The following is a 144,179-nucleotide window of genomic DNA, read 5'->3' as shown; positions in this document are numbered from 1 at the left end:
AATATGCTGGTGGAAGATAGTTAAAGTCTTCTCCATTGATGAGGTCAAGAAGTAACTATTAGAGGAGGACAGAGAGACTTACCTTCTCCTTTGAGGGTACTTCAGGGTTAGAAGACCTTCCTTAAATGAGAAGGAAGTTGAAAGAACTAAATTCTCTATGAAACTATGGACTATTGGGCTCCATATTTCCATAAGGTTGGTGTTAGGAAAAGTAAGATCCAGTTAGGAAGGAAGGAAGGAAGGAAGGAAGGAAGGAAGGAAGGAAGGAAGGAAGGGAGGGAGGGAGGGAGGGAGGGAGGGAGGGAGGGGAGGAGAGGGAAGGGAAGGGAAGGGAAGGAAAAAGGAAAGGAAAGAGGAAAGGATTAGTCTATTGGGGGTTGAAAGGGAACAGAGAGGAAGAAGGATCCCATATTTTATAAAACATTTCCTTCCATTCCACACTCTTTTCCAATTTAGGCTATCACAGCATTTCTTGTAATTTGCTCCCCGGAGACTCATCCAGGCTGTCCTTGATAGCAACCTCAGTGTGAAAGCATCTGCTCACTCATTGTTCTATCTTCTCTCATCATCTGACTGAACTTTTTGACTGAAATTATTTTGCATTGTGCTCCTCCCGATGATCGTTGATTTTCAAGGCCATGGTTTTCATTTGTTTGTTTATTTCTTGGGTGGGTTGGCTGACTGGTTAGTTATATAACTCAGAGACTGCCTAATTGCACAGGACTCTGGGCAGCATGCAATTCTGAAACGAGAAAGAAGGAAAGCATAGAGTAACTGTACTCCAAAGCCAAAAGAGAATAAACAGACTTCTATTAACTTTCTGAACATCTTCATGATATGATAGACCTCCAACGAGATGCTGTCCAGATGTAGGCACCATAGCAAAGAAGGCCCGCTTCCTAGATCCCAGGAGTTGATACTGTTTAATCAAGGCAATATGAAATTTAGGTCTCGGTGGAAGGAAGACAAGTAGAAATTGGAAGACACTAAAATGTTCAGTCCTTCATGCTCTCTGAGCAAACAAGCAACCAAGCTCAGAGAGCACCAAGGACACCTCATTTCAACCTTGAGCTGCAAATATTCTCCTTTATCGTACTAAAATGTTTGCTCATCCCTGGAAACTTACCCTCCATCTTCCACTTCAGAGTTTAGACATCACATTGCTCAAAGGTCCTATTTAGCAACATGAATCAGAGCATTAAAAATATTTGACAACTTCTAGCTTTGTTAGCCAGACGATCTGTTTGTGTGCATGCATGCCTGTGTGTGGTTGTGTTGAGTATACGTAGGCTCATTTCCGTTATTCCCTTTTCAGTGTTTGTGACTGACAACTCTGCCTTGCCCCCTCAGCAGATCTTTTGTTAGAAATGAGAAAAAACAAAACCCACGTCTTTGTCAGGGACTATCAAAGGCAATGTTTGATGAGAATAGAAAACCGTGTTGGGAATGACTCTGAACAGAAAGATTACATGGCACAACTTTAATGACATTGTTCTGAGCTGTTGCATTTGTCTGATCCTAGGGTAGGAGTCAATATTCAAACAAAAGTTATACCTTTTAGTAGCTATTAACTGTCACACAGTCACCACTAAATAGCTACAATGCAGAGGGTGGGGGGAAGGAGCAACAACTCAGCTCCTGAATGTTCTCAGATATATGTTTGGTCTATCTCTGAAACATAATTTTAAGCTGAAAGTAGGAACAGAGATAAGTTTTGTTCCCATCTGCTCCATCCTTTTGGAGTCAGAGATATTTTCCAAGCCAAATATCCAAGGTAGGAATGATGTACTTTCCTATGCAGGGGAAATATTTGTGTAAAAAAGTGACAGTTGTGAACGCATGCTAAATAGAAAAAGGATGATCCAAGTAGCTACTAATGCTTCCAAACACACGCCAAGCGAGTGTTTCTTGGCGGAAGGCTGATAGTGAGCATAGATAAAAACTGAATCTTTATAGAAATTCAATCATGTTTATTTTCAGGGAGACACGTCTCTTACCCAAGTTCTTTAAATATCTCTATTTCTCCCCTCCTTCTGAGGTGAAGAAGGCCAAGGATATTACAGGCCTGCCTCAGAGTATGACTCACTTTGTGCTTTCACTGTGCTACACAAATGGTGAATCATGTTCTATCAGCAGAACAAACAAGTATTTTGGAAATAATACATCGGTATCGTGTGGCAGGTGGGAATTGACAAAGTCTTTTATTTGGGACGATGCTTTCTCGGAGAAATGTTGAATAAATAGCCTTCCCGTAGATTTTTGTGCCATTTTAAGAGAACATTCCTTGCAAAGAGGCATCAGCTGCTTTTGTGGGTTGGAAAAGGAGTCAGAGAGAAGTGTTTTTTTTTGTTTGTTTGTTATTGTTTTAAAGGAAACTGTGATACTCTGCTCCTTACATACCAGTCTGTGCCATTTTAAAATTTGACTCTGAATAGCAAGAGGTGCTGCTTTATACGGGTATAATTTTTATGCGGTGGGGGGGGTGAGTTTTAAATGGCTTACAAGGGCTGCCTTCACACAAATAACCTGATTCCAAATTAAACTATATCTTGGTTTTTCATAGTACACTGAATTACACAAAAAAATATAGGTGGTCCTTGACTTACCACTATTCATTTAGTGATCATTATGACAGCACTGGAAAAAACAAGTGATTTAAAACCAATTCTACTTAAGACTCTCGCAGCATCTCCCCGTGATCAAAATTTGGCCGCTGATGTGTTTATGATGGCTGCAGTATCCCAGGTCACATGATCACCATTTGCAGCTGGATTCCAACAAGCAAAGTCAATGGGAGAATCTGGATTGGCTTAATGACCATGCAATTCACTTAGCAACTGCAGAGATTCACATAAAAGATTGCTAAATGGGGAGCAAATTACTTAACCCCCACCTTGATTAACAAAGAAAATCCTGATCCCAATTGCTGTCATAAGTTAAGGACTACCTTTAAATAGGTAGGTGTCATGCAACATATGAAAACAGAAAATATCTAGTATGGGTTAAGAGTAACCCGTATAATAATAATAATAATAATAATAATAATAATAATAATAATAATAATAATAATAATAATCACTACCTTGACATGGTTGTGGGGCTTGTGTACTCTGAGGAAGATGAGAGCTATGCCAGAGGTTCAACCATACTGGACAGGTCTCATCAGAGGAGTCAGACAAAGAGTGTCTCTCCCATAAAAAATATGGTGAGACGTAAATTTCAGAATGCCATACCGGCTCGGACGTCGCCCGGGTTAACAAGGTCCGCACTAGATATTGGAGTTCCTGGATATCTGGTGAAAAATGGGTTACAGGACTCAGGACTGTTGGCTGAGCAACCAGGGCCAGCAGCTGCAGAACTACTGGAAGAAAAGGTGTTTACCCGTCGCAGATACACAGTGATGGAAAACAAAGAAATAATGATCTGTTACTACAAATCAAGTCCAACAAGACGAGGATATCTAAAACGAATGCACCAATTCTGGAAAGAACAACACCCAGAATCAGAAATAACAGAACAGAGACTAGCAGATCAACGCCGATTTATAACACGAAATAAAGTATTCACAGAAACAGAATTGGACGAACTGCAAAGGTTTACCCAGGGCAAAGAAATCAAAGCCTTACAAGAAGTAATTCAGAATGTAGAGGCAAACCAGGGGGAGTTGGCAGTGAAAGAATCCAGTAGAGATATACAACTGTTCTCATTTGGAAACCAGGCACCTCTTCCTCAGGAAGAACAAAACCCTCTAACTAAAGAAATAAAAGAATTGAAACAAAGAATAACTGAGCATCTAGAACAGCACAAAAACAACAGAATAAGGCTGCCTGCATTGAAGCTTGTTCCAAAGAAACAGCTAGCACAAGCATTAAAAGATGCAAATACTGCAATAGCAAGTATAAGCACCAATTCACTGCAAGAAACAAACCAACTAATGTACAGCACAGCTGCAGTTATAACAGAATACCTGGGATGCAAAATCAACAAAAAAGAAAAACAAACAAACAGTGCACCACAAAAATGGAAGGTTAGACTAGAAAATAAGATCAGCAAGTTAAGATCACATGCAAGCAAGCTAGAACAGATGAAAGAAAAGAAGCTGAAGAACAAGAAGACCAAAGAATACCTAATCAAGAAATACCACTTAGAAACAAGGAAGATCAAGGAAGCACTGGAAATAATAAAGCAACAAATAACAGCTATAGCCAGGAAAATCAGTAGATATGAAGCTCGAATTGCAAACTATAGGCAGAACCTCCAATTTCAATCCAATCAGAAACGTTTCTACCAATCCATCAATGGAGAAACTGCAAGGAATCAGTCAGTACCTGACAAGGAAGAAACAGTGCAGTTCTGGAAGCAGATATGGGATAACCCAAAGAAATACAACAAGGATGCGGCTTGGTTAAAAGAGGTGGATGCAAATAAAACAGAAGTTGAAATGAAAGAACTAGTAATAACAACAAAAATGGTAGAAAAAAGAGCAAAGAAAATCAAAAATTGGTCAGCACCAGGTGAAGATGAACTGCATGGGTTTTGGTTGAAACATCTAATTGTTATACACCCACTCATTGCCAAGCAATTCAACAATATACTACAAGGAGGAGAAATTGAAAAGTGGCTAACAACTGGGAAAACCTACCTAATAATGAAAAATCCAGCAAGAGGGGCAACACCAGGTAACTACAGGCCAATTACCTGCTTACCAACAACTTTCAAATTACTAACTGGTGTGGTAGCTGATGCAGTACAACAGCATCTAGTTGAAAACAATCTCTTTCCACCTGAGCAGAAAGGAAACCGCCCCAATAGCAGAGGAACAAAAGATCAACTCCTAATAGACAAAATGATCTTGGAAAACTGCAAGAGAAGGAAGACCAACCTGAATGTGGCATGGATTGACTACAAAAAGGCATTTGACTCTCTGCCACATGATTGGATAATCAAGTGCCTAGAAATAACAGGAGTAAGTAGAAACATCAGAAAATTTGTGCAAAGATCGATGGCACAATGGAAGACACAGTTGCAGATCAATGGTGAGAAGCTGGGAGAGGTTAATATCAAGAGAGGAATATTTCAAGGAGATTCATTATCACCATTACTATTTGTTATTGCACTGTTTCCTCTGTCAACAATACTGAATAACTCAGGACATGGCTATCAAACATCAAAAACATCTGCCAGACTATCCCACCTCCTTTACATGGATGATCTGAAGCTGTATGGAAAAACATCATCTGAAATAGAATCGCTGCTCAACACTGTCCGTATATATAGCCAAGATATTGTAATGGAGTTTGGCTTGGACAAATGTGCCACACTTACTATCAAACAAGGAAAAATAGTGAAAACTGAAGGAATCAAGATGCCCCACGAAAATAACATTAAGAGTCTGGATGAGGAAGAGTACTACAAATACTTGGGTATCCTTCAAGCTGACAACATCAAGCACACTGAAGTCAAGAAAAAGATTAGAGGTGAATACATCAAGAGAGTGAAGAAGATCTTAAAATCCAAACTCAATGGAGGAAATACCATAAAGGCAATCAACACCTGGGCAATCCCAGTCATTAGGTACACAGCTGGAATAGTGGACTGGACTCAAGCAGAACTAAAAGCAATGGATAGGCAGACCAGAAAAATAATGACAATGAATCATGCCCTTCATCCACGCAGTGACATTGATAGACTTTATCTACCAAGGCAAATAGGTGGGCGTGGAATGCTACAAGTACATCAGATGGTTGAAGAAGAAAAAATGGCTTTGGAAGAATATCTGAAGAACAATGATGAAGATGCACTGAAATTAGTATATCAGGAAGGCTTACTAACTACTGGAGAGACCAAACTGGCCTACAAGAAAGACCAAATGAAGAACAGAATAGAGGCATGGGAAGACAAAGCACTACATGGCCAATACATTAAAAAAATAGCTGGGAAAGCAGATAATAATAAAACCTGGCAATGGCTAAGAGCAGGAAAATTGAAGAAAGAGACCGAGGGACTAATTCTGGCTGCACAAGACCAAGCCTTAAGGACAAATGCATACAAAGTCAAAATTGAGAAGACAGCAACAGACAGTAAGTGCCGCCTATGCAAAGAAGCTGAAGAAACAGTGGACCACTTGGTAAGCTGTTGCAAGAAGATTGCACAGACTGATTACAAGCAGCGGCATGACAAAGTAGCAACAATGGTGCATTGGAAGATCTGCAAAAAATATCATTTGCCTGTAAGCAAAAACTGGTGGGATCATAAAATAGAGAAAGTCATAGAAAATGATAAAATTAAACTGCTCTGGGACTTCAGAATTCAAACAGACAAGCACCTGCAACATAACACCCCAGACTTAACAATTGTCGATAAGAAAGACAAAAAAGTCTGGATAGTGGACGTGGCAGTGCCTGGAGACAGCAGAATAGACGAGAAAGAACTGGAGAAGATAACAAAATACAAAGACCTACAAATAGAAATAGAAAGACTGTGGCAAAAGCAAGCAAGGGTAGTACCAATAGTCATAGGCTCCTTGGGTGCAATCCCAAAACAACTGGAGCACCACTTGAACACCATTGGCATTGACAAATTCGCTATTAGTCAATTGCAAAAGGCAGCCTTACTAGGAACTGCTTCCATCCTGCGACGATATCTGTAATACCATCAAACATCCACATCTGCCTATCCCAGGTCCTGGGTAAGGATTTGATAGGTAGACAAAATGCCAAATCCAGTCTGAACATCTGGCTAACTGTGCGATGATCCATAATAATAATAATAATAGTAAAGTTGGAAGGGAGGTCATCTAGTCCAACCCCCTGCTCAGGCAGGAAACCCTATACCATTTCGGACAAATGGTTGTCCAGTTTCTTCTTAAAAACTTCCAGTGTTGGAGCATTCACCCCTTCTGGAGGCAGGTTGTTCCACTGGTTAATTGTTCTCACTGTCAGGAAGTTTCTCCTTAGTTCTAGGTTGCTTCTCTCCTTGATTAGTTTCCATCCATTGCTTCTTGTCCTGCCTTCAGGTGCTTTGGAGAATAGCTTGACTCCCTCTTCTTTGTGGCAGCCCCTGAGCTACTGGAACACTGCTATCATGTCACCCCTAATCCTTCTCTTCATTAAACTAGACATACCCAATGCCAGCAACCGTTCCTTATATGTTTTAACCTCCAGTTCCCTAATCATCTTTGTTGCTCTTCTCTGTACTCTTTCTAGAGTCTCAACATCTTTTTTTATATTGTGGCAATCAGAACTGGATGCAGTATTCCCAGTGTGGCCTTACCAAGGCATTGTAAAGTGGTATTAACACTTCACGGGATCTTGATTCTATCCCTCTGTTAATGCAGCTTAGCACTGTGTTGGCTTTTTTGGCAGCTGCAGCCCACGGCTGGCTCATATTTAAGTGATTGTCCACTAGGACTCCGAGATCCCTCTCACAGTTACTACTATTGAGCAAGGTGCCACTTAATCTCTACCTATGCATTTGGTTTTTCTTGCCTAAATGTAGAACCTTACTTTTTTCAGCATTGAATTTGTCCTGTACAAACAGAGTTACTTTGTTGATTTGTGGAAGCTTGTTGTCTCAATTGTAGAGGTGTATAAAATCTTAAGCAGCTTGGCATGGCGTCTGTCAAAATATCATTTTCCATTTTATTGTAAGCTTCAAGATCTTCCAAAAATACCTTTCCCTGAGTCCAGTTCAGACATTAAGCATCTAGGCAGAACAGAAAAACCGCTAAAAAGAGATAGCGACAGATACCCTATTTTTTATTCTTACAATGAAGGCATGATGTAACCCCAGCATCCTTGTTTTCAAGGCAGCCTTTCAAAATTCCTTCTGAATGATATTTTTCCTAGACTTCCCAAATGTTCATGAACTGCTACAAACTCTTGCGGCTAAAATAAAATCAATATATTCCACTCATTTTTGCCATCGGCGGCATCCCATTGCAGCAATGGATCGTGACATTATGGATGTTGCAAATTTCTTTTACATCTCTTCTCCTCATAGGTAATAGCCCCTGGTCCCCATCTTCTCCTGCAGTACAAATACCTGAAAAAAATATTTAGGATTTTCACAGAATGTGGGACTTAGAGAAATGTTACTAAAATAAAAGTAAGCAAGCAAACAAAGGAATGGAAATTGCGTAGACATTAGACAGATATCTGTGAAAATCCAAGATGGTGGCCAAAGCCACACAATCAAAACCCTAGAGCATTTTGAGGTGTATTGTGAGTGTGACACCTATAAAAAGTGTGCAGGATTTGACTGTGAGGTCTCAGCCACCATCTTGAACATCAGGATCGTGCAGAAATGATTTGGAAGAAATGTTTTGGACCTCACATGGATTTAATGCCCTCTTCTGCTATTAAAGGCGCTATCTTTTCTTTAGATTTTCCGTGAGTCTGAGGAAAAATGTCATTGCTGTGATTACCATTTGTGGAAACCATTTTGAGAAAAACAGATATTCCAAATGTTTCAAGAGGCAACTAGACTTTCTTATTTTTCTTTGAAGATGTTTCGCTTCTCATCCAAGAAGCTTCTTCAGCTCTGACTGAGGGACATCCCATTTTCTCCCTTGGTTGCTATGCAGTTATTCCTCAGGAGTTGAATTCACCCTTAAGTTTTAATAACTACCCCCATCAATCAATTCTTCATATTTAATCCCAGATAGATTTGTGGAATTAAACTGAGTTTTTCTTGGCATCACAAAAAAAGTGAATTTAAAACAAGGAAGTGGAGATGGTTTAACAAGATGGATTTTCAACTGTACCTTTTAATATGCATTTTCTAATACATTCATTTTTATGCCGTCTTGTTTATATTTGCAAGCAATTTTCTTAATATAATGCATGGTGGGTTTACTATTGAATGTTTTCTGATAAGTTCCTCTAATACCACTGTGGTGCACATTTTTTAACTAGAAGTTTGCATCACAGAAGTATGGAATTTGGAGGATAAGCAAGTGTTTATTCTTATCTTGCTAAAAAAAACAATATTAGGTAATTACACTTTTTTTTCATACGGTAAATATTCTTCAAATGAAAGGAAACAATTTTCCTTTAGAAAATAGTGTCATTTCTCAATGTCAGATAATGTTGGTTCTCTACTTTGTGTTTCAGAGTAAAGCTCTCCAATATTTGGGGTAGTTTTTAATCATGGCTTATAGAAAACAGTTTATATTTCACTTCCATGAGATGGAATCCAAAACCTCACGGGAATATCTATATATATATGGATTTCATGCTAACAGAATGTCCCAAAAGTACTTTTTCAAAAGGCAACTGGACTTTCTTTGTTTTTTTTCCCCTTGAAGACATTTTGCTTCTCCAGCATGATGGATGAAGAATCCACCAATGGGTTATCTCAGTCCTCCTGCCCAATCAGACTAAGTTGTCAAAGTTGTCATGCCCGTCCTGGCCTGGGACCTCCCAGTTTCAACTTAGTATGTTTGCCCATAAGGTCGTGATAACTTTGACTCCCAAATTCCTTCTTCTGGCAAGTTTGACGTAGATGAAATATTTCCCTTTTTCTACCATTAGTGGATTCTCCTTGACAGGAAGGTTGGAGGTTACATAGCCTCTGATTATCCCCTCTACAAGGGACCCTGTCCTCTGTCTTTTGATTTTATTTTATTTTTTGTCAAAAGTTCAGATGGCTATTTGGGAGGTTTTTCTCCCTTAGTAGCTCAGCTGGTTAGCTAAGACTTTCTCCTTAGATGAGGAACTCAGCCTGTCATTGGGGGGGGGGGGTGTTTACCACTCGCAAGAGCTCAGCTTGCAATCTCAAAATCAGCTTGCCATCTGACATTTTCCCCTCAGTCAGGGCCTCAGCTCAATTCGTGGTCACCATTTTGGAGCCGCTCAACCATCAGCTACTTGCTGAAGCTTGACCTCATTCAAGCTGACAGGCCAGAATTAGCCCGTTTTACAGCGAGCTCTGCTGTGGACAGAAAGCCTACCTTATAGTCACATCGCTTTCTGCTGGCTGTCTCTCGGCCACGGAGTCTCCGCTGCTGCTGGAAGGCGCCGTTACCGCCGACACACCTCTCAGCTGTTCAGTGTGAGCCAGGAAGCATTTTTTTGCCAGTTTCCCACCTAAGGGAGGAAGAACTGGTCACACAGGGGACGAAAATCCTTCAAGCGCATTTCTGCACGATCGGAGGCTAAGCGATCCAATCACCTCAGATTCTCACTCCTCCACCAATTTCTCTATTCCGGCAGCATGGCTGCCATTTTGTGGCACAGTAAAACATTCCACCAGCACTACCTCTGTTCTTTGTAGGACAACAGGGAGACTATTCCCTTGAGAATTAGGCGGTGTGGAGGAGGCTGAGACTAGTGCGTCTCTCGACTCATCAAAGGACAGTTCATCACAGCCGTTCTCCCTTGCCTCACTATTGCGGGCACCATTTTGGGTGGTTTTGCTGGACAGCAACCTCAACCTTCATAGGCCCACAGACCACTACAAGTTTATTAGGCCATAACAGGCACCTGAATTTTGACCACATAGACCCTAAATTACAGGTAGATACTAGGCTAGGCATCCACAGATAACCAATCACATAGCACCATTGTTTTAACCTAGCAGTCTCTTTTCAACTCTCTCTTATCACCTACGAGCAATTCATTGTCTCAGGCCTTTGCCACTTAGACCTCCTTCACCTTAGCCAATCTGCCGCTCTGCATCTAGTGCAGCGGTTCTCAACCTATGGGTCGCGACCCCATTTGGGGTCGATCAACCATTTTTTGGTGGTTGCCAAAGAAGGCGATCCACCATTTTCTCCCCTCAGGGGGCGGCGCCGCGCATGCGCGCCACGCATGGGGGCGGTGCCGCGCATGCACACTGCGCATGGGGGCGGTGCCGCACCTGCGTGCCACGCATGGGGCGCCGCTGCGCATGCGTGCCATGCATGGGGCGCCGCTGCGCATGCGTGTCGCGCATGGGGCGCCGCCACACATGCGCGTGGCACCACGCATGCGCAGGACGTTTGTGTGATGGGGGTCGCCGTCACACAAACATTGAGAACCACTGATCTAGTGGTTGCTCTCTAGAACCTGACCATCGCCACTATGTGAGACACGTGAAATCTAGTCACTCAATGGAACATGATGGCTTCCTCTGGACATCAACAGTCTTCATCCATCCAGAAACATTCATCGGTTCCAACTGTTTCAGTTTGTATTTGTATTTGGGATTGGGCGGCATATAAATAAAATTAAATACAAATACAAATCCCATTGACAAGCACCCTAACACTTTTGGCATGAATATGGTTCAGCCAGTGAACTGGACTACGCTGATCCATGTGCAAGTCAGCCCCATCGCGGTGGACAACTGGCGTTCTTTTGCAGTTCGAGATTGCTTTGAGTGATTAACTGGGATCTTTCTTATTAACATGGCAGACAACACTGAGTCACAGGCTTCTGTGTTGATCAGGCAACTTAAGCGCAAGTCCCCTTGCCAAGAAGCCACAGCTAAGGTAAAGGCCAAATCTAAGTCTAAACCCGGCAATAAGCCCAATAAGTCAGCTGAAAAGCAGGCCAGCCGAGCACATCGTGCCTTGGAGAAGCAGTTCTCTCGGGCACAAAGGCTGGTAGTAGGGGAAGCGGACAAACCACCACTTCCCCCACTTGCAGCTCCCACCATTGACTCACAACTTCTTGCCCCAACACAGGCATGGTCCCCAGAGCAGGAGCCTGAGCAGGTCTGCAGACCTTTGGTCAGGAAGGCCCACCCCTTTTGGGGAGGAACTTGTTCCACAGGGCCCACCTATGGAACCTACAGCAACATTTACCCCAATGGCAGCAGGGCTTTGCCCTTCACCAGACCCTTCATTTGCTGATCAGCTGCAAGCCATGATATCACACGCAGTTCGTCAAGTGATGGCTTCCTCTGGACATCAACAGTCTTCATCCATCCAGAAACATTCATCGGTTCCAACTGTTTCAGTTGCCTTTTGATAAAGCGCTTTTGGTACAACGATGACCTGGATGGTTGAGAATCTCCATAGACATGCTGACGGAATCAAGGTGTGTTGGATTTTAACAATTGTCGTGTCATTTAAATGTGGTTACATGGGCTGGATTTTGCATCAGTGTTCCAGGAATGAGTAAATAAATTGGTAACACATAAATTATTTGCTGGGAGATAAGCGTTATATTTACTTCAGAAGTTCATTGATAGGACTGGCACCAGGTCTTATGCTAACAAAGCAGGTATTAAGCAGCAGGCTTCATGAAATATAGGTTACTTGAATTTTTTTTCCCATTAGGAAATATTTGGCACAGCTTCCATGCTTTCCATCGTGCTTTTTGGATCTCATTCTACACCATACGGCATATTAAACACAATAAAGATGTTCACTTGGCAGAAATGACTTTCCAAAGAACCATATAGATGTCAATAAATGAATAGTTTGCTTATACAGAACTGAAACATTTGGATCTGGCTACAGCTGGGGGATAACTGTGTGTGTATGAACTGAATTTTCAGCAAGGAGAATCGGTATTCCAGTAAAGACCCCCCATTATCCATACTGTATTTAATGTTTGATTAGGATTTGTGGCTCATTATGTACTCCATAATAGTGAATTGATCTCCTTGACTACCTTTGAAGAACCTGACCATTAAAGGTCCTATCACTGCCAGCACCCAAAATTTCAGAAAGTAGATATGTGTCCAGTTTCAATTAAATTTATTCTATTGTGTTTTAGTAATGTGAGAGGCCAAAAGTCTCATCAACCTTGAATCTTCATTTTTGATTACATTCTCTCTCTTCTTCCTTAGATTTCATTGGTATTGCCTTAAAAGCAGCAACATATCTCTAACAGTATGATATTTACTGATAGAAGACATAGTTTGTAGCTCAGAGTTGAATTTGTGGGGTCCTTGCTGTTCTCTGAGCTTGATTGTTTTCTTGCAGACATTTCATTACCAAACTGGGCAACATCATCAGTGCTAGAAGGGAATGGGTGGTTAAGAAATACAAAGTATAAATAAATAAAAATGAAATTTGGAAACCCCACTCTCTTCTAGTACTGATGATGTTACCTAGTTTGGTAATAAAACATCTGCAGGAAAACAACCAAGTTCAGAGAGCACCAAGGACCTCACAGCCTGAGATTTTTGTGTCAACATCACATGTCAAGTGCCATCTTGCTTGTTTAACACTCTGAGAACCATACTCCCCTGCCACCTGAATCCATACAATATTCTCAAGGACCCTGAAAGATGCAAATGTCATCTTGGACTGTCTCAGAATGAGGACAGTTGAAGTTCAAAACCCCTTGAGCGCAAGTAAATGAGAAATAGACTGGAGTTTCTTAATGGATTTTGGGATGGAGTTTGCCATCAAAAGTAGGATGTTGCTCTGAATTCATTCAAAAGATAGATCAACCCAGTCTAAAATTGCTGAATAGCATTGATTCGTCAGGTTTTATACCGGAATCTTTCCATCTTGCCTGAAGCTGACAAGGTCTCAGCAAATTCTCTACTAGAGAATCCTTCATTTCCATGTGGGTGTCATGCACATAAGTTGTGTTTTCATGAATTCTGCATCTATGAGCCCTGAAAACTCAACCGCCCATTAGAGATGATTCTCAAGGCTGTAGATGTGATCAGCTTTCCATAAAGAAAAGCCCATGCTGAATATAATTACAGTAGTCTGCACAATAACAATTATCACACTGCTGAAGTGTGGAAATTCATATATTTAGGGAGGCGCTTTGATTGTGAAACCAATCATCCTACAGTAATTTCCATCAAACCAACAGAATTGGTTCTTAAAATGAAGCAAAATTATTACCCCAAACTGCTTTTATTAGCCTTAAGGATTTTAGATGGCCAGGCCAGGCCCAAACCAATTATTCCATAATTATTTACTGAAAACATTTTGTTCAAGCCTGCTGTTTCTCGCATTATAAACCTGGAGTAACTACTCACAAAGTAGTTGCTATAATTCAAGTATGTTTAATCTAGTTTCTGTTAATGTTTTGGTGAATAAATTTCAATCTGTATGCATGCTTGGAAGATGCTTTTCATTTTGTCTTTTCATAGCTCTTAAGCACTTAAGGTGGGATGAATTCATATATTGTATAAAGCCATAAAGCTTTTTCTTTTGTTCTGGAGTGGATATAATGTGTGAACCTTTCTTTCTGAATCAACAATTGACATTGAAACAAGTTTTGTGGCATTGCTGCTAAATGATAAAAGGTTATATAGTTTAAAAACAAGATTGTAATGGATATGCAGAACCAGGTTGGATAGACAGAGAATAATATTGAAGATTATATTATATATTAGTGTGATACCAACCATTGTGGTTTGCATACCATGATCTGCAACTTTAGCATGCTATCTAGTAGTTGGAGAGCTGCTGGCATATTGAGAAGATAAATTCAAGATTCGGAAAAAAATTGATACAATGGAAACCGTGGACTTTTCCAACAAAATGTTGTTCAATCTTCCTTCCTTCTTTCCTTCCTTCCTTCCTTCCTTCCTTCCTTCCTTCCTTCCTTCCTTCCTTCCTTCCTTCCTTCCTTCCTTCCTTCCTTGTTCATTGTTAGAGAACTGTTTACAATCTCTCTTAACTGTTGACTACTTCCATCATCACAATACAGTGCTAACACTTTTGATAAATTTTTGCAAGATCTATTATTATTAAAATTGAAAAGTATTGGGTCAGTAATGTTCCAAATAAGGCTTCTAATGTAAGCCAACTAGCTAGCTATCAATGACATGATATTTCATGGACACTTTTGACCTTGTTTTTCTCTCTCTTTCTCTCTCCCTCCCCCTTAGTGGTATTTGATGACTGTCAAGAAAATCACAAATTGAACTTTGAAGTTTCAAGCCCAGACTTCAAGGTGGAACCCAATGGAGCTTTAGTTGCTCTGAGAAATTTATCAGATGCTGAGAGAGCTTTAGTCATCTGTGCACAGTCAGCCTGGGCAAAAGATACAGCAGAGGTATTGATTGTCGGCAGAAAAGAAAAACCTGGTTCTTTAAAGGTAAGACGGAAACAAACATAAATCAAACATTTCTGATGCTGTGCATAAATTAGTTGCGCACACAGTGATACGATAATAGAATTTTTCATTTTAGAAGTTGAGCCAAACTATGGTGTTAACAAAACGATCGAACTATTTGCAGGAGATAAGTTTCTGAATCACAGAGGAAATTGTTCATATATTATGCAGGCAAGGCTATAAACTTATACACCCTTGTGGATACCAAATTAATTGGTTTTACTTCCAATTAAATGTATGGAGTTTTGGAGTGCATAATAAATGGCGCAAATTAATTGGACTTCATTTTACCTTTTAACCTTAAAGCCTTATCTGATTTAAATAAAGGTCTCTAAAGTAAGTAGTGGGGGATCTAAATCTATAGAGGCTTAATTTAAAAAAAAAACCTTCAGAAGAAATGAGATTTGAATATTCACTGAAACATATGCTTTGATGGAGAAGGATATCCCTCTTTTCATTCCACTTAAATTATATCACTCAATGTACATTGGATGCACTTGTAACAATTAATGTCTGGGAAAATCAGCAGGAAGATTCTAGAAAGGCCTACAGCTTCAAATTGGGCTTATAAAAAGTCAAGGAAAGTGAGGTTGACTGTTCCATAACACCAAATGATGTAGCAGGATTTGCAAAAACATTTTTCCCAATAATTTAACTTTATTAACTGGTGTGATCTACATACACATATTCTCTGTAGGAGAAGAGCAGGTAGAGCTGAAGGGTAGAGTTAAATATGTCATTAGCTTAGATTTCTTACATTGCCACAAGTTCAAGTCAAACTCTTCTTGAATATTGTTGAACCTTATGTGATTCCAATTTAGTACTGAGCTTTAGGTTAGATTAATTAATGTCAGGTGCAAAGGATCAAGACCACATGTTAAGAGTTAATGTTCAAAAGATTTAACACTCAAGCCATTACACAAGAATCTGTTAGGTGTATCTAGAACCTGGGAAACTGTGAGTTCTAGTTCCACCATAGGTCACAAAGCCATCTAGGTGACATTGGGCCAGTCCCTCTATCTCCGTCTTAGGAAGGAAGCAATGGCAGATCACTTCTTAAAATCTTGCCATGAAAACTGCAGGGCCATCACCAAGAGTCATTAAGCCACCAAATTTGGTTTATATTTGAAACTTCCAAATATTTCTCATGATTATTCAATCACAACAATAATTTGAAGCAATTATTTGGGTTGAAGTCAGATCTATCACTTCACCCCCAATAATCATATTAATTATACTGAATGTTAAACTCAACTGAAATAATTTAGTTGTTCTCCTGGGCCCATCTAAGTATGGGGTTTAGTTGTTGTTATTTGGGGAGTACAGTTCCTTATATTCCATTCATAAGATGAAATGTAATTAGTTTTATTGGAAATGGCTAAGAAATCAAATGCATCTTAAAAAAAAAACAACAATGGCTTGCATCCTGATCCAGGGAATGAATCAAGTTTCAAATAAGACAGCTAAGCACTGTCTGCCTTCTTAACATGTGATCCCCCTGACACACAAGCTCTACATAAAGCTGATAAGCTCAGGCTGGGAAAATAGAAGGGAATGAAAGAGATAAGGTTTTCAGAAGCAAGGAGAGTTTCTCAAGCAAGACGTTTTGAGAAAAGAAGTTCAAAATAAGCCGATGAGTTGGCAGGAAGAGAGAGCTCTTATTGGAGTTCTGAAGGTGGAGGAGATGTTTGGTTGGCAAACTTAGTTGGATTTAGGCAGTTTTGGCTGCTGAAGCGCTACACGTTCCAGGTTGTAGAAGGGCGTGAAAAGACCATCAAGAGATCCAGAATGAACAGAAAAATCAGCATACAGTACCTGCTTGAGGTATCATTTCTACCATGCATGGATGGATATCCCAAAAGAAAAGAGAATCAGAAAAACAAACAGCATTACATCTACTCAGGAAATTGCCAATTAAGAATATTTATTGCCTTTGATAAACTTTAAGGGAAAGTGGAACTTAGGATTAGCTATATACAGATTTAAGTTGATAATGGGAGGGAGGGAAGGAAGGAAAGGGAGGGGAGGGAAAGGGGAGGGGAAGGAAAGGGAGGGGAAGAGAAGGAGAGAGAGGGAAAGGAAAGGAAAGGAAGGAATTCAGTCTTATAAATGTAAGAGGCAAAAGATTCAAGGCCTTTTTGTCAAATTAATTAAAATATTCCCTGCCAATGATGTAACCAAATAGCAAAGGAATAACGGAGATAGCCTTCATTTCTCTATTGTGGCATTTAGCAAAGAAGAAAATATGTCAGTGACTTAGAAGACAATTAAACCAGGTACCTTCACAGACCTATAATTTAGGATGACAAGGAAGCCATAATGAGGAGATTAGAAAGGATGAGTGATCCATTCTCTAATTCTTCCACTTAGATCCCTGGCAGGAGGCAGTTTCATTGTTTTTCCAGCAGGAATGAGATTTTCACCAGAAATCTCCCATGTAAAGGCCACATTAGCTATAAAAGGAAGACCAAACAAGCTTTAAAACATTTCCCCTGTGCCTCTAAATGTTTTTTGATGTGACTTTGAGCTGGGTGGAAATCCTATGCAGGATGTGTGGGCACAGAGCTTGTTTTATCTCTCACATTGTGTGGACTTCATTTGAACCATGGCATTGAGACCAACACAATCTTCTGCCAAATTTGAAAGTTTTTAAAAGGCCCAATTTAACTTTCACATTAAAAATCTTTCTTTTCTTTTTGGTCTTCCATGAATAGATGTAAGACTGTTATATCCCTAGTCTTTTCTGTGGTGTCCCAATACCACAAAGATTATGAGAAGGATAAATTCTAGTTCTTTTGTCTCTGACAATGATCATTCTGCTCTGTTTTCTTCTTCTTCTTCTTCTTCTTCTTCTTCTTCTTCTTCTTCTTCTTCTTCTTCTTCTTCTTCTTCTTCTTCTTCTTCTTCTTCTTCTTCTTCTTCAGATTGTCACTGTTCTGGATGATATATATGATGGCATCATTTTCTCTTAGCTGTTCTTTTCCTTTACTCATTATAAGCTCCATCAAAGCGTTTTCTGAGAAGTATACCTCTTTTTCTTTGCCATGCAAAGATCAGAGAAGAACTAGCAATTTTAAAGCAGGGGGGGGGGACTCACTGAACTATGTAAGTGAGGAGCATGAATAATTCTCTTTGAGACAATAAAGAATTAGATGCCCTGAATTTTCTCTTGAGTTTGCCAAATTTGAATGTCCAGCAAGGGTTACGTCTTCCATGCAAGTGTGGGAAATTAAGATTCACCTGGAATGTAGGCTTTTGAGTGACATGGTTTTCAAGGAAACACAAAGTCCAGTTGCCTTTTGAGAATGCACCTTTGGGACATGCTTTACTCAATTAGCTCAGTTTTTGGAGTTTGTATGATGCACCAATCTAAAAGTGCAATCCGAATTGCTTAGCTAAAGTGTAGCTATGGTTTGTAGCTTGGTCTGTCATACAGTCACTGAGTCAGAAAAAGTAAGCACTCTTCAAAAACAACTTTGTCAGTTGAAATATTTTGGGGGAATCTAGCCAGAATGATATTTTCCCTTCATTTCATTTCAAAGCAATAGGTCTCCCTCTCTCCCTCTCTCCCTCCCTCCCTCTCTCCCTCCCTCCGTCTCTCTCTCTCTCTCTCTCTCTCTCTCTCTCTCTCTCTCTCTCAATAACGTTTTAATGTATTGGGTTAATCCAGTCCAATTTATTATTGGTAATTATTATTTGCTCAGCACACGGTACATTAAACTATGTTTGGAGAGCCATTTATTAATTGGAAAAACATTTCAAGATGATCATGACATGTAATAAGTATCTTGATTAAGACTTTTTTGAAAGCCTGCAATGGCAGAAGAAGGCTATTAATCTTGACCCCTCCGTAAGAGGCAGTTACTTAAAACTGTGGAAAACCTGTCCATCATTCACAGATTACAGGAACCTGTAAGAGACAAATCAATCAAGAAATGGCATGCTTATCAACAGAAGATCCTTAGGTGAGAACCAGAATGAGTCAAGGCAAGCAATCTGTGAATGATGCTATCAACACTATTGAACTTGAACAGTCTTGGGTTGTTTTTTTTAAATTATTGTTTTATTTTGAGGAAGCTCAGAGATACAACAACTGTTCTGCATGGATATTCTTGGCTTTGTTGCCAACTCCAGATCCAAATGGGACTAGCACAGGGGTAGGCAACTTTGGCTCTTTTATGACTTGTGGACTTCAATTCCCAGAATTCCTGAGCCAGCATGGCTCAGCTTGGAAACCTCTCCCTTTTCCCTCAGCATGGCTAGCTCAGGAATTCTGGGAGTTGAAGTCCACGAGTCAAAAAAGAGCCAAGGTTGCCTACCCCTGGACTAGCAGAATGGAACTGTGCAAAGTAGCTTCCAATAGTATATAGACTGAACTGAATAGCTGTGATGGCTGGGGAATTCTGTGAGTCGAAGTCCACAGATCTTAACAGAGGTTGAGAAACACTGAGATAGACCAATGCTCCGATGTGGCTTGACATATTGGAAGAAGAAGAAGAAGAAGAAGAAGAAGAAGGAGGAGGAGGAGGAGGAGGAGGAGGAGGAGGAGGAGGAGGAGGAGGAAGAAGAAGAAGAAGAAGAAGAAGAAGAAGAAGAAGAAGAAGAAGAAGAAGAAGAAGAAGAAGAAGAAGAAGAAGAAGAAGAAGAAGAAGACTGCAATTGTACATCTTTCAATATGGCTTTCACTCTTGATGTCTATAGCCCTATTTCCTTCCCTAAAAATAAAGGAAGAAGTATGTAGATAATAATCTCAAAGGTGTTTTTTCAAAAGGCAGCTGGAAGTTTTTTTGTTTTTTCCTTGAAGACATTTCAATTCTTATCCAAGAAGCTTCCTCAGTTCTTCTTGGACCAGAAGTGTCCATAATATTCCTTTCAGTAGATAAAATAGCTACAGAAGAAGGTTATGAAAACGCACCAAAATCTAATTAGCCTTAATCATTGGTTGGCCTCTCTCTCTCTCACCCTTTCTTTGAATATTAACTGGAAGTGGTATCAAGAGTTTAGATGAAAAATAGTGTTGTTAAAGGCACACAAGCTACAAGTGCAAAATACCATTGGTATTTTAGGTAGAAATGGTTTCTGGGGCTATAAAATATCTCCTCTCTTTGGGAGGAGATTTGCAAGCTGCCAAAACATTCTACGCTAGGAAGTGTGACATTCAGTGACATCAGTAGCTGGAATATCTTGTTATTTTTATTTATTTTACTTTGGGCCCAGTGAAATTGCTGTCAGCTTCTGAGTGAGAAAACAGAGAAAACTTCTAAAGTTTGGCTGTCAATATTAAATCACCAAGAAATATTACTCCAGCTAACTCTTCCAGCCCGCCCATCAATAATAGCTGCTGAGCTTTGTCCTTTGGAGAGCTGAAATTTACAAGGAGCTCAAACGTGCTTTTGTGGCCAAATAATGATGGTTATGTTTTGTGGAGGTGCTGGTTTCCAAAAGAGGTTGTCCTAAATCCCAGTGTGACAAAAATCAATTTTCGGATGCAAATTAGGGCGTCATCGGTGACATTTTTCATGCCCGATAAACTCCTTGTCTAGGGCTTTTGAACATAAACAAGCAACTGGTGGTCAGGCACTGCAGGAAGATTTTAGCCAAGTTCTGTCTGATGCTACACTAAGCAGTGATATATTTAAGGAAAAATTCGGGATGGAGACGGGAAGGTTTAAATAGGTTTTTCACTTTCATCCTCTAATTTTGGTTTATTTCCAGCTCCTCTTCCTCCCCCCCCCCCAAAGTTCCTAGGATTCTCAGTAATGCTGTCTATCTGATGCAATCCTTCTTTCTGTTTTGTTCAGCAACTGTTTGCAAAGATTTCACAGAGATTGTGGCTTATATCACCTTTCACTAGCAGTGCCTATCCTTCTCTCTCTTTTCCTTTCACTAGTAGTGCCTATCCTTCTCTCTCTTTTCCTTTTCCATTTTAACAGTAGATACTTCAATAGATAGTTCTTCCTTCATAGCCCTTCCTTTCCCTTCTTCCTTCCCCATCCCCTTCCCTCTGTCCCCTTCTCTCCTCTCCTTTCTCCTTCCCCCTTCCCTCTTCTCTTTTCTCCCTTGTCTCCTTCCTCCCTCCCTCCCTCCCTCATAATTTTTCTCATTGTCTTCCATATTTTTTCTCTCTTAATCCTTTTCTCTGTGTCAGCTTCTCTTTTCTCCTCTCCTCTTCCTCTTTGCCCTTCACTGAAAACTGTCTCAAGCCAAACATAACTCTTCTAGCAACTTGAGTTGACGCATTCTGGATGGTTTAGTTGGCCTTGAACAACGAGGCAGCAGCGTTTGAATTCCCTGGAGTGGAACTGGGCTGCCTGCTAAGTAACTTTTGATGAAAACGCCTAATCTGGACAACAGAATCAGCTGAGAACATGAAAGTACATTTCTTGGGAATTTAATATTATATAAAGCCTGAGCTGGCACATTAAGAGCAGGATGCTTTTGAAATTCAAGGAAGAAGAAGGGCAGATGATAGTTTTGACCTTATATGTGATACAGAATTCTTTTCACTGCTGTTTAGAGGATGAACCAGACATATTGGATGTTGCAAAATAGCATTGCTTTACAGTATATTTGTGATCTTCCTCTAAGCAAGAGGTGTATTCCCCCCCTCACATATATGCAGATCCAGTTTAAACCTTTATATAATGAAGAGGCCGTAATAAACACAAATGGATAGTTGTTGATTAGCGATCACAGCTGTGTTTGTCTGAATGGCAAATATAACAGCTTGAATAGGAGACTACAGGGAATAGCGGGGGGGGGGGCAGAATGGTTAGCAATATAACTTTCTTGCCCTAGTGCCAAAAAGAAATAAAGTTAGTTTTACCTTGAAGCTTTTTTTTTTTTTTGCACAAAGGTGGTAAGGAGAGAAAAATTCTGAAAACATGTATGTTCTGAAAACATAACATGAAAGGTTACGTTGCATTCACACAGCAACCGGTTTGAATTCTAAACTGAGATGTGCTAGACCAGGAATGCACAGGTTTGAAACCTGCACCTATAAATCAGTCTATCAGTTATTATTGGAAAGATTTCCAAGAACAAATGCTTGTGTAAATGTTTGAAATCTATATGGTATTGTCTTGAAGTAAGCATGAATTTGAAAAATAAGTCTTGCACATTAACCTTATCTTATTTGTTCTTGTTTTTTAATTAGATATGTTACTCAGTAGACTATAGGAATGCTGTAGATGTAATATATCTTGATGTCAAGGAAGCATTTGTAGGCGACACATAATTTGTGAGATGGATTTATAAATGAATGAGTAGAGAGAAAGATCTGGAAGAATGAGATAAAATTCCCAACAAATCTTGATAGATTAATGGCTTGAACATCAGTATGAAATTTGACAATTTGAAATAATGCCTTTGTGTAGGAAATGGATGTAAGACAGGGAGTATTTTGTTTTGTAATGAGTGCTTGTGAAAAAAAAATAGACTAACAAGTGATTGCAAACTGAATGTGAGTCAGCAGTGGAATGTGTTTGCAAAAAAGGTATTTTCAGCTTTAAATTGCATTAACTATACTATAGTTTATAAATCCAATTTACTCTTCGTTAAGCAGCCTCCATCTAAAACACTGTGTCCAGATCTGAGTATCACCCTTTAAGAAGGATTTAGACAAATTGGAACTGGTTCAGAAAAAGGGAACAAGAATGACCTGGAATTGAAAACTTAGTCATATGAAGAGAGCTTAGGGTTAGGGTTATGTCACCATGAACTCAGGAAGCAAAATGGACATCGCCAACAAATTTGAAGTGCTTGGGTATAGTTAGAAAGGCATTGACTTTTCTAGCCTGCCTATCTATCTTTCATGGTAAAATACATGAGAAAATCCCATTCGGGGAAAATTCTACTTATGGTTAGGGTTAGGTCACCATGAACTCGGAGAGCAAAATGGACATTGCCAACAAATTTGGAGTGCTTGGGTATGGTTAGGAGGACACTGACTTTTCTAGCCTGCCCTATCTATGTTTCCTGGTAAAATACATGGGAAAATCCCATTGGAGAAAAATTCCACTTAGAGCAGGGGTGTTAAACTGCCGGCCCGCAGGCCGGACGCATCATCCCAAAACCGCACCCACCCCATTGCCAGCAATGGAGAAAAAGCTCCGATATGTCACGCGACGTCACGTGACATAGCAAGTTTGACATGCCTGACTTAGAGGTTCAGAGAGTATTTAGTTTTGAGAAGAGAGGACTAGATGGTGATAAAGCATCCGTATTTAAAAACTGAAACAGTGCATGCTACATTATTAAAACGAGAAACAGGATTGCTTGGCACTGTGCATTTTATGAAAGGCTGTCTACAAATGCCATAAAAAAAGTGTGTGGCTTCCATCTTTGTATATCAGGCTTGATGCATCCTAGACCTCTTTCTAAGAAGGTGTCATTGAGGGGAGGAAAGTTGCTCTATTTCTCCATTAAAACACACAATTTCTCACACCTATCCAGACTTTCTATCTAATCTTTGCCCATTGGCTTGCTTAATCCTCTTCTGCCTTCTCTGATCATCCAGATGGTTTGCAGTGTGAATGTTCCTCCTAGGATGTGAACCCTCTTTCGTGGCTTTGCAAGAGATGTTTTCTTTTTATGGTTCAGAACCATAAATTGCTTTCAGTAGTGATACAATATACGGGCTGGCCCCGCTTGTTATTTCGCCTCTGTCACAGCTATAGTGAAACATTGTAATAGCATGCAAGCAAGCTAGCAATCTCAGGCATATCTTGGCATGACTCTGCTGTATGCTGGGTTGTTCTCTCTCAGATGATCGGAATGTTTCTCCTTCTCTTGAAAATTCTTAGCAGGGAATGGCTGATGGAATTCAGGGCAGGGCAGGTTTCCATCCTGCTGGCTAGTGACCTAGATATCAAGAATAATAAATATTTCCCAAGACTGCTCTGTAATCCAGCAGTTTAACTTTAGGTTAATATTCAAGGGGCTCCAACAAAGACAAGGGGGTCAAACTATTTACCAAATCATCTGAAGGCAGCACAACAAGGGATGGAAATTAATCAAGGAGAGAAGCAACCTAGAACTAAGGAGGATTTTCCTGATAGTGAGAACAATTAACCAGTGGAACAGCTTGCTCTCAGAAGTTGTAAGTGCTCCATCCCTGGAGACTTTCAAAAAGAGACTGGACAGCCAGTTGTCTGGAATGGTATAGGGCAGGGGTAGTCCACCTTGGCTCTTTTATGACTCGTGGACTTCAATTCCCAGAATTCCTGAGCCAGCTTAGCTGGCTCAGGAATTCTGGGAATTGAAGTCCACGAGTCATAAAAGAGCCAAGGTGGACTACCCCGGTATAGGGTCTTCTGCTCAAGCAGGCGACTGGACTAGAAGAGGGGTAGGCAACCTTGGCTCTTTTATGACTCGTGGACTTCAACTCCCAGAATTCCTGAGCCAGCCAAGTTGAAGTCCACGAGTCATAAAAGAGCCAAGGTTGCCTACCCGTGGATTAGAAGACCTTTATGGTAACTTTCAATTCTATTATTCTAGGTTCTAGGTTTATGTGCCAGTTTTTCATTTATACTTACAGCAATGAGAAGAGAAAGAAAGAAAAAACAAATGATTGGCTGAAAAAGGTTCAAGGATAAATGATATGAGTTGATTTCCTAGGAAATTTGTAATCATGGTCAAAATGGTTTTTTTGTCAGCTTTAGAATATCCTGGGGCGAAGCTGAGGAATTACTGCTGGAGTTATAAGACATGACCCTGATTCTCCAATATTTCCAATATTACATTGTCAGAACTCCTTCACACATAGATAGGGGTGTGACTATCGCTCAGAATCTGGTCAGGCCAGCATGCAATCAAGTATTGCAACAAGGTGTTGAGTTTCTGAGGATTAAAACAAACAAGCCCTCCAATTGTTGAACAATCGTATTTTGTTCACACTGTTCCTGAATAGTTGAAGTTGAAGCTCAAATGCTTTGGCCACCTAATGAGAAGAGGACTGATTGGGAAAGACCCTGATGATGGGACAAAACTCAGCAGCACTTTTTCGTGCGGCTGCTGATAAAAACAGAATCGCCAACATGATCGCCAACGTCTGATAATGGATATGGCACAAGAAGAAGAAGATGGGAATGATTGAAGGCAAAAGGAGAAGGGGACGGCAGAGATGGTTAGATAGTGTCATCCATACAAGGACACAAATTCCAAGAGACAATGGAGGGCAGGGAGCTGGCATGCTCTGTTCCATAGGGTTGCGAAGAGTCAAAACACAACCTAGCGATTGAACAACAACAACCCTTCCTGAATAGTTATCTGCTCACATGCAACTCTCTCTGTAGTTATAATCTAAACCTCTGAGTTTTAATTTTAATCTGTTTTGAGAACCAATCTGGGATGAAAAAAAAAATGCGTACATAAAGGAGAAATTGTGCCAGGGTGTTGTGAAGAAAGTAACTCTGTTCTCATATCTGATTTTTATGAAGAAATAACTACATAGAGAGGGCTTTAAAAAAAAGAAAAAGAAAAAAGAAAAGTGCAACTACGATAGAAGAGAAAAATTCACAGTCAGAAAAATGAATTCACACTCAGGCATCTGAATGCTGTTTGGAATATTAAATACAAATTGGAATTTAATGATCAGGACTAGCAGCTCTGTATTCAATGGAAGCAAGAATAGCTCTCTCTCTCTCTCTCTCTCTCTCTCTCTCTCTCTCTCTGTCTAAATCTTAGAGTGAGCTTGGATGGGATCATTCAGACTCATTCAAAGAATTGTATAAGTAGCAGAGGGTGCATCTCATTTTAACACCGGCCTTCCTGGCAGATGGGAACATGGAAAACAAGCTTCTGTGCCTTATTTTTATTCTGTGACAGACCGACTCCTACTCTTCCTGGTGATCAAAAAGCACTGGCTTCCAAAAGCCAATAGAATAAAAGGGAGTAGCACAGCTAAGGAAAAGGGGGAAAAAAATGGCAGATTGTGTTGTTTGGCAACCCCCGTGAAATGGTCGTTCGACCCCAAATGGGGTCCCAACGCACAGGTTGAGAACCACTGTTGTAAGCTGTGAGTTTCTTGGGAGCAATTCATCCAAAGATTGGCGATGGCTCCCTTAAGCGAGTTTCTGCTGTCCCTGGTTACTAGAGACAAGGAGAATCCAGATGTTATCTTTTAATGTGGATAGTTAATTATCTACACTTAATTTTAAGAAGCCTCTATGTAACTCACTCTTTAAGTAGAGCCAGTTTGGTCTAGAAGCTAGGGCACCAGGCTAGAAAGCAGTAGATCTAGAGTTTGAATCCCACTTTAACTATGAAAGCCAGCTGGGTGACCTTGCACCAATCCCCAAGAGACTGTGAGTTCTAGTCCTGACTTAGCCATGAAAGCCAGCTGGGTGACCTTAGGCCAGTCATACTCTCTCAGCTCAATGCACCTCACAGGGTTGTTGTTGATGTGGGGAAAATAGGAGGAAGAAGATGTAGTAATAGTAGTAAAGTTGGAAGGGACCTTGGAGGTCATCTAGTCCAACCCCCTGCTTGGGCAGGAAACCCTAAACCATTTCGGACAAATGGCTGTCCAGTCTCTTCTTAAAAACTTCCAGTGTTGGAGCATTTACTGCTTCTGGAGGCAAGCTGTTCCACTGATTAATTGTTCTCACTGTCAGGAAGTTTCTCCTTAGTTCTAGGTTGCTTCTCTCCTTGATTAGTTTCCACCCGTTGCTTCTTGTCCTGCCTTCAGGTGCTTTGGAAAATAGCTTAATTCCCTCTTCTTTATGGCAGCCCCTGAGATATTGGAATACTGCTATCATGTCCCCCCTTGTCCTTCTCTTCGTTAAACTAGACATACCCAATTCTCGCAACCGTTCCTTGGATATATTGTTGGATATATTCACTACCTTGAGTTATTGGTAAAAATAATAAAGGCAGGGAATGAATGAATGGGTGAATGAATGAACGAAGAAGCCATGATTTATTCCCTCTTCATCTCAAGTGAGCATGGACAACCTGTTTAGATTGAAGACTCAGAACAGATACTCCATTTGTCAATTTTGGGGCAACTCAACCGTAATTGTTTAGTTTTAGCTGACTGGGTGAAGATTATCTTCTACATCACAATATGCGTTAGTTTTACCTCTTGGTTTAAGTTCTACCAATTGCCCTCTCTGGAAAGTGACCACGTTCATTGTTTGCTCATTTGCTTTTCTGCTATGTAAATTTGGGGCATCTCAATACCTCGTTGAGAAAACAAACAAGGACAGCATACCTCGTCTGCGTAATCAGTTGCTCACATGTTATGAAATGCTGCCAGTAAATGAGGCCAGGAGGAACTGAAAAGTGCAAAGGGGAAGAAAAGGGTAAAAAGCACCATCTTGTCTTTTTTTAAGCTTAAAAAGAAGCTTTTTCATACATTTCTACTTGGAATCACCATGAAATGAGCCAAACATTTTCTTATTGTGCCCCAATAAATTGCGTTTCATTGGCCTATTACATGGAACGTGTGATACAAGGTCGCACTTTAAGGGTTTGACTTTATTTGCACCAAATTGTTAAGCTCTTCACACCAAGCAGTTAATGTCTGTTAAGTGATTGGGAGGAAGAGTCAACGCAAAAACCAAGCTGTGAAATAGATTAAAGCTCTTGCAGTTTTTTTGGTTCTTTGGGAGGAGAGAAAGTTGGAGTGAACTGGATTTTTTTTTAAAGAGTGGTAGGGTCTCCACCCCCTCCTAAGTAAGCGTGTCATCATTATCCATTAGTTAATTCATTTGTCAGCAATGACACAGGTTGACAAGAAGCAGTACATCCGTTCCTTAGATCTTTCTAAGCAAAATGGAGATGTAGGTGATGGACTCAATCTTCTACTTCTCTCTGAATTATTCAGTAATCACATTCAGATTTCTGGCGTTCACTGTGACCAGTGCCATACACTAAATAAATAAATCTCTCTGAATTGCACCTTCATCTTGATAAATCTTCAAGGCAATTGCTGTAGGTTGCTGCCCTGGAAAACCAGAGGAGTGACTTCTAATTCTTCAAATAGCTGTGGTCTCATAAACCTACATGAAGTGTCTTTCTATTTAAGGGAATTGGCTTATTTTTTTTTTTTTATCTCAAAGAATGCAGAATCATCTTTGTCATTTGAATGAAGTGGATCCCGCACTCATGACTATGATAGTGGTTTTTTTTTCCCCTTCTGTTATTGGCAGAGAAAACATTTTAGGTAGTATATGTAAAAAAAATACCTATTAGAACAAGGCAGACTGTTGTTGTCCAGAACTTTTGAAATTCAATCTCCCATCTATTTATGGACAGTTGCAAAGATCTGGACATCCTGTAATTCACTGTCAAAATGTGATGTATGGACAGAGCTGTGATCAAACAATATTCCCAGGTATGCTTTTTTTCCTGGTGCAGAAATACAAATTTTAGTATTTTTAATGCCTCCTACAAGGAAGAGATGCATGAATGACCTATGAATTTGTCTTCCCCATAAACAGAAGTTCAAATCATTCAGTCTAGACGGGTTCTTTCCATGGATTCAGCATCTAATTGGGGATTAAGAAGGTAGTTATGGATTCTGTGAAACATAATGAGGGCCACAGATAGGCAGGGAAGGTGTGTCCAAAGCAGAGAATGAGTATGAGTTACAGTTTAGGTTTCAGGGAGAATTGTTTGCCCAAGGTTCTGATTTGAAGACACTTCCTAATGGTGATAGGTAAATAGACAAGATTAGATTAGAAGAGTGGAGTCAAACTTCACATGGAAATTCAAGACATTGATCTGATTTTGAGATTCTACTAATTTAGGAAGAAATTATTAAAGCATCAGATCTGTTTTGGGTGCTGGCCACTGAACATGACACTCTGAGCCAGATTTAATTTGATGTATGATTGCATTGTTTTGTTCACAAAATGTCGTGTTGCTTCAACCACGATTCTGCAGGGTGTAACTGAATAACAACCAATAATCATCTGACTAGCAGACCAGCTATCCATGCATAGAAGTGTATAACACATAATAATATAATGCAACCCCTATAATAAAAACTTGATGAATAACACTCCCATAATAATTCAGACATACATGCAAGGTCTTCCTCCTCACCCCTCCCCTGTGTCACCATCCAACCCTTTTCTTAGGAAAAAGCTAAATCTGTTGAACTGAGTAAATGAAGGCAAAATAAAATGAACCTCAGCGTTTAACAGATAGATGTTCAATGTGTCAGAACTAATTTTTCACCAGGGTTGGTGCACTGCTGTGATTTTTAGGGAGACGACCGTTCGCCTTGCTTACTCATCAATCATGCGAGCTGATCCCACTTTTTTAGATCTCACTGGACTCCTTTGTTGAGAGAGGGGATTATTTCTGATTACATACCATTCCTCCAACCCCAGAAGGCATTTGCAAAAGGCTCCTGCTGTGAGCCCGAACTTCTCTTCTCATTATATTTGTTTAAAGTAGCTTCCCTGTGTAAGGAGGCCAGCAGAGCTTCCATAGACTCATACGGATCAGTTTTTATTTCAGAGCTGACCTCCAGCGTGAGAGCGGTGTGCTCGCTTGCTGGAGCTAATAAAATATCTAAAAGTAATTTTGACACACCATACTATTGCTTTAGGGAAATGAGAAGTTGTCTTTGTGCTTCATTCTCATAATGGAATGGAATCCATATTGGATGTGCATCCCAACCTGTATCTATAACTGCATGTCATGGAATATTAGATGCATATGTACATGTTCATGTTTATTATTATTATTATTATTATTATTATTATTATTATTATTATTATTATTATTATCGATCATCGCACAGTCAGCCAGATGTTCAGACTGGATTTGGCATTTTGTCTACCTATCGAGTCCTTACCCTGGACCTGGGATAGGCAGATGTGGATGTTTGATAGTATTACAGATATCGTCGCAGGATAGAAGCAGTTCCTAATAAGGCCGCCTTTTGCAATTGACTAATAGCAAATTTGTCAATGCCAATGGTGTGCAAGTGGTGCTCCAGTTGTTTTGGGATTTCACCCAAGGAGCCTTATTATTATTATTATTATTATTATTATTATTATTATTATTATTACTATTATTATTTTATTGAAAGTTTATAAAATTTTACAATAAAATACTCCCCCCCTCCCAACCCCCCACCCCCTCCCTCCTACTTCCCAGAGCTGAATACAGGGTTAAAAACAACAAAAAACATACAACTTAAATGAACATCCAACAATTATACATACATCCAAAAAGCAAAATTTTAAACACTTTAACTCCAGTACCTAAAAACAGAAATTACCATCCTTAAACATAAGTTACTCAAAAACTTACCCTTAAATATACATTATTCAAAAGTTAAATAATACTTTCTAATATCATATCTATTCTGTATAAAATTCACCCATCTTTTCCACACCAATAAATATCTCTCTTGCGATTGGTCTTTCAGATAAGCTGAATTTTTTGCCATTTCAGATAAATAAGAAACTTTAAAAAACCATTCTTCTAAGGTAGGCAAAAAATCCTTCTTCCAGTATTGCCCAATCAGCAACCTTGCTGCTGTAATTAAATTCAACATTAAAATAATCTCTTTACCATCACAATCATCAATAATACCTAACAGAAACAATTGTGGTGTAAATTTTATCCTTCTGTAAAAATCTTCTGAATATTCCACCAAATCTTGATCCAAAAAGCCTTTATATTTCTGCATGACCACCAAATATGATAATACGTTGCATCCAAACAACCACATCTCCAACATTTGGGCTGCACATTTGGATACATACGAGACATCCTTTGTGGATCAAGGTACCATCTATAAAACCATGTTTATTATTTTTGAAGCCACCCTTTAGTAGGCTGTCAGCCACAATGAAATCTTGGCAGGAAGGGTGAAGTATGACATTGGGCAGAGAAAGAATTGACAATTGAGCATTTGAATTAGTTGTGGCCAACATCCCACATCTGGGAATAACAGAATAATAGAGTTGGAAGGGACCTTGGAGGTCTTCTAGTCCAACCTATATCCTATTTCATTCCGGACAAATGGCTGTCCAGTCTTTCCTTAAAAAATGTCCAGTGATGGAGCACCCATCAACTGAAGTGATGAATCATCTCGAATGTTATTTAAAACATTAAATTTGTGGAGAGGAACCGTATGAGTTGTAGCTAAGTAATTCCTACCTAGAACTCAGGAGAAACTTCCTAACAGTGAGAACAGTTAACCAGTGGAACAGCTTGCCTTCAGATGTTGCGGGTGCTCCATCACTGGAGGCTTTTAAAAAGACACTGGACAGCCACTTGTCTGAAATGGTATAGAGCAGGGATGTCAAACTGCTGGCCCACAGGCCAGATGCATCATGCCGAAACTGCGCCCACCCCAGCTCTGGGGAAAAAGTTGTGATACGTTGTGACACGTCCTGTGACATTGAGAGTTTGACACCCCTGGTATAGGGTCTCCTGCTTGAGCAGGAGGTTGGATTAGAAGATCTCCAAGGTCCCTTCCAATTCTGCTATTCTGCTCTGTTCTGTTGTGTTCTGTTCTATTCCATTTTTTTTAATTAATGTTAAATCAAATCAAATTGTAATTCTCATCCTGGTCCATAAATGGCCAGATCTTGGTCTGAAAAAACATTGTTCAACCTTTTTGAGAACTTTACTTTCTTTCCTAGTCTGCCAACCTTTTTAAAAAGGGGGGAGGAAATATTTTCTGAATTACTTTCTGCAGATGTATGAAAGCCTGATAAGAAGAGAGTTTACTTGAAATCCATTTGCAATGCAAAGTGTCATGGCTGTGGTAGATTTTACAAGAAAATAACCCATGCCTCTTATTTTGGTGAGTGGCACATGAGTGAAAGGAAGGGTGAAACTGATTAGCAGATGATATTTCTTTGCCCGGAGTTTCAGACAATGAGCTTCTTGGGAACTAATGAATTCAGGCTGAAGTTATATTCTGTGAAGACATACCAGACAATGGTGTTATGACTAATAGCACAGAGTGACAAGATATAAATCATCTTCTGTATTGCAAATATGTACTTCTCAAGAAATGTACAGCTTGTCTCCCTGTTGTGAATATTTTTTTAACTAGACAAGAGAACGCATCCATAACACATTTGCTAAACGGAGGAAAGATCTGGTGGTTTGATTGTTCCAAACAATGGATAGACCTGGAGTGCTGGCTAAAACATATGAAGAGTGGTTGCAGGACTTGGGTATGTCTAGTTTAATGAAGAGAAGGACCAGGGGCAACATGATAGCCGTCTTCCAATATCTCAGGGGTTGCCACAAAGAAGAGGGAGTTAAGCTATTCTCCAAAGTGCCTGAAGGCAGGACAAGAAGCAATGGATGGAAACTACCGTAATTAAGGAGAGAAGCAACCTAGAACTAAGGAGAAATTTCCTGACAGTGAGAACAATTAATTAGTGGAACAACTTGTCTTCAGAAGTTGTCTGTGCTCCATCACTGGAGGCTTTTAAGAAGAGACTGGACAGTTTCATGTCTGAAATGGTATAGGGTCTCCTGCTTGAGATGGGGATTGGACTAAAGACCTCCAAGGTCCCTTCCAAATCTATTATTCTGTATTTATTTTCATGACAAGACTTCACCAGCATATTTCAATAGCTCGGCTGAGGTTTCTCTCATAGAACGCTCAAGTGTCTTGCCAATAATGCATTAATTCATGGGAAGGGCAACAGATGATAGATAGATAGATAGATAGATAGATAGATAGATAGATAGATAGATAGATAGGTAGGTAGGTAGGTAGGTAGGTAGGTAGGTAGGTAGGTAGGTAGGTAGATAGATAGATAGATAGATAGATAGATAGATAGATAGATAGATAGATAGATAGATAGATAGATAGATAGATAGATAGATAGATCACAGTGAGGCTTCAAGGGAAACACAAGTCATCCTTATGCCATGTAGCAGCTGCAATGCTGTCCTTCAATTTGATCCTTGGAAATAGCTTCCTCACTGTGCTTCCCTGGTTGGTTGGTTGGTTGGTTTATTATAATAAAAATGACAAAGGAACACAATGAGAATAATACATCAATATAATAATCAAAAAGATGATTTAGGCTTTTAAGCCCAGAATAACATTGACAAATCATCTAAAATAAACATAGGCACATGATCCATATGAAGGTTTTTTTCTCTTGTTGCAAAAAAAGAGAAGCCCTCTGAAGACCCTGGTTGAGAGGTCAGACCAGTTAAATTTCTTTTGGTTAGGCGGTTGCACGCCTGATCACCCAGGATACATTTAATGGTCGGTGTAGCATTGCACAATCACTCTGTTTAATGAGCAGCGTGCTATCATCCCAGCCGTAGGCAGAATTTACAGCTGGCTCAAATGAAAATATGCCCAGTAATGTCAATAATGATTGAAAAAACAGCTTGCCCTGTTGATGGCTAAAAACAACACCCAATCCAAATGTGTTTTTTGCTTCTTTTTGCCAATTGTCCTAGAGAATAATGTATGCTTAGACAGCAAGGAGTGGTAGTGAAAAAGGAGAAAGAAGGAGAAGGGAAGGGGGAGAGGAAGAGGAGGAGGAGGGAGGAGGAGTGGTAATGGAAAAGGAGAAAGAAGGAGGAGGAGAAGCAGTGGTAAAAGAGGAGGTGGGAAGGGGGAGAGGAGGAGGAGGAGGAGGAGGAAGGATGAGTGTTAGTGGGAAAGGAGAAAGAAGGAAGAGGAGAAGCAGTGGTAAAAGAGGAGGAGGAGGAGAGAGGACTGTGGTAAAAGAGGAGAGAATTATAAGAAGTTAACAAGGACAATCTCAGATAAAGAAAAATATGTATATTTAAAAGAAGGTCACATTTATTTTGCTTCTGCAATGCTATGTGATACTCACATGGTCTGATCCAAATGGGCAAATGTTCTCGCTTTTAGAATTAATTACTTTCAGGAATTGCATTGCTAAATGATGAGTCGACAAGTTTGGGGACCCCTGGCTTGGACCCCCAGCCTTTAGGAAACTAGAGTAGGAAGCTGGACCTCTTCAGCGTAATTAACTATATTGTCACTGTAAAATAGCTACCCTGGTATATTATACTTTCTTTTCTTTTTTCCTCCTCCTTTTCACCTTTGAAGCAATTTTTACATGTACTTTTTGATTGGATTTGCATTGTAATTATCTTTGGATTTTTCTTTTGGTTATTTTTTCCTTTGGATAAAAAGCAATAGTAAATAAACCATATTCGGTTTATTTTGTTCCGATGAAAACCACAAACTCTGCTGGGAGTTACCAGCAGAAGCCTTGCTGAGAAAGTGAGGTGCTTGTTCCCAAGCAGGTGTCTTTCCACAAACAACCCTTAAAAACAGTAGCAACTGATCTCCGATTTATCTAAGCAGCTGTTCTCTTGCACGGAAGTAAAGCTCCCTGCGCTTGGCGTACTGGCTGAGTTTTCAAAGCCCGTTAATAAATGCGAGATGGTTTGAATAAAACAAACAATGATTTGGCAACTATTTGGAAAGCACTAACCATCAATATGCAGTCCGTGATGTCAGCATTGTCCTGCTTGTCCATGTTGTACAGGGGGTCCTCGACTTACAACCACAATCCAGCCCAACCATTCTGTTGCTATAAGTGAGACATTTGTTGAGTCAATTTTGCCCCAGTTTACGACCTTTCTTGCCACTGCTGTTAAGTGAATCACGGAAGTTGCTCAGTTAGTAACCTGGTTGTTAAGTGAATCTGGCTTTCCCCATTGCTTGTCAGGAGGTCACAAAAGGGGATCCCATGACCCGGGACACACTGCAACCGTCATAAATATGAGTCAGTTGCCAGGGGTCTGAATTTTGATCACCTGACCACGGGGATGCTACAAACGATCGTAAGTGTGAAAAACAGTCATACGTCCTTTTTTTCAGTGCTGTTGTAACTTTGAACGATCAGTAAATGAACTGTTGTAAGTGTCAGAATCCAATTATATTTCATCTTTAATTATCAAACATAGAAACTCCCAATTCTGCCTTCTCTGGATTCTGCCATAAGAGGGAGAAAAGGGGGAGAGCAAAGGGGCTTTATGGCCCTCACTTCCTTCAGCACACTTCAAAGGACTGAATGTGTGTTTATTGTGGCCTCTAAGCTTTAACATATCAAAGAAGAGTAATTGCCTTTCATGTAGTTATCTGAAGTCTCCATCCAGACGGAAGAAGAAAGGGGATGGAATTGTGATACTTGAAACTATCACTGGAAGGGGGGTTGATTGGGTGGGACTACTGGGGAACCCCTTAAAACCTTGAATGGGAGAGCTTGAACCCCAAGTCCTGTCTAGCATGCCTGCAACCATTTTCTCTTAATAAAGGATTCCTGTTGGAAGAATTATTCCAAGAGTTCTGTCTTCTTAAGATGCAAAGTGGGGTGGGTCCTCACATTAGACAGGACTTGCAAAATTAATCCACCTGGAAGGAAGACCCTTGCCGGGGGATTTTGCAAAAATTTACCATGTCAGACAATGGAGCAAAAGAGGGGGAAAACTCCCTGGAAAGAGAGCCGCTGACCCAGTTGGAACCTTGCCAGATGTTGGGATCCGAGAGGCCAGATTCCTCAGGAGAAGAAGTGGTGGAGACACAGGACCACAAGCCTCGCTGGTCGATGGGCGTTGGAAAGAAAAGTGAGTGGGGAAAGGAATCAAGAAAGGTGACCCTGAGACGGGGGACCAAGCAACCAGAATGGAAGCAGGAGATGGAGAAATCCCTGCACGCAAGTGAAGAGGGAGAAAGCTGGGCACCGTACTCAGACTGGATCCTAGAGAAAGCTATTGACCTGATGAAGAGAACTCTCAGCTCCCTAGGAGAGGAGAATACTGAACCCTACGGCTGCCCCAGTTCCTGGAGCCGCAAAGGGAGAGACACCGAGGGGAACGTGGAACCTGCAACCCCAGGGACATCTACTGATCCAGGAGCTCCCACCCCCTACCGGACCACAGATGGCAATCTGGACGGAAGGCACTACCACCCACAACAGAGGCACCGATCCATTCCAAGACGTCCACCGTTGGAAGTGAAATTCAAAGGGGAGCCAACACGCTTGGGATTTTTCCTAACCCAAGTCCTCAGCTACATGGAGGAATATGGGCAGGACATTCCCAGCGACAAAGCCCGCATCCGGATCGTGCAATCTGCCCTGGATGGACAAGCTGCGGATTGGGTAGTGAACTTGCATGACTCCAATGCCCCAGAACTCAGTAACTTCAACCGTTTTATGTCCTCTTTGAGAAGACAATTTGAAGACCCCCTGGCTGATCGCAAAGCCCGTGAAAGAATAACAATGATGAGGCAAGGCAAACGCCCAGTGGCCGAGTATACACAAGACTTCCGGGCCATTGCCAGCAAACTGAATTGGCAGAAGACAATCCTCCTTCTGGCCATTTCAAAGACGGGATTTAAACTATGATTCTATATGATGCTTGCCCTACCCCGTAGGGACCCACATCGACTGATGGGAAGTGTTTTACGTCTTGGCAGAGGAAGCAGAGATCGACATATTGAAGAGGCACCGCCGAGGAAAACCATGGAGCCGCCCCCCGCCTGAGCTGACACACCAACCGGTGAAATCATCGGATACAGCCAAGAAGCAAATGAGATGTTTCAAGTGCGGAAGAGAAGGGCATCGAGCTGTAGAATGCCGCTCAAAGGCCCCCCAGCACAAACCAGACAGATCCCCAATCAACAAACCCGGAAAGTATTCAGCTAAGCCAAAAGAAACGGCCATGAGAATGATGGAAATTGCAGAAACCCCCACCTCTGCTCACCAAAGGGAAAGGACTCCAGCCTACACCGCAGGGCCGGTGGATGCCTCAGATGACAGCTCGGAGGGCGAACCCCTGGTAAGTGGATGCATCACACCCATCTTCAAAACAGTGACTATATTAATCCCCCCCATGCCCGAAGCTGTGAAGGTGAAAGCCTTAATAGACTCTGGCTGTACCCGCTGCCTCATTAGCCCAAAACTAGTGGGGAATCTGGGCATCCCATCCAGGAGACTGGAACAACCAATCTCATTTGGCCAGCTAGATGGATCCATAGCAGGGGGGGTGCCAGCTACCCTAGCCACTTTGCCAATACATCTCTCCCTGGGCAACCATGAAGAGGACTTAACGTTTGTGGTGACCCCAGGTATGGAAGGCCCAATGATTCTAGGGATGGAATGGTTGAAAAAATGGAACCCCTGGGTAAATTGGAGGACGACAGAAATCAAATTCCCGAAGGGGGACCCTATGGACTTAAAACCCCAAGGGAGGCTACCAGAATCAAGAATAGAAAAAGCATCCATAGGAGAGGAAAAAGGATTAACAGAAATACCAGAGGAATATAGAGACCTTGCTGAAGTCTTCAGTGAGGAAAGGGCGAATGAGCTCCCCCCCCCCACCGACCCCCAGACCTGTACCATTGACTTCAGACTGCGGGCAAAAACTCCCGAAGCCCAGATTATACTCATGAGCCCAAAGGGAAAGAGGAAATGGAAAGATTTATAAAAAAAAACCTAGAGAGAGGTTTCATTGAGCCAGCCAAGCCTAAAGTGGCTGCCCGGTCCTTTTTAGAGAGAAGAAGGATGGCTCTTTACGTTTATGCGTGGATTATAGGGCCTTGAATACAATCAGTGAAAGCAACCTATACCCTCTGCCCCTCATGAAAGACATGCTGTCACACCTATCGAAAGGGAAATTTTTTTCTAAACTAGACCTAAGGGAAGCTTACTATCGCGTGAGAATCAAGGAAGGGGACGAATGGAAGACTGCATTTAACTGCCCCATTGGGGTGCTATCAATTCAAAGTCTTGCCATTTGGATTACAAGGGGCCGCCCGCATCGTGAGCAATTAATCAATGACCGTGCTAAGGGCCCTCGTAGCACCTGTTTATTAAAAGGGGGGGTCCTTGTTTACTTGGACGACATTCTTACTCTTTACTGCAAACAAAAGAAGAACACATCAAAACTTGTCAGAGCCGGTTTTAAAGAAGCTGCGAGCCGCCTCAACCTATATGTACCAAACTCTCCAAAATGCGGAAAAAATTCCACCAGGAAAGGATAGACTTACCTAGGCTATCTGATCTCCCCACAGGGCATTGAAAGGACCCCAGAAGGTCAAAGCAGAGTTACTAAATTGGGGCACCACCCCGCACAAGGGAAAGCAACTACAAAGTTTCCTGGGCTTTGCAAACTTTTACCGCCAATCATCCCCTCACTTGCCCAGATAGCCTTGCCCCTCACTAACTTACTAAAAATGAAGGGAACATCCTCAGTAAAACCTAGCCAGCCACTAACATGGACAATGGAGTGCCAAGCAGCGTTTGAGAGACTAAAGAGACTTTTTTCTGCCGAACCAGTACTAAGGCACCCCAGACATGGATAAGCCCTTCGTAATACAGGCAGATGCAAGTGATGTGGCAGTGGGGGCTGTTCTACTACAAGAAAATGATGATGCAGTATTGACCAACCCGTGAATATACATCTAGAAACTCACGGAAACAGAACAGCGTCTGGCCCTAGTGAGAGGAGGCTTATGGATCGTTGAGGGCATTCACTCACGTGGCGACAGTTACCTGGAAGCAACAAAATCCCCTTCCAGGTATGGACTGAGCACAAAAAAGTTAGAAAAGCCCTGAAAACTTCCAGGAAACTCAAATCCCAAAACAAAGCCGCTGGTCCCAGCATTTTCACCAATTCCAATTTAAGCTCAAACATTTACCAGGAATAAAGAACTTCCTGGCAGATGCACTATCTCGCATGCCCCAATATAACAGCGCACGAACCACAGACTCTAGACCAATAATGGCAGAATCACAACTGGCAGCGCCAGTAACCACAAGAACCCAAGCCAAAATAAAACCAAAACTGGACAGCCAAACTGGGATTGAATTCAGAAAAAGTTTGGAAACAGATGATTGGTTCCAGAAAAACAAACATGTGTGCACAATGAGAGACGGATTGCCTTGGGTAGGGGAAAAGTTATATATACCAACAACTCAAAGACTAACTTTCATGCAACTTTGCCATGACACAAAATCAGCAGGGCATTTGGGATTTGTAAAAACTTTACACTTAATTAAACGGCAATTTTGGTGGCCATCAATAAAAAAGGACATAGAAAGTTATGTTGCCAGCTGCCCAACCTGTGCATCAGCAAAGAGGTTGCAAGGGAACTCGCCAGGGCTGTTACAACCAGTGGCAAGTCCCTCAGCCCCCTGGAGGGAAATAGCCATGGATTTTATAGTGGAATTGCCTGAAAGCAATGGGAATACTGTTATCTGGACAGTCACGGACCTATTTTCCAAACAGGTGCACTTTATCCCTTGCCAAAAAATTCCCACTGCAAAGGCCTTAGCAAAACTTTTTATCCAGCACATTTACAGATTGCACGGGGCACCCCAACGCATCATCTCTGATAGGGGAGTGCAATTTACGTCTACATTTTGGAAGGAATTTTTATCCCTCTTAGGGACCACTCAGGGACTGACATCTAGCCATCACCCTCAGACAGATGGACAAGCGGAACGCTGCCAGTCGGTACTTGAGCAATATTTGAGATGTTTTTTAAATTTCCAACAGAGTGATTGGACGGACTTACTTCCTTTTGCAGAAGTTGCCTACAATAATGCAGTCCACTCCAGCACAGGCTACACTCCTTTTCAAATAGCCAACGGCCAAAGTTTCAACCCTATGCCAGAGTTAACCCCAAAAGAACCAACGATCCCTTCACTGAAAGAATGGATGGAAAACCTACAAAACACCTGGCCAATAGTCAGAAAATCACTAGCTGAAGCTAGGCGGGCATACAAAGCACAAGCCGATAAAAAAAGGGTTGAGCCTACACCATTCATTATAGGAGAAATGGTGTACTTATCTACAAAATACCTAAAGTCCCTACAGCCCTGTAAAAACTTGGACCAAAATATATAGGGCCTTTTCCAATTAAAAGAATCATAAACCCAGTAACAGTAGAATTAGAATTACCCAAAAATCTCAGGCAAATACACCCAATTTTTCATTGCAGCTTGCTGAAAAGAGAGCATCAGTCACCTCTACGGCCAAAAATCCCCCCCACCACCACCTCCAATCATGGTGGAGGGGGAACAACACTTCGAAATAAAAGAGATCCTTGACTCTAGGAGATATCATGGAACAACTCAGTACCTAGTTGCCTGGAAACACCTCCCTGCCTCACAAAATGAGTGGGTCCATAAACGTCACGTCAGAGCCCCGAAGCTATTGAAGAAGTTTCACACGGAGTATCCTAACAAGCCTAACTAAATTTTTTACTTGTGTTTTCTTTCAGGTGGATCTCTCTTATTGTTAAGAGGGGCCGGATGTCAGAATCCAATCATATTTCATCTTTAATTATCAAATATAGAAACTCCCAATTCTGCCTTCTTTGGATTCTGCCATAAGAGGGAGAGAAGGGGGAGAACAAAAGGGCTTTATGGCCCTCACTTCCTTCAGTAGACTTCAAAGAGCTGAATGCTGAATGTGTGTTTATTGTAACCTATTGTAACCTCAAAGCGTTAGCACCAGAGAACATTAGCATTAACAAAGAAGAGTATTTGCCTTTCATGTAGTTATCTGAAGTCTCCATCCAGACGGAAGAAAGAAGAAACGGGGTGGAATTGTGATACTTGAAACTATCACTGGAAGGGGGGTTGATTGGGTGGGACTACTGGGGAACCCTTAAAACCTTGAATGGAGAGCTTGGACCCCAAGTCCTGTCTAGCATGCCTGCAACCATTTTCTCTTAATAAAGGATTCCTGTTGGAAGAATTATTCCAAGAGTTCTGTCTTCTTAAGATGCAAAGTGGGGTGGGTCCTTACAGCTACTCATAGTCATCCATTGTACTTGGAATACAATGATCAAGTATGATAAAAAGAAGTTAAAAAAATAATTGCGGGGTTGTCTTCGACTTACAACCATAATTGAGCCCAAAATTCTATTGCGAAGCAAGACAGTTGTTAAGTGAATTTTGCCCCATTTTGTGACTTTTTTGCCACAATTGTTAAGTGAATCACTGCAATTGTTAAATTAGGAACATGATTGTTAGTAAATCAGCCTTCCTCATTGATTTTGCTAATCAGAAGGTCAAAAAAGGTGATAAGTGATTGAAGGACACTTCAACCATCATAAATATATGCCAGTTCCCAAGCATCCAAATTTTGATCATTTGATCACAGAGATGCTACAACAGTCGTAGGTATGAAAAATGGTCATAAGTCACTTTTTCAGTGCCATTGTAACTTCAAATGGTCACTAAGTGAATGGTTGTAAGTTGAGGATTGCCTGTGAGTTATTTTAGTTAGTGATGTTACCTAGGTTCTCTGTTAATTTGAGTAAAGTACAAAACTACCTCCAATATATAATGTTGGCCAAAACCAAGCACTTTTAAAAAAAATCTCAGATTATTATGTGGCATCTGTGTCTTCTTTACCTGAACAAACTGCCAGGAATACCTTGCTCAGGGTTATGATCCTGGCAGAATAATCATCTTCATTTACACTAAGCATTCTTTGTTTAACTTTCTCTACCCAAATGTTGGAATACTTTATTTTCTGTGAACTACCTTCCACAACCAGAGAGAAATATTGATTTTTATGTCATAAAGTTTGGAAATCATGATGAAAGATAAGGCATTTATGTATGCTGCAAAGATGAAGTACTAGTCTATATAACAGTTTTGTATTGTTTTTCTTCCTTTCAGGTTGACTTTGAACAACTTCAGGATAACTTATGTCAAATGGAAAAAAGATGCAAAGCATCATGGGATCATTTGAAGGCCATTGCTAAGCATGAAATGAAATCAACATTAAAGCAAAAAATGTCAGAGTTCCTTAAAGACTGTGCAGAAAGAATAATAATTTTAAAGATTGTCCACAGAAGAATAATCAACAGGTAGAGTATTAAGGCACAATATGATTAATATATGAAAATTATATGAAAGAAGTATGTATTTTCAAAATAACTGAGGTTATTGTCAAGATATAATTGATTTAAACTAATTACTTAAGATGGTTTTAAACTAATTTCTTTAAGATGTTTGTCATGGTTCTGAAAGATGAAACTCTTCAAAGAACTTTGAGGCATTGTTTACCTTAAAGAATCTTTAATTGCGCAACATAGCTTTGGCACGTACATAGGCGCAACCAAAATCTGAATTCTCCACCCCTAAACACATAGTATCAAAGCATAATTCCCTCCTCCAATTAACAGTCATTAATTAGTTTGACGTGTGAACTTTCCCTCCAGTTCCATAACCCACCATTTCTTATCTCTTCTTATTTCAAACAACCTTGAAGAATACTCTACTGCAGGGATGGCGAACCTTTTAGAGACCGAGTGCCCAAACTGCAACCAAAACCCACTTACGCGTCGTCAGGTGCCGGGTGGGTGTGACCCACTGACTGGGTGTAGCCAATTGGGTAGGTGTGGCCCATTGGCTGGGCGTGGCTGCAGTAGTAACGGCAGACTGGGTGGGACTATAAAGTTCAATCAATCAATTCCAACTTTGCAAGATCTTTTTTTTCCCGCGAGAAATTGAAATTGATTGATTGATTGATTGATTGAACCTTTTTTTTTTGCACACAGTGGTGCAGGCCTAAAGTGAAAAGATTTTATAAAACCCACCTGAAGGCCTAGGACTGGGGCAACGGCGCGCGTGCCCACAGAGAGGGCTCTGAGTGCTGCCTCTGGCACCTGTGCCATAGATTTGCCACCACTGCTCTACTGAGATATTGTTATGTCTAACTCAGTGGTTCTCAACCTTTTTAATGCCGCGACCCCCCAACCGGTCGTAAGTCGAGGACTACTCAACTGGTGCAGCACCGTTTACAGAATGGGACTTTTGGTGGGCTCAGCAGGGCAGAGACAGCCTGGACAATTCCTATTGGCTTTTGAAAGCCAATAGAATTAGACTCTATTCAAGAGAGTTTATTCTATTGGCTTTCAAAAGCCAATAGAAAAAAAGGGAGTAGCACAGCTAAGGAAAAGGGGGAAAAATGGTGGACTGCGCTGTTTGGCGACCCCCGTGAAATGGTCGTTCGACCCCAAATGGGGTCCCGACTCACAGGTTGAGAACCACTGGTCTAACTAATCCCCATGCATATTCTTCCCCCTCCCCTCCAGCACCATCTAATTCTAACTCTAAAAGTAATACACAGGTTAAAGAGAAAATGGCTGCATCTTCATATATTGTCAAAGCAAGAACATCTGATGTTAGCAGCGTTGACAATAGTGCCATAAAGTCTATCTGACTGACCCTCCCGGAGAAAATCTCCAAAATTCATCAGGATAGTATTCATTAAATCAGAAAAAAAAAACCCATTCCTGTTTATATATGTACCAATGAATTATTTATTAAAATGTTTTCACCTTTCATTTAGAAACCTCATTTAGCATACACAGTACATCTTCTTACAACATCTGTGAGAGCTAGGGTGGACTCAGAGAGAATGACTGGTCCAAAATTACTTTGCGAGTTTCCATAGCTAAAGATGGATTTGAACCTGGGATACCAGATGCCATTCCAACAATTTAATCATTATGAGACACTTAGGAAGAAGTGGTTTTTATTTCCATGAAGCCCAAATGTAAAACATGTGAAGGAAGGAAAACCAAAGTGCTCCTTTCTTATTTACTTTTTTTTTTTTTTTTTTTGCAAGGAGGTGGTGGAAAGCTCGAAGAAAGGTACACAACCGAAGAGACTAATGTTTGCAATCCATGGGAATGTGCTGCTCCAGATAAGTCTGGAGTGCTATTCCTGCCTCATTGTGGCATTGTATCACTCATATCCTTATGATGAGCAGGAAAGTTGGTGACATAGTTTCTGCCTTTCCCACTCAAGCTGCTGGCACTACCACAGCTTTCACAAGCAGAAGGAATAGAAGGCAGTGGCAGCCATCATTTTTTCTTTCTCCTCCCGGCCCTGGTCACACTTCTTTCAATCCAGAATCCCAGGTGCCAACTCTTAGTTCCTCTCAAGCCTACCCTGACCCAGGGACTTCTAGTCTGGTTGGAGAAAGGTAGATCATTAAGGAGGGGTACTCTTACTGCCATGACATTTGTGACAAGCTGAGTACCCCCTCCCACAAAAATCCTCTATATTTACATGGAGGTTGAGATTGGTGTGATTAGTCAGAGCAATCAAATGTAAGTGGAGCCATTTTGACCACATTTCTCCTCTGTCTGGATAATATGTGTAAATTATAATAAATAGTGTGACAACTCCCTTCTCCTTAAATTTGCTTTGGATCTCCCAGGAGGTTATAACCATACATTGAGAATGTTTGGTCAAGAGGATAAAAACTTTTCCATAAAACCGTTGCTTGATTTATTCCAGCACCAAATATTTTAAATTCTTTTTTTAATTCCAGCAACAAATACTTTAGATTCATTTTATTTTTTTATTAAGCTATCTTTATGATAAAAATCTACAATATGCTACAGTTAATCCTTAAGGTGCAATAGGCTGTTTAACAAAACAGTAGGCTTTTAGGTCATTCAGCCTTACAACCCATAACAGGGTTGCTGAAGTACCCCCCATTTTATCCCTCTTGAAGGTGCAGTATTTAGGCCTCTTCTCCACATGCCCATCATACCCTACACTTATCTTCTGAAGCTATCCAGACTTCATGTTATGGAAGGAGAGTAGGCCATGTGCTCCTGGGCTATGTTGCAGCGATCCACAAGTGGCAGCCATTTTATCCCTAGCCATGAACAGGTGAGGACAAAATGGCTGGCACCAGATAAACTATTTCATTTTGCTGTCTTAGAGAATTTCTGTAGCACTGTGCTGTAGAAGTCAGCAAAAGAAAACAGTTTGTCTTTGGGGCATGCAGCAAGGATCCAAATGCAGCTGCCTTTTTGTCCCCACCAACAAATGGGCAGGGACAAAATGGTGACTGCCAGATAAATTGGCCTCAGTACTGATACTAAAGTAAGTGTGTGTGTGTGTGTGTGTGTGTGTGTGTGTGTGTGTGTGTGTGTGTGTGAGAGAGAGAGAGAGAGAGAGAGAGAGAGAGACAGACAGACAGACAGACAGACAGTAAGGTGCTCAGATTTCTGTCCTAGACCAGATGCATTTCAATATTTTATGAATGTTAAGATAAAATGTTCAGCAAATTTGCAGTTATACAAAGTTGGAGGGGAAGCAATGCCAGCAGCTCAGAAAACAGGCTTGAAGTTCAAAAGGATCTTGAAAGATTTAGAGCATTGGGCTTTTTCCATTAAAATGTAATTCAGTGGTGACAAGTTTAGAGTTCTATACTAAGAAAAAGTAGGAGAATAGTGACAGGATAGATGATTCCTGACTTAGCAATAGTAAGAAGAATTTTGGATGGCCTGGTAGACTATAATGTAAGCATGACTACTGGTATGCTGCACCTGCCAAAAGAACAAATGTTGCAATAAGAGAGAGACAGTGTTGAGATAACAGGAAATGATAGCCTGCCGTATGCTATATTGTCAGACCACATCTGAAATACTGTGTCCAGTTTTGGTCACCACAATGTAAGAATGCAAAGAAACTAGAAAAAATGCAAAGAAGAACAATAAAGATAATGAGGGATTGATTCTAAATCTTATGAACCAAGTATGTTTAGCCTAAAGAAGAGACGGCTAAGGAGGGTCATGATAGCTGTCTTCCAATGCTTGAAGAGGCATCATGTGGAAGAAGGCATGGATTTATTTTTCATAGAGCTCAGGAACAGGGCTCTGAACCAGCAAGTGGGAGCATTACAAAGAGATACATGATATTCTGCAGAATATTATGTAAGAGAGAAAACAATTAGTCACTAATTCTTAAAATAACTAAGTTCTTGAAGTTGAGTCCTATGCAGAACTTTTATCTGCTTTTCTCATTCACATCAGCTGAATATTTTTAGCAGTTATTAACAATTTATTATTAGCAAGACTTAAAAATAATAATTTTGTATATATATTGCTCCTAAGTTTAAAATATATTTTAATTACTTTTTAAAAAATAATGGAATACAGTGCAATTCATAATGAATAAATACTACTAGGGAACAAGAAAGTAAGAAGCCATCTTTCACAATAGATTGCTACTATTAGATATAAATCTGAAATTTATCAAAATGACAAATATGGATGGATGGTATATGTATCTTTTTCTTTATTAGAGTATTTCCAAACATCCTTATCTTACTGATATTGGATTAATATTAATTAAGTAAAAATAAAATAAAATCAATATGTTATTCAGTTCCTCCATTCCTCCAAAATTTATTTTATGTATCATCACATGAAAGATAAGGAAAAAATTATCACAAACTATATCTTTGTTGTCACTCTCTTTATATTTATAAATCCTTGGACATAAGGCAAGGGGATTCAAAGGCACAGAAATATCTGGAAAACATAGAATATAAGTTCCTAATTCAAAAACCTCTATTTTTTTAACAGAGTAACAGAGTTGGAAGGGATTTTGGAGGTCTTCTATCCCCCAAAATGCCAAAATTTGATTTTCTGCATGAAAAGAATGGGTGGGGGCATTCTGTTACTAACCATAGAAAAATTCTAAAAGGTAACTTGTTATGGTTGTCTAGGTTCCACTCCTTCTTGTTATTTATGGGCTATCCTCTTTATGCAATCCGTGAAGTCAACATCAATAAATTCTGCAAGATTATTAGTGAATTTGCACTGGAGTATCGTACCACCAGGGAACGGGTTTTGCAACAGAAACAGAAGCGAGCCAACCACAGAGAAAGGAACAAAACCAGAGGAAAAATGATCACAGATGTAAGTTGAAAATAAATCACATGCAGTAAAATATATATAAATCTGGGGGTTAGCAACTGACAAATTCATCTGCTGTTATTCTGATATTATCAAAATTAGCTGTAGTTAATTATAAGTAGTGTTCTGTCAACCAAACTGAAATTAGATATAAAATTCTGACTTAAGATAAATCATTTTACTGCTGAAGAATTGTTGAAGCTAAACTGACCCCTGAAAAAACAGCAGTAGTAAGGAGAATTTTAGGATCAGAAAGTCAGAGATGCTAGAATATAATATGTAGTTCTTTGCATATTTTTTTCAAATAGAATAGCCATTAGACTTGACAAGTACATTCTCTCTTTTTTTCTCTACTGACTGAATTTCTCTTTTCATTTTTTCATGTTACATTTTTTATGGTAGTTATGATTTCCAACTGTGATGGGCAGGCATCATTACAATTGTAAGTCGAAGACTATCTGTACTCATATGCAACTTTATCCTTGTCTCTTGTAGAGGAAAGCATAATTGCCAGGTTGCTCTGCTTGCATAAACAAGTTATTATTCACAAATTATCATTGCTTACATATTCTGCCTGCATGAAAGATAGATTATTAATCTACATTCACTTATTACAGTATATTAGAAATCAACAACTTGATTGTGAATATATTGTGGCACAGAAAATGACAGAAATTAAAATTACATTTCACAGACACTATACTTCAGACTAAGTACTTGTTAACATTATATAGGTATGACTACAATTTGGACCAGAATTTGTGTTGCTAAGCAAGTCAGTTGTTAAGTAAGTCATGTTCAGAAATCTTTCTAATCATCTAATCAGGATTCTCTACCTTCTCAGAGCTGCAGATATCCTTTTTTTTCAAGGTCTGGCTCTCAAAGCACATTTGCAGCATGAGCTATCCAATCCAGAGCAACCAGGGTGGTATTAAAGCACTATAACAGAAGAAAGCAGAAACTGCTGACACAAAAGAGACAGAGAAAGGAGCTATTTCCACATACTAATAAAGAAGTTTTTATTAAGGCCCACTACGTTTCAGGTTTTTTTTCTTTTCAACAGCTCTATAACAACACAAATAATACAAAAAGGACATAAGAATGATTTGCAAATTACATATAATAATACTTCTAAACATGGCCAATTTTCAAATAGTTCAGTAAAAGTCTAAAATAGTTTCAAGTTATATTCAAGTAACAAATCATTTACGAAAAACATTCTTATAAAAGCTATCCTGTCCTAAAATTTACATGGGTCAAACTATTAGAACTATCAAGACCAGAATTTGTAACCCAAGGTTAAATGTTTAAATTAACATTTAAATTTAACATTAAAAACACCAACCCTATAGAAAAACACTAAATTCAAAGTCCATCTGTGGAGCATTATACTTCAAATTTCTACTTTTGAATGATTTTATATATGTGTATATATCATATACAAAAGGGCCCAAACTTGCATCAGGGAGCATAGCGTTGCTTTTCTAATTTCTTCCTTAGATCCTCTGGCATAGACTTCTGATAAGATATGTTGTTGATGTTGCTTATATCAAAATATTTTACATGTATTGCTTATCTACAATTTATTCTCAAAAGTTGAGATAAAAGTCCTATTCATTAAAAACGTACCCTAACTTTTGAGTAATCAATGCATTGTTTTCAACATACTTATAGATCAATTTCTTTATGATATGCTATAAAATCTTTCAAGATATCAATATCCAAATATATATTCCCTAAGATGATCTATAATTCCTAAATCAGTCTTTCTTTTTTGAAGCTAGATAATATATTTGCTTTCCTCTCAACATGAACAGGCATTTTACCTGTTCAACAAGATTTCTGAAAAGTAATAACGGTAAATACAGTTTTATCATATCATCAATTAGTTTCTTCAGCACTAAGGTATAGTTCATGTGAATCTGAAGGAGTAAATATCAAGCTACGAAACCGACTACCTTTAGGACCGTAGCATGCTTCTAACTTGCCAACAGAGGGGGGAGGAAGGGAAAGAGCTTTGAACTTACAGGTGTCCTTAGCAACAAGAGACCCGAAGCTGCCAAAGAATTGTTTTGGCAAACTAGATGTATTGGACAATGTGACCTGTACTTTCAGAGAGGGGTGAAAGAAGTTTTGTTCTTTTAATTAACTGTTTTCCACCATTTCCTTAGAGCTAGCTTTCCTTTGACCCTGCCAGTTTGATTCTGCTCAATAAAACTATACATTAGAAGTTTACAATGGCTCTGATGTTTTGCTTGGTTGGGCTTTTCAGCTGGAAGTTGACACTAAGCTAGCTCTCTAAACAATTTAAATTCCATTCCTGAGCCCCTACTGGGAGCCTCCAGAGGGGTGGTGAAGACTCAGGAGAAGATGCCTGAAACAGAGAAGCCAGCTGGAGCCACCTTGGGGTTGATCAGTGGAATTCCAACTTTGTAACTCCACCAGTCTCAACCCAACCCAAGGAGCAAGTTGAATGGAGGGAGGAAAACCCCAAAGCTGATAGGAACTGGCGGCGTTCAACCAGCCTGAGTTGAAGAGGTGGAGAGAGGAGTTGTGTAGAATCGTTGAAGCTGAGTTCTGATTGTACTGCCCCCAGCCCAAAGGAGCCAAGGGGTTGGAATGGTGGAACCATGAAGCCTCGGAGGGGACAGCACCCAGGGAGTGCTACCTGCCAAGATACAGCAGCCAGTTGGTGGAACACCTGAGGCAGCACTTCAGTCTATGGAAGAGGGTTGGTCCCACAGCTGGATCCCAAATCCCTGGTGGGTTCAGCCCTGGCCCTGATGCTGACAGCGATCCCTTTACCCCAATGCTCAATGAGAACGGCAACAGCAATGATGGGGGGGGGACAGTTAGCCTGCTTCCTGGGCTACCTTCCCCCCCCCCCGAACCAAGTCCAGGGTAGAGAGCCTGCAGCCTGCCACTGCCACTTGCTCCTCAGCTTGGGGGAATGGGTTGGCAACCCCAGCCGAGGTGCAGGTACAGAGCACAGCCAGGGATGTACTCAAACTGTGGAACATGGGTGCAGTGGCCAGCACCACCATCCAGGCCGCCTCCAGCCCCACCAATGAGGGCAACATTCAGTGGGAGTCCAGTAAAGCTGGCAGTTTTCCTCAATCAAGTCTGGACCCACCTAGATCGGCATGGAGATAATTATCCTGACAATGTGGACCAGGTGGATGTCATTGTGACTAACCTGGAAGGAGAGGGAGCAGAGTGGGTGACCATACTCCACAACAAAAGTGCCCCTGAGCTGGCAGATCCAGACACTTTCCTCTGTGGTCTCAGAGCTCGGTTCAGAGACCAAGCACAGATGCAACGGGTGGAGCTGGAGTCCATAAGGTCAAGCAGGAACTAGACTCATGATTGAGTATATTCAAAACTTCAGGAGGATTGCGGGGAGGCTGAGGAACTGGCCGGAACATCTCTTGACTCAATATTTCCGAGAAGGGCTGAGCCATGACCTCTTCCAACTGTGTCTGGCCCGAGGGATCCCAAACCAGCTTGGTGATTGCTACCAACTAGTTACCACCCTGGAGTTAGACCTGGAGGCATACAAGACCAGCGGTGACATAAATTTGCAGCTGAAGAAAAGCCAGGAGAGGCACACTTTGGGGAGAAAGCATCCCCAGCCCCTGCAAGGCTGCCCAAACACACACCCATCATGTGCTTCCATTGCAGTCAGAGCCATAATGTGCTTGGGACCAACATCCTGGATGGCTGCTGTGACCCCAACCCCTTCGAAGCTGAAGAAGCCACCAAAGAAGGGAAAGGAGAAGTCATGAGCAGCGACACAGGTTGTTGAGTGGGGGGGAACTCCAACCGAAGAGGAGCCACCGATGGTCCTTTATGACAGTGAGAGTGAGGGAGAAGATGACCTGATGGTGAATGGACCAATTAACTACCTCATCAGTGCATCCTGCTCAGTGGTGAGGGGGGTGGTTAAGGCTCTCCTAGACTCTGGCTGTTCCTGTTGCCTAATTAGTCAAGCTGCTAAGCAGAGGCTAGGACTACATGTGAGGAAACTTAGGAATTCTGTGAAGTCTGAGCAGGTCAATGCTTGCTGATAGGAGGCAAGGATGTTTCCCATCTGATGGAGCCGGTACAGCTAGAATTGGAAGTCCACCAAGAGACTATTCATTTTATGGTCACCCCAAAGATGGCCGAAGGCATGATCCTGGGCCTAGCTTGGTTAGCTAAGTGGGGGCCTCGGATCTATTGGGAGAGAGTCTTAAAGTGGTTGGTTATGAGGAAGTGAGTCCCAAACTTTCCTGACAAGGGAGAAGAGAAATTCAAAAAGGAAGGTGAGGCGGGGAAACCCCTGAGTGTAGCAAGGGAGCAGTAGAGAGTGGGGAAGAACAGCCATCTGCCCTGAGAGAGTACCAGGTCCTCATGAAGGCATTTAGCAAAAAAAAAGTGTGACATCCTGCCCCTCACTACCCTATGGACTGTGCTATTGAGATTCTGCCCAGGGTGAAACTTCCCAAGCCAAGGATGTGCTCCATGACTCCGAAGGAGATGAAAGAGATGAGGGAATACATTGACAAGAATTTGATGAGGGGGTTCACCTAAGCCACAAAATCCCAAGTAGCAGCCCCCATACTATTCAAGGAGAAGAAAGATAGGTTGCTGAGACTGTGTGTTGATTTTGTATTATTAACAAGGTTTGCGTGGACAACATGTACCCCCTCCCTCTCATGAAGGCCATTTGGCAAAAGGAAAGAGCTTTTGCCGTTTGCAGAAGTGGCATATAACAATGCAGTGCACAGCAATACTGGTTTCATTTCATTTAAGTTAGCCATAAGGAGGGAGTTTGTGCCCATTCCAGAATGCCCTCAGGAGATCCCATCCTCAACCACCCTAAGGTTCTTTTCAAAAGGTTTGGAGCAATGCCAAGAAGGCTTTAACTAAGGTTCTGAAGGAACTGGCAGATATGATCTCAGAACCATTGAACTATATCTTTCAAAGATCCTAGAGCACTGGGGAACTACCAGAGGACTGGAAAAAAGCTGATGTAGTTCCCATCTTCAAAAAAGGGGAAACGATGGATCCAGGAAACTACAGACATATCAGCCTGACATCAATACCTGGGAAGATCTTGGAAAAGATAATCAAGCAACAAATCAGCGAATACCTAGAAGCAAACAAAGTCATTACCAAAAGCCAACATGGGTTTGTCAAAAACAGATCATGCCAGACAAAAATTCTTGCATTCTTTGACCAGGTGACAAAATTAGTGGACCAGAGCAATGCTGTGGACATAATTTACTTGGACTTCAGTAAGGCATTTGATAAAATAGGCCACAACCTATACTTGATAAGATAGGAAAATGTGGGTTAGACAGCATCATCACCAGATGGATTCATAGCTGGCTGAGCAGCCGTACTCAGTGTGTGATCCTCAATGGAACTGCATCTGCATGGAGGGAAATGGGGAGTGGGGTGCCCCAGGGCTCTATTCTGGGCCCAGTGCTCTTCAACATTTTCATCAATGATTTGGATGAGGGGATAGATGGGGAATTTGCAGACGACACCAAACTGGCAGGAATAGCCAACACTCCAGAAGACAGGCTTAAGATATAGGAGGATCTGGACAGACTTGAACACTGGGCACTATCTAACAAAATGAAATTCAGTGGTGAAAAAAGCAAGGTTCTACATTTAGGCAAGAAAAATCAAATGCACAGGTATAGTATAGGGGGTACCTTGCTCAATAGTAGTAACTGTGAGAGGGATCTTGGAGTCCTAGTGGACAATCACTTAAATATGAGCCAGCAGTGTGCTGCAGCTGCAAAAAAGCCAACACAGTGCTGGGCTGCACTAACAGAGGGATAGAATCAAGATCACGTGAAGTCTTAATACCACTTTACAATGCTTTGGTAATGTCACTTGGAATACTGCATCCAATTTTGGTCATCATGATGTAAAAAAGATATTGAGACTCTAGAACAGTGGTTCTCAACCTTTTTAATGCCGTGACCCCCAACCGGTCATAATTCGAGGACTACTCAACTGGTGCAGCACCGTTTGCAGAATGGGACTTTTGGCGGGCTCAGCAGGGCAGAGACAGCCTGGACAATTCCTATTGGCTTTTGAAAGCCAATAGAATTAGACTCTATTCAAGAGAGTCTATTCTATTGGCTTTCAAAAGCCAATAGAATAAAAGGGAGTAGCACAGCTAAGGAAAAGGGGAAAAAAATGGCAGACTGCGTTGTTTGGCGACCCCCATAAAATGGTCATTCGACCCCAAATGGGGTCCCGACCCACAGGTTGAGAACCACCGCTCTAGAAAGAGTACAGAGAAGACCAACAAAGATGATTAGGGAACTGGAGGCTAAAATATATAAGGAATGGCTGCTGGAATTGGGTATGTCTAGTCTAATGAAGAGAAGGACGAGGTGTGAGATGAATTGCGTCTCTGGACGCAGTTCAAGGTGTTGGTTATCACCTTTAAAGCCCTTCATGGCATAGGGCCAGGTTACTTACAGGACCGCATACTGCTGCACAGTTTCCAGAGACCGGTGAGGTCCCATAGATTGGGCCTCCTTCAGGTCCCGTCGGCCAGACAATGTTGGCTGGTGGGCCCTCGGGGAAGGGCCTTTTCTGTGGTGGCTCCGACCTGGTGGAAACAACTTCCCCTCAAGGTTCGAACTACTCCCACCCTGCCAGCCTTTAAGAAAGCCATTAAAACTCTCCTGTTCCGGCAGGCCTGGGGCTGATGTCCCCGGGGGGGGGGGATATGATCGGACACGCTGTATGAATGTATTTATTTTATTGTTTTATTGTCAGATTATTGTTTTAATTTTGTACGCCGCCCTGAATCCCTTGGGATTGGGCGGCATATAAATTTTAGAAATAAATAAATAAATAAATAGCTGTGTTCCAATATCTCAGGGGCTGCCACAAAGAAGAGGGAGTCAAGCTATTTGCCAAAGCACAGCAGTGGATGGAAACTAACCAAAGAGAGAATAAACATAGAACTAAGAAGAAATTTTCTGACAGTTAGAACAATTAATCAGTGGAACAACCTGCCTCCAGAAGCTGTGAATGCTCCAACACTGGAAGTTTTTAAGAAGAGACTGGACAGCCATTTGTCTGAAATGGTATTGGGTTTCCTGCTGAGCAGGGGGTTGGACTACATGACCTCCAAGGTCCCTTCCAATTTTATTATTATTATTAAGGCAGCCAAAGGTCAGAAAAAAACAGGCAGAGAATAAACGAGCTGTCCAGGAAGAATCCCATGTAGAGGATAAGGTGTATCTGTCCACCAAGTACCTTAAACTGAAGCAAAGTTGCAAGAAGTTAGGGCCAAAATACGTAGGCCCTTTCCCCATAGTGAAAGTGATCAATCCGGTAAATATAGAGCTAAGACTACCAAGGTTACTGGGTAAAATGTATCCAGTGTTCCAGTGCAGCTTATTAAAGCCGTACAAGGAATCCATGCTGAGACCAGTAGGGATGGCGGCTCCTGCCCCCATAGTGGTGGAAGGGGAAACACATAATGAAGTTAAGCGAATCCTCAATTCTAGAATCCACAAGGGGAAGTTACAATACTTAATCCAGTGGGAGGGTTACCAAAGAATTATTTTGACGAATTAAAGTTTGTTCTCATAATAAATACTAGAAGATATATTGCACAATGTGACCTGTACTCTTAGAGAGGGATGGAAGAAGTTTTGTTCTTTTAATGGCTTCCTGCCATTTCCTTAGAACTAGCTTTCCTTTGACCCTGCTGGTTTGATTCTGCTCAATAAAAGTTACATTAGAAGTTTACAATGGCTCTGATGTTTTGCTTGGTTGGGCTTTTCAGCTGGAGGTTGACAGTAAACTCTTAAATGTTTAAATCTTCAGTTAAGATTATTTTATTCAGTCTAAACAACTAAAAGGACTGCCATAATGAAAGTTTCCAGCTTTGGCATGAAATCTCTGATACTTGAAATTTAATTAATATTGAAGAACTGTCAGATTATGTTTATATTTCTTTAAGTTTAACTTCTCATAAACTGTACATATGCTGTATGTGTGCATAAATGTTCACCTTATAGATGTGTGCACGCACACACAGACAGCTTAAGTTAAGATAAATGACAATTTAAACGTTGAATGATGTGAAAAATCCACAAATCATTGTAATTTTAATTTTTCAGTAAAATGAAATACAATTTGCAAACAGAAAAAACTTTATAGAGATAATTAATCTGTCATATTGCAAAGAAATAAATACTGGTATTTTTGAAACTAGCCTGCTTCAAAACCTGATCTTCGTAAAAAGGAGAAGTTCTGTAATTTTTAATTTTTTTCAATACATTTTAATGTTTACTTGCAGACGTTGAGTGTTCTATGAAAATCAATAGTCTAATGCCAGTATATGCAGAAATGTTTGTCCAAGGGAATTTCTACCGTGTTTCTCCCAAAATAAGACTGGGTCTCATTTTATTTTAAGGAATTATTATACTCCACAGAAATGCACAATATTAGGGAGGAAAGCCTTCTTGAAAACATTTGGGTAAATATTAAAAAAGAGGAAGTGCAGCTGCATTATATGTAAGAAATAAATATACCTCTACAGAAATGCAAAAAAACAAAACAAAACCCAGAAACCATTTGAATTAATATAAAAGAAAAAAAATGACATTGCCATAGGTGTATACTGCAGACCAACCAGCCAAGCAGAGGAAATATGGTAGATTAACTTTTTGCTAATCAGTTATTTAAGATGTGCAGGAATCACACTACCCTGCCATCGACTTGGAGACAGTTGGACATCCATTTCTCTAAAATAGTATAGGGTCTCCTGTTCAGTGCTCAAGCAGGGGATTGGACTAGAAGACTCTTCTAACCTTGTTATTCTGTGTTCTATGTCTTGACCCAACTCTAATAGCTGAAAGTACAAAGAATCCACAAACACTAGTAATAAAAGTCAAGCAGTGCATTGAAAAATGAGATTAAGTTAAATGTAAAGAAAATCAAACTAATATCAAAAGCTATATAATCAGCCTTAGAATTTCTGGTGAAGATATCAAAGCGGCAGACAGCTTCTGTCATTTACAATCAACCATCAAGAGTAAATTAATAAGCAGTTTAATAATACGTCACAGACTATTATTTTGTAAGACAGCCATGAGGGCCTTGCAAAAGGCCTTCAAATGCTGTAATGTGTCTATACTATATCTACAAAAATGAGGATCATGCTAGCTATGATAGTCTGTGTGATACTGTATGGAAGCAAAAGTTGCACTTTGAAGAAGCAGGATCAGAAGAGTATTTTTGTGTTGGAGATTACATCTGAGAATACCACGGACAGCCAAGAATATAAATAGATCATCAAACATCAATATAGGGTTCTGACTTGAGGCACAGATATGAGGCTCAAATTATTCTCTTTTGGACACACTATGCAAAAACCTAGCTTTCTAGAAAAATCCCTAATGTTGGAAAAGTGAAAGGAAAGAAAAGGATAACCAAGAACAAAGTGGATGCACTCAGTTACAGTGATGATGAATGCAGCTTTGGAAGACTTGACCAAGCAGATTATGGATAGATCATCATGAAGAAAATCCATCTATATGGTTGTTACAAGTTGACAATGAATTGATGGCTCGGTATCATTTTCATTATCATATTCCCATGGATAAAATATGTATCCATGCAAACAGTGCCATTGTAGACCTAAAATTTTATTAGTCTGCAGAAAGACCTGGAAGACAAATCATATTAGGTTTTATTTGTCATGGCAAATGTTTCTAGAATAAATTTGGAGAAATGTCAAGAAATATTATTTAAATAAATAAATGTTTATTAAATCTTAGAGTCAAGATATCAAAAGTATAGTGATAATAAAAACTAAATATTTTTCTTTTTTTTCTTATTACCACAATGTAAGGGAATTATGTCTCAGTATTTTGTTTTAGATAACTTTATGATCAAACATCTTTCATCTACTTTCTGTTCTAGAGAAAAGGACCAGAAATATTATATTTTCCATGTAAAGAAAGATAGGAAGATGAGAACTACAAGCATCTAAAAGCAAGAGACAGCAAATATAAATTGAATAGTGTTGTCTCCAGGAACAATGAGATGTTGCATATCCAGTACAAAACATGGGGATTGGGGGACAAAAATTGATTTGTTTGAGCTTCTTTTTTTTTACGAATTTTTATTTTATTTCCAAAATTAAAATACAAAATAAAGGAAAGAAGAAGAACAAACAACCACCAGACAATTAAAAAAAAAGTACTAAGAGGAAAAAAAAGCAAATAACATATGTATCTATCATTCACACTGCTGAAAAATATATCAGAAATATCTGATATGTTCTCCTCCCCTTATATAACAGGACGATCATTAATTATAAACTTTCCCAACTATATTTAATAAAAATTCTGTTACATAAAAAGATATCATTGATGTGGAAATCTATCTATCAGTTCAATCAACCCAGCATCTGCTACATATACTATGTTTCCCCGAAAGTAAGGCCTATCCCAAAAATAAGCCCTAGCTTTATTTTTGGGGGTAGGCCTAATATAACCCCTACCCCCAAAATAAGTCCTAGTTTTGAGGTGAGGCACACACCTAAAAATCAAGCTAGGGTGTGGGTGTGGAGCTGTCCCATGCGCCCTACACCCGCTTACTTTGCAGTCAGGCCTCTCCTCGTCTGCCCACATCTTCTGTAGCCAGGCCTGCATTTCTCAGGAAGGCCTGTGTAGCCAAGAACCGAGCTATGGATTCAACCCATAGCTCGGTTCTGCAAGACCTCTGCAGCTGAGGACCAAGCCATAGATTGAATCCATAGCTCAGTACTTGGTTGCATAGGCCTTCTGGAAAGGCCTGACTGCAAAATGCAGGCCGGAATGCAGCTGCAGTATGAAGCTGCTTCTTCGACCCCAGAAGGACCGGTTGTCTTGTGGAAAACAAAAGACTTTTACGAATTCCAGAGGGTGTAACAGAGAGGTTTATTTGCTCAAGGTTCAGAAGCGATTAACAACAGCAAATTCTGAACAAAGGGGGCGGGTCCAAACTACAGTTTTATAGCTTTCCCTTTCTCAGGAACAAAGGAGCACACATGGAATCTACATTGTATATCATTCAGTTAGTTTCTCACAGGCATACAATGAAGAGAGTTTTACTTTATACAATGTTTCTCAATGTGCATTAGGTCAGTCACGTATTGTTAACACAGCTTTTGCTAACACAGCTTTCTTCCAGGAATTATGCAGACACATCATTTTACTTGAATAATGATTTTTTTCATCATCATTATTATTATTCTACTTTATTCTTCATTTTATTCTACGTTATTCTACTTTATTCCACTTTAGCTGGGCGGCGCTGTCAGTGCCGGAGGTGAGTAAGACATCCCCTGAAAATAAGACCTTGTGCCTCTTTTGGAGGCAAAAGAAAAAGTTCCGGACTTATTTTCTGGAAAACACGGTATATATATAAAAAGCAGTCAACAGATAATACCATAGGTAAAACTAATTTTCAAAGCTCTCTGTTAACTATCAGTTATTGTGTTTAAACACAGAAAGTCCATAAACAGCTTCTAGTCTCTAATCCATTGTCTAATGGATAATCCATTGTCTCTAATCAATGCAGTTAATTTCTGCCAGTTCAGTCAATTTTAAAATCCATTCTTCAATAGTCAGTGTCCTCCTTTCCTTCCAATGCTTAGCATAAACAATCCTCACAAGCAGTTACCATATAAATTAATAACATCCCAAACAAATCTATCGATTTGTCCATAATATCTAGAAAAAAAGATTTCAGGTTTCATTAGCGTTTATATTTAAAATAATTTATAATTGTCATTATTACATTTACCCAATATGATTTAGCATATTTACAAGACTACCACATATGGTGAAATGTACCTGGAGTTTGACTGCATTTCCAGCACTTATTGGAAGTCCCTCTATAATTTTCACCAGTCTATCTGGAGTCAAATACCAATGTTACATCATTTTATAAAAAAAATTCTTTCAAACTGTGGACAATGTAAGTCCATTCATTTCAGCACGGTCCAGTATTTTCTTGATTATCTCTTCATCCAATAGTATTTTTTCATTTTTCCAGTGTTGTGCAAATACAATCCTCACTGCTGTTAATACATGTAATGTTAAATATACACTTTGTTTATCAAATTTTTCTGGAATTATACCTAATTTAAAAAGTTGAAGTTTAAATTCTACGTGTTTCCCTAACATCTTTTCTATCCAAGTATGTATTTTTGTTCAATTTTTTTTTGTTTTAACACACATCCACCACAGGTGATAATATGTATCAGGATTTTGATTACATTTCCAACATTTACTAGACATATTTTTAAACATTTTTGCTAATCTGACAGGTGGTAGATGCCATCTGTAAAACATTTTATGTAAGTTTTCTTTATACCAAGTTGCCATTGTCAATTTATAGTTTTTTTCGCAAAGATTTTTGCCATTTCTCTAATTTTATGTTGTATCCAAAAATTTTTGCCCATATTATCATTGTTTCTTTCACTTGTTCATCTTCCATTTTCAAATTCAATAAAAAGTTATACAATTTCTTAATCAGTTTTTCATCAGAAGTCAACAACACTTGATCAAACATTGTCTGATCCTTATAAAAACCATATATTTTAACATTTTTATCATACCTTGATGGCATTTGCAGTCGAGGCCACCATGATAAGTCAGTACCCTGATCTTCTAACTCTTGTTTAGATTTTAATTTCCCATCTATATTCAGAATATCCTTATATTTTAGAATTTTCTCAAATTTAACTAAGTTTGGGTGAACAAATGCTTCCATTGTTGATAGCCATCCTGGGATTTTTGTATAGATTTTTGGTTTTATCTTTTCCCATACAAATAATAATGTGTGTAAGGACCCACCCCACTTTGCATCTTAAGAAGACAGAACTCTTGGAATAATTCTTCCAACAGGGATCCTTTATTAAGAGAAAATGGTTGCAGGCGTTCTAGACAGGACTTGGGGTTCAAGCTCTCCCATTCGAGGTTTTAAGGGGTTCCCCAGTAGTCCCACCCAATCACCCCCCTCTTCCAGTGACAGTTTCAGGCATCACAATCCCACCCCCTTTTCTCCTTTCTTCCGTCTGGATGGAGACTTCAGATAAACTACATGAAAGGTAAATAGCCTCCTTTGTTATGATGAGGCCTTTTGGTGCTAACCACATTCAAACTCTTTGAAGTTGCAATACACACATTCAGTTCCTTAGAAGTATACTGAAGGAAGTGAGGGCCATAAAGCCCCTTTGTTCTCCCCCTTCTCTCCCTCTTATGGCAGAATCCAGAGAAGGCAGAATTGGGGTTTTCTATATTTGATAACTAAAGATGAAATATAATTGGATTCTGACAATGTGTTTCCTATGTAGTGGTTTTATTTTTTTCATACCATAAAAATGCATGCCATCCAAGTTGCAAGTCATGTCCTTCTAGATATAACAATCTTTTATTTCTGAGGGTTATCAATTCTTTTAACCATGTTAGAGCACATGCTTGGTAGTATAAGACTTAGTTTGGTAGTCCAAATTCTCCATTTTCTTTAGCTTCTTGTAGCATTTTCAGTTTAATTCTGACTTTCCTTCCTTGCCAAATAAATTTTGAGATCAGTGTATTCAGATCATCAAAAAACTTTTTCTTTATTTTTATAGTTATTGTTTGGAATAAAAAAAGGAATTTTCGTAAAATATTCATTTTCACAGTAGCTATTCTTCCTAACAATGATAATTGTAAGTTTTTCAATTTTTACGAATCTAATTTTGTTTGATTTAGTAATTTTATATAATTATCTTCTTTTATCATTGCACATCTTGCTGTTAAGTATATTCCCAAATATTTAACTTTCTTAACTATTTGTAAGTCTATTTTTTCTGACAGTTGGTTTTTTTTGTTTTTTTTTTTTTGCTTATCTGTAAGATTTTAACTATAACTTTGGTTTTTTTTTTCTATTTATTTTCAATCCTGCTATTTCTCCAAATTCTTCTATCTTCTATCCAGTTCTATTCTGAACTGTCTCCAGCAGTTCTTCTAAAATGAGTACCAGGTCATCCGCAAATGCAAAAGTTTATAGCTTTCATCTTTATATCCATTCCGTTAATTTCCAGATCTTTTTCTGATATTTCTGTTGAAAACTTCCAAAGTTAGTATAAATAACAGTGGGGATAGTGGACATCCTTGTCTTGTGCCTTTCTTTATATTAAAGTTCTCTGTATAGTCCCCATTGACAATTACTTTTGCTGTTTGTTTATCATATATTGTCTTAATGATTTTATAAACTTTTCTCCAAAGTCCATACAGTTTAATTGTTGTATCATAAATTGTCAACTTACATTGTCAAAATTTTTTTTGAGTTTCTAAGAAAATTAGTGCCATTTGTTTTCCTGGGTACATTTCATAGTGTTCCAATGTATCTAAAATAACTCTTAAGTTGTTTTTTATTTGTTTTTTGGGTAAAAAAAATTCATTTTGATCTGGATTTTTCAGTCTCTCTGCTATTATTGAAGCGAAGATTTTGTAATCCACGTTTAATAGTGATATTGGTCTATAATTTTTTTATCTATGTCAAATCTGAGTCCTCTTTTGGTATTAAAGCAATATTTGCTTCTGTTCATGTGTTTGGTAATTTAGCCTCTAATAATATCTCATTGCAAACTTCTTTCATTGGTGAGCTTAATGTATCTTGTAAACATTTATAGAACCCTGTGAGTAGCCCATCTGGTCCCAGGGTTTTATGCTTTTTTTTATAGTTTCCATAAGTTCTATCATTATATATTTTTTTTCATTTACCATATTTTTAAAGTTCTCTGGAATTTTTGGTAGATTAGCATTTTCCAGATATTGTACTATTTTTTCCTATGATATTTCTTTTGCATCATATAATTTTTCATAAAATTCTTTAATTACTTTTTATTGCATCATTTTAAAATTGTAAACCGCCCTTCTCATCTTGCAATTTATTTATCAATTTCTTCTCTCTTTCTTTTTTTCAGTTTATAAGCCAGCCATCTTCCCAGTTTATTTGCATTTTCGAAAAAGTTTTGTTTTGCCCTTTTCATTTGTTGAGCCAATTCCTCTGGCTCTATTAAGTTTAGTTTATGTTTCATTGTCTCCATTTGTCTTTTCACAGCTTTCTTTTGTGGATATATTTGTAATTCTAACTCCAGTTTCTTAAATTCTTCCCTTAATATTGTACATTGTTTATTTTATTTATTTATTTATTTATGAGACTTATATACCGCTTTAAGTGCAAGCACTCTCTAAGCGGTGTACACCAGTAAGCAATGTATATATATATTTACATTGCCCCCAACAATCTGGGTCCTCATTTTACCTACCCCGGAAGGATGGAAGGCTGAGTCAACCTTGAGCCGGTGAGATTTGAACCGCTGACCTGCTGAACACAGTCAGCTAAAGTGGCCTGCAGTAGTACACTCTAACTGCTGCGCCACCTCAGCTCTTGTACATTGTTGTTGCTTTTCTTTGTTCTTTTTAGCAATATATGTTATAGCTAATCCTCTGAAATATGTTTTGGCTGAATCCCATACGTTCTAGATCAGTAGTGTCAAACTCAATTTCATTGAGGGCCGCATTAGCATTGCGGTTGCCCTCGGGGGGCCTGGTGGGTGTGGCCAGGGTGGGTGCCACTTACTGGGTGAGCATGGATAGAATGGGCATGGCTAGCTCTACATTGTTCGCATCAAGGGTGCCTGTGGGGGCCTGGGACAGATCTGAGGGTCTCTGGCGGAAGGGGGTGGGACCGGGGCAAGTGCCAAGGCATGGTCCATTTCTTCATTCCTCACAAAGGGTGACACCTCCCCAACATGCACCCAGGGAATGGGGCCGATATGGCAGGGGCTGGTTCCTCGCTGTTTCTAGACGGCCTTGTGGAGCTAAGACTGAATGCGTTTCAGCATAGATGGCCACCACAAAATTGTACATTGGCTTCTGGCCGGCCTGGTCCAGAGCCAAGGCAGCGGGGGCCGTTCCCTCACTGTTTCCAGGATGGCTTCGTGGGCCACATGAAACCACTTTGCGGGTTGCATCCGGCCCCCGGGCCTTGTTTTGACATTTCTGTTCTAGATTGATGTCTCTTCTTTTCTATTTTCTTTTTAAAAAGACTTCTATTTCCTTTATTGCTACTTCTACAAATTGTTTCTCTTTTATCAGGGATTGATTTAATGTCCATCTTAATTTCTTCTTTACTCCTCTCAAAGTCAGCTTTATCAGATTGTAGTCTGCCCAGGTGTTAGATTCTATCTCAATCTCATGTATGTTAGTTCTTAATTCAGGAGACATCCATATCATATCAATTCTGGACCAAGATTTGTGTCTATTCAAATAGAATATGTACTGGGTCTTTTGGGGGCTTATTTCTCTCCAAGTATCCTGTACGCAGATTTTTTCTATCATTCTGAAGAATGCCTTAGGGAGTATCTTTCTTCCTTTTTTTCCTATTTTACTCCTTCTATAATCAAATTTTCTATCCTCAGTTGCACTAAAATCTCCTATTAGGCAAATGTTTTGATATTCCATTTCCAATATTTTCCTGTGTAGTTTTTGATAGAATTCATTTTGTTTATTATTTGATGCATATATTTCTACCATCAATATCTGTTTTTGATTGATCATTATTTCTACCATTAAAATTCTTCCTTCTTCATCTGAGTAGACCTGTTTGGAATCCAGTGTCTCTTTAATGTATAAAGCTACTCCTCTTTTCTTTTGATGTGCTGCTGTAAAATAGAGTTTCCCAATTTTCGGACATTACAGGAATTTATAATGTTGTTTTTTTATATGTGTTTCTTGCTGGCAAATTATATCCATTTTTAATTTTCGTAATCCTGTGAAGATTTTTCCCCTTTTTGATGGGGAGTTCAATCCATTTATATTCATTGAAAGAATTTCACTTTCCTTCTCCATCTTATTTACTTATATTTAGGTTTTATTCTCCTAGTGGTCCTTTTCTGTCTGTTGTCTTGCTACTCCCTTTCCTTCTTTTTTAAACAAGTTTTATTAATTTTCCAATTTTACAAAAGTCCAAGTATTAAGGAAGCAACATGGTGATTGGGTAATCCATAATCCAATAACAAGCTCTTTCATACATATGTCAGGTTACATCATCAAAAATATCCTCTCTATTTCCCTTGATTATTATATCACATTCAAATTAATACATTGCTAGTTATAACTCAATCAGTTAAGACATTTAGTAATATATTTTAACTTATACACATCCATGTCCTGTTTTTAAATTTTACCTAATTTCAGTTACAGTATTCCAGTTAGCTTAATATCCATAGTGTTTAGATTTTGGGTAGCCCAAAATTTCCTTAGTTCATTACAAAATAGTTGTCATACCTAAAATACACTTATTATTTACTCGAATAAATTCTTACTTTATTTCACAAACATATTCTATTTCTCATCCTAGTACCTCATCACTTATTAATAAAATAACCTTTATCATCTCAATCCAACTTCTATATTATAATTCAAAACTATTATTCTAGTGACTATTTTTTTATTTCCCTTTTAAATCTAAATCCTGAATATTAAATCAGTATCTTTTAAAATCTCCTTAGCCCATTAAATGAGATTTTAAGCTCTTCCATTACAGGTCACATAAAAAAATCCCATTTTTTAAAGTCTAACTAGCTTTCTTTTGTGCCAAGCAGGTTTCCATAGCAGTGCCTTTAAATCCTCAGGTGGATCTCCCTTCATTCCTACAAATGTCATTTGAATCAAGGGAGACCATCCAATTATCATTTTCTCAAGGGAGCTGGCCCCTTCATAATCATTAGATTGTTGGCCTAATAATTCAAATCTCCATATTTGGCTTAGTATATTTGTTGTTAGTTCAGTCTGGTTTTCTTCTTCCGGATTCAGCTGATTTAAGTAAAAAGTCATGTTCAGTGTTGCAATTGTTGTTTGATTGTCTAAGTTCTCTTCAGTTTCTGTTGCTTTTTGAATTGCAGATTTTTTAGTTAGGATCAAGGTTTGGTTCTCAGGGTTCTCAGTAGGTTGTAGCTAGTATTCTTTAGAGTCCATTTTGATGTTAATTTCTTCCTTTTCTGTTGCATTTTGGATTGTAAGTTCATCAGTTGAAATCTGGGCTGCTTTTTGTAACTTTAAGGAATTCAGTCTAGAATTCATTAGCTCAGTAGCCTCAAGGATTTTTTCAAGTATAAATTTGTTGTTAAGTTATGGGTAGCATTCCTCCATTTATGGTATTTACAGATAGTCCTTTAGTGGAGGCTGTTTTTGATAAAAGTCAGTAAATGTCTACCTCCACTATAAAGAATTGTTTTCACCACCCAGCTGCTTCAAATTCTTATCTTTTTTGATAGTGCCAGGGACAAATCTTAGTCTCACAGGTCTCCCAGTCAAAAGGAATTTTACTTGCTATACCATATTTTGCCACAAGATGTCCCTGGTAGCATGTAAACTCTTTTTCCAAACTCAAGTTAGGCTTTTATCCAGTTTAAAAAAGAATATTTTTTTCCAATTTAGCAGATAGATAAGGTAATAGGTCCCCGTAAAAATAGGAACCTTTTGGGACCCCAAATATCCAGAAGGTGCAATTCCAATTGTTTAGTTGTTTAGTTTAGTTGTTTTTTTCTTTTTTCCAAAGCTTTATATTCTCAGGGTAGGCAGAAGCCGCCAAGTTAAGAGGGGGGAAGAAATTTCCAAAAGCTTTTACAGGGAGATAGTTGGGATGCAAGAAAGGTAAGGCAAGGTCTCACCCAATTCCTCCACAGTGCTTTCATTGTGCTTGGTAGTGCTTTTGGCTTTTGGCTGGTATGGCTTAGTGATTGGCCATGTTAATGGCCGATCTTTTCTTTGTCGGTGCAAAGGAGCTGCCTCGGATCAAACAGAATGGCTGCCGCCCTTCCGCGATCTGTCGAGGGTCCTCCTCACAGTGATCGCCCCTCCAGGGCGACTTTTGACCCTTTTCAGGGTCTTCCAACAAAGGAAAACTGGACGGCGGAGAGAGCGCTCTCCCCACACGTCCGCCGGCGCAGCAATCGCAAACCGGAAGCCTCCACTCCCTCTCCTTCTTAATCTGTATTTTCTTTTTCTTCTTCGCTTTGTATCTCTGCCTCTTCTATTTCTAGCTCTTTCTGTTTTTTATATTCCCTGTCAGTTTGCATTTCTTGTGTTTTTTCTTCAAAGAAGATTGCGTGTCTCTCATAAAATTCTGTTGCATTAAAGATGGAGTCCAATCTATATGTTTTGGAGTTCCAGTTAATTAGGATCCCCTTCAGGACCAGCCATCGGAAATTCACTCCTTTTTCATTTAGTTTTGTAATCAGGAATTGGTATTGTTTTCGCTTATCCTCCTGCGGATTTCTTTTTTTCTATATATCAGTGGTTCATTCCTCACTCTTTTCAGTATTTCATCCCTTATTGTTTTTTTCACAAATCTTACACGCACCTCCCTGGGCACTCTGTGTCTCCTTGTGTAGTTTGAGTTGATTCTATATATTTGGTCTATTTCTCCTTCCATCTCATTTTTTTCTATTTCCAGTGCTTCAGCCAACATATTAGTGATTGGTTCTGTTAGATCTTCCTCCTTGTCTTCAAGTATATTCTGTAGTCTTAAGAAGTGTGAAGCTTTCTCCATCTCCACTACTGCAGCTGTATCTTCCAAGTTTTTATTTGCCTATGCTAATCTTTGATTTTCTTCTTTTATTTCCTCCATCTTTTTCTCCGTTTCCTATGATTTATCTTCCATTTTCTTGATTCTTTGTTCATTCTTTGTAATCATTTGTTGGAAATTTTCTAGCTGTGAATTTATATTGAAGACCTGCTCATTTATCTTATCCAAGCTGTTTCTTGTCTCATCATGGTTTCTTCTTATATCTTCTTTGTGTGAAGCAATTACTTCGTGAATTAACTGTAATATTGTCTGTGTTTCCTTTTGGAAATCATTAGCTTTTTCTTGTTGGAGCATTGTTTCAATAGAAACCCCAGATGAGGGTGCAGGATTTTTAACAGTTTTAGCAAGGTTTGGGGCACTCATTTTTGTTTTTATTCCCACCCTCCAGTTACTCTGTCATCAATCTGCTATGTTCCCCGGAAACTATCCTTATCCAAAAGAACAAATCATATATTCAATACATCACTACACAGTTTAAATTTAACATCATATTATATAGTTCTTATAATCCTGTGAGTTCCGAGATATATGCCACAAAAATAAAAGCTTTGTAATCCAACTCTGTCAGTACCAAATCTGGAGAAGAGATTGGAAAGTCTGCTACAGCCCTTGTGGCCAAAATCCAAAAATTGTAGATCAACCTATGTTTATAATTCAAGTTGGCTGGCAGGCCTTAAACCAATCAGTAAATCCCACCAGGCCAAAGGTAGCAAAAAACATATTATCTTTTGTCTCTGGATGCTTCTTAAAGTCCTAAATCAATTGATGTTTGTAATCCAAGGTAATTGATAGGCTTTAGTGCTGTCAATAACAAAAAGCTCTGTTTTTCTCTATCTTCAGCTGTTTGTTACAGTTCTAAAAGTTTCCAAGGTCACCAGATAGGCTGATTATTTATGTCTGGGCTCTGTGCCAAGTTTAGCCCAGACATAAGCTTTAAGGTTTTATCTCCTTTCCACCACTAGATGTCACTTTCTCCCAACTAATTTGTAGTATCCATCCTCCAACACCCAAATCAAAAGTTATTCATTAGTTATTCTCACCCAGTTGTTTTCTCAAGCATAACTTAGTGATTCTCAAGATTGTTCAAATTTACCAAAACAATGTCTTTATATTAATTCTGATTCAACATTTTATATCAGTGGTTCTCAACCTTTCTAATGCCGTGAGCCCATAATACAGTTCCCCATGTTGTAGTGACCCCCAACCACTTATACATCACCGGGTGCCAGGGGCGTGGCCAAAGAAAAGGGGAAAAAATGGCGGACAGCCTTGTTTGGCGACCCCCGTGAAATGGTTGTTCGACCCCAAATGGGGTCCCGACCCACAGGTTGAGAACCACTGTTCTATATGCTCCATTCCAGTCCCCCTGAAAGTTTTTACTGCTGCTTTCGTTTCTCTGGTGGGGTGGGGTGGAAGTCCCCTTCCTCCAATCACTTCTGGGAAGTTCTTGCCTTTTGGGAATCTATCCATTCCAAGGAATACGTTTGTAAGGTAGTAGAGAGAAAGAGAATAATCTCACCCAGTTCTAAAACATGGTGCTGCTAATTGGCACTGATCCGCGCCTTTCCTGATTGTCAGTAGCTTTTGGACAGATCACATAAATGTGGTCTATCTTTCTCCTGTCAGTTTGGAGGGGTTTCATCACCATCTGCCCGTGATCGACAAAGATCCCCTCTATCGCCGCCTCTCCAGGGTGACCTTCGGTCCCTTAGGACCCCCTGGCAGGATAAAATCAGTTGTGGGAACCGGAAGCACTTTCTCTCGCCTGTTCAGTCATGACATCAACCGGAAGTCTTCTAAAGATATCCAATCTTTTAACCATACTGAACAACAGGTATCATAATAAGCAAGCCAAGACCTCCACTTTCTTTAGCATCTTACAGAATCTTACATTTATGTCTTGGTTTTTTTATTTTGCCAAATAAATTTGGATATATCTTTCTGCCACTATTTAAAAGAAGAATCTTTAATCAATACTCTGGAAAAGAAATAATATTAATAATAATAATAATGAGCCGAGGTGGCGCAGCAGTTAGAGTGCAGTACTGCAGGCCACTTTAGCTGACTGTGTTCAGCAGGTCAGCGGTTCAAATCTCACCGGCTCAAGGTTGACTCAGCCTTCCATCCTTCTGGGGTAGGTAAAATGAGGACCCAGATTGTTGGGGGCAATGTAAATATATGTATACATTGCTTACTGGTGTACACCGCTTAGAGAGTGCTTGCACTTAAAGCGGTATATAAGTCTCATAAATAAATAAATAAATAAATATTCTAGGAATATTCTTGTAAAATTCTTCCCATTAATGACAAATCTAATTTTCCACATCTGTGTGAATCCAATTTTATCTCATTTCACGTTTTAACATATTTTTATATAACTTAGAATTTTCATTAGTAAGCATCATTCCCAAATTCTTTACCTTTTTCACAATTTTAATTCCTGCTTTAATTTCCAATTTTCTTTCATCTTCCTCATTCACTTAATTTGTCAGTATTATCATCTTGCATTTATTTATTTTCAACCTGCCATTTCTCTAAATATTTTAAACTTCCTCTTAACATATTCAGTATTCTTAGTGGGTCTTGCAAAATTGAAATCAAATTATCCACAAAAGCACAGAGTTTATACTTTGATTTGTAACTTTTACTCGGTTGTTCTTATCTAATATTCCTGCTTAGCAATTCCGACATTAAGATAAATAATAAAAGGAGATAGAGGACACCCGTCTTCTTCCTTTCTGGATTTCACATGATTTTGTCAGATCTCCACTCACCATAATCTGAGCCTTTTGGGGTATATTAATGGATTTCAATCCATATAAGAAACTAAGTCCAAAGCCCATCCTTTTACTTACTTTAAACATAAAGTCCCAGTTCAATTGTCAAAAGCTTTCTTTGCATCTCAGAAAATTAATGAAACTTGTTTGTCACTACATTGTTGTAGATGTTCATTTTTATAGAAGATTTCTTTCACATTATCCTTTAATTGTAGAAAACCATACTTTTCTTCGTATGTGTAATCTTGTAACATGTTTTTAGGTCTTTCAGCTAAAGTGAATGTAAACAATTTATAACCATTATTAAGAAGAGAAATTGATCTGTAGTTCTTTGCAATTTAGTTCTGTCCCTCCTTGGGTATCAAAGAAATACAGATTTCTTTCCATGAATCAGGCATAGAATTTCCTTTTAAAATAGAATTCATTAAGTTCTTCATCAGAAGAAGTAGTTGATCTTCAAACGTTTGTAAATCCACTCAATAAGCCATCAAGGCCCGGTGCTTTACCCATCTTAGCTCTTTTAATTGCTTTTATTATTTCAAAAGACTATTCGTAATTTTCTTCTAATTTTCCAATAGCTTTGAGGTCAGTATACAGTACAATCATCAATTCATTCTAGTGCAACTTCATGTCTCTTATATAGATTAGTATAATAATTCCAAAAGAATCTTTGAATATTTTTATTATCCTGAAGTTTAATTATTGTCTTGTTTTTTTCCTGTTTCTTAATTTATGTGCTAACCATCTCCCTAATTTATTTGCATATTCAAACTATTGTTGTTTTGTATATTTCAATTTCTTTTCAATATCTGAAATGGTCAACAAAGAAATTTATTGTTGCCATAATTTAACTGATAGACCATATTACAATATTCTGATGATTTTTGAAGTTCTTTTTCCTTGATTTTAATTTCATGTAGCACTTTTAAATTTTTCCATCCATTTTTCTTCTTAATCAATGTATTATATTATATAAAATAGCCTGGTACCTTGGTAGTCAGCTGGCTGGTTGGCTCTTCTTCCTCTCTCCCTCTGCTCTTCTTCCTCCCTGGCTGCTGGGCTCTCTTTCCACAGTTTCTTCTCCGTCCCCTTCTCTTTCTCTGTTGTCTTTCTTTCCCTCTCTTGCCAAAACCATCTTCTTTTATATCCTCTCCTCTCTCCCCCCTCCTCCTTTTCAGTGCACCTCCAGCTGATTACTCTCCTCAAGGTTGCACTTTCCCCCCTGTTGTCATTTTCCCCTCTCTTTCCTGCCAAAACCTCCTCCTTTTATATCATCTCCTCTCACCCCCTCTCCTCCTTTTCTCTTCAGTGCACTTCCAGCTGATTCCTCTCAAGGCTGGACTTCTCCATCTCTCTTTCTCCATCCCCTTCCCTTTCCCCCATTCTTTTTTTCCCCCTTTCCTACTGAAACCTCCTTTTATATCATTTCCTCTCTCCCTCCCTCCTCCTTTTGTCTTTGGTGCACCTCCAGCTACACGCTGCTTCCAGAAGCACCAATTAGCTGGAGACTGATGCTGTCCTGGGGCTTCTGCCGAGTCCAGCTTTCTCTCCCTCAGGCTTCTGTGGTGTTGCCACTGCTTCAACTCATTCCCCTTCCCCGCTACACTTGTCTAGGATGGTCGCATACTATCTGCCAGGTGCCAAAGTACCACCCGTGGTACACGTACCACTGGTTGAAAAGCCCTGTTCTAGTATAACCTGCTCAGGCAGGAAACTCTATACTATTTCAGACAAATGGTTGTCTAAACTCTTCTTAAAAACTTTCAGTGTTGGAGCATTCACAACTTCTGAAGGCAAGTTGTTCCACTGATTAATAGTTCTAACTGGCAAGAAATTTCTCCTTAGTTCTAGGTTGCTTCTCTCCTTGATTAGTTTTCATCCATTGCTTCTTGTTCTGCCTTCAGGTGCTTTGGAGAATAGTTTGACTCTCTGTTCTTTGTCTCAACCCATGAGATATTGGAACACTGCTATCATGTCACCCTTAGTCCTTCTTTTCATTAAACTAGACATACCTAATTCCAGCAACCGTTCCTTATATGTTTTAGCCTCCAGTCCCCTAATCATCTTTAATGCTCTTCTCTGCACTCTTTCTAGCATCTCAACATCTTTTTTATATTGTGGTGACCAAAACTGGATGCAGTATTCCAAGTGTGGCCTTACCAAGGCATTATAAAGTGGTATTAACACTTCACGTGATCTTAATTCTATTCCTCTGTTAATGCAGCTTAGGACTGTGTTGGCTTTTTTGGTAGCTGCAGCACACTGCTGGCTCATATTTAAGTAATTGTCCACTAGGACTCCGAGATCCCTCTCACAGTTACAACTATTGAGCCAGGTACCACCTATACTATACCTGTGCATTTGGTTTTTCTTGCCTAAATGTACAACCTTACAAGAATGCAGAATAAACCCATCTGGTCATGTTTCCTATCTTGACTACAAGGAAGACTGACATCAATTTTGTAAATAGGGAAGTACAAATCTCCAGCCATATCTTTTACAGCTTGAGAAACTAAAAAGGGTCTTCTCTTAGATTCTTTTTCTACCTGTTATTTAGCTGGGGCCTATGCCCTCTCTATCCCTGGATAGCATTTTTGACTCCGTTTCAAAGCTTTTTCACTCCCCCCAAGCCCCAATTTTGCTTGCCTTTAGGAATGCTGTTAAGATCCAGCTTTTCAACTGGAATTACAGGCCAATTGAATGGCCCTTTTAGTTAGTTTTATTATAGTGTTTGGTCACAATTTTATATTCTATATTTAATACTGAAGTTTATGTATTGTGATGTTTTATTATTCTTTTTCAGTTTACAGGAATTAGGTAGCATATACCGTATATGCCAGCGTATTAGGCGACCCAGCGTATAAGACGACCCCTGTCTTTATCGCCGGGTTGCCTTCCTAGAACGTCGTCTTATACGCCGGAAACTATCAGTATTTCCGGCATATAAGACGACTCGGCATATAAGACGATCCCCGTCTTTGGCGCCGAGTTTAGCGCTTCCGGAAGTCGTCTTATACGCCGGCATATACAGTAAATCTAGGAAATAAATAAAAATAACATAAACATTGATAAAGGACAAGAGGTAATGGAGGGAAGCTTATCAAAAAGAGGTCCAGCCTAGAATTAAGAAAAAATTTCCTGACAGAACAATTAACCAGTGGAACAGCTTGCCTCCAGAAGTTGTTGGTGCTCCACCTCTGAAGGTTGTCAAGAAAAGACTGGACAGCCATTTGGAATAATATAGGATCTCCTCCTTGAACAGGAGACTGGACTAGAAGACCTTGAAAGTTCCTTCCAATTCTGCTGTTTTATTATTCTCAGATGACTGTTGAAGTTTACAGAAACCAAAAATACTTTATAAGTGTGACAATATTAATGTTTAATTAAAATCCCGAATTTAGATTAGAAATTCTTATTTTATGTCCATTTTCAATCAAGAACAGTTTCTTGATGATTCAGGACAATTGTTTTACTCACAATTTAACTCATAGACTTGTTAAGAAATGCTGTTTCCCATTTCGTTTTTCCAGAAAAAAGGTTTCCAGAAAAACTGAGAATGGTTGTTGGCCTCGGTAATAATGAAGGTTGAAGGAAAGAAAATAACTAATAGAATGGAGGGGAGAAAATTAATTGATCTTATTAAGTCTTTTTGCATCTATAGAATATGCTGGAAAATGTGATGTTAAATTGCAGAAAAGGCTTCAGTGTAATTTATTATTGGAACAACATTCCCACAATATAAAGTTTGGGGGTTTTATTTTTCTGTGACATCATGAAAGATGCACATTAATACTTGATTTTTATATCACATGTTTTATTCTATAATACAAAAGCAGCATCATAATTACTTTTGATGGCTGATGTTGTCGTTATACCTTACCTAATGCTGCTTTCTATCCTCTGTTCTATTCCTTGTTCCACTGATAGACAGATGAAGAAGATGACATTGAGGTATGATTCTGAGAAAAAGCATGTTCTGTTCAAATCTGATTGCTGTGAGAATTACTGATAACAAAGGTAGCTCTGTGGGAATGCTTCATTATCATGCTTTGTGGCTGCAATTCTTATATCTGCAGTTCTGTATTTTCTTAACTGGGAATAAGTTCTTTTGAATTTGATGAGATTTATTTCTGAGTAGGAATTCACAGGATTGTACTAAAAGACTACAATGTACCTAATGCTTGATACAGGTAGTCCTTAACTTACAAACTATTCATTTAGTGATTATTCAAAGTTGTAATGTCACTGAAAAAATGTTTTTTTCACATTTATGTCTATTCCAACATTCCCATATTGATATCATCAAAATTTGGTGCCCAAATTTGGGCACCTGGTATATATTCGCTTAATGACCGCATGATTCACTAACAAACTGCAGTGATTCACTTAACAACTATGGCAAAAAGGTCATAAAATGGGGCAAAATTCATTTAACAACTATCTTGCTTAGCAATGGAAATTTTGAGTTCAGTTGTGATCACAACTTGAGAACTATCTATATGGCACTTTTTCTATCAACATGATGACTGTAATTGGTTATCTGAAAAAGCATAGTAGGTCTGTGCATATAGATTTAGATATAGATATCAGATATAGATTTCTGCCCATTTGCCACAAGGATTGCCAATCCTAAATTTCACATTGTATTATAGAAATTGTGACCATCAAATACTGTGTAAGTAGTCCGCATTTAGCCACTGCAATCCATTCTGGTGACATGCTTGCTAAGTAGCTTGGTTGCTAAATGGATTGCAGGACTGAGAGAACTGCTGTGAAAATCACTGGTTGCCACCATATCGTTTGGATAAATTTCTCGTGTATAGTGATGCCAGGGATATTCTTATTATTGGGTATTGAAATTTGAGTGCAAGTGCTTTAATCAGAATATGATTTATTATTATTTATTCCTATTGTATTTGCAAATGTTGACTAACTAAGGTAGTTGTAAACAAGGACTGGTTATATTATTGGAAGAAAAGAATTGTTATGGCAATTCCAGAAGACAAACTGAAGTAGAAAAATAAGCAATACCAAATAGCAGTTATCTTTTCCCCTCTTCATGTCATATTTGTCACGGGAGGTGGTTAGAAGGGAGACATCCAGTAAAGAATACAACAAAATAAGCAATTTTATACAATTTAAACACAAACACCAGAAGAAAGAAATGGAGACAAAAATATATTTTACTGGAGATTTTTAACATTGTGAGGGAATTCATCAGGTTGTAGAGCTTTTACTTGCATTATTTAGTGTTTCATCTTTGCTTGCTTTCACTCAGCTTCTGCTGGATATAAGTACTTATACAGGATCTCTGCATTATGTGGAAATACATCATTTAATCATTTCCACTTGAATAAGAATAGAAATGACTTGAGATGACTTTGCTTTGGTAGCTCTGAATGAGTCATTTTTCTGAGCATGTAGTCTGCCTATTTAGGATCAGAAAACTGAGGCAGACTTTTCCAAAGGTGAACTATTCTTAATGTCATACTTTATAGAAAAGCTGGTAATCCATTATGTTTTAATATACTGTATGTTGCAATATGAAAACTTTGTAATTAACAAATGTTTTTCTAACATTGCTATGTAACAGTATTGATTTTTTTAAAAAAAGCTAATTTCACTTACCACCTATAAAATGTTAATTTGAATGTGATATTTGAAAGATTTTTTGAAGATCTTTATAAATAGTAGAATAAATGTTAGTTTTTTTTCTTAGATATATTTCAGATTATTTCCATATCTTATAGGAATTTGTTATGTTTTAAATTTGCAATTAATATTGCAAATAATCTCTAAATAATGTTCACATTTATACTTGAATCATTTAATTCTTTCAAATGTGATAATAGTTTTACCATAATACTAGCAAAAATAATTAAAATATATTACAATAATATTTATTAGATATTTATTCTGACTGTTTTTTATAGTTTGCTTACTATTCCAAAATATTTTCTAATTCAGATTAGCCTAGCTTGCAAATGGGGAAGAACTGACTGCTGAAATTATGAAAGTAATGTAATAGTGGTGAAAGTAGAGTTCTTCATAATCTTGGAATAATAATAAAAATTATATTCAAGAAAGAGGTAGTAAAAATTCCAAATAGGGTTTGGAGGGTTAATTTATTTAGAGCAAATAGAATTATAAATGGTAGATGCATATGACAGAGGTCCAAACCCAGTAGCATTGAGTCTTCACCACCTAATGACCACTTCATAAGATCAGTCTGGACTATCATTCTATAGAATGACACTAACTAGAGATGATAGATATTGTCATTTTTTACTGTGAGTGCACTGGCACACATTAAAAATGAAATTCTGTTGCCCGTTCTCAAAAGAATATATAACACACATATACACATATATACATACACATGATATATACATACACACACACACACACACACACACACACACACACACACACATATCGTGAGTTATATATATAACTCACGATCACCAGGAGAAATAGGAAAAAATTTAATAAAACCGTCGGGAGCTTCCGACATCATCAGGGTTATAGCCAGTTAACAGAAATGCCTTAAATAAGGTTAACTAACGTTTGTGCCCAGCTCCTAGACCGCATCATCAGCCCCAGCCAGTTAGATTGTTTTCTAGTCGTTTCTTTGATGTCTGCACCCAGCTCTTTTCTATCCCTCCTTTGAACATTCTTACTGGATCCTAGGTTTGTTAAAAACTAGAATACAATCTAACCAGCTGGGGCTGATGACGCAGTCTAGGAGCCAGGCACAAACATTAGTTAACCTTATTTAAGGCATTTCTGTTAACTGGCTATAACCCTGACGATGTCGGAAACTCCTGACAAAAGCTCGGTTTTATTAAATTTTTTCCTATTTCTCCTGGTGATTGTGAGTTATTTATTTTATGATATGAACATACCCAGGAGTCACATTTTTACGGATATTTCTAATCATACACACACACACACACGCACACACACACACACACACACAAACATTACTACAATCAATATATGAAAAAACCATGGCAACAATTTGCCTTAATGATCTTAAAGTAGAAATCAACATAGAACAAGGTGTACGACAAGGCGATACAAGCCTGCCTTGAAGAAGTATTTCACAAACTAGACTGGGCAAAAGATGGAGTAAAAATCAATGGCGCCTATTTAAATCACTTAAGTTTTACAGTTGATGTTCTCATCTCACAAGATCCAGAACAACTATAAAGACACATACAAGAGCTGCACAAAGCAGAACTATTTGGCTTAAATCTGAAAAAGAGCCAGATTACATTTAATAAATTCATCAGTGAAAGAAAAATTTTGTATCTGGAGAAGAGCTAGACATAGTAGACCATCACATATATCTTGACCAATGAATCTCATGGAAGGTGATACAAAAAAGAAATTGAAGAGTGTGTTAAATGTAGTTGGCAGGCATTTGGCAAGATAAGCATAATTTTCAGGAACAATCTCCCCCAGGCAACTGAACTTTCTTGGTTTTTTTTCTTGAAAATATTTTGCTTTTCATCTAAGAAGAATGGAAGAAGCAATTTGGTCAGTAAGCAAAATAAAGCAGGACAAATGCTGGCAGGAGGTTAGCTACAACAATGTATCAGCTTCTCAAAGCATTTCATAATGATGGATGTCAGTGCAACTGACAGTAATCACTGAGGCCTGTAATTGTGGACTTTTTTGGCACCAGCAAAATGATGGCCGTCTTAAAACACGATGGGACCACTGCCTGCTGCAATGAGAGATTGAAAATATCTATAAGAACACAAGCCAGCTCATCAGCACATTCCCTAAGAACCTGCTCAAGGAGATTATCGGGGCTAGCTGCCATCTGAATATTAACTTTCTGCAGTGTTTCCCGGATAGAAGTGACATCAAAGCTAAGCACTTGCTCATCAGGATGGGGCACAGCTTTCTTAGCAGGATTGCCTCAAATCTTCCAAAAAATGTATTCAGTGTCATCCTTGCATCTCAATGGAGCCACCTTATAATTCATAATTGCCTGGATTCCTTGCCACATGCGTCTGCTGATTGTTGGGTCCTGAAAAAAGTTCTGAACTTTCTGGCTTGCTTTGCACCTTTTACGGCACTTTTCAAATTAGCTCTGGCTGTTCTAAGTGCCAGCATATCGCAGGATTTAAAAGCCACATTCCGTACCTTCAGCATCTTGCAGACCTCATAAATCAGCCACAGTTTTTCATTCACCCTCCCAACAATGCTTTTAAGGACACAGACATCCTCAGTGCACTTTTGGATATATGCAGACACCATGGTGGCATACTCCTCAACATTTATATGTTGGTTGTCAGATGCTGCTTCTTTAAACAAGCCCCAATCTGTGCACTCAAAGCAGTCTTGTAATGCTTCTATCGCTCCCTTAATCCAAACCCTCACTGCTTTACTGTAGGTTTCACTCTAACTAATAAAAATTTATATGCTGGAATAAGCAGCACTGAGATGATCAGGGGGGCCCAGGTGAGAGTGGGGATAGCTTTGAATGCATTCCTGATGTTGGAATAAGCAAGATCCAGTGTATTGTTCCCTCTGGTTGCAAAGTCCACATATTGATGGAAATGGGGAAAAGTAGCTTTCAAATCAACTTGATTAAAGTCCCCCACTACAATAAATGCACCCCCTGAGTAAGTACTTTATAAGTCACTGATGGTATGATAGAGAACATTCAGGGCCTCTTCTCTGTTTTTATCAAGGGAATATACACAGCTGTGATAATGATAACAGAAAATTCTCTAGGCAGATAGAAGAGTCTGCATTTAATGGTCAAAAGCTCCACATCAGGTGAGCATAGACTTAAAACCACCTTGGCATTATTACACCATCTGTCATTTATATAAAAACAGACACCCTTTCCCCAGGATTTGCCACTAAGAGTAAAACTCCAGTCCAGCCGAAATGTTGAAAATCCCATCAAGCTAACAGCATTATCTGGAACAGAGGGCTTTAACTAAATATATGGTTCAATGGTTCCGAGATCACATCTGCCAGCTCCTTGAGATCTCTGGGATGTAATCCATCAGGTCCCAGTGATTTGAACTCATCTAGAGTGGAAAGGTGTTCTCTTACCTTTTCTTATTTTAATTTCTATTCCTAGTCTATCTTTTATGTTTATGTTTTTGATAGGTTAGGCTATATTATCTTTTTACATGAACACAGATGCAAAAAACTTCCTTGCCATTTTCTCTCATTAATGGATTGTTGTTTCCTTAACCTTTTTCTTGTTTTTTATATGTTGAAAAAAGCTTTTTTATTATTAGGAGTCTTTGTGGTATTCAAGGCTGACTCAGCCTTCCATCCTTCCAAGGTCGGTAAAATGAGAACCCAGATTGTTGGGAGCAATATGCTGACTCTGTAAATTGCCTAAAGAGGACTCTAAAGCACTGCAAAGTGGTATATAAGTCTAAGTGCTATTGCTATTATTGTTTTTGACATTTATTGCAAGTGTTACTTCTTGCTGAGCCTCAGCATTCATCTTTACAACTTTGGGCTATTTGTTGGTATTCTGCCTTGGTTATGTGTCCCTCTTTCCATTTTTTATTAACCATGCTGGCTTCTTCTTGAATTTTTTCTTTTTCAGTGATATTGAGCTGAACTGGGCTTTTATAATCATATTTTTCAGTTTCCCAAGCTTCTTGAGTTATTTTCCCCTTTAAGATTTTCATTCACAGGATTCTTCCAAAACTTCCAAGTTTGTTAAGGCACTGATTTGATTACTTATGTTCTATTGTTTGTGTTTCCATTATACTGAATTCCAATATGACATGATCACTCTCCCGCCAAGTTTCGGCAACTTTAACCCCCTCTATCACTTCTTCTCTGTTAGTAAGAATTAGGTCCAGTATAGCTGTCACTCTAGTTCCTTCCTGTACTTTTGGATGGCAAAATTGTTTGATCTCCCACTTGATGTAGAGTTTGTCTCCCATTTGATGTCAGAGTAGTTTAAGTCCCCCATTATTACTGTGTGTGTTTCCTACATACATTTGTTAACTGGTTAGCTAAAAAGTCCATCCCTAGTGAGGTCTTACATATAATGCAACTCCATCTCCTCTTTTGTTAGGTCTGTTTCTTTTGAACAGTTTGTAGCCTTCTCTCAGTACATTCCAGTCATGTGTTTCATCCCACCAAGTTTCAGTAGTGACAACTGTATCATACTTGCCCAGTACTTCAAGTTCACCTTGTTTGTTCCCCAAACTTTGAGTGTTTGTGTATAGGCATTTCAGTCCTTTATGGCTGACCCTGGGTATACTTCCTGTATCTCCTATTCTATATCTAAGTTTTCCTTCCTTTCCATCACTCCCTATCTCATTATTTGAAAAAAAAATACTTTTCTATTTATAGTCTCTGAATGAAAATGTAGATAAAAGATTTGATGTTTTAACAATCGTCATAACTCAACTCAAGGATGATATTCAGATATAGCTAACAGCAGCTAAATCACACTTGCAATTGGGTGAATTAGAAGTCAATTTGTTGTTGACAGAATTGAAGGAGAAGGAAGGAAAATTGCAAGCTTGTTGAAGAAGGCTGAAAAGGGCATGAATTTAAAAGGCTTAGAGACAGAAGTATGGATCAGTGGTGAACTGGAGTTTTTTTTAAAAAACTGATGAAAATTGTGGAGTCATCATATTCAGTCAGAACACAACTGAAGAGATATTTTGGTTCAATTTGCACAAAAAAACTTCTGAATGTTGTGGAGATACCCACAACAGAGAACTAGGACTTGCAATTATTGGGAAAGATCCCAATTATAATTTTAAGGAAAAGCTTTATTATTAAGAATCAGTTGAAGATATTTGAACCTGGACAGATTAGAGATAATGACTGCAGTTTTTATGGTAATTTAAAAGCCCATTGTGGAATTTCTGCCTGTGGAATACAATATTAGATCGTCAATAGAGTTTAGTATTGGCTTTACCTGTTAACGGGTTGTTGTTTTTACAGTAAATAGATGGTAAGTCAATTTAGTTAGGCAAAAAGAGCTGTTTATAAATTATAGACCTGTTTTTAAGAGAGGAAATTATTATTGTTGGGGATGTGCATTTTGTACACTTTTTGTCTTGTTTAGTTTTTGCTTTGTTATTGTTTCCCTTTTTTCTGTTAAAGTTTGTATTTTAAGAAATACAATTAAAAAATTATATAAAAAAGAAGAAATTATATTTCTAGAAATGCAGCATGAATAAAATCTACCAAGGATTGGCCTTTTTCATTACCAAACTAGAATTGAAGAATTAAATCTAAAAATGATTAATTTCTTTTCCTTTTTTCACAGTCTGGAAAATTCTCTAGTACATTTCCAACACCTCACAATCAACTGCAAGAGTATCAGGATACTGAAAATGCTGTAGAACATGAGAACATGAAAGCTGTTCTGAAGACGTCATCTCCAACTGGAGAGAACATTGCATTAGGAATACGCACTCGATCCAGGGCCAATCAAGGTGAACAGTTTGGATTTATGTGAGGAATTGTGATTCACTATGTTTTTATTATTGTTGTTTGTTGCACAATCAGATGTTTAGAGTGGATTTGGCATTTCTATTCACCTATCAATTCCTTCCCAAGGACCTGAATAGGCAGATGTAGTTACTTGATGGTGTTACAGATATTATTGCAGGATATCAGCTGTTCTGGATATAAGCCTTTTTGCAGCTGATGATTGATGTTCAAGAAATGCTCCAATTGTTTTTGGATTGTAATCAAGGTGCCTATCTTAGTATTGGTACTATCTTTGTTTTGCTTTCTTTTCCCATAGTCATTCTATTTCTATTTGCAATTCTTTGTATTTTGTGATTTTCTCTAGTTCTTTCTCTTCTCTTCTACTGTCTCCAGGCACTGCCACATCCACTAAGCAGACTTTTTTCTCTTTCTTATTGATTAGACATGTCAAACACAAGGCCCAGGGGCCGGATGCGTCCCGCAAAGTGGTTACATGTGGCCCGCGAAGCCATCCTGGAAATAGTGAGGGAATGGCCCCCGCTGCCTTGGCCCTGGCCGGCCAGGAAGGAGCCAATGTACAATTTTGTGGTGGCCATCTATGTGAAACGCATTCAGTCTTAGTTCCACAAGGCCATCTGGAATGGTTTAGGTTCCACTCATTTTTTTGTCTGCTTGTGCGTTGTAGGCTGCTCTGGCTTTATTTAGGGCTTTGCAAATGACTGGCCGGGTATTTTTCAACTGGTCAATTCATTCCTTCAACAAGGGAATAGTGGGAAAATTGGCTGGCAGCTCGGACATGAGATTTGTCTTGCTTGATGGCCACTCTGAAAGGAGAAAGGCAATGCTAGTGTGTATAGCATTGTTGTAAGTAACCTCTGAGAAAGGCAGGAGGTCGGTCCAGTTATCTTGTTCATAGTTAACGAAGTATCTCAGATACTGTTCTAGAACCGAGTTTGTTCGTTCTGTCTCCCCATTCATTTGAGGATGATGACTAGAACTCAAGCCCTGATCTGTCCCCCAAAGGTCCAGAAAGGCTCTCCAGAACTTTGAAGTGAATTGGACCCCCTATGTAAAATTATTCAATGTGTGGCCCCAATGCAATTGATATATGTGATGAAGGAACAGCTTTGCCAGGGTTTTTGCCATGGGAATCTTTTGACATGGGATGAAGTGGACCTGTTTTGAAAACAGGTCAGTCACTACCCAGATTACTGTATTTCCCACATTTTCTGGCAGCTCTACAATAAAATCCATAGAAATCTCTCTCCAAGGTGCTGAAGAATCAGCCACCAGTTGCAGGAAGCCCTGGGTTTTCCCTTGCTTCCGCTTGGCTGCTCCACAGATGGGGCAGCTGGCCACATAACTTTCAATATTCTCTTTAGGGATGGCCACCAAAACTCTCTCTTTAAAGGGTTTTTATGAATCCGAAGTGCCCCACCAGTTTCGAATCATGAAAATTTTGCATAGTCTTTATTGTCTCACTGGCGGGGACTTACAACTTCTATCCAGGCTAGACCCTCTCACATGGAGCAGAAGTTCTTATGGTTCAGAAACCACTCATCTTTTTCCAGGGCATGTTTGAAAGCGAGGTTGGTGGTGTTGCCTAGTGGCTGGGTTTTTCTTGTTTGTGCTCTCATCACTGGAACAGCTATCTGTTTTGCTGGAAGCAAGGGTTTGACCATTTCTTTTTTGGCACTATAATATTGGGGCAGTCTCGACAAATGTCAGCTAGAAAGTTCTCACCCACCCACCCACCCCCCGGTAGGTAGTGGAGGGTAAAATTGAAGTGCTGAAAATGCTGGGTCCACTGTGCTTGTTTGGGGGACAGCTTCCTCAAGGGCCTCTAGATTTTTATGATCAGTCCAAACTTGGAAAGGGATCTTGCTCCCTGCTAGGAAGTGCTGCCAAGTGAGGAGGGCCCACCTAATTGCATAGGCTTCCTTCTCCCACACAGCCCAATGTTTCTTTGTTTCTGTCAATTTTTTTCGATGTGTAAGCACAAGGTTGCAATTGGCCCTGGTCATTTTCTTGAAGCAATACCGTTCCCATGGCCACATCACTGGCACTTGCCTGAATCACTAAAGGCTTTTCTGGGTCTACTGTCTCAACACCAGCTCAGCAGAAAAAAGTCTCTTTAGTTTTTCAAATACTGCTTGGCGTTCTGTGGTGCATTTCAGTTTGTCCACGCCCTTCATCTTTAGTAAATTGGTGATGGGAAGAGCGATTTGTACAAAGGAGGGGATGAATTGCCTGTAAAAGTTTGCAAAGCTGAGGAAGCTTTGTAGGTGCTTCCTGGTGTAGGGAGATGCCCAATCCAATACAGCCCGCACCTTCTCTGGGTCCATTTCTACCCCCTTGTGGGAGATATGGTAGCCTAAGTAGTCAATTTTTTCTTCGTAGAACTCATATTTCAAGAGTTTAACATACAGTTTAGCAGCCCAGAGTTTGTTCAGGACTGCTCCAGCCAAATTCATATGTTCGGCTTTTGTCTCCAACATAAATTAATATGTCATCAAGGTACACCAAGACCCCCTTGTATAGGTGCTCACTTCGTTCATCAGCTGCATAAAAACAGCTGGAGCCTCTTGCAGTCCAAACGGGAGCACTTTGAATTGAAAGCAGCCTAGGGGGCAGTTAAAAGTCTTCTATTCATCCCCCTCCTTAAGCCTAACTTGGTAATATGCCTCACACAAGTCCAGTTTAGAGAATATTTTCCCTTTTGAAAGATGGGCTAGCATATCTTTCATGAATGGCAGGGGATACGGGTTTTCCATGCACACTGTGTTCAGAGCTCCATAATTCGTGCACAGATGAAGAGACCCATCTTTGTTCTCTTGGAACAGAATTGGGGTGGCCACCCTGGGTCTAGCCAGTTGTCTGAACCTCCGGGCTAAATTCTATGAATTTGTGCAGTTCCTCTAGCTCGCCTGGGGTCATCAAGTACAACTTTGGCTTCAGCAATTAGGCCCCTGGGACTGTCTCAATGGCACAGTCTGTGGATTAGTGGGGGAGAGCTCATCCAAGCCCTTCTCACTAAATATATCAGCTAGATTGTGGTATTCTCATGGTATGCCCTGCAGCAATTCACCCTTTGAAGCAGCCCCCACCTCTCGGCACCTTGCTTGCTTTGCAGCTGCCACCACATGGGCTTTGCTCTTTCTTTGGGAACTTTAGAAGCCTCTTACTCCAATCCACTCATGGATTCCATTTCTTTAGTCAGGTCAACCCTAGGACCAGGGACCATTCCATCCCAGGCACCACAATAAAAGTCAAAGTCTCGGAGTGCCTGCCCATGGTTAGATCCAGAGGTTTGGTGGCAAAAGTGACTGGGATGCCCCTGGCAACTGACCCATCTAGTTGGAAAAATGCGATTGGGTTCTTTAACTTCCTCAGGCAGATCCCCAATGTTCTTAAGGTTGAGCTTATTAAGCAACTGGTGCACCCCAAATCTAGTAGAGCCTTTAGGGCCATTTTTTTTCCCAAGCTTGGGATTAACAATTCTATGGGCATGGTTACTGGCATGATCAGCCCACATACCAGGGGGTTGTCATCATAATTGCTGTCAGAAGCTCTCGGGTCTTCTTCCAATAGGGTTGGAGTTCCCTCTCCTATTTTGGAGGGGAATGGAACTCCACAACCTCAGCGCTCTTTAGAGCTGCATCTTTGGCATGCAGCAAGGGCATCCCCTGTTTCTCTGCTGGCAGTCGATCCCCTTTCTTTGCCAGGATCTTCATCCTGCATTTAGCTGCCCTGTGGCCCTCTTTGCCACATTTGAAGAAGGCAGTTGAGTGTGACAGCATTGTCGGAGGTTTGGCCATCTACCCTCTTCTCTTGAGTAGAGATCACCTCCACACCCTGCCTAATCAGTACTGGTTTAGTGCTTGGTTGATCTCTGCCTCTTTGGCTAGAATGCACCAGTCATGGAAGCGATCCAGGGCTCCTCTGGCAATGCAGGTATTGTACATGTCATCGTTCAAATCATCTTTGAAGCAGCTCACCAGGAGGTTGCAGGCTAGGTCCCGGAACTCTTCAGTGAATTTGGTTACTGGGTGACGGCCCTATCTTATCATTTTGATGTGGTCTCCAGCTTTCCGGTCAGCTAGGAGGTCCTTGAACTTCCATCTCAGTGCTGTCATAAAACAATTGAAATTCCAGAGCTTCGGGGCATTGGCATTGTGGAGGATCACCATCCAGCAGGCCACAGCTTCCTCTAGGGCTAGGATGACCACTCTCACCTTGGCCCCTTCCGTGGGGATGTCTCGCCCATATTACAGCATATAGATGAAGACGTAGGCGAGGAAGAACCTCAATTGCTGAGGGTATCCAGCAAATTTGATGCCAAGGGAGGGGGTGCCTTTTTATCCTGAAGATCTGCCCTCCCACCAGCCTTGCAGGCATTTGTGTCCCCCCGGTTCCTCCAGGAAGGGTTGGCTGGCATGGCAATCTCATTCTTGGCCAATTTGGCGGTCCCTGCAGCTGTCTCAGGAAGGGGGGACCCCCCCTTTGCAGGTCTTCTCCACACACTTCTCGTTGCCCTTCTTGTGTTTTTCACTCACCTTTTCCAGGTGGGCTGTGGTTCCTCACATTTTTAGATTTTGGAATGCTTCCATCAGGAAGCATATGGCTTGCTTCATGTGATGGTCGACATGGTCTGGTTCTTCATCCAATTGGTCATCTTCATAGAGCGCTTCCTCCATTTTGTGTTTCCAGCCACTATATTCACTGCCACAGGTAAGGATGATCCTTTTGGCTTTTCCCAATTCTCCTTCCCCACACCAACAGACCATCTCAGTTTCTCAGGGTCTTCCAGGGCAGTAATTTCCTTTGTCCATTCACAAGACATTGTACCGGGGTGAGTTTTATAGAGGTCTCTCCTCAGCATTCAGCCTCTCTGAACTCACTGCCTTGATTGGACATTGTTTGCTAGGTCCCTATAGTAGAGCTGGTGCCTCTCCAGGTTTACCACTTTGCAGATGTTTGATAGCTATGGTTTGACTTATTCAGTATGGTTGACAGAGGAATCAGTGCAATGACAAACATTAGCAGTGAAAGTGAGACTTCTTGGAAGATTCCTTTCTCTCCTCTGCATTTTCTTCTGGAACATCTAGTCCAGCAAGTCAGGGATGCATTGAAACAATGTTACAATGAGAAAAGAGAAATAATTTTCAAAAAAAATCAAACCACATTACAATTAATTCAAGAAACAATACAGAAGAATCATGAAGAGACAAAAAACAACCTAGATAACTAAATAAGCAAATGCTTGACATAAAGACACAATTTGAAGTCCATCAATAAATGATTTTTAAAAATGAACAAAGAATTCAGAAAATGGAAGATAAATCAGAGGAAACTGATAAAAATGGAGACAATAATGGAAGAAAATGAAAAACTAGAACAAGCAAATCAAAGTTTAGAAGGAGCAGTTGCAGCATTGGAAATGGAGAAAGCTTACATTATCTAAGATTCCAGAATATACCTGAAGACAAGGAGGAAGATATAGCAGAAGTGATTATCAATCTATTGGCAGAGGACCTGAAAGCAGACAGAGCTGAGATACAACTGGAGATTGATGAAATATTTAGAATGAATTCAAGTTACGCGGTAAAACATAAATTGCCTTGAGAAGTCCATGTAAGATTTGTAAAAAAAAAACAAGGGATGAGATACTGAGAAGAGTTAGAGACGACCCATTACAAAATAAAAACAGAGAAATTATGGTATTGAAGCAGATTACTATTAGAATAAGGGACACACGAAAACAATATCACTTTCTGACTACAAAGCTAATCGCAAAACGTGTAAACTTTAGATGGCTAATGCCAGAAGGGATCTTAAGTAATTGGAACAATACAAGATATCAATTGCATTCAGTTTGGAAGGCAGAAGACTTTGATGAAAGAAATAGACCATTGGAAGAAAGAACACAATATCAAAAATTGTCAGAACCCATTCTTTCCCTGAGGGGGGATTTATTTCATTTCTTTCTGAAAGTTCTGCCATTCTCCTGAGGAGGAGGGGAAGGCTCTGTGGTATGTTTCCTGCTTTGCTACAATGTATCTTTTCTGCTGTTCTACATACTCACTCTTTGAACTGTCTCTCCCTTGATGTCAACCTGGGGTGAGAAAGAAATGTGCCTCTGGCCATCTGGCTTATCTCTCACTGCAGAAGACCCAACAACATCTTCACAAGCATAGGAACGGACACTGTTACCAGCTCCATTCCCACAGCGGACTTAACACCTGGGGATTGGCCCATTCAAACTAGCCAGATGAACTGTTGGGATGGGGTTTGCTTGGGACTCTTTTAATCTATTGATCAGAGTGGGAAACCCTCAGATCCTGCCTACTATGCCTCTATCAACTTGTCCTAATAAAAGTTATTTTTGAAATGAAACTGTTCCAAGATTCCTGCTTTCTTGGGATGAGGTTTTGAAGTGGCCCCTGACATTAGGCAGGATCTGCAGTAATAGTCAACCCAGAAAGAAGACCCTTGCTGGGAGGGCTAAGCAAACAATGTCTGATATCGAAACAGGAAGGGAAGAATCTGCCATGGGAGGGGAGCTCTCCCACCATTCCAACTGGTTCCTGGAGCAAGCCATCAACATGCTGAGAGTTGCCTTTGATTCCATGAAGGATGAGAAAGCCTATGCATGCCAGGGCACCACCAACCCAGGTTCAGCCAAAGGAACAGATGAAGGGGGAGGTGAGCCAGCAATCCCAGGACCTTCCACCAGCAACACGGAAGCAGCAGCCATTGCTATAGCTGCAGCCACCCCCAGGCAAGCCGCGCCAGCCGACAGCGATGGCCACCGACAAAGGAGAAGGAAGGGGCACCAGTCCATCCAAAACTTCCCACCACTAGAAGTGAAGTATAGCAGGGAGCCACACTGACTGGGTTTTTTCCTGACTCAAGTGTTGAACTACATGGAAGAATATGGTCATGACATAACAAGTGATTGTGGCCAAATATGGATTGTGCAAGCAGCCCTAGATGGCACCGCAGCAGACTGGGTGGTGGATCTCCACAATGCTAATGCCCCAGAACTGCAAAATTTCAATCAATTCATGGCAGCTTTCAAATGCCAATTTGAAGACCCTCTGGCCAATCAGAAAGCACGGGAATGCATCAAAACTGTCAGGCAAGGGCGACAACCAGTAGCGGAAAACATCCAAGAATTCCGAGCCCTGGCCAGCAAACCGAACTGGCCAGAAGATATCCTGGTAGGACACTTCAAAGACGGCCTGAATGATAACCTATATTATGCCTGCATCCCGCAAGGGGATCCAGACCGGCTCCAAGACTAGTAGATCCTGGCCAAGGAAGCAGAGATTGATCATGCCAGAAGACAACGACATGGAGGGAGATCTTGGGGGAAGTTGCCGACGGAGCCACCCCGAGAACCAATAAAGCAAGGCCCAACCACCATGAGATCAACAGGCTATTTCAAATCTGGGAAGGAGGGGCATCATGCCACTGAGTGCTGCTCAAAGACCCCATCCATAAACCTGACCAAGCCCTGGCTGGGAAGCCTGGAAAGACCTCAATGAAATCAAAGGAGACAGCCATGAAAAATGTGGAGGTCATTGAGTTCCCAACTCCATCAAGGTAGGCAAAGGGAACTCCAATACCACTGGGAGAGCCACCCAACTTGTCAGATGACAGTTTGGAGGACAAACCCCTGGTAAGTGGACCCATTGTACCCCTCACCAGGACCGTAGAACTATTTAACCCCAGAATGCCCAAGATGGTTGCACTCAGAGCACTAATAGACTCTGGCTGCATCCATTGCCTCATAAACCCAACTTTAGTGGGGAATTTAGGAATTCCGGTGAGGAGGCTGAAGAAACTGATTTCTTAATGTGGCTACTCTTGCCACATTACCTGTCCAACTCACCATAGGGGATCATATAGAGACTATAACATTTGTAGTGACCCCTAGCATGGAATGCCCCCTTATCCTGGGCATGGCATGGCATGGCTGACCAAGTGGTGGAGTACAGGAGAACTGAGATTCCCAGATGGAGAGGCAGTAAGAACCCCGACTCAACCCAAAAATGGGGGACGCCTCTCTGAAAATGCAGTGGCAGTGGGGAAAAAGGAGTTAACAGGACATACCAGAGGAATACCGGGACCTAACCAAAGTATTCAGCGAGGAGAAATCTGACAAATTGCCCCCCTTCAACCCATGGACTGCTCCATCGAGATACTCCCGGGGCAAAATTACCTAAGCTAAAACTATATTCCATAAGCCCATGGGAGCTAAAGTATATGCAAAAATTCATAGAGAAAAATCTGGAAAGGGGGTTTATCCAACCAGCAAAGCCCAAAACCACAGCCCCCGTGCTATTTCAAGAATAGAAAGATGGGACTCTTCATCTCTGCGTGGACTATAGATCTCTGAATGCAGTGAGCAAGAGTAATCTATACCCCCTTCCTCTCATGAAAGACATGCTAGCACACCTGTCAAAAGGAAAAATCTTTTCAAAACTGGACTTAAGGGAGGCGTGTTACAGGATTAGCATAAAAGAGGGAGATGAATGGAAAACAGCTTTCAATTGCCCCGTAGGATGTTACTAGTTCAGGGTTCTACCCTTCGGCCTTTAAGGGGCACCTGCAGTGCTCATGCAATTAATAAATGATGTGCTCCGAGGGCACCTATATAAAGGAGTGCTTGTTTACCTGGCAATATCCTGATATTCACTGAAACAAAAGAGGAGCATGTGAAGTTGCTGTACTGAAAAAACTCCAGACAGCTCACCTGTATGCCAAATTGCCTAAGTGTGGATTTCATAAGGAAAAAATTGACTACCTGGGGTATCGCATCCAAATGGCGTAGAGATGGACCCTGAGAAAGTCTGAGCTGTACTAGAATGGGCTCCACCCCACACTAGGAAGCAATTGCAAAGTTTCCTTGGATTTGCTAATTTCTACCGGCAATTCATCTCCTCCTTTGTGCAGATCGCATTGCCAATTACTAACTTGCTGAAGACCAAAGGGGAGGGGAAGCCGAAGCTGAGTCAGCCATGAAATGGACAGTAGAATGTCAAACCTCATTTGAAAGATTAAAAAGACTATTTTCCGCAGAGCCAGTGCTAAGGCACCCTGACACTGAAAAACCTTTCGTGATTCAGGCTGATACTAGTGACGTAGCTGTGGGGGCAGTACTATTACAGGAGAATGATGAAGGGAAATTGCAACCTTGTACAAACACATCAAAGAAACTCACAGAGAAAGAGCAAAAGTGGGCAGTTTGGGAGAAGGAGGCTTATGCCATATGATGGGCCTTTCTAACCTGGCAACATTTCCTGGAGAGGAACAAAATTCCTTTCCAGGGGTGGACCAACCACAAGAACCTGGAAGCACTAAAGATGCCCAGGAAACTAAACGCTAAACAAACGAGATGGTTGTAGCATTTCCATTGGTTTAACTTTACTCTAAAGCACTTACTGGGAGGGAAGAATTTCGTAGCAGATGCATTGTCCAGTTTGCCCCAATACAATAGCAATAGAACAGAGATAACAGACCCACTTATGCCATCAAAGCAATTAGCAGCACAAGTCACCACCCGAACACAAGCCAAGCAGGGATTGAATTCAAAAAAGCACTAGAAACCGATGAATGGTTCCTAAGCCACAAGACCCTGTGCACCATGACTGATGGTTTACCATGGGTGGGAGGAAAGTTGTATATCCCAAAAAGCCAGAGACTGACATTCATGGAGCTATGCCATGATTCAAAAATCAGCTGGTCATTTCGGATTCGTAAAAATGTTACACCTGGTAAAACGGTAGTTTTGGTAGCTGTCAGTAAAAAAGGACATTGAAAGTTATGTGGCTAGTTGCCCAATTTGTGCTGCAGCTAAGAGAAGGCAAGGAAAGACCCCAGGCTTGTTGCAGCCAGTAGCAACCCCATCTGCGCCTTGGAGAGAAATTTCTATGGAATTTATTGTGGAGTTATCGGAAAGTGGGGAGAACACAGTCATTTGGGTCGTGATGGATTTGTTCTCTAAACAAGTACATTTTATCCCATGCCCAAAAAATCCCCAACACAAAGACACTTGCAAAGCTGTTCGTCCAGCATATTTATCAACTTCATGGAGCCCCACAACAAATCATATTGGATAGAGGGCTACAGTTCACACCAGAGTTTTGGAAAGCCTTCTTGGGACTGTTGAGGACTACACAGAGGTTGTCATCTAGTCATCATCCGCAGACAAATGGTGGAACTGAATGGTCAAACTCAGTCCTGGAGCCGTACTTAAGATGTTTTATTAACTACCAGCAGGACAATTGGACTGACCTATTCCTTTTCACATGTCAGTTATAACAACACAGTACATTCCAGCACATGCTACACTCCTTTCCAGGTGGCAATGGGACAAAGTTTTAACCCGATGCCTGAACTTCCATCAAGTGACTTGACCATCCCTTCTCTGAAGGAATGGATTGCACAATTACAAAATACCTGGCCAGTAGTGAGAAAGGCATTGGATGAAGCCAGGGAACCATATAAATTCCAAGCAGATAATAACTAAATTCCTTGCAGCCCTAAAAAAAGCTAGGACCAAAATTTGTGGGACCATTTTCCATTAAAAGAATAATCAGTCCTATCACAATAGAATTAGAGTTCCCAAAGACACTCAGACAAGTTCACCCAATTTTCCACTGCAGCCTTTTAAAACATGAATGCAATCACCCTTAAGGCCAGCTGCAGCTCCTTCCCCTCTTCCAGTCATGGTAGAAGGTGACCAGTGTTTTAAAATAAAAGAAATAGTTTCACCCAATATCTAGTAGTGTGGAAACACTTACCTCCTTCCCAAAATGAGTGGGTTCAGAAATGTCATGTTAGAGCCTGACTACTTAGTAAGTTTCACACTGCATACTCAGATAAACTAGGCTAATCCTTGTCTCCCTTTTTTCTGTTTTATTTTCTACAGGTGGGTCTCTTTTTCTAAGGGGGGCAGGATGTCAGAACCCATTCTTTCCTGGGGGGAATTTATTTCATTTCTTTCTGAGGGTTCTGCCATTCTCCTGAGGGGGAGGGGGAAAAGCTCTGTGGTATGTTTTCTGCTTTGCTACAATATATCCTTTCTGCTGTTCTACATACTTACTCTTTGAATTGTCTCTCCCTTGATGTCAATCTGGGGTGAGAAAGGAATGTGCCTCTGGCCATCTGGCTTATCTCTCGCTGCAGAAGGGAAGGTGTAAAGACCAACAACATCTTCACAAGAATGGAAACAAACCCCATTATGAGCTCCATTCCCACAGCAGACTTAATACCTAGGGATTGGCCCATTCAAACTGACTGGATGAACTGTCGGGGTGGGGTTTGCTTGGGACTCTTTTAACCTATTGATCTGAATGGGAAACCCTCAGATCCTGCCTACTATGCCTGCTATCAGCTTCTCCTAATAAAAGTTCCTTTTGGAATGAAACTGTTCCAAGAGTCCTGCTTTCTTGGGATGAGGTTTTGAAGTGGACCCTGACAACAAGAGAATAGAAAAGGCCAGAAACAGACAGAACAAACAACAGAGGAAACAACTACACAAATAGAAGAATAGAAAGAGAAGACAGAACAAGAAGATGAGTGAATGGCAAGAGAGCAGAGAACAATGAGATTGACAAGACCTAAATATAAGTAAACAAAATGGAGAAGGAAAATTGATTTTTTCAGTGAATATAAATGGATTTAATTCTCGATCAAAAAGGAAAAGTCTTCAAAAAATGCAGAAATTAAATATTGATATAATTTGTTTGCATATTAAAAAAAATATGCATCCGTGCAACAACAATAAAAGAGGAGTACCTGTATATATTAAAGAGACAATAGATTCTAAAATGATTTATTCAGATGAAGAAGGAAAAATAGTAATGGTGGAAATACTTCTAAATCAAAAACATACTTTTGGTAGTAATATATGCACCAAACAATAAACAAGAAGAATTTTATCAAAATCTTCATAGAAGAATAGTAGAAATGGAATATAAAAATATTTGCCTAGTAGGAGATTTTAATACAATAGTAAATGGGACACAAGATATAAGGACCCACTTCAAAACCTCTTCCCAAGAAAGCAGAACTCTTGGAACGGAATCATCCCAAAAGGAACTTTTATTAGAAGAAGTTGACAGCAGGCATAGAAGGCAGGATCCAAGGGTTTCCCACTCAAATCAATAGGTTAAAGGAGCAAAAGCAAATCCCACCCCAATAGTTCATCCGGTCAGTTCAAAGGGGTCAATCCTAGGTTTTAAGTCCACTATGGGAATGAGGCTGATAAGACTTCTTTCCCAAGGCTGGGAAAATGTTCTTGGGTCTTCACACCTTCCCTTCCACAGTGAGAGATAAGCCTGATATGCCGGAGGCCTATTCCTTTCTCATACCAGGTTGACATCAAGGGGAGAATAGTTCAAAGAGCAAGCAGATAGAGGAAGCAGAGAGGATACATTGTAGCAGCCAAACAAAAAGACAGGATATACAAGAATTTCCCAAAGGCCTCCCCCTCCCTCCAGGAGTATGGCAGAACCCATAGAGGGAAAAAGAAAAATACCCATCTAGTAAAATCCCCCACAACCAAAGAAATGGGTTCTGACATGTCGTCCCCCTTAAAAGAAAAAGAGATCCACTTGTAAAAAGACAAAAAGTGAGACAAAAAGAGGGATTAGTCTGGTTTCTCAGGGTGCATAGTATGGAACTTACTAAGCAGCCCAAGGACTCTTATATGGTGTTTAAGGACCCATTCGTTCTGAGATGGAGACAAATGCTTCCAAGCTACTGGATATTGTGTGGATCCATGATATTTCCTAGAGTCTAAATTGTCTTTGATTTCAAAATGCTGCTCCCCTTCTACCATGATTGGAGGAGGAGAAGGAGGAGGGGCTGCAGCTGGCCTTAAGTGCAAGTTCAGTTCACACTTTAAGAGGCTGCAGTGAAATACTGGGTGAACCTGTCTAAGTGATTGATTGATTGATTGATTGATTATTCATTTAACGGGGAAAGGTCGTACAAACTTCAGTCCCAGTTTCTTAGAGAGTTGCAGGGATTTCAAGTACTTTGTAGACTTTCTCTTCCACTTGGAATGGCTTGGGCTCAGTTTGTTTTTTATCTGCTTGGAACTTAAATGCTTCCCTAGCCTCATCTAAAGCTTTTCTCACAACTGGCCAGGTGTTGTGCAATCCACTCTTTTAAGGAGGGGATGGTCAGTTCAGTGGAGGGTAGTATTGTCATTGGATTAAAACTCTGTCCCTTTGCTACATGGAACAGAGAGTGGCCAGTGCTGGAATGTACTGCATTGTTATAAGCGACTTCTGCGAACGGAAGCAGTTCGGTCCAATTGTCATGTTGGTAGTTTATAAAGCACCTTAAGTACAGCTCCAGTACAGAGTTTGAACATTCCATCCCACCATTCATTTCAGGATGATGACTAGATGACAGTCCCTGGCTGATTCCCAAAACTTCTAGAAATGCCTTCCAAAACTCTGAAGTGAATTGCACCCCTCTACCGGATATAATCCATTGTGGGGCTCCATGTAGCTGATAAATGTGCTGTACGAATAACTTTGCTAAGGTTTTGGCAGTGGGGATTTTCTGGCATGGGATAAAATGTGCTTGTTTAGAGAATAAGTCCATTATGACCCAAATCACCATATTTCCCCCACTTTCTGGTAATTCCACAATACAGTCCATAGAAATCTTCCTCCAGGTTGCTGATGGGGTAGCTACTGTTTATAACAGTCCTGGAGTTTTCCCCTGTCTCCTCTTGGCTGCTGCGCATATTGGGCAGCTTTCAAAGTCCTTTTTTATCAATTGCAACCAAAATTGCCATTTTACTAAATGGAGGGTTTTCACGAACCCAAAATATCCGGCAGATTTTGAGTTATGGCAAAGCTGCATGAAGGTCAGTCTTTGGCTTTTTGGAATGTAGAGTTTCCCTCCCACCCATGGCAGTCCATCATTCATTGTGCATACATTTTTGTGGCTTAGAAACCATTCATCTTTTTCTAGCACTTTCCTGAATTCCACTCCAGCTTGGCTTGTTAGAGTCTTTGGTGCCGCTAACTGCTTTGATAGCATGATTTGGTGCTGTTGTGTTGCGACAACCGTGACAATGCATCTGCCAGAAAGTTTTTTCCCCGGTAAATGTTTTATGGTGACATTAAACTAGTGGAAATGCTAGGATCATCTCGCCTGTTTGGGAGGCAGTTTCTTGGGCATTTTTAGGGCTTCCAGATTCTTATGGTCAGTATATACCTGGAAAGGGATTTTATTCCTTGAGGTGTATGCACAAGGTTGTAATTTTCCTTCATTATTTTCCTGAAGCAGTATTGCCCCCACTGGTACATCACTAGCATCAGCTTGAATTATGAAAGGTTTCTCAGTATCCAAGTGTTTTAAGACTGGTTCCACTGAGAATAACCTTTTTAACCCTGAATTGGAAACAACCTAAGGATAGTTGAATGCAGTTTTCCATTCGTCCCCTTCTTTAATTCTGACTCTATAATATGCTTCCCTCAAGTCCAACTTTGAAAAAAAATTCTCCTTAGACAAATGTGCCAGCATTACCTTCATCAGAGGGAGGGGGTAGAGATTATTTTCACTCACTGTGTTGAGAGACTTATAGTATAATCCACATAGAGATGAAGAGACCCATCCTTCTTTTCGTGGAATAGCACAGGGGCTGCTGTTTTTGGCTTTGCTGGCTGGATGAAACTCCTTGCTAGATTTTTTTCTATAAATTTTTGTAATTCCTCTAATTCCCGTGGGGTCATGGAGTATAATTTTGGTTTAGGTAACTTTGCTCCCAGGAGTATTTCAATGGCACAGTATGTGGGTCGATGAGGGGGTTATTTGTAAGACCTTTCTTTGCAGAATACTTCAGCTAGATCCTGATATTCCTCTGGTATGTCTTTCAATTCCCCCTTGCTTGCCGCTGCTGCACTTTCTGGGGTTTTCACTCCCCCCTTTGGTCTGGGCTGCTTCCTTGGCATCAATTTTCCCCTTTGGAAATCTCAGCTCTCCAGTTCTCCAATCCACCCTCGGGTTCCATTTCATTGACCATGCCATGCCTAGTATGAGTGGGCATTCCATTTCAGGGCTCACCACAAACATTAGAGTCTCTACGTGGTTCCCTATGTTAAGCTGAACGGATTGCATGGTGAGAGTGGCTAGGATCCCTGCAATAGAGCCATCTAATTGGCCGAATGAAATCGGCTTTTTCAGCCTTCTCACTGGGATTCCTTAGTTTCTCACCAGGGTTGGGCTTATAAGGGAGTGAGTGCAGCCAGAGTCTATCAGGGTTCTTAATGCGACCTTTTCTAGCATCCCTGGGCTAAGCAGTTCTACGGTTCTGGTGAGGGGTGCGATGGGTCCACTTACCAGGGATTTGTCCTCCAAGCTGTCTTCCAAGGATTCCAAGGGTTCTCCGGTCTAGGTTGGAGTTCCTCCTCCCTGTTTTGATGAGTTTAGGACCTCGACAACCTCCATGCTTTTCATGGCCATTTCTTTTGGCTTCAGTGGGTTTTTCCTGGGTTTCCCCCCTGTGGCTCAGTCAGGCTTCTGAATTGGAGTTTTCGAGCAGCAATCAGTGGCGCAGTGACCATCCTTCCTGCACTTGAAACAACCGATCTGGGAGTAGTAGGAGTCTGTTTTGCTGATCTTCCTCAGGACCTCCCCAGATGCCATTGCCTTCTGACCCAATCAGTCTCAACCTCCTCGGCCAAGATGTACCAGTTGTGGAGCAGATCAGGGTTGCCCCAGGGAATGCAGGCATAATACAGGTCATCATTAAGCCCATATTTGAAATGTCCCACCAGAACTTCTGGCCAATTAAGTTTGCTGGCAAGAGCTCAAAATTCTGCCACAGGGCACCGGCCCTGCCTGACAGTTTTTGTGTGTTCTCTGACCTTCCGATCAGCTAAGGGATCCTCAAACCATCTCCTGAGAGCTGCCATAAAATATTTAAAATTCCACCCACAATTCTGGGGTGTCTGCATCATGGAGGTTCATCATCCACTCGGCTGCCACCCCATCTAATACCATAGTCATAATCCTCACCTGCCCATGATCACTTGGGATGTCTCGTCCATATTACTCCGTGTAGCTCAGGACCTGAGCCAAGAAGAACCCCAATTTTTGTGATTCTCCACTGTACTTTACCCCCAGTTTTGGGAACTTCTGACTGGCCCGGTGACCTCTTCTTCTCCTGGGTCGGTGTCCGTCACCATCAGCTGGTGCAGCTCGGGCGGAAGTGGCTGCTGCTGTAGTGGTGGCTGCAGTTTCTGAAGTACTGGTGGAAGGACCCAGGTTTCCTGCCTCGATTCTGATGCCACCTGCTTCCTCAGTTGTGCCTTGGTTTCTGTGCCATGACACAGATCTGCTCTCTCTTCTTTGAGGGAGTTGAAGGCAACTTTCAGCATATCAATGGCTTGTTCTAGGAACTGGCTGGAGTGGGCTGATCTCTCCATCTCCAATTTCCAGCCTGGTTTGTGACTGCCGCATTTGAGGGTCACCTTCCTTGCCTTCCACTCCCAGTCCTCCTTCCCAATGCCAATCGACCACCTCGGCTTATCTCAATGTTTGGTAACCACGACTTCATCGGAGGAGCTGGAGGAATGTGAGCTGCATCTGCTTGGGCCAGCCTGGAGGGAAATCCCCCCCCCACAGTGGCTTCCTCTTTCTCTATACCTAATTCAGACCTGGTTTGCCTGGTCACCGCAGTAAGGGTCTTCTTTCTGGGCTGGCCGACTTCTGCAGATCCTGCCTAATGTAAGGACCCACTTCAAAACCTTTCCCAAGAAAGCAGAACTCTTGGAACGGAATCATCCCAAAAGGAACTTTTATTAGGAGAAGTTGACAGCAGACATAGAAGGTAGGATCTGAGGGTTTCCCACTCAAATCAATAGGTTAAAGGAGCAAAAAGCAAACTCCACCTCAATAGTTCATCTGGTCAGTTCAAATGGGTCAATTCCTCAGATGTTGAGTCCACTGTGGGAACGAGGCTGATAAGACTCCATTCCCAAAGCTGTGAAAACATTGTTGGGTCTTTGCACCTTCCCTTCCGCAGCGAGAGATAAGCCAGATGGCCAGAGGCATGTTCCTTTCTCATCCCAGTTTGGCATCAAGGGGAGATAGAGGAAGTGGAGAGGATACATTGTAACAGCTAAGCAAAAGGACAGGATACATAACAATTCCCCAAAGGCCTCCCCCTCCCCTCAGGAGTATGGCAGAACCCGCAGAGGGAAAAGAGAAAGATCCATCTAGTAAAATCCCACCACCACCAAAGAAATGGGTTCTGACATTAGATTATAAACGTAGCAAAACGGGGAGCGGGGCCAGCTGTCAAAAGGAACGGGTGTGTTGGACGATTCTCTGGAATGTCTATACTCGCTTTCAACCATTTGATGGACCCTTTGAGGTCCCGGATTCCTTGGACGGGGATCGAAAATCAAGAGGTGCCCTGAGGAGTGATCTCTGGCGGCGGATGAGATTGGCGAACTCAGGAAGAGCCTTGGAAAGCTGAACGGAGGAAGGAGATGGCCTTTAATGGCTGCAAAGAAATGACAGCTGATAGCTGACCGATGTTAGCGGTGATCTAGTGGGATAGAGACATGAGAGATCCAGTCAAAGTAATTCTGACGTCCCAGTAGGAGTTATCCGGTGAAAGAATCTGCCGGAAGTTTTCTGGAAAGGACGGAAGAACTAAGGAGCCCAGAAGAAAAGAGGAGAGAAAGCCCTTTGCTTCTCTCCTCACTCTTTCACTAGCGGCGAAAACAAAGTTCGGGCATAGAAGGGTTGCCTGCATTGGTGCAATTATACTAGTTGGAGAACTTCAAATTGAAGAGGAGCTTCCTTTGCCTTTCTCCTTTTTTCTCTTTTTACCTCTTTCCTCCCTCCCTTTCCACAAGGGAAGTCTAACTTCGAGAGGCAAAGGCATGGAAAACCACAGAGTGAAAGTGCGGAAGAAGCTAAGGAAGCAGACATTTTGTTCTGAGACTGTAGACTGAACACTAGAGATAAAGTGAGAGAGACACCTGCTGGCTGAACTGAGAACAACTCAGGAGGGAAAGTGGAGAGGAAAGAAGGGAAAGAAGATAAGAGGAAACAGCAAACTTGGGACTTAAAAATACACTTAGATTTATCTGTAAGTATAAATTAGAAAGTAGTGTAAAATCTCTTTTCTTGATCTCAAAACCTAAAAGATACTATAAGGAACCATTGAACTTTTTGAAATTATGGATTTTAGCTTTTAATCAAAAATTGATTCTGGACTATATTTTACTGATAAGTTTATTGTGGATATTGATTTTTGTTAAATATAGGGTTAAGTATATGAATATCTGTATCCAATATATTTAATTGATAAGTTACTATTATATACAAAGCATAACATACTTAGTTTTAATAGTGACAATTTAGATACTCTAGAGAGAAACATAGAAACAGTAAATAAGTGGGGTAGCTGGTTTGAAGAATTGAGAAAGATGACAAGCATTCCTAATCTCGCAAGAGTTGGAATAGGGAAGAAGCAGACAACACATACCTCAACAATGGAACCAAGCCCAGCTAGGCAAAGATCCCTGGAAGAGGTGACACAAAGAGACAGAGCGAACTCATTTAAAGATTTGCAACTAATGTTGCAATCAATGCAAGAGGTAATGTGTAAAAATCATGAAGACTTAAAAAAAGAGATAGGGAAAGTGAGAAACAATATAGGGGAACTTAAGGAAAAGATGAGGTCTATGGATGGGAAATGTGAGTGCTTTCAGCAACAGATCATGAAAAACGAACAAAAATTACAGAAAATGGAAGAAAGAATGGGAAAAGAAGAACAGAGAGTAGATGAAATGAATGAGAGATTAGTTCAGGTGAACAGAGAATTAGAATTGGGAGTTATTTCCCTGGAAGTAGAGAAGTTGCCCATTACCTACGGTTCCAAAATATTAGAGAGACGAAAGGTGAAGATTTACCAGTAATGGTGACAGATATTCTGGCGAGGGCCCTGGGGACTAGTAAACAGGAGATGGAGAGTGAGATAGATGAGATTTGTAGAATTCACACGAACTATGCAAGACGGCACAGCCTCCCCAGAGAGGTCCATATTGGATTCATTAAGAAATCTGTCCAAGATGAAATACTATTTAGGACCAGAGACGACACATTGGAATACCAAGGCAGATAACTAATTGTGCTTAAGCAAGTACCTAGAAAGGTGGGAGATATGAGAAGACCTTACCAACAAATTTCTAAATTGATAAGAAAAAATATTAATTTTAGATGGTTGGTACTGGAAGGGATTATGGTTATGTGGCAGGAAAAGAGGCTTCGGCTGGATACAATAGACAAAGCAGGAATAGTAGCATATATTAATGAGGAAATTCCAATAAAACATATTTATGATGATGAAGATGGTAGAATTTTTTTAAAAAAACAAATTTTATTGTTTTTTTTTTCATTTTACAAACAAGTGCTTAAGAAACAATGTGGTGGCAGGGCAATCAGTTGCCCACAAAACAAAGTCATACTCATAAAGTTCAGATTAAATCATTAAAAACCTCTTCTCTTTTCCCTCTAATGACATATTATATTCAAACTGATAAATTTCAATACAACTAAATCAATCATAACAATCCTCAATAATCTTTCATCTAAATAAATCCACAAATCCAGATCCTGTGTTAAGTTTGACTATTTCACTTGCTATATTCCATATTTCTAATCTAAATACCTAGTTAACACTTCGGGAGTCTCCCCATTACCTTTTCCTTAACATATTCAATAAACATTTATTAATATTTCTTCTTTTTTCTTATTCCTCTTCCATTACAAAATGACTATCGGTTCTAATAAGAAAAGAAAATATTAGTTCAAATCAGAAAGGAAAAAAAACAAAGAAGAAAAAACAGAAACAAAACAAAAAAAGAAAAGAAAAAATACCTTTCTATTTCTATTATTCTTTATAATCTAACAATCAATCCCTCAATATCTGTATCAAATTTCTTTAACATCCTCCCAAAGTTACTGTATCCAAAACATATTAATACATAGACAAAACAACTTATTCTTAAGTTCAAACCTTTAATTAATTTTTATTCAATCTAACCTCTTATTTAACTGTCTTAAGCCATAAATCAATCCATATCTAATAAGCCTTTTAAACCCATTACATAAAACCAAGGACAAGAGGACCTCCTTACCGGTAGCCACCCCTCCAAGGTGGCTTTTCGACCCAATTAAGGGTCTACCAGCAGCGGAGAATCAGCTGGCAAAGAGAGCAGTCTCTTTATTTTTGAACAAAATAAAAATAGCTCTTGTGGGAATCTATGCTCCCAACGAAGGTCAGAAACAATTCTATTAAAAAAACTACATAGAATTATTAGTGAGTTCGAATATGATAACATTTTTATATTGAGAGACTTCATTGCGATCAAGGATAGACAATTGGATTATAAAAGTGATAAGACTAGAAAAGGAATTAGACCAAAGCAGTATACGTATTATTCGGGGCGACATCTCTCATGGTCCAGAATTGATATGGCATGGTTGTCAACAGATCTAAATTCGGAAGTGGAAGATGTTATAATTGACACAAATTCATGGACTGACCACAATCCAATCAGAATTAAATGGAGGGGGCAAAAAAAAATAAGAAAGTGGACTCTGAAAAGAGCAATTTTAAACCACAAAGAATTTAAATTGAAATTGGAAGATCAAATGGGCCTATTTTTTCAGATGAATAAAAAGGAAGATACAAATTGCCAAAACTTATGGGTTACAGCCAAAGCCTACATGAGAGGTGTCGCAATTTCTTATATGGCTAGGGAAAATAAAATTAAAATACAGCGACAAAGAAATCTTGAAAAAGAACTTAGCAGGGTTGAGGAAAACTTACAAAACGAACCACAAAGGTGTTACCTGAAACAACAAATAGATTTAATTAAACACAAGATGAATATCATTGAAAAGGAAGAACTGGGGCAACAAATAAAACGTACCAAACAATTTTTTTTTGAAAACGCCAATAAACCAGGTAGATGGTTGGCCTACAGAATAAAGAAACATAACAACGAAAAGAGGATTAGCAAACTATACAATGAAAAAGGAGAGATGGTATATCAGAATGAAAGGAAGAAAATGGTGGCCTATGAGTTTTATAAGAAATTATATAAAGATGTAGAACGGAAAAATAATGATGATATACTAAAATATTTGCAATTAGCTGATCTACCTAAAGTTCCAGAAGAGATTAAAAATATGTTAAACAAAGAGATAACACTTTTAGAACTATCTGAGGCAATTAAGAAACAAAAAAACAATAAAGCCCCAGGTCCAGATGGTTTACCAATAGAAATATACAAAATTATGCAAGAATCTCTAAGTCCAATATTAATAGATCTATTCAACGAGGTTCTGAAGAATGCAAAAATTCTGACCTCATGGGAGGTCACTTTGATCCCCAAGGATAATTCAGATTTGGTGTTCAATAAAAACTATAGGCCCATTTCATTATTAAATTCAGACTATAAAATTTTCATGGCCATAATAGCTAAACTTCTTGAAAGATTCTTAGTAAAATTCATACATACAGATCAAAATGGTTTTCTACCCAAAAGATACATAAGAAATAATGTCAGGATCATATTGGACGTATTGGAATATTATGAGGCTCACAAAAAGCACAAAAAGCATTCGACAATGTGAAATGGGATTTTATGTTTAACCAATTGGAATACATGGATTTTGGAGAGAATTTCATAAACTTGTTCAAAGCGATTTATTCCAAACAGGTAGCTAAAGTGATAATTAAAGGAGAAACCACTAAAAGCTTTTAAATCCAAAAAGGTACAAGGCAAGGTTGTCCATTATCTCCACTATTGTTTATATTATCCCTGGAGGTACTGAACAGAATGATTCGGAAAGATGAGTAGATTAAAGTTTTAGAGATCAAGAGAGAAATTTTCAATTTGCAAGCCTTTGCTGATGATCTTGTTTTTATAATCGAAGAGCCACTACAATCGAAGAGCCACTATAATGGAAGTACTGGGTGAATATGGTGAAATGGCAGGCCTAAAGATAAATAAGGAAAAAACTAAAATGCTCATGAAGAATATGATTAGAACACAGAAAAATGAACTAGCTGATAGATTAGGCATCCAGATCACAAAGAAAATAAGATACTTAGGAATACAACTAACAGCTAGGTGTGTGACAATTAAAGAGACAATTATGATAAATTAATGGAATAGATTAAAACTGACTTGGATACCTGGACTAACCTTCAGCTCTCTTTTATGGGTAGAATTGCCGTAATCAAAATGAACGTACTACGTAAAATATTATTTCTATTTCAATGTATACCAATTAAATTAGAAAAGGATTTTTTTTGAAATTTCAACCAATCCATACTTAAATTCATTTGGCAAGGAAAAAAAGCAAGGATTAAATTAAAATTATTACAGGATGCTAAGGAAAGGGGGGTCTTGATCTCCCTGACCTGGAAACATACTATCAATCTATAATTTTACTATGGGTGTGGGATTGGATTCGATTGGAAAACCAGAGATTATTGAAATTGGAAGGTCATGACATGCAGACTGGATGGCACACTATGTTATGGGACAAGAAACATAAAGTTCACCAGTACTTACGGAGGCACTATATTGGACGGGCGTTAATAGATATATGGACCAAAATCCGGCAACAGAATTATAGGCAAGTTCCCAATTGAATTTCAACATTAGAAATGAATATACACCCAATGTTTATCCAGTTAGGGAAAGTAATATAAAAACATATTAGACGAGAAAGGAGAATTAAAATTGAGGAAAAATCTTCAAGATGCAGGGATAGAATTAGAATGGTGGGCATATCTCCAACTACAAGCAAGATATAGGAAAGACAAAAAAGAGTGGGGTATAAAAATAGAACCAACAGAACTAGACAAAATATTAAGACCCGAGGATAAAATGATTAAAAAAATATATCACTTTCTTTTAGATCAGGCAATGTATGAAGAACAGGTTAAGGAGACTATGTTAATTTGGAGTAGGGATTTTGGTTTCAGTATTGATCTGCATATTTGGCAAGAACTGTGGGAAAGAAATAGGAAACTCACTCTAGCTACCTCGTACAAGGAAAACCTCTATAAGATGTTTTATAGATGGCACTTCCCACCTGTAAGGTTAGCCAAATATCTCACCTTTATGCTGGAAATGTAAAACAGCAATAGGGTCATATTACCATATGTGATGGGAATGCCCAAAGACTTGTGAGTATTGGAATAGGATACGAAGATGGCTGAAAGATATATTAATGTTGGACTTAGAATTAAAACCTGAACTCTTCCTGTTGGGAATAACTACAGAGAAATAGCATAAGGGAACAATCTATTTGCTGTTACATATCTTGACTGCAGCTAGGTTAGCGTTCGCGCAAAAATGGAAGAGCAGAGAAATTCCTACAGAGGAAGAGACACTATATAAAATATTATCATGTGCGGAAATGGACAGGCTCACAATGGTATTGAAAGACAAATGTAGATCAGTTTATTTCGAAACTTGGGATAAATTTTACTGCAGGAGGGATTCGAGGAGGATGGTTGGGATTATAAGTTAGTGTTAAGATAGAAATATATGTAATTTTAGAATAAGTATTGTATATGAAATTTAGATGTATATTCAGAGATGAAGAATCGGTTGTAAAATGTGGAATAATTTGATAAGAATGTATATACTGGAATGTCACGTTATATCCAATGTTTTTTTAATTGTATTATAAATAAAATTTTGTAAAAAAAAAAAAAGTAGCAAAATAGGGAAACAAGGAAGAGAAAGACTACCTAAGACTTTTTTCAACATGATAGAGGAAATTGGTGTACAAGATAGTTGGAGAGAAACAAACCCAGAAAAACTACAATATACATTTTACTCGAATAGTCATAAATCTTGATCCAGAATTGACATGATTTCAATGATGCCTGGACTAAGAATCAATATGCAGGAAATTGAGATAGAATTAGGCACCTTTAAAATTGACATGGAAAGGAATACAGAAAAAATTAAGATGGACTTTGAACCAATCTATATTAAAAGAGAAAAAATTACAGAATTAGCAACAAAAGAAGTGATTTTTTAAAAAAGAAAATGAAAAAGAAGATGCATATTACAAAATGTATGGGACATGGCCAAAGCATATTTTCGAGGTATAGCTATAACATACATGGCAAAAAAGAATAAAAAAAAAAGACAACAATGTGTGCTGTTAAGGGAAGAATTAAAAAAAATAGAATTGGAATTACAAATAAATCCACAAAAAAAGTATTGAAAAGACAAATGTGAATAATAAAACATAAATTAAATGTAATAGAACCAGAAAAACTGGCACAACAAATTAAAAGAGTAAAGCAATTTTTTTTGAAAATGCAAATAAACCAGGAAGATGGTTAGCTTACAAACTTAAAAAACAGAAGGAGAAACAATTGATAAGCAACTTAGTAGATGAAAATGGCTGTCTACAATTTAAAAATGAGGCAATAAAAAGATAATTAAAGAGTATTATGAGAAACTGTATGATATGGAAGAAATTCCATGGGAAAAAATAGTTCAATATATGGAAAAAAAATAACCTACCAAAAATTCCAGAAAACTTTAAGATTATGTTAAATGAGAAAATAACAATGATGGAATTGATAGAGGCTATAAAAAGACAAAAAAACATGGGACCAGATGGGCTCCTGGCAGAGTTTTACAAATGCCTACAAGATACACTAAGTCAGTGATGGCAAACCTTTTAGAAACTGAATGGCCAAACTGCAACCCAAAACCCACTTATGCATCGTCGAGTGCCGGGGGGGGGTGGCCCATTGGGTGAGCATGACCCATCGGGTGGGCGTGGCTGTGGTAATGGCAGACTGGGTAGGACTAAAAAGTTCAATCAATCAATTCCAATTTTGCAAGATCTTTTTTTTTCCGCAAGTAGTTGAAAATGAACTCTTTTTTTTTTGCACATGGTGGAGGCCTAAAGCAAAAAGGGTTTATAAAACCCAGCTGAAGGCCTAGCACTGGGGCGACGGCCTGCGTGCCCACAGAGAGGGCTCTGAGTGCTGCCTCTGGCACTCGTGCCATGGGTTCGCCACCACTGCATTAAGTTTACCATTGAAAGATGTCTGTAATGAACTCTTATTGAAGGTCAAACTCCCAAACACATGGACAGATGCAAATATTACTCTGATACCAAAAGAGGATTCAGATTTGATATAGATAAAAAACTACAGACCGATATCATTATTAAATGTGGACTATAAAATTTTTATTTCAGTAGCTGAGAGACTGAAAAGATTTCTGACTCAATTTATACATTCAGACCAAAACAGATTTCTACCAAAGAGACAAATGAAAAATAATTTAAGAGTTATAATGGACATATTGGAATATTATGAAACACATCCAAGGAAACAACTGGCATTAGTATTTTTAGATGTCCAAAAGGCATTTGATAATGTTTCTTGTCAATTTATGATTCAACAACTAAAAACAATGGATTTTGGACAAAATTTTATAAATGTGACTAAGACAATATATCATAAACAAACAGCAAAAGTGATTGTAAATTGAGACTATAGAGAGAATTTCAATATAATAAAAGGCACAAGGCAAGGATGTCCACTATTCCCATTGTTATATATTTTAATTTTGGAAGTTTTAAATAGAAACATTAGACAGGATTCAGAAATTAAAGGACTGGAAATAAAAGGTGAAACTTATAAATTGCAAGCTTTTGCAGATAACTTGTATTTATTCTAGAGGAAACTTTAGAGATGATTCCTAAATTATTGGAAAAGATAGAATAGTTTGGAGAGATAGCAGGACTGAGGATAAATAGAAAAAAAACTAAAGTTATAGTTAAAAATCTCAAAGATAAACAAAAAAAAAAACAATTGCCAGAAAAAATATAGCTACAAATAGTTAAAAAGGTTAAATACTTGGGAATATACCTGACAGCAAGATGTTTAATGATAAAAGAAGATAACTATTTAAAGCTACTAAATTAGATAAAACTTGACTTGGAAAAATGGAAAAATCTGCAATTGTCGATGTTAGGAAGAATCGCTACAATGAAAATGAATATTTACCCAAAATATTGTTTTTATTCCAAATGATACCTATAAAACTAGAGAAATTTTTTTTAAAGATTTAAATTCTCTAATTCAAAAATTCATTTGGCAAGAAAGAAAGCTAGAATTAGAATTAAATTGAAAATGTTACAAGAAGCTAAGGGAAATGGAGGTTTTGGCTTGTCAGAGTAGGTTTTATATTATCAAGCATCAGTGCTAACATGGGTAAAAGACTGGATAATCCTCAGAAATAAAAGATTGTTGTATTTGGAGGGACATGACTTACAACTCAGTTGGCATGCTTTCTTATGGTATAGGAAAAATAAAATTCATAAATATTTTCAAAACCGCTATATTAGAAATGCATTATTATTAACATGGGAAAAAATAAAATGTAAAATATATTTGAAAATTCCAGGATGGCTTTCAACAATGGAAGCATTCGTACATCCATATCTAGTCAGTCTTGAGAAAATATGGACATATAAAGATATTCTAAACTATGAAGGGAACTTCAAATCTAGACAAGAGATGGAAAATCAGGATATTGATCTATCATAGTGGTCACATTTCCAAATGCAAGTGAGATATGATAAAGATGTTAAAGTGTATGGATTTTAGAAAGAGCAGAATTCTGTTTGATCAGATATTACTAAATTCTGATGAAAAATTAATTAAGAAAACATAATTTTTATTAAATTTGAAAATGGAAGATTAACAAGTAAAAGAAACAAAGATAACATGGGCAAAGAACTTTGGATACAATATAGATCTAGAGAAATGGCAAAGCCTGTGGGAAAGAAATTATAAATTGACAATGTCAACCTCTTACAAAGAAAATCTATACAAAATGTTTTATAGATGGCACGTGCCACCAGCAAGATTAGCAAAAATGTTGGAAATGTAATTATAAACCAGGTACATTATCATGTATGGTGGATATGTGTAAAAGGAAAGAGATATTGGACAAAAATGCATACTTGGCTAGAAAAGATGTTGGGAAAACATGTAGATTTTAAACCTGAACTTTTTTTATTGGGTATATTGCCAGAAAAGCTTGATTTAGCATGTGGTAACAGCAGCAAGAATTATATTCACACAACAGTGGAAAAATGAAGAAATAATATCAGAGGAAGATATAATAATAATAAAATACTAGACTGTGCAAAAATGCACAGGCTTACTCTGAGGTTGAAAGAAAAAGAAGAAACAGAATATTTTCAAACTTGGGACTTATTTTATCATTGGCTGGAGAAACGTACTAGGGATTAGGAATTTAATTTGTATTAGTAAATGATAAACTCAGACAACATGTTTGTTGAATAAGCATGGTTGAACTGTATTAAAAAAATCAATAAAAGCTTATAAAAAAAGAAAGTTCTTGGTAAGCAAATAGTGGGCCTATAGTTGCCTAATGATGCCCCCTTTGCTGGATCCTTCATAATCAAGTATTTGATTGCTTGGGCTTTTGCGTGACATAAAAAAAATGTTTTTGATGTTTGATAGCTATGGCTTGACTTATTCAATATGGTTGACAGAGGAATCAGTGCAAAGACAAACATTAGTGGTAAAAGTGAGTCTCCGTGGAAGATTCATCTCTTGATATTAATCTCTTGCAAACCATTGATCACAACCATGACTTCCACGGTGCAATTGATTTTTATACAAAGTTACTGATGTTTCTACTGACTCCTATTATTTCTAAGCACTTGATTGGCCAATTAAGGGGCAGGGATTTAATGCCTTCCCATACGCTACATTAAAGTTGTTTATCTTCTATTTCAGTTTTCCAAAATCATATTGGCAATTAAGGAGTATTATTATTACATATTATGTGTATATGTACAATATTATTGTACATAAATTGAGTAATGAATATAATTGGGATGCAGATTTTTAGAAGGCAGTTCCACAAATTGCAGTGAACATGGATGAGAACAAAATTATACCTTTATTTTTACTATTTTATTTTTTACATTTAAATACATTTTCTGGAAAGGAGTTCATAGGTTTCTCCAGAAAGCTCAAAGAAATCATGGCACAAAATGGTTAAAAACTCAGATTATGAGAGATTTTCAATACTACAAATACTATTCAAATGATGACTTTTAAGCAAAATTTACCTGGAATATTTTATATGGGGCAGTTGACTGATAATTCTGAAGGTAGAAACACAATATAGTGGTATATTGGTATGAATAAAGCTCTGTGGGAATCACTGTTGTTTCTGCTTTAAGCTGAACTAGAGGCCTAGATATGCGTGAGAATAAAAATAGGCATGCACACAGACAGTTATAAAGTATGACAAAATAATCCAAACTTTGATTTCTCCATGTATGAGATTGGGCAAAATTCTTTTGTCAAGATATCTGATAGCAATAGCATTTAGACTTATAAACCATCCCATAATTATTTATAGCATCTTCTGGGCAGTTTATAATGTAAGCATTATTTGCATATTGCCTCGAACAATCTGGGTCCTCATTTTACTGGCCTCAAAAGGATGGAAGGCTGAGTAAACCATGGAGTTCTATCAGGATAGAACTCCAGACTATGGGTAGAGTTTGCCTGCAATATTGCAGTTTAACCATTTCACTACCAACTACTATTAGATAGTGGTGTTTCTGACAAACCCAGAAGTAATTTATCTTTCTCACTGATTTGTAATTTGTAATTACTTAAAAGGCACAGAATATGACTTATGGCCCCACACAGGTGACTGTCTAATATACTCAGCCATGTTGAATATAATTTCATTAAATATTTTGGCTTACATTTTCCAGGCAATACTGGCTCACGGAACCCTAGCAATGATGATTTGACTAATGCTACAGACAATGCAGCAGATGAGATAATGGATCGTATTGTCAAGTCTGCCACACAAGTACCAAGTCAACGTACAGTGCCCAAAGAAAGAAAGCGATCAAGAGCAAACAGGAAGTCAAGTAAGCTCAACTAGTATTCATTATCTGTAAACAAAACAAAATATTACTCTTTTGGATTCTTCTCCCATCTATACCATGTACATGCAGGCAATTTTGTTGAGGAAAAGAAACCTTGCTTCCTATGTCAGAACACTCCTTCCTACTGTTTCTCCTTAGTCAGTGCCTAACAAGATAAACTTTTGTTTGTTAGATTTATTTGTTGTTGTTAGTTGTGAAGCCGTGTCCGACCCACCACAACCCCATGTACAATGTTCCTCCAAGCCTTCCTGTCCTCTACCATCTTCTGGAGTCCATTTAAGCTCACGCCTACTGCTTTAGTGACTCTATCCAGCCACCTCATTCTCTGTCGTCCCTTTCTTCTATTGCCCTCAATCTTTCCCAGCATCAGGCTCTTCTCCAGTGAGTCCTTCCTTCTCGTTAGGTGGCCAAAGTACTTGAGTTTCAACTTCATGATCTGGCCTTCTAAAGAGCAGTCAGGGTTGATCTCCTTTGGGACTGACTGGTTTGATCACCTTGCAGTCCAGGGGATTTGCAGGAGTCAGTTCAAAGGCCTCAATTCTTTTGCGCTCAGCCTTTCTTATGGTCCAACTTTCACAGCCATACATTGCAACTGAGAAAACCATGGCCTTGACTATACATACTTTTGTTGGCAGGGTGGTGTCTCTGCTTTTTAGTATGCTGTCTAGATTTGCCATAGCTTTCCTCCCCAGGAGCAAGCGTCTTTTAATTTCTTGGCTGCAGTCCCCATCTGTGGTGATCTTGGAGCCCAGGAAGATAAAACCTCCATTTCTTCCCCATTTATTTGCCAAGAATTGAAAGGGCCAGATGCCATGATCTTGGTTTTTTTAATGTTGAGTTTCAAGCCAACTTTTGCACTCTCCTTCACCCGCATCAAGAGGCTCTTTGTTAAGTCCTGGGAGCAACGGCGAATGAAGAATACACATGTTTCTGTAACAGCTCTTTATTGTGCTTATTTCAAACTCCAACAATGAGCAAAGGAACGCAGGCCTCCTTTTATACGTCCCCATTCCCTGGACAAGATGGCAATATTACTAGGCCTTTTCGCGCCTTGCACATGCGCGCTTGGTCAGCGTCACTCAGTCTGGTCCCGGGCAGCTTTTGCAATTGCCCGGGAACCTTGCAATGTCCCGAGCCTGTATTTGCAGGCTCAGGACACAACACCCCTCCCCCCCTTAGCTAGAACACATGGTACTTGTTCTTACAACCCATACAAAATGTAAAATAATAATAAATTTCTTTCCATCCTACAGACTCTCCATTCTGCTACAACTTGTTGCCACTCTCTAATGTGTGCTTCGTGGGTTCTGTTGCTACCCACATAGGTTCCATCTCCTCACCATAGACTTGTACTGTTCTTATGCTGACAAGAACCTTACATACTCATCTAGGTGTTTAGGAGGGGCCTAAACCCGTTGGGACCTTCACAGGATGAGGGAGAGTGCCTGGCCTGACAGCTCTCCTGCTCGACTGGACAGACCAGGACTTGACCTTAAGGGTGCCTGGCCTACCAGCCCACCTGATGGGCTTGCTAGACCAGGACTTTTATGCACAGGTTTTGCAGGTGACCCCTGGTAGGGCATACCAGCAGAAATGCCAGAGTTTCCCTCAGGCTCTGTGAGAGCAGCTGCACTCTCCCAACCTTCTGAGTTGGCTGAGGATTCCAGAACTACTCTGGATTGTTCCTGAGAACCTATGTCCTCGAGCCAGCGACCGTTTTTGAGTGTGCCCTGTGAAGCAGGTGTGTGTAAGGGGCCCCAGTATTTGGTGGACCCCACAATCATGCCAGCGATGCCAGAGTCCTGAGAGGCCTCTCTGCTTGCCCCCCTTACATAGGACCTCCTTTTGGAAGCAGTTGCAGAATTGAACCTGCTTCCTAGCTAGGTTGCCAGTTCTTGCGTGTTCTGTGAGTTCTGTGAATACCCCTGGTTATCCTCCCTGTCTGGGGTGTTACTGTCTCTGTATGGGATATGTGGATGCCCCCGGGTGATTCCCTGGCTGGAGTGCGTCTTGGTGTGTAGGGTAGTTCTCTGCCCCATGAATTCTTGTTTGGAGCACTTGAGGAATCTCGGGATGGGGGATCAATGATCTCCTCAGCTGCTGGCACTGGCTGCTGACATTGATCCTCAGAATGTATTCTATAACCTTCCTCCCCCCCCCCCCAGAGCAGAGCCAGGAGCGGAAGGGTGAGACTCCAGCCTCGTACACATCTGATCTTTGTGCCACCGAAGAATGCAGCCGTCTTCCAGGGACACTTCATAGGACAAGGGCCCCGAGACCTTGCAGACCACAGCTTGTGCCCAGAGATGACCAGGCCCACTTGCAGACACCTTGGTGATCGTGGATACAACCCTTGAGATGCCACCCGGTCAGAGTGCAATCTGTCCAGCTTGGTAATGAGCCGGCGACCCCAACGAAATTCAGCCGGGCTCTTTCCAGTGGCAATGCAAGGTGTGGTGCGATGTGCAAGAAGAAAGTCTGCCAACCTGTGATGCCAGTCACTGTAAGTCAGTCCTTGGTGGTGCGCACCATATGTTCAGCCATTCCGTTGGTGGATGAGTGGAAAGGATCAGAAGTTGCATGGCAGATCATGTTGGCCTGGAGGAAAACCTGGAACTCAGAAGAGGTGAATTGAGGACCATTGTCTGAAACGAGAACATCTGGAAGGCCATGAGTTGCAAAAATACTTCCCAGCACCTGGATAATCTTGGCAGCAGTAGTGGAGAACACAGGAACAACCTCTAGCCACTTAGAATGGCTATCAACAACAACCAAGAAGAATTGCCCCTGAAAGGGCCCAGCGTAATCTATATGTACCCTGGACCATGGGGTGTGAGTTTCCTCCCATCTATGAACTGCGGCCTGAGGCATTTCAGGCTGGGACCGTTGGCACACATGGCACCCATGCACTTGAGCCTCAATGGCTTTATCGAGGCCAGGCCACCACAAATGGCTGTGCACAAGCACCTTCATCCTGACTATGCCAGGGTGTCCCTCATGTAAAGAATGCAGCACTCTAGTCCTCAGTGAGGTAGGGATTACTACTCTACTTCCCCATAGCGGACAACCCTTGAAAGTGGACAACTCATGTCTTCTTTGTCAGAAACTCTGAAACTCGGTATCAGGGCATTTGTCAGGCCATCCTGACAACACTCATGACAGAACGCATGTGAACGTGTGGTCAGTGGCAATTTCAGCATCCACATCCCTTGCATTGAGGGGAGACTCAGGTAGCTCTTGAATGGACAGAATAATTAATGGCTGGAACAGGATAAGGCTCCAGCGTTGGAAGGGGTAATCTACTCAGGGCATCAGCATGACCCATTTCCTTTCCAGGCTTGTGAATTAAAGAGTAGTCATATGCTGACAGGAAAATGGACCAACGCAGCATACAAGGAGAAAGAATATGTGGGGTCTGTTTGGTTGTAGTGAACAATCCTAGCAGAGGCTTATGGTCAGTGTAGACCGTGAAATGGTGGCCATATATGAAATCATGAAACTTTTTAATGCCAACCACAATGGCTAGCGCCTCCCTGTCAATCTGAGCATAGTTCCGCTCAGCAGAAGACAAGGTTCTGGAGTAATATGCTACAGGAACCTGTGTCCCATCAGCCAACAGATGGCTAAGAACTGCCCCCACTCCATATGGAGAAGCATCGCAGGCAATGCAAACAGGCAACTGCTCATTGAAGTGAGCCAGTACAGCATTAGAAGTAAGCAAGGCCTTAACCTCATTGAAACTTTTTTCATGGACCTTAGTCCACTGCCAACAGGCTTGTTTGTCTAAGAGCCTGTGCAATGGCTCAGCTATAGCAGCTTTGTTTGGCAGAAATGCATGGTAAAAATTTAGCAGCCCCAAAAAGGCTTGTAGTTCCCCTTTAGACTTAGGGCTTGGGGCCTGCTGAATGGCCTTTAATTTAGCTTCAGAGGGTGGATACCTTGAGCATCTATCCTGAATCCCCAAAAGTCAGTAGAATTGACTCCTATCTTAAACTTGTCCTTTTTAAACTTGAGACCTGCTTCCCTAAAACGAAGCAAGACAGCCCTTAATCTCTCAGCCAAGAGTTGAGGTGATTCTCCTGCAATGAGGACATCATCAAAATATGGACAGACTCCTGGAATACCCATCAGTGTGTTCTCCATAATACTCTGGAAAATGCCAGGGGCTACATTTACCCCAAATTGCAATCTCTTCCTTTAAAAGCTCCTCTATGAGTCACAATCGTCTGAGCCTCAGCAGCTGCCTCATCAACAGGCAACTGTTGATAGGCCTGTGCCAGGTGAAGCTTCGCAAAAATCTGCCCCCCCCCCCACCTTTAGGGAAGCCAGAATGTGACTTACTACATGTACTGGATAAGCGTGTTGCTGTAGTGCCTTGTTTAGTGTACACTTGTAGTCCGCACAAATACGAATGTCCCCATTAGCCTTTAAAGGCGTTACTATGGGAGTTTCCCAAGGACTAGAATCTACAGGCTCTAGAATGCCCTGCTGGAGCAATTTGTCCAGTTCAGCATCAATCTTGTTTTTAAGTGAAAATGGAACTCTCCTAGGTTTGACCTTAATGGGTGCTATGGATGGATCTAATCGTAGTGAAACTGGAGGCCCCTTGTAGGTTCCAAGCTCAGAGTTGAACATATCTGCAAATTCCCTGCAGACTTCTGTAAGGCTAAACGTTTGCAAATGGTGCAGCCCCGTGACCTGGATTCCCAGAGCCTCAAACCAATCGAGTCCAATAAGACTCGCACATTTACCCCCAACAACCAACACATCTAAAAAACCCTCAAAATCCTTGTACTGTACCTTAAGGGTGGCCTCCCCCTTAACACACACCTTAGAATTCTAAAAGTCTGTAAGTATCACAGTGGATGGCCTGAGTTTCACTCAACGGCCACTGCTGCTGCAAATCTTCCTGAATGTGTTGAGGGAAATAATAGAGAGAGAGGAACCAGTGTCCAATTCCATGGATAAGGGAACCTCTTGCAACTTTGCCTTAAGGGACAACTTTTTTTTAGGGGTTTATGTGTGCCTGTCCTCAGAATACTTCTGCGTGTTGCGCAGAAACTTACCCTATTGGCTGGGGACCCTGGTACCTTTCAGATGCAATTCTTCTTTAGGTTGTACCTTCTGACGACTCAGACATACAACTGCAATGTGGCCTTGCCTTCCACAGGCTCTGCAAATAGCGAACCGGAACCGGCAGTCTGCTCTTCTGTGGCGTCCTCCGCATCCGAAGCATTGTGGAGTTATTGAAGCCTTTTCTATGTGATCCCTCTGTCTCCTTCCAGCTGCCTGGTAGAGTTTATTCACCTCATCTTCAGGAACCTCTTCCGAATCTTCTTGCACGTTCTCCTGGTGTACAGCCACAGTCTCTGGAGAGCTTCTAGGTAGCCGCATGTTCTTTACTGCTCCACCTGCTGCTTCCTCTGCTGTAACTTCTCACAGAGCATCTTGGAATGAAATGTCTTCTTTCGCGAAGATCCTTTGCTGTAAGTCTCTATTTCTCAGTCCACACACAAAATGATCACGCAGTCTTTCCTCTAAATCTTTAAATTCATACAGTCTGGCTGCTTGCCTCAATGCTGCGATAAAGTCCTTAGCAGATTCTCCTGCTCTCTGATCCCATTGTTCAAATGTCTGCCTCCATGCAATGATGGACAGCTTGGGCTCAAAATGTTCTTTTAGAAGTTTCTTTAGGTCTGTGTACGTTACGCCTTCCAGCGAAGCAGGAGCTACGAGGTTTTCAGCAATTTCAAAAGTCTTTTGGCTGCATACACACAGCAGTGTGGCAGCCTTCAGCCCATCTTCACGAACTTGGTTAACCCTAAAGTAGTTCTCTACTCTTGCAAGGTATGATTCCCATCGTTCCGGGTGTGCGACGTCGAATTCTGACAAGCGGCCGATTTTTGCCATTGTAGTATGTGCTATACCACTCACTTCTGCAGGGAAAGGGTCTCTCAGCCAAACTCACCCTCCAGCGACGCTGTACTGGCAGGATAGCTGCTGAATTTGATGCCGTTTTCCCTTCCAGGACTTCTTTTGGGTAAGTCTTAAAGCTTTCTTCTAGCTTTCCTTGTTACATCCCACCTTCATCGCCAGTGTTAAGTCCTGGGAGTGATGGCGAATGAAGAATACACATTTTTCTGGAACAGCTCTTTATTGTGCTTATTTCAAACTCCAACAACAAGCAAAGGCACGCACGAATGTCCTGGCTGTGTTTCGGAAAATCAAAACAACCAGGAACGCTGCAGTATCCAAACAAAGTTTATTACAGTTTGCAGGAAGTAAAGTTAGCCCTGGGAGGAGCCCCCTCCCAGCGTCCTAAATACAGCGCGTGCCACGCCCCCAGCGCACACCCTAATCACCCCGTATAACCAAACCCCACCCATGACACACCCAGCCACCCACCCCGTGCCAAAATTCCACCCACCGCCAGTCTCTCCGCGGCCCGTCAATTCGCACTGTGCGTTCCGGAACTTGTCAGACCCAAACCAGTCTCCCTGCCCCCCGAAACTCCAAAATCTGTCAGACCCAGCGTCTCATGTAAACACGTGTCCCATTGCATCGCCGAATACGGCCCCTCCCACTCCGCGCATGGCTCTCCTCGTGAGGTGGTCACATGTCCATCAGCTCCTTACTACAGCCGGCGCCAGCAGGAAACAGGACCAGCGCCGACGGTGCAGCTCGCCACGGCAGCGAGGCCGACCAGATCGTCCGTCGTCTCACTGACGCCCAAAACAGGGATATAGACAGGTAAGTATCACGCTGGGTCTGACATTCGGCTCCCCCTCACCACAAGGCCCCCTGGAATAGAATATAGCAGGTCAATCACATCGTCGAGTCCATGCAGACAACATGTTACTTAATCCCCCCCCTCTTTTCCTTGGTCTGTATAGTAGTGTCTTGTGATATCTACGGATCATGGCAGGGACGTAGACATCCTCCCTCTGCACCCAGGAAGCCTCAGATAGGGGGTACCCCTTCCATAACACCAGGTAATACATTTTACCCCCCTGCAGCCGTGAACCCAATATGTCTTGTATTTCGTACCGACCCGGGGTGACGGGTCCTGGAGGGTTTTCATGGGGATCTCTTTCCACTGGCTTTAATAAGCTCACGTGGAAAACCGGATGTATCTTACCCAGCAGTTTTGGCAATTGGAGCTTCATCGTAACAGGATTGATGACCTGTATTATGCGGAAGGGTCCGATGTATTTTGGCGCCAGCTTCCTGCATGGTACCTGTAGCTTAATATATTTAGTGGACAGATATACCTGATCACCCACTCGTAACCGGACTGGCATTCGACGACCCTTATCAGCTTGATGCTTTGCCGCCTGTCCCGCTTGACCCAGCGCCTTCTTTACTGTGCACCATACCTGGCCCGCTCAGGACAACCAGTCCTCCGATTGATGTGTGAGGGATTCTTGTGAGTCGCCCTCATGTAAGGGAACCGGGTCATGTCCATAAACCACCTGGAAAGGGGTTAGTCCGGTGCTTTTGTGTACTGCGTTGTTATAAGCCAGTTCCGCAAATGGCACGAAATCTACCCAATCCGACTGCTGGTAGGACACATAACACCGCAGGTATCGTTCAATTGCGGCATTTGCCCATTCCGCCGCCCCGTTGGTACATGGATGGTATGCCGAGCTCAAACCTTGTGTGGTTCCAATGCTTGCAAGGAAGCGGCGCCAGAATTGAGCCGTGAACTGAACACCACGGTCAGAGATAATCCGACGGGGCGCTCCATGTAGCCGGTATATGTGTTGCATGAACATTTTTGCCAACCTTCTTGCGGACGGCAGTCCCTTGCAGGGGATAAAGTGAGCCTGCTTCGAAAATAGATCAACCACCGTCCATATAACCGTGTAGCCCCTTACATTAGGGAGGTCCATGATGAAATCCATTCCGATGTCCTGCCACGGGCGGTCTGGGTCGGACACCAGTTGTAGCAATCCCATTGGTTTTTTCGGGACCACTTTCGCCTGAGCGCAGACATGACACCCTTTTACATACTTCTCAATGTCTTTCCTCAAACCCGGCCACCAGAACTGGCGTCTCGCTAAATGTAACGTCTTCACAAAGCCAAAATGGCCTGCTAATTTGGAGTCATGGCATCTATGGTACACCCGATTCCTCAACTCTTGTGGAACATACAGTTTACCCCCATACCAAGCCAAACCATTACGGTGGGTTAACAATCCGGGATTAGCCATTAGCCACGGATCCGTTGACAAAGCTGATTTCAGCTCATCCTCGAATGCTACCAATTTTGCACCTACCTCTACCTGTGTGGAGCCCGTGCTGCATGGAGGTATAACGGCCTGGACCACCTGCTCCCTCTTGCTGTCGTATTGCGGCAGCCGGGAGAGTGCATCCGCTAGGAAGTTCTTCCCTCCCGAACCACTTTCAGATGGAAACTAAAACGTTGAAAGTATTGTGCCCATCGGACATGTTTAGGCGCCAATCTCCTTGGTGTTTGGAGAACTGTTAGGTTTTGGTGGTCTGTCCATACCTCGAAGGGGTGCTGTGCGCCCTCTAACAAATGACGCCAAGTGGACAGGGCCCATTTCACTGCAAATGCCTCCTTCTCCCACACTGCCCACCGCCGTTCCGTGTCAGTGAATTTCTTGGAGGTATATGCACACGGCTGTAAATCGCCTTGATCATTACGTTGCAACAAAATTGCTCCAACAGCCACATCGCTGGCGTCGGCTTGGACAACAAACGGCCGACCCGGGTCAGGATGTACCAGCACAGGTTCGCGTGCAAATAATCTTTTTAATGCCTCAAAGGCCTGCTGGCAGGCTATAGTCCAGACCAAAGGTTGTCTTGGATGGGGTTTCCCGGCTATATGTTTGGTGCGCAATAGTTGGGTCAACGGCAGGGCCACATCAGCGAAAGAAGGTATGAAGTGTCGGTAAAAATTAGCGAACCCCAAGAATCGCTGAAGCTGGCGACGGGTCCTCGGGGCTTGCCATTCTAATACACACTGAACTTTACTAGGGTCCATCTCTATCCCCGCTGCTGACACTCTGAATCCTAGATAGTCAATGCGTTCTTTGTGGAATTCGCACTTCAATAGTTTACAGTATAGTTTAGCATCTAACAATTTCTTCAACACCGTACGCACCAGTTTTACGTGGTCCTCCAGTGTTTGCGAGTAGATGAGTATATCGTCCAGATACACAAGAACGCCCCTATATAGATGGTCATGCAATACTTCGTTGATCAGTTGCATAAATACAGCTGGGGCCCCTTGTAATCCGAAAGGCATCACTTTGAATTGGTAGCTGCCTAGCGGGCAGTTAAACGTGGTTTTCCACTCATCCCCTTCCCTAATTTGTATCCTATAGTATGCCTCACGGAGGTCTAGCTTTGTAAAGATTTTTCCGGCAGCCAAATGGGTAAGGAGGTCCTTCATCAGTGGCAGGGGATAAACCTGTTCTATACATATGGCATTAAGACCTCGGAAGTCTACACATAACCGTAACCCCCTATCCTTTTTCCCCTGGAACAATACGGGGGCCGCTATCCATGAGTGTGCCGGTTCTATGAATCCCCTGGCTACGTTCTTATCTATGTACTTCCTCATCTCCTGCAGCTCTGCGAAGGTCATCGGATACATCCTGGGCTTAGGTAATTTGGCACCAGGAACAAGTTCGATTGCACAATCTGTCAGCCTATGGGGCGGTAAACTATCGCACTCCTGTTCGCTGAAAACAGCGGCGAGATCATTATATACCTGCGGGTATTCAGGTTGACCCCCCTCCTGTAACGTTTTTGAAGCTTCCACCTTCCTGTCTTCACTATAAGTCTCAGAAGACAGCGGTTGGGGACCCACTGCAAGCCTCAGATGACGGGACCCATCCGCCCACCAGATGGTCGGGGTCCACTTATCCAGCCATGCCAATCCAAGGATAATAGGTTCGGACATGGAGGGGACTACTATGAACCTTAAGACCTCCCAATGGGCCCCTACTTCCATTCTAACTGGTTCCGTTACTAACGTGGTTGGAGCCCCCCCTAACAATGAGCCATCCACTTGCTCAAAACGAATTGGGGATTTTAGTCGGGTCACCCTAATCCGCATTTGTTGCACTACCCTCTTGCTAATGAGACACCTGGTGCACCCGGTGTCAATCAGTGCCTGAAAGGGCATTGTCTCCCCGGTAACTGGGCTTGTCAGTGTTACTGGAATGTTAAAGGGAACTATGGGCTCACTTACCATTGGATCTTCCACCGGAACCTCCTCCTCGTATTCCTGCCCCGTTGGGGACGCATCACCGGGATTTCTCTGGACTGACCCCTGTCCCGCCTGGTAGGCAACCCGTGACTTCTCCATCGTTTTCGTCGGTGTAGCACCTGGCCTACCAATTGCTGTTGGCGTGCCTGTTGGCTCGTTCACGCCACACTCCGCGGCTCGGTGACCCGGCCGGTTGCAGCGGAAACATCTGAAGACGGATCTCGGACGTACAGGGCCCGGTATGCTCTGACTGGTGCTGCCCCCGGGCTGGTCCTGGTTTCGTCGAAGCTGTGGTCTATCCTCACGTACCCCGGGACGATCCCGTAACCCAATATCCAACTCCACAGCAGCTTTGAACCAATCAGCCAAGTGTCCCACGGTTCCCCTAACCACACATGCTCGACGTATGTCAGCATCCAGGCCGGTACGGAAGTGATGGATCAGCAGACGGTCTGGCCACGACCTCAGTCTCCCCGCCACCTTCTGGAACTTGCGGATATATTCTTGCACCGGCCTGCCTCTTTGTCTTAAGCCCACTAACTGGGCCTCCGCCCGTTGTAAGCGGGTTGGATCCTCGAATCTCATTTTTAATGCGTCGAGGAAAAGGCCTACATCAGCTAGCTCCCTAGCTTGATCGGTGTATAAATCAGCGGCCCAAGCAGCAGCCTCTCCCTGCAAACTCGCTGTCACCGCAACCACCATCGCCCAATTGGACGAGTAGAGGGTAGTATAGCGGTCCAGATGATTTAGCACATGGCTAAGGAATACCGCCAGGCGATCCAGATCACCATCAAATGTGAGTGTAATCGGGGGAGGATTCCATATCATATTTTGAGGCCACGGGGCCGGCACCTGACCTCCGTATGGGACGGCTTCCGGATGCGGTATGAGGCGGGGACCTGCTCCCGTGGGTCCCGCCTCTTGCCTATCAGATCCTGCCGGCTGACCTGCCACCGCTCGCGCGCCGAGCCCGTATTGGTGTTGCTCTGCTTCAACTTGCTGCGCTCCAGGGTCCTGGATGGTAAAGTGGTCACCTGGATGTAATTTAAGACCCGGACTTGATAGGCGGAAATGGGAGGCATAGGATGGGCTACTCTTAGCGGGGCTGCGGATCGTGGCGGGATACACTCGTTCGCCAAACTGCTCTCTGAGGACCTCCAATGTATACTGCCCCGGAGCGGTCAAACAACTCCAATCTTCCTCGTGATCCCCAGTCACCCGACGTTCTCTCCACCCGGTGAAGCTTGGCGCCAACCTTCGTCCCCTGCCATCCTCCGGAATCCCCAACCCCGGGCTAAGCCACCACTCGCCTTCGGCAACTACCGAGCGTTGCTGCCTGATTGCCGGCTCTGCCACTACAGGGACGCGAACCTTCTCCTTAGGCCGAACCACCAGCGGTTCATCCCCTGCGTTGCCGGCGTCCCGGCTTTCCAGCTGCTCGTTGGGCTCCACGGACTCCTCCGCCGCTACCGGGTCCTCCCCCTGTGTTCCCTCTGCCATGTCGCCCCGTTAAGGCTGGCTTCGGGTGGATGTGAGGGCTAACTTATTGTAAGAATGTCCTGGCTGTGTTTCGGAAAATCAAAACAACCAGGAACGCTGCAGTATCCAAACAAAGTTTATTACAGTTTGCAGGAAGTAAAGTTAACCCTGGGAAGAGCCCCCTCCCAGCGTCCTAAATACAGCGCGTGCCACGCCCCCAGCGCACACCCTAATCACCCCGTATAACCAAACCCCACCCATGACACACCCAGCCACCCACCCCGTGCCAAAATTCCACCCACCGCCCGTCTCTCCACGGCCCGTCAATTCGCACTGTGCGTTCCGGAACTTGTCAGACCCAAACCAGTCTCCCTGCCCCCCGAAACTCCAAAATCTGTCAGACCCAGCATCTCATGTAAACACGTGTCCCATTGCATCGCCGAATTGCATGGCTTTCCTCGTGAGGTGGTCACATGTCCATCAGCTCCTTACTACAGCTGGCGCCAGCAGGAAACAGGACCAGCGCCGACGGTGCAGCTCGCCACGGCAGCGAGGCCGACCAGATCGTCCGTCGTCTCACTGACGCCCAAAACAGGGATATAGACAGGTAAGTATCACGCTGGGTCTGACACTTTCCTTGTTACATCCCACCTTCATCGCCAATGTTAAGTCCTGGGAGTGATGGCGAACGAAGAATACACATTTTTCTGGAACAGCTCTTTATTGTGCTTATTTCAAACTCCAACAACAAGCAAAGGCACGCAGGCCTCCTTTTATACATCCCCATTTCCCAGACAAGATGGCAACATTACTAAGCCTTTTCGCGTCTTGCGCATGCGCGCTTGGTTGGTGCCACTCAGTCTGGTCCCGGGCAGCTTTTGCAATTGCCCGGGAACCTTGCAATGTCCCGAGCCTGCATTTGCAGGCTCAGGACACAATACTCTTTATTTCCTCTTCGCTTTCTGCCATTAGAGTGGTATCATCTGCATATCTTAGGTTGTTGATATTTCTCCCGGCAATCTTAATTCCAATTTTTGATTCATCTAGCCCTGCCTTTCTCATGATGTGCTCTGCATATAAGTTAAATAGGCAGGGTGACAGAATACAGCCTTGCCAGACTCCTTGCCCAATTTTGAACCAATCTATGGTTCCGTGTCCAGTTCTCACTGTTGCTTCTTGACCCACATATAGGTTTCTCAGGAGACAAATAAGATGGTCTGGTACTCCCATCACTTTAAGAACTTGCCACAATTTGTTGTGATTCACACAATCAAAGGCTATCATTCTGAGGGTGATATCAAGTGGATTTTTTCTTGGTTTTTTTAATCCAAAGACTCATGAATGAGGGAAATAAATGCATATTTATAACTGTCTGTGCTCACTTTTTGAAACCAATATTTCCCTCACTTACTGATCCAGCAGTTTACCTGATTAGTCTACATTCCCCTCAACTTTTATAACTTTCAACTTTGGCACTTTTATCGCACCCCATAGTACTTCTTCACCAAATGCCATTGCTTTAACTAGTTCACACAGAATCCATTTTTCATGGGAGCATAATATCTTTTTTATTCTTTTTCAAAATGGTATTTTCCACATACTGCACAGTCTGAAATATTCCGGAACAAGGCGTCTTACTTTTAGGTTTCCTTTATGCAAGTTATTTATATGTTCACACAATACAAAGCATAAGGGAAGTGTATGTACAAGGTGTATGTATATCTGTCCATCTCACATGCACACATACATCATCATCACATAAGATTCCTGAGCAATCTCTGTCTTTAGTCTTGAGAAGACTGCACTTCCCTATTCAAGACTAATAAGCAGACTGGAGGGTCAGTTTGGACTCATAGTTCCTGCTTGAAGAGTCAGTAGCAGCTGTGGCCAAGAGGCCTTTTACAAGCCCTTTAAAACAATTACTCATCCCTTGCCACCTTAGCAGTGAACTGTTGCAATGCACTGTGCACGACACTATCCTTAAAGACCATCAAAAGCTATAGCTAGTCCAAAAATGGTGCAGGAAGTAATGGGCATGCCACAATATGGTCATCTGATGACACTGCAGTGTGAGCTATACTGATTACTTGTGAGTTTTTAGATGTAATTCAGGGTGTACCTATAAAACTCTACATGGCATAGGACCTGGCTATCTAAGGGTCAGTCTTTCTCTGATAAACAATTGCATCCATTTATCTTATTTTAATTACTAGGCCCAGTCACCTTATTGGTGAGATGTGCAGCATATAAATGCAATAAATATTTTTTTTAAAAAAATGCTTAGCATTGGACTGAAAACTAAATTCCATTAGAAACTAAGAAATAATCTGTTCATAAAATATAAAACTAACTTTAATAGTATTCTGTCTGCTGTGCAATGGCTTGATTTCACACTCAGATATTTATATGTACAATGAGTCAATTATTCTATTCTGGAAAGTAATGTTTTGTCTTTATATTTGTACTTGCTTTTCAGTTTGTGGTAATATTGTCAAAGTTATAAATATATATATATATACACCTGCAAATGAAAGAAAGCAAAAATACTTCTGAGTGTTCCCTTATAGGATTGTGCAGCTTGTCTTTTAAAACATTCATACTATCTTTTTCTTTCTGCTTCTGATTGCACAGTAAGAAGGACATTGAAGAATGGATTGTCTCCAGAAGAAGCCAAAGCTTTGGGTCTGATAAGCACTTCAGAGATGCAAGTGTGATGACAGCAATTACGTCTGCTAAAAGAAAAAAAAATCTTTCTTTTTTTCATGCATGCATGCCATCAATAGTCTTCAAATTCAACATCCCCTGCCAGTTTCAGCTACTATTTGTTTTATCCCATTGCTGCATGATACTAAATCAAATAATAAATTGAAATTAGTAAACTAATCTTGTAAAAGTATCTAACTGACTGCTACAAAAATAAATTACAGGAGCAGAAGATCAATTGAACATTGTGTCACATTCATTTTGTCATGCTGTATTGAAGAGAGTTGCCGTTGGGCTATCTTGTATTGTGCGAAAGATGTTAATGCTAATTTTCCTTGCAGCACATTGTAGTAATTGTAAAGTACTATGTTTTATCAATTCTTTAAACAATTTTTCTTAAAGTTATTTCTATCTTACAAAGGCAGAACAATGTACTTCATTATTTTTTATCTTTTCACCAAGAATGTAAAATGTATGTCAATTTGTGCACGTACACATGTACAGTACATATGGAATCCAGATGCCCATAATGTGTTTTTTCATAAAAACTCACTGATTTGGAATTCTGTTAGAATAGCATATAAATATCTCATGTCAGTCAAGCATAAATATGAAAGACAAGTTAAATTAATATCAGAATAGTTTTAAACAAAATACTGCTTCCTAATTTCATCCAGTATCGTTTGTATCGTTTCCTGAGATTTCTTCTGGTCTGTAAAAAGAAATTAAATGAATATGTTGACAATAATTTGGACAAAGAATGACTGTTTGGGATGCTAGTAAACCAATCATAAGGGGTTACTTTATACAATATAACCATTTTGAAAGAAAATACTGTTTCCTGTAAAGGATTAGATAGGAAAATAGTGCTGACATTGGGGCCCATTAAGCTGCTGTTTTCATTCAATTTTAAAACATTTAACTATCAGTTACATTAGATTTTGTTAACATTTGCCTTTCTCTCATAAACCTTAAAGAAACAATAAGGAAAACAATTGTTTTAAATATCAAATTTGCTCCCCATCACCTATTCAATAGCATTCTTCTTAGCACAACTCTTGTGCTATTATTCTGGATGTATTCAACAATAATCTTTATATAGAAAGTATTGAATATACAATATTTAAAAAAACACAGATCCTAATCCTTTCTTAGGCATGAAACCTCTGAGACCTAATCATATCAAGTGCTGAAACAAGATAGTTAAGAAAATGAAACATTTGTTAAATCATGCACTGAATGCAATGTAAACTAGTAAGCACAATGCAAAACAAGTGGATCCCACAATAAGCAGTACAAGCAGAAAGAACAATAATCTGTATTTCTTTATTTCTAATGTCTATTACTTGACTGATTTTGTTCTACAATTTATTTGGACCTATAGGGATGTTATATGGATCTATAAAAGCTTCCATTGGGCTGCAGAATTACATTTTTTTCTTCCTGATGCCCTACTTTTTAATGATTCTACAGTGACCTGTAAGTATTCTGTTAATAAACCTCATTGCTGTGTTTTACTAGAAAGAAGGAATTATTAATACAATGAATAATATTGATCTTTTTTCTTGTTTAACTTTTTATGTGTTTCAAAAGGACTAAACTAAATGTTGGTATTGGTTTTCTAAAATGTAGCCATCAGAAACATTTTTGTTGCTCATATCAGGGTTTTGCAGTGATTCAAATAATTCAGGAAAGGTACTTCAGAGCATGAAGCAAATCTAGTAACTGTTTTAAAGAGCTGCAGAGAAGTCTAAACTTCTGTGTTTCCACATATTCCAGAAATGTTTTTGGAATTAAATCCAAAGTATTGGATAATTCAAATAGCAATAAATATTTCTAAATTTTCAGAATAAGAGGGGAAACGTATAAAAGATTTTTTAAAATTAATAAAAACCTATCAGTGGGATCATATGACCTAACAGTGCAACAGTAAAGCTTTCATGAATTTTAGTACCCTCCCAATGACAGAAAAAAGTATTTGTGTCTCTTCATCCCTTTACTGATGAGATTTTTTCTCTGCTTTCATCCTAATGCCAAATCTTTCTGTCCCATCTTCTTTTCAAATTTTCTCATACTTGAATGTTTGTACTTTGGAAAGAACCAGCTTGACTTGGAAGGAGGAGCAGTCGCTTTCTCTCCAAAACTGGAGCCATATTTCTCACTTTTGCAGAAAAATATCCAATGAATCTTATTTCTTAATGGATGTTGGTTACCAAAAACACTATTGTGTTTGTCTATAACTTCTCCAAATAAGCATATAGAGTACATTTTTGAAAACTGTTAATCACAATATTAAGAATATTTTTAGGAGTAAACAAATTCCCATCGTAAATTGTTGCATTGATCTATCTTACCATTTTATTGTTTATATTACAATACATTTTGTGAATCATTTTTCAATCTTATTCCAAATGCATCTTGTAAAAATTCATATCTGTAACAAACACGCTTATTGAAATCATGATTATGATTGTGTTTTGATATACAAATGATATGATTTGTTTCCTAAAGCAATTTAAGTTTTTAAATAAGTTTTATAATTGTATGACACTAATTCAAACAGCTGTTTCAGTTAATACAGCTCCTAAAAAACAGAAAACACTAGATGACATTGAAGAATTACAGAGAATCTTAGTATTTCTTTGTTGCTATTTCAGCCTCGTGTGCATTTTCATAACTCAGATATGGTAGCTTTTTCTAGTGAAGTACTGTACATAAGCTTTGTCTTTGAGAATCTCACCAGCCAACTTATCTGTAGCCTGCTTTTGAAATTTGCCATGCACAAAATGGGGAATTTTGAGAAAACCAAAGCTGCCTCTATACTCTAGGAGCATATAGAATTAGCTTCACTGGATTCTGGTCATAATCTCCCATATAATTTGCCTATTGGATTATTCCTTTCCTTGTTATAACTGACAAAATTTTGAAAGTATTCCTAATGACAAATGATCACAATTTTTCTGTTACCTCCTCCTCCCCTAAAGGAACCAACGGAAATATCTGTATAAGTAAATGTTTTCCAAGATGCAGTGAGCTGTTGTTAGAGGAATAAAGATCAAATGACCCCATTTTAAAGACTGCAGGTGGGGGGGGAAAGAAAAGAAAAAGGAAGATTTATGGAAATTAAGAATGGAAATTCTGTTTCCAGGTAGCTGAGGACTGACTTTTTAAATTTGTAAAAAATAAAAGTAACATACCGGTAGTCCTTGATTTACGAATGTAATGGAGCCTGCCCATATCATTCATAACTTGAAAATTTATGGGAGGGAATCTTGTACCTCAAACAAGATCACTCCCTGCTTTTGCTAATGCATTTGCTAATCAAATGCATGGGCGAATGTGTGGTTCTTTATGGGCACATCTCAGAGTGGGGAAGGCCATGGAGGGCCTAGTGATGTAACAGGCCCCAAAGGCCTCCCTGACCCACTAAGACACCTTTCCCCTCCCTTCCTGCCACACTGACTCACTTACCATGAAAAGATCCATCTCCTTTCTGCCGTGGTTCCTGCTTTTGAGAGAGAGAAGAGTCGATGAAAACTCCGGTGTACCATAATATCTTTTGCAGAACTCTTGCGGTGCTTGCAGTGCCTGTCTCCTGCTCACCCCCCCCCCCCGACTCCTGAGCCACGCAGCTGCCACTCCAGGCCTCTGTTAGGGCGGCGGAGTCCTGGAAAAAAATATCCAACGCTCGGATTGGGCCTCTGGAGGCTCAAAGAAGCATTCTCCGGCTGCTGTTCCAGGCAACAGTGGCCTGGAAAAGGCCTCTGACATCCAGATTGGGCATCTGGAGGCCCACAGAAGCATCTCCTGGCCTCCTTTCTGGGTGGCAGCAGCCTGGAAAAGGCCTTCAATGCCCGGATCAGGCCTCTGGAGGCCCACAGAAGCATCCCCCAGCCTCCTTTCTGGGCAGCAGTGGCCTGGAAAAGGCCTCTGATGCCTGGATCGGGTCTCTAGAAGCCCATGAAAGCATCCCCTGGCCTCTTTCCTGGGTGGCAGCAGCCTGGAAAAGGTCTCTGATGCTTGGATTGGGCCTCCAGAGGTGTGGGAAAGTCTCCCCCTGCCTCTGTTCTGGGCAGCAGCAGCCTGGAGGCCTTTGCCAAGGAAAACTGAGCCCCAGAGTGACTTGTGCTTCTTTTGAGGGCTCCATTCTCTTCAGCAAAGATCTTGAGGAATGGCTTTGCCGCTGTAAATGGAGGCCTGGAGGCATGCATGCATCCCTCCCAGCCTCCATTATCAGCGGGAAAGGCTTTTTGCAAAGAGGAAAGGCTTCAAAGTTTCAGCCCTTACCTGCTTTTGCAAAACCTTTTGCCACAGTTTTCCACCAGGCCTTTGTTTGCAGAGAACATCCTAAAGTACCATGAGATCACGCGAGATTAGTAGCGTGAGATCTCATGCCACTGATGTTGCATGATCTTGCAGTACTTTAGGTCTCCATTCTCTGTGAACGAACTGAAGACCTGGAGCAGCCAAGAAAACAAAGAATCTCTTGATCTTCACAAGGTATCCACAGGCCTAGTGCCTAGGGAGACCCGAGGGGGTGGGAGGGAATAGCCAGAGTGAATGTTGCACTGCCACTGCAGTCATTCGTAAGGGTGAATGACTGCCATGGTGTGGCAACATTTGTAATTTTGGAACTTTTTGATAAACACTAGGGGCGCTTATCACGTAACTTCAAATGTTCGCTATGAGAACATTCATAACTCGGGGATTACCAGTATTAATTTTCCTACTTCAAAATGACAATCTTTCTTTTAGAATTGTTGCCTTTTACTATACTGTGTCTATAGGATTGTGAAAGGAAAATTAGTGAGATGTGGCATGAGGTACACAAATGTCTGTTAACTGCTCTTCCTAAAATGCTTAAGGAAGTGACATCATATTACCCTCTTCCAAGGTATTTTTGGAAGGACAGCCTTTGAAGCTGCAGATGCTGGTATTTGAGTGAAAAATACAAGGCATTTTTTAAAAAAAACAAAAAAGATGGAAAACTTCAGCCATTTCATAAGATGAAATAAACAACAGCACTCTCATTTCACTTGAAAAAAATTAGCCCAATATTGCAACAGGAGAGTGTTCTGAGGAAAAGGGTGACATTTTTTTTAGTTTATCTTTAATGTATTCAGTAAACTCCAATGCTCCTCTTTTGTTTATTTTAGAATGTTTCTCTCAAGCCACTGTGCATCTACATGTCCAGCACTATTTTTTTGATGAGGAGACAGATTAGAATTTGTTAACTGTTACTTTAAAAAGGGGGGTGGAATATATCTAGACTTTTAATGTAAATTATGTCCAAATACTCTCTATTTTTTCTTTGTCTATGTTGAAGGATAATTGTCAGTGTTACAATATAAATACTAGCTGTGCACTGAAAAACCCAAGGAAATTCCATATTATAAAATGCTAAGACCGTGATAAAGCATACCTTTTCTATTTGTTGTTGCTTTGTAGATTTTTAAGTAACCAAATTCCTTTAATTAATCATTTTCAAACACACACAATTCACCATACACAAAAGAAAATTTGCACAAATAATTTACATATATGTAAAGTGTGTGTGTGTGTGTGTGTGTAAAATTACAGCTTTATCCCAAGTTGACCTGACTTTCAATATTGACCAAGGTTATCCAAAGATTTAAACATAAAAGATTCTAGATGTTTATATAATGAGGGAATAGTTTTCTCCATTGAACTCAGGCTCATTTTCTTGCAGTCCTGAAGCCTGAGCTCAAAAGTTCAGTCAACCTATTTCCAGGAACTTGTGTATACAGTTAAAGTTTTAATGAGCTTTTCGGAATTCAAATAAAAGCAGTGGTGGGATGTTCAGCCAGTTTGCATCAGTTCAGCAGAACCGGTAGCTAATTTTTTGTTGCCCAGGCCCAGAAAGGACTTCCTGAAGCAGCATCCACACAGAGAACCAGTTGTTCACATATTTGCAGAGTGAGAAAACCATCCTTGGCCAATTGATGGCCAAGATTTAAATACCACTTTAAGGATGTAATTGAAACTGTCATTATTGTTATTGAAAAAGGATACGAGAAATCCAAATGAGTCAATCCTTACATCAACTGTCACTGAGTTAGGTGAGGTATATTTTTAGTTAAAGAGAAAAATTTTAGCTTTATTAATAATTTGTATTAGTAACTATAGGAGTGGCATGGTGGCCTAGTGATGAAGACTCTTGCTCCCACTTGGAAGGTTGAAAATTCAATCCTAGGGTGCAAATAAAAAAAATATCTGCTGTGAAATCCAGGTGGCCTCAAGAAAGGCATCCAGCCAGTAAAGGCTCAACTCCATCCAGTCACCCCAACTCTATCCTTAATTAAGGGATTATGGAGTCATAAAAAGGGAGGTTTTTTATACTAGTCAATATAGGGAAAATAGAAATTTATGAAACGTTCATTTTGAAAACTAAGAATCTGAGTTAATCTATTTCATTTATGTGTATGCTTATATATCAGTGAAGTTAAATTTTGTTATTATGCCTAGATCTCATTTTTCAGAGAGTTCAGAATTGAGATTCCTTATTTATATAAGAAAATTCTGACTTACCCAGTTTATGAAGAGAAACAATGAATCTGTACATGCTAGAAAAATTATTTCCACAGTATATTTATTATATTTTGGATGTGGATCCCTTTAAATGGTTTTAAATTGATACGACATGAAATTATGTTTAATCAGCTAGCAAATTATTACACTAATTTATACAAATGTTGTATAAAATAATAAATGCAACTTTCATACATAAAATAAAAAGTTTTTAATTATTTTTGAAATGCTTTGTTGTATCACAACAATCCACCATTAACTTTAATAGCAGGGAAATATGTGACTGTTCTATAAAACAAAACATTGTAATATTGGATTATATTTCTCTATGTAAGGATTGTATTTTGATTTTTCACATCTTATTTGTGAGCTGTGTATTTTTTTAAAAAAGTTTGTAAAGTAGAAAATGATAATTAGTATAAAATGTATACATTAATAATCTTTTTTCTCTTTGTACAGTATTGTGCAAAATAAGAATTTTATCCAGCAGTATTATTCTATGAATTTAAAGACCCAAACATGCACGCTCAAAAGTATATTTAAAAAACAACAAAAATGCACGATATCACAAATCCATGTACATGTCTCTAGATAGGAATGAGGTATTTTTATTTTGATTATATGCTCAATCTTATTAACTGATTAATGCATTTAACTTGGAAGTTAGTATATCCCGAGTTGTATTTAATACTGTTCTACTAAATAAATAAGCCTCACTCTGCCGAATGAGGTTTTCAGTTAAGAAGAATAATAGAGGATATGAAGAACTGTTTTTTTTCTGAATTTGTTTCATGCAAGAAGAGCACATTTAAAATATGTAGCTATCTTTGTTCAGTTTGAGCACTATGAGTTTATTGCAAGTTTAACACTTGACATTGATCTCTGATCTCAAACATCTTATAACTTTTTAGATTTTTTTTTCTTCCTGGGCTATTCAGCCTTGGAATATTGATTATTGGCCACAGGCCATTATATCTAATGTAATTGACAATTAACATATATTATGTACATGAAGTAGTTTTCTAGTGCAGTTTTTTCCACTTTTTGGTCAGAAAGAAACATATTTGTTTTGATTTCAATCCTAAATACACTAAAAATGACTGGATAGCTGACTTTTGTTTTTAAAATTCATTTCAATGTAACAAAAAAACAGTTGGTTTCGTTGGCTGTAACATCACTGCTTGAAAGAAATCATTACCAACATAGAATGGCTGGGAATGTTAATAGAAAGTCAGGGCAGAAATAATACCATTGCACATAGAGAACAAAATGCAATAAGTTGTTGGCAATAGGGAGAATGGAAATAGAGAGTTGGGAATAAACAAATCACTGAAAGGAAATTAAAATTCACTAGATAGTCCTGGAGAATCAATTTATCACTTAGAGCAATGAGTAAAATTTGTTAGCTGGCCCAAATCTTGAAATGTTCTTTATATCTAATCTTATGAAGTTATGTTGCTAAGATACCTTGAATTCTAAATATTGAAAAGCATGGATAAATATTAACTGTGAGAAATACCAGAGCATTAAAGTTATACGACAAATACACAGATTTTGTTGTCATATCTTGTTTCTTTGTAACATGTCATTTTTATCATAATGCAAAGCATTCTGCTTTAGAAAATATGCATAAATCCAAGTGAATGATACAACACATTCATAGACACATCCATATTTACACACCTACGTGAGTTCCTTTTCAAACATAAATAATTTTGCAACTCTTAATGAAAGATAGGAATGACAGCACTGAAAATCATTTGTAAGTATAGTTACTAAATTGGAATGAGTTTAATTAATACATTCTATGAGGGAAATTATTTTTCAGAGGATATGATTGGCTATGATTGCTCAGAGTCCTCTTTGAAATATTTGAAATCTAATAATTTTCCATTAGTAAATCTTCAGACTCAGTTCATGTGACATTAGCATCTCTTCTATGTAATTTTCATTGAAATAATATTGAACTATTTTCCCATATCCCTCTTCAACCTTACATTTTTATACTTCTCAAACTAACCTATCATCTTGGAATTTCTTGTTGGTCTCCCATCTCAAGTACTGACTAGTCCCATCTTGCTTAGCTTTTCGGAATCAAGTTTAAGTAAGAACTAATGCATTCCCCTTGACCATTTGATGACATTTTAGTAGAAGCTGGCTTCTACTTATTATCATAAAACTCCTAGGTTTATATGGTGCAATAACACTCCTTAAAGCATCTGCTGGGTTCTTTCTGAAAGATTTGAACAAATGGAATGTATCTTTCATTTCCAAAAGAAATTTGTTTCTCTTCCATATAATTTTATTCATATAGCAGGCATACCTGTTGAAAACTAGAATACACTGTTCTAATTAATTGGAGTAATTAAGATGAATTCAGCTATTGGATAGCTTTCTGATTTGCTGGCTGGCCACATGACATCAGAGACAGACTGTTTTGCTGGACTGGAGAAAGTCTTTTCAAAGAAGCTAGCTTTCCCTTGGCTTTCACATCAAAAATAAGGAACATTAGCAGCAATAATTACATATAAAATCCAAATTACCTGTCTGTAACCAATCTCTGTGCAGTAGATCCTGAAACTTTTTCATCTTATTCTAGAACTTACTATAGTATTTTAGCTATAGTGACGATGATTTAATTAGTATTGTATGTTTTATTCTCAACTTGTTTTCTTATATCCCTTTTTCCCAATAAGTTACTTTTTATATTTATAATTTTGAATCCATTGGCTTAATACAGGAACTTTATATTAAAACTTCCCTATGGGTGGCATGGGTGCACAATTATGATTCAGGATTGAACAATATATTATATAGTATGTTTAAATGTGTGTTTTGTATGCGTGCACTTTGAGAGCAAGCAACTAAATTTCATTTTTATTGTGTGCCCACAATAAAAAATAACAATAAAGGTTATCTATCTATCTACCTATCTATCTATCTATCTATCTATCTATCTATCTATCTATCTATCTATCTATCTATCTATCTATCTATCTATATCTTATGTATCTATCTACAAGGTTTTCTAAAATGTGTATTGCTGGTTGAGACAAAACTATTCAAAACATCTTTCTCAAATAAAAGCATCAATATTTGAATTTGTGGCTATTCTATGATGCTTAGTTTCATTAAAAAATGAAGAGGTCTTTTATGCCTGTCTTAACATTCATGTTTTTTTTTCTTGATTCTTCTCCAATCATCTCATAAGATAGGAGCACGCATGCAACTATCATGGATATCCATGGGCCCTCCTTTTCTTTGTGTTCCTCCTCTGGAATTTTAATTTTTACCCTCTTAAGAACATATCTGAAATAATTTTGTTTTGGTTACTTTTTCTTGTTGCTTAAATCCTATGCTGATATACATATTCTTGCAATTCAGTTACAGGTTTTGTTCTCTTTTGTTTTGCAAATATAAAGAAGAAATCAGAAGAAGAAAAAACTGTGAAAGATTCTTCCATATCTTGTATGCCTTTTGTGTTCTGTATTCTGGAATACAGTTCATAAAATAAAAAATAACTGGGCAGAGTTTCTATTTTAAAGTAGAAGATTCTGGAATACAAGTAAATAAAAATAAAATTTGTGCTTTTGTCGCTCCATACTTCTGGCATACAAATATAATAGGGAAAACATTTATGCACAGACTTTCCACATGCATTTCTTACATTCCAGATCCCAGAATTTAAGTTATAAAAAGCACTGACTGAAAAGGCAGGCCAAATGTCTACATGGATGTTCAGACATTACTGCCAGTCATGAAAGGTAACAGGGGAGACAAAAATTGAGATGGGCAAGCAGGTGGGTTGCAGATAAAGACCTCATCATCAATACCGCCCAATAACTAATCTATATATCATGGAGTTTTTTTCTCAACAGTAAACTTTAAAACCATGGTTAAATGTATGAATTTTATACTATAACTCCCAAAATTCATGAGTTTATAAAATGTAGTTATATTTATTCCCTAGTCTTTGCAACTCAGTACATTCAATAGATTTCATATACATTATTAAAAACAAATAACAATACTATAACTCTTCTTTAAGATCCGTGTGTGTGTTTGTGTGTGTGTGTGTGTGTGTATTCTTATACATATCTTTCTCAGAAATAAATATTTTTATACAGTTTTCTAAGCCAAAAAATACTTTGAACTAGATATTACTTAATTCTATGCCCTTTGGAAGATGCATCAAATGTGGTTTAAATCATGATTTGCATAGATTTGTCTTGCTTTTGACTAGTAACTTCATGGTTCATGTTTGCAGGTTTAACCCAGACCTACAAGTTGCAAACTTCCAATAAATCTTCACTATATTGAACATTGGTAATATTTTAGAAAAAAGCATTAAGCTATCAGATGGATTGTTTTCCAGCATAAACAGTAGCTTGATTTTCATGTTTTAAAAGAGACATTCCACTAGATCTAATAGGATATACACCAAACTTCTAGCTGAATGCTTAGCATTCCAATTTCAGTGGTGCAAAGAGAAGAAAGGCTTCCCTGCCAGTGGTGTTAGTTTTTTAACATATTACTTACGTTGGCTAGACACTTCATCATTTCTCTTCTTTCATTAGCAGTTCTAAATTCCAGATGTGTCCTGACAAAGCATTTTTTATTTTAAAATGGATACAGAAAAGAAAATGCTTGTAGAATCAAGTCAAATCAGAGAGTGACAAAGATTATAGATGAATGTACTAAACAGTTGATGATCCCTTCATGACAGCATGTTTTGAGAAAGTCAAAAATATAAACCTTTTCTGTTTTTATAATTTTTTGTTATCAGTATCTTCACTTTTCTTCAGTATTTAAGATTAACTATTCTTTGAAGAACAGGTTATTGCCTAGCTGTAGATACATTTTTAAGATCAACAATTTTAGGATATTATATGTGGATTTCCTGTTAAGCAAAATAATGCATTTTTAGCACAACCAAACTTATGAATTCTGAAAGTTAGTCAACACCGCATTAAAAAAGGATCTCTCATATAACCAGTTAACCCCTCAAAAACCAACTAACATAGGATTATAGTTAGAAAAGGCCTTTTGGCTTTTCAAATTCAACCTCTTGCTCATTGTTTACCACCAGTTTAAGTAACTGGTTCCAAGACAAATTACTACTGTAGTTAGTCAAGCTATTTTAAAATTTTATTTGGCATCTGCTTTCATATAAATTACATCCATTATTCCATGTTCTGCACTTCGGAATGACAGAACAAATTGTAACCTTTTGCTTTATAACAGGGGTGTCAAACTGCCGGCCCGTGGGCCGATTGCATCATGCGGAGGCCACGCCCACCCCAGCTCCGGCAATGCAAAAAAAAGTCACTATATGTTGCAACACGTCACATGACGTGGCAAGTTTGATACTTTCAGTCACTGAAGTGTGACATAACATTCCTCTCCCCTCAGTTTTTTTTTATTATGGCTAAATACAATTGCTCATTAAACAAACAAGATCAGAGGAAAAAGTATGAGGAGAGACTGTTGACTGTTTGCAACTTCTACAGACTGACAGACAAATACAGGTGATACATATGAAGCAGAGAGAGAAAGTCAAGGGAAGCCAAATTGAAGACACTTTTTGATATTTTTTTTCCATTGCTCCCTTCCCCCTCCTATCATTCCTGTTCTTCTTTCAAACTAGGCTAATCACCCAGAAAAGCAGCCTCTGAGAGTTCAGAAGCAGAGCAAGGAGATTACCAGACTGATAAATGACATCTCCCAGTGTTTTTATTTAGATATTAAATAACATATAAGAAAAGACTGAGATCAATTGGACTCCACATTAGAACATAATATCCTAGGACTGGAAAGGACAGTGGAGATCTTCTAATCCAGGGGTGTCAAACTGGCGGCCCATGGACTGGATGCGTCATGCAGAAGCCACAGCCACCCCATTGCCAGCAATGGAAAAACTCCCAGTACGTTGCGCGACATCACATGATGTCGCAAGTTTGACATGTCTAGTCCAATGCCTCTGCTCAAGGCAGGAGTCTCATGCCATCCCAGTCAAATGGTTGTCCAGTCTATTTTTGAAAATCTCTATTGATGAAGCACCCAGAAGGAGGCAAGGTATTCCATTGATTAATTGCTCAGCAAATTTCTTCTTACTTCTAGGTTGTAACTCCTTTGACAAGGTTTCACCTGTTACTTCTTATTCTGCCCTCTGGTGCTTTATAGAACAGATATGTCAAACACAAGGCCCAGGGGCTAGATGCAGCCCGCGAAGTGGTTTCATGTGGCCCGCAAAGCCATCCTGGAAATAGTGAGGGAATGGCCCCCGCTGCCTTGGCCCTGGCCCAGGCCAGCTGAGAGGGAGCCAATGTACAATTTTGTGGTGGCCATCTATGTTGAAACGCATTCAGTCTTAGCTCCACAAGGCCATCTGGAAACAGATGGGTGCATGCTGGGGAGGTGTCATCCTTTGTGAGGAATGAAGAAAGGTACCATCACCTGGAAGTGGCCAGGAAATGGCCCTGGCCTACTTCACATATCTGGCTTGATGGGGAGGGGTTTCGGCAGGCAGTGGGGCACTCTCCTCACAGCGCCGAGAGGCTGAGCCAGGTGGCGCGAAAGTGATGAGAAGTGCATGCTGCCTAGCCTCCAGACTGCCCAGTTTCAGCAGGCAGCAAAGTACAAAACTGGCAAGCTTCACACTGCCCGACTCAACCTCTCGGCACTGTGAGGAGAGTGCCCTGCTGCCTGCCGAGACCAGGCAGGTTGGGGGCTGGGCGTCATCGTGCTTCTTTTCGGATTCGCACTGCCTGGCTCAGCCTCTCAGCGCTGTGAGGACAGCGCCCCGCTGCCTGCCGAGACCGGGCAGGCTGGGGCTGGGCAGCATCGTGCTTTTCGGATTCACGCCGCCTGGCTCAGACTCTCAGTGCTGTGAGGAGAGCGCCTCACTGTCTGCAGAAACAGGACAGGCTGGGGGCTGGGTGGCATTGCACAGGTAACGTTGACTCTCATACTGCTCATGGCATCCCCTCCCCCAGAATCCACCAAGCCAGATATGTGAAGTAGGTGAGGGCCATGTGCTGGCCACTTCCAGGCGATGGTGTATTTCTTCATTCCTCACCTCCCCAGCTGTGTTTCTTGCCTGTTTTTCTCCCTCCCTCATCTCAAATATTTTCCCACCTCTCTGTACTTAGGAAGGAAGGAAAGAAGGAAAGAAGGAAAGGAGAGGGAGGGTCTGAGGGACATCCTGCCTTAGTCCTGCCCTGCTGCCCTTTCACCATCCCCTTGCCCCCTCCTTCTGGCCTATCCTGGGGCTCTCCCATCCTATTGCCAAGGAAGCTTATGAAATAGGGAATGAAAGGATTTATACACTCTTACACTCCTTGTAGGATTATAAATTCTTCCATTCCACACCATCCAGTTGGAGCTGAAGAAGCTTCTTGGATGAGAAGCAAAATGTCTCCAAAGAAAAACAAGAGAGTCCAGTTGCCTCTTGAAAAAGCACCTTTGGGACAACTATGGCTTGGATGACTGAGAATCTCCATAGACATGCATATAGACCTTTAGCCAGTGCTTTTTCTGTAAAAAAAAAAAAAAAAAAGGTGCCAGAACTCACACATGTCATACAACCTGCTTTGCCTACCCTACAAGGTTCCATCCAAAAAAGGTGCTGGAACTCCATTCTGGACGTTCTATCACAAAAAAGCCCTGCTTTTAGCCACTCTGTTAAGATAGAACATTACCTGGGGTATACTATCATGGAGGTAGTCTACACTTCATACCTAAGCAGACTGGCCATTGATAATAGATAGATGTTATGACATTACAAAAGACTCATTTGGCTGACAATGAACAGATTAAAGCTCAAGGGAAGATCCTGGGGTACAAAATTGTAGCTGACATAATGTCTAATGTTCATGACTGCATATTGTATCTCCGTCGTGATATTAAAGAATACAAGATTATTAATTGTACTGAAGAATACAACATTGAAACTATCACTATTGAAATATCAGAAATACCAATCATGGCAATTTACAAATTTCCCAATATTAAGTGGCCTAACTCACCACTGCCAATGCTGAACCACAAAGGAATATATATACAGCGCATTCAGAAAGTATTCAGACCCCTTTCACTTTTGTCAATTTTGTTATGCTGTAGCCTGATTCTATAGTTGTTGAAATTCACTTTTTCTCATTAATCCATAAAGTACCCCATAATGACAAAGTAAAAACAAAATTTTAGAAATGTAAATTTATTAAAAAGAAAAAACTAAAATATATTGGCATAAGTGTTCAGACCCTTCCCTCAGTACTTTGTTGAAGCACCTTTGGCAGCAATTACAGCCTTGCTAAGCCACTCTTGTGTTGTCCTGGCTATGTGCTTAGGATCGTGTTCGTGTTGGGACATGAACATTCAGTCCAGTCTGAGGTCTTGAGTGCTGTGGAACAGGTTTTTATTAGAGGATATCGCTATACTTTGCTCCATTCAGCTTTCCCTCAACTGTGATCAGTCTCCCAGTCCCTGTTGCTGAAAAATATCCCCACAGCATGATGCTGCCGCCATTGCTTCACTATTGGAATGATGAGATTATGAGTGGTGCCTGGTTTCGTCTAGACATTTAGAACTGAGGCCAAATAGTTCAATCTTGGTTTCATCGGACCAGAGAATCTTGTGTGAGAGAATCTCACAGTGTGAGAGCCCTATAGGTGCTTTTTTTGCAAACTCCAAGCAGGTTTTTATGAGTTTTGCACTGAGGTTCTTTCTAGCCATAAAGCCCAGATTGGTGGAAGACAGCAGTGATGACTGTCCTTCTGGAACTCTATCCCATCTTCACACAGGATATCTGGAGCTCAGTCAAAGTAAGCATCAGGTTCTTGGACACATTTCTTAATAATGCCCTTCTCCCCCAATTGCTCAGCTTGATCAGGCAACCAGGTCTTGAAAGAGTCTTGGTTATACCAAACATCTTCCATTTGAGAATTATGGAGGCCACTGTGCTCTTAGGAACCTTCAGTGCAGCAAAAAATTTATTGTCTTCCCCAGATCTATGCCTTGCAATAATCTTGTCTTGGAGGTTTGCAGGCAGTTCCTTTGACCTCATGGCTTTTGGTCTGCTACAGTAAGCATTATAAACTGCCTTCTACAGAGAGCTGTGTGCCTTTCCAAATCATGTCCAATCAATTTACCACAGGTCAACTCCAATCAAGATGTAGAAACATGTCAGCAACAATCAAGAAAAATGGGAGGCACCTGAGCTAAATTTCAAATGTTGTTGCAAAGGGTTTGAATACTTATGTCAATGTGATATTTCAGTTTTTTCTTTTTGATAAATTTACAGACATTTCTAAAATTCTGTTTCACTTTGTCATTATGGAGTACTGAGTATAGATTAATGAGAAAAAGTGAATTTCAACAGCTGTAGAATTTGGGCTGCAGCATAACAAAATTGACAAAAGTGAAAGGGGTCTGAATACTTTCTAATCACTGTAGGTGATTTTAATAGTCACCATGCTGACTTGGGATATAACAACAATAATGAGAATGGGAAAATATTAACAAACTGGATAGAGCAGAATGAGTTTCATTTAGCTTATGATGCAAAAGATTTGAAAACCTACCATTCTGCAAGACAGCAAAATGAAACAAACCCAGATTTTTGCCTGGTAACCATAGAGAACTTAAAAATCCCCCTCCAATGTACAAGGAAAGTCCTATCAGGATTTCCAAATACCAACATAGATCAGTCATTCTTATTCTAAGAACTACCATACATAAGATCAAGCCAAATACCAAGGTGGAACTTCAGGAAAGCACACTGGGAATTATCCATTAAAGAAGTAGATTCCAGCTTACAGTGGGTTCCTCTTTTAGAAAAAACTACTCCCAATTCATGGGAGTTGTAATCACAGCAGCAAAACCATCATCTTTGTTGTTTTTCTTTGCACATTTTCCAGTGCCTCTATATCTTTTGTATCATGGTGATCAGAACTGTATGGAGTACTAGAAGTGTGATTTCAACAGTCTGGTGTAAAGCAGTACTTTCTGTCTTGACACTATCCTGCTGATGCAGCCTAAAATTGCATCGGCTTTTTTGGCAGCTGCAGCACACCCATGGCTCATATTTAAGTATGGTCCACCAGGATACTTCAATCCCTCTTACAGTTACTACTGTTGAGCCAGATACTGCCTATTTATATCCATGCACATGGTTTTTCCTACCTAAGTGCAGGACCTTACTTTTCTCACCACGGAACTGCATTTTGTTAAGTAGGGCCCAGGTCTATCATGATTCTTTTGAATCTTGAATCTATCTTTCAAAGTGTTAACAAGTCCCTTCAGTTTGATGAACTCCCCTTCTATCACCTCATCTAGATAATTTATGAAGATGTTGAAGAGTACTGGGCCCAAGGCCAAGCCTTGAGGTGTCCCACTAGATGCTTTTTTCCATATAGCTGTAGTTCCACTGAGGACTATCCATCGAATGCGGTTGGTCAGACTATTTCAAATGCATCTGGTGCTGTCTATCCCACATTGTTCTATTTTATTACAAAATAGGTTGAATCTAGTGCATCAAATGCCTTGCTGAAGTAAACATATACTATGCCCACAGCATTTTGCTGGTCTATTAATTTAATTACTTTATCAAAAAAAAAAAGCAATAAGGTTTGTCTGGCATGATCTGTTTTAAAGAAATGCATGCTGGCTTCAATAATTATTTTGTTTGTTTCTATTTGCTCACTAGTCCTCCACTTGATTATCTTTTCCAGGATATTTCCAGCTACTTAAGTCAAGCTGATTAGCCTATAATTTTATGGATCCATTTTTTATCATTACGTCTAGATTGGAACCACATCAATTCTTTTCCAGTATTCTGATATTTCCCTTATGCTACATTAGTTTTGAAAGATTGCATTCAGTGGCTCTGGGATTACATCTACCAGTTTCTTCAACACCCTGAAATGTAAACCATCAGGTCCAAGTGATTTGTACTCATCCAGATGTATAGATATTCTCTTACTAATTTCTTGCCTATTTTGACTTGTGTACTTGTTCTATCTCCCTAGGTGCTGCTTTTGATTGAGTGGGCTGCTTCTTCCTTTTGCATAAAAACAGATGCAAAGAAGGAATTAAGCGGTTCTGCTTTCTTTTTGCTTCCTGTCACCTTCTTGCCATCTACTCCCATTAATGAACCTAATGTTTCCTTGACTTTCTTCTTATTCCTTACCTATTGAAATAAACTTTATTAACTTTTGGCAGTGATTGTTAATTTTAGGTCATTCTGGGCTTTATTCACTCCCTAATTGCAGATTCAGGCTATTTGTTGGTATTCTGCTTAATGTCATGGTTCCAATAGATGAGACCAGTATAAGCAGAACTCCAAGGCAAAAGGTTTCCTTAAAGAACAAATTTATTGGCTACAAAGTATTAGCACAGTCAAAAGTGAAACCAAGTCTGGAGTTTCCTCCCAAGCATTACAATGTTACAAAGTTGAACTTCCCACCTCAGCACTATGTCATTATCCACGTTCCCCAACAAAATACTCTGGTGGACTTTCTAATGGAAGGCTCAGCCTGCCAAAAGTCAGGTAGCAATGACCTTGGTTCTCATGGGACAATTTATTGTTTAGTCTAACCTTAAAACCACTCACCCCCCCTCCTATTATTGTGGCAACTGAAAATGGCTTCAGCCAAGATCATTGCAGTGTGGACAGATGGATCCCCTAGAGAGAGAACAAATCCTGCAGACAAAGAAAAGTTAGGGTTAGGAATCTCCCCAAGGCTTATGAAGGTGCTTATCAAAAAATCAGCATATCAATCTATCTGCCTTGACATTGGTAGCTTCTGATAATGGGTATCCCTTCCACTGTATTTATAATACTGTAATACTCTAATTTTAATACTGTAATTTCCCCTTGTACAACCTAGAATCAAGAACTCGTTTTATTTCATAATCGGTCTCTCTCTCTCTACTAAAAGGGGATCAGGTGCTTTTTTGGAAACAAGTCTTTTTTTTATTGAAAATTTTTAAGTTTTACAAAAAGAAATTCCCTTCCCCAAACCCTCCCAATCCTCCCCTACCCTCCCCCGAGCTTCCCAGAGCTGAATATAGGCTTAGTTAAAAAAATTTTTAAAAAAAATCTTAAAACACATGTAAACCATAAGCAAATCTAAATACATTAATTAAACAACTTATAAAATAGTTAACGACAATATATAAAAAGGATACAAGAAGAAAGAAAAAAAGAAACAGAAAAGAAAAATTCAAATAAATAAAAAAAGGAAAAATAAAAAAAAAGTTAAAAAAAATTATCTATGGAATATCCTAAAGTTTAAATATAAATTATTCAAAAACTAAAAAATATTTTTTTATATCCAACTTATATTGTATGAAATCTATCCATTTTTTCCATACCAGGAGGTATTTCTCTTACGATTGATCTTTCAAGAAAGCCGAAATCTTTGCCATTTCCACCAAATAAGAAACTTTTAAAAACCACTCTTGCAAAGTAGGCAGAGATTCCTTCTTCCAACATTGCCTTACTAACAACCTGGCTGCTGTAATTAAATTTAACATCAATATAGTCTCTTTACTATCACAATCAGAAACAATACCTAACAAAAACAATTGTGGAATAAATTTTATCCTCCTTCTAAAAATTCTTTGAATATTCCACCATATCTTAATCCAAAAAACTTTTATATTTTTACATGACCACCAGATATCTCCAACATTTAGGCTGCAAGTCAGGATACATACGAGACATTTTTTGTGGATCAAGGTGCCATCTATAAAACATTTTATAAAAGTTTTCCCTTAAATTTTGGACTTGTGTAAATTTAACATTCCTCACCCAAATAATCTCCCAAGTATCTAATAGAACCGGTTCATCAAAATTTTGTGCCCATTTAACCATACATTTTTTCACTAATTCTGCTTCTGAATCCAATTCTACCAACACCCCATAAATTCATCCCATAATTATTTATGAGTTCGTCTTTGATCTTTTATTTGTTTTAACAAATTATCATCTTCTCTAAGCAAACCCACATTACAATCTATCTTCCACCTCTCCACTATTTGTCTATACTGAAACCATGAATAAATAATATTTTCTTGTGTTAATTCTTCCAAAGATTTTAATTGCCAGTTTTTACCATCCCATCTAAGTAATTGTATATAAGAAACACTATCCATCTTGACTCCTCTCCTTATCCCTTCTATCGCATGCCATGGTATAGCCCATAATGGAATTTTAAAATCACTTCTATAATATTTCTTCCAAACCCGAAGTAAAGAAATCCTTATAATATGAGATTTAAATACCCTATCAATCTTTTTATTAAAAATTAAATAGGCATGCCAACCATAAAGTAAATCCCAGCCCTCCAAGAGGAGTACTTCTACATTTGTTAAATTAACCCAATCACTAATTGACGTTAAAACCACAGCGTCGTAATACAATTTCAAATTCGGTACCTTGAGTCCAACTCTCTCACGAATATCTTGTATAATTTTAAGTTTAACTCTTGGTTTTTTCCCTGCCCAAATAAATTTATTGATACCTTTCTGCC

The 144,179-nt window shown here is 40.0% G+C and overlaps 1 protein-coding gene across 1 annotated transcript; it reads left to right on the top strand.

Moving 5' to 3' along the window:
* The first annotated feature begins 46,610 nt into the window (after positions 1 to 46,610).
* LOC120312097 (FH1/FH2 domain-containing protein 3-like) lies at positions 46,611 to 132,194 on the top strand. The gene is made up of 7 exons (XM_039352357.1): positions 46,611 to 46,710; positions 47,110 to 47,149; positions 58,029 to 58,053; positions 73,077 to 73,100; positions 80,434 to 80,602; positions 109,491 to 109,652; positions 124,024 to 132,194. Exons 2-7 carry the CDS (start codon positions 47,112 to 47,114, stop codon positions 124,104 to 124,106), a joined length of 501 nt encoding a protein of 166 aa, XP_039208291.1. The 5' UTR covers positions 46,611 to 46,710; positions 47,110 to 47,111; the 3' UTR covers positions 124,107 to 132,194.
* Positions 132,195 to 144,179: the final 11,985 nt, after the last annotated feature.

The sequence above is a fragment of the Crotalus tigris genome, unplaced genomic scaffold (genome assembly GCF_016545835.1).
Source record: "Crotalus tigris isolate CLP2741 ecotype Arizona unplaced genomic scaffold, ASM1654583v1 scf7180000018432.44079421565:4894166, whole genome shotgun sequence".
In the NCBI taxonomy this organism is placed as follows: Eukaryota; Metazoa; Chordata; class Lepidosauria; order Squamata; family Viperidae; genus Crotalus; species Crotalus tigris.
Note: the sequence above shows the minus strand (reverse complement) of the source record. Positions and strands in the feature narration are given on the sequence as shown.

Excerpts from the sequence above, each read along its gene's own strand:
- LOC120312097 (XM_039352357.1), top strand. The coding sequence starts at position 47,112 with ATGATTTCCAACTGTGATGGGCAGGCATCATTACAATT. Across the intron at positions 73,101-80,433 it reads ATGAAGAAGATGACATTGAG|TCTGGAAAATTCTCTAGTAC; the intron begins GTATGATTCTGA and ends CTTTTTTCACAG. Across the intron at positions 80,603-109,490 it reads TCGATCCAGGGCCAATCAAG|GCAATACTGGCTCACGGAAC; the intron begins GTGAACAGTTTG and ends TACATTTTCCAG.